Raw genomic sequence first — 144,179 nt, 5'->3', positions numbered from 1 at the left:
CAAAATTGTTCTAGAAGATAAATTGCAAGGACCTCAGCAGCAACAGCTGTTATGCTGAGCTACCCCGATGAGTAAATACCCAGATGAGTACTTACGGTAACATGTACACAGGTCTTGTTACTGCTGCAGACAGGTGGGAATTCCACGTCCCCTAAGGCTCCTATTGCCTCCCATTCTTCTGCCTGAGACAGAACCTGAGGTGTAGGCCCAACAAAATTTATTCCTCATGAATTCTCTTCCAACTGATCGGAAGTCAAGCAGTAGTTCTGTGATTCAAAGTCAAAGAATTTCTGGTCTGAAAGGGCCAGTGGTAGGGGGTATAGAACTTGCTACTCAAAGTACTGATAAAGAGTCTTCTCAGAATCAGAAGCCAGGACCAAAGCTCATGCCCAGATTCGAATTCAGTGCTCTCCCTTCTCCTGAATTCCACCACCTTCTCACACGCACACACTTGAGGGGTGATTATAGTTGTTATCTCTTTATAAAGCGATTAAAAATGAAATTGAATTAAAGTAAAATCACTTTTTGCTAATTTTGGGCCAATCTGGTGGTGTTTGAAGTTTGCCTTTGTGTTGATTTAAATAGTGACTTTAAAGGCCTCATTGAATCAGTGTCACAGATATAGGTAGTGCATTGCTCAATGTCCTAATAAAAATAATTCTCAGAAATGTGCGTGTTAACAAGGAAGTCACAAGGCAAACCAGAACTTCTGGCAGACCTATATTGCAAAACCTCGGGATAGTTCGTGAAGGCAAAAGTTGACGGATGGAGTGTCAACTGACCATGTAATGTTGTGTGTAACCATGAAGGAAACAGGATTAAGGAAAACAGACAAGCAGACAGATGGGAGCAAGTCAACAGGCAGATTCTACACAGTGGAAAACAGAATGCCTCCAGGACAAGCAGTGCCCATCTGGTATCTTTATACGGAGTGGCAAACTGTCACAGGAAATATCTTAGATGTTCTGAGAATGCAAGTGAGGATTATGAGGCTTTGCTTTGACAAGTAACATGACGGATTTCAGGACTGGAAAACCTGCTGACACATAGAGGAGGGAAAATTACCATATTTACCGGCAAATATTAAATATCTCTGATACCATCTTACTTTTCCCTTGGTAGAATAAATATGCTTGCTCTTGATGGAGGGGACAGGATGGGGAGCTCCAGGAACTGGAAGATTATGTGTGAATCTAGATCCACCCTCAGAAACACTGCGGGCTCAGTCTGCACGCACCACATCCGATTTGCACCAGAGAACAAAGGAGATGCAGGAGAAGCGGTGGTGAGGCATTCGTGAGGCCCGCAAGGGAGTTCTCAGAACACCAGGTTTAGGAACTCTACCAAGAAAGGAGATAACGACGTGGCCTAACTTAGGGGCTTCGCTGACCCTTTCCAGAGGGAATTTATCCCAAGTCCTTCGAGGCGACTGTAAGAAGAGAAAAGTGTATCACCGGTGAAAAGAAAGTGAGTTCTGCCCACGTTCCCCACCAGAGAGGGACACAGGCAAGGTCACTGGGAGCAGCAACAGGAAAGGCAAGAGAAGGGGTCCCAGCAAGGGAGGGGTGCTTAACCTCACATCACCCCACAATCAGCTCAGATGATGAGGAACGCAGCACACCAGCAACAGGGGAGATGCCTTTTGTTCCAGGACCCTGTCTGGAGCCCGAAGGTTTGGCTCTCGTGGCTCGCAGCGCTTATGTCAATTGCAACATTCACCAAACCAGATTGAAATCATTCAGTGGGGCTTAATGAATCCTATTGGGTTGAGAGTTCAGCTTACTACTTTTTAAAAAAATCTCAGCAAAATACTATGTACAAAGCAGCTGCTGTGGAAATGTTTGTGGAATTAAGGAATAATGTATAGACTTACACTCTGTGTTTATGTTTTAATCCCTTTTGTCTTCATCCGTCTACATCCCATCAACCTGGGAAGGTTAGCACTCAGCGCCCAGGCATCCCCAGATCATCACATCTGTTGCATCTCATTGCCATTCACCATGGCCGTGTCTGTTCCATGCACTGATTCCTGAGCTGCCTAAAGCCTGGCAGGCTTCTAATTGCCTTTGTATCCTGGTGCACAGCCCAGCGTGATGCACAAGTCAGATACTCAGCAGACAAGGCAAGCTAGACCTAAGGAGCTCAGGGAAAGCGGATGTTGCTTCATTATGATATGAGAAATGTGGGGTAAGCCACTTGGATACACAAAGGGACATAAGTAGGAGCATGATTTGGCAGGCAGGGTACCTGCTGTCCAAGGTCAATACCACATTGGTTCTCAAAGTGGGGTCCCCAGACTCCAGCATCATCTGAGAACTTGTTAGAAAAGCAAATTGTCAGGCCTTATTCCAGACCCACTGAATCAGAAACTCTGGGGTGGGACCCAGCCTTCTGTGTTTTAACAAGCCCTCGAGTGAGTCTCATGCTTGTTCAAGCTCAAGAATCACTGATTGAAGGAACTCTGCAACAAGCATTCGTTCATTCCCCTGACACTTAATTAGAATCCAATGAACACCAGTTGATATAGAGAGATTTTATTGTCATCAAGGGTCCTAAAATCACACAGAGCAGAAAGCCACAGGTTGAAATTATTAATCTTAAACAAAACAAGGCTTTCCGGGCTAACATATAGCTTGGGTGGTCAGAGAAGATAAAATGGAAGGCGCTGATTTGGGTTGGTCCTGGCAGACATCTAGGAATATGTTTTATTATTTATGGAGTTGAACTTGGCTTACTAGGTGTCAATTTTCTTTCCCAAGATTATAGATGTTCTTGGCATAATGGACTGTCTCTCATTTATATCTGTATCCTCAGTTTTGAGTGCAGTACTAGTCAGAGTAAATTGAGTTTAGGTGAATGCATAAATGCATGCATGAATGAATGAAAGATTGAATGAATGAATTCGTTCAGAAACAAATAATTCCCGGCAGAGAGGTTGACAGTAACAAAAGTGAAAGTCAGGCCAAGTCTAGTTCAAATATGAAAATGTAAAGAGTGTACTACGGCTCCAAAATGGGAGTCACTAGTAGAAAATGAGGACAGAAAACCAATCAAGGATAAGATTACTGTGGGATTGGAATATATAACCAAGGAATCTGGACCTTGTTTTAGTTCCAGAGGCGTACTTTAAGCTTATTCTAGAGGGCTATGACCTAATTAAATATGTATTTTATTCAACTGGTGAAAATTCAACTTGAAAACAACTTCAGTTAGTGAAACATTTCTCCCCAGAGCATGGATGCATGGGGGCGTGTGGGAGCTGAGGAACTAGAGACAATCCGTTACATACTGGGGCTGGGTCTGTGTGACCCAAGCAGTGTGACTCCAACACGATTGCTGAAATTTACAGAAATCAGGCAACATGACCTCTGGTGCGGGCCGATTGCTCCACGAGAAAGTGTGAAAACACAAAATGGTAAAATGATAGGATAACTGTCCAAGACGCACATGGTCGCACCCTATAAAATGGTCACGAGGAAAGGATGGCTCGCAGAGATAAAGGGGCTTGGAAAGTTCACGAGGTTTGGAAGCAGCGTTAGGTTGGCAGTTCTTCTGTGTCCTGCACTATTGAAACACTGGCAGAAATGGTTTGTATTTATGTAATCTAATTTTGGAGAGGAAAATCAATCAGAACGCATCCAATAGATGTCATCATGAATGGTTTGAGTACTGGCATCCAGGAAAAACCCCTAGTACCTCAATGTTCGTTTTATTTTACCTCTTTCCCCAGCGATTCTGGCCTTTGAGGATTATGTTGGAAAGGATGGATTTAATTAATTAAGTTTACCTGGGGAGAGGGTGGATGGGTTTTGTGTGTACAGGGGATAAGCCTGCAATCACTGATGCTGAGATTTTTCTTCCAGAGACATGGTCAGATTGCGGTTTTAAGGTTACGTGAGCTGGTGGCCCCATGTCTTGCTTTGATGAAAGAAATGTAAGAAGCAGTGATATATGTCGCTTCTGGGTTCTCTCTTTTCTGCTGCACAAACAGTGACACACCCCTGGTAGGGGTGGGGAGAGACCTGCTGTTTGCATTTCTGAGTGAGAATGATGTGGCACAAGCCCCCAGCTGATTTGAAATACAATGTAGTATAAGAAGAAAAACACCTTCATTGTTCCAACCCACTGAGATTTGGGCGTTGTTTATTCCTACAGCAAAACTTAGCCCTTTCTGACTAATACAGTAATTCACTTTTGTGTTTTGAAAGTAGAGGAGATTTCGTTGAAGGCATGAAGGGAAACGGATTGATAAAACAATATTAGAGTTCTGAAAATCGAATCAAAGGAACCAATAGCATAAAGAAAAGAGATGAGAAAACCAAATCTCAGTGTTTTGGGGTATAAATAGGTTGAATTTATCAGAAACAGTGTCTAGTGGAAAATTAAATAAATAATAATATTGACATAAAAAGTTCAACTGTTAAATGTAAGTGAGAGTTGGGAGAGTTGGGAAGGTGTCTAAGTTGGATGAGCCCCAAACTAGGCAGGAACCCGTATTCCAATATAGGAATTTAAGATACAGTTGACTCTCATTATTCATGGCAGTTAACGTTCTATTAAAATCTCCCTGAACACTGAATCAATGAATATGGAGCCACTGTGGCTGGAGAAATACAGCGTTAGTTTCTTGCAAGTTTCTGGTAGCAACATGTTCATCAGCAGATTAAAATACAACCTTGTTTTATTTGCGTTTCTGTCTAAAGACCCCTTATTGGACATATATTGTGGGTTCATTAACATTGAACTCGTGACCAATGGCCACTATAGCTCATGCCTGAACAAGGCTCATCTAACAGGCGAAACTTCTCCATAAGTTACATCACGGCCTCTTGCTCTGGGGAGCCCTAGGGATCGCCTCAGCATTGCGCTTGGGGGACTTTTGAAACAGAAAAGTTGCCAGTGAAAAGTACAAAAATGTGAAAGACATGGCACTGAATACACTCACTTACAGTATGAGCTGAAACAAGAACCCAGAGCATCACCTGCAGACAGAAGGTCTCTGGTCCCTCAGCCTTATGTTGGGAACTTCGTACCGACAGCGGCCAGGGAGACACAGAAAGTGCCAGGAGAAGGGCAAATTCAGCTCCGGGTGTGTTCACGGGGCAGGGTGGGCTCTGCTTCTTTTCCAGGCTTCTGTACCCTAAAACCTGGGTGAGATTTCTCCCCCTGAAGGCCTCCAATTGTGAAATCCATTCCCTTTAGGATCTGTGTTCTTAGGAAAGGCTGGTGGGAACCTGCCCACCTTCCCACTGTACAGAGACCTGAGCAGACTAACTTGCCTGGAAGTTATCACTTGAAAATGTAGGCAACACTTTTGCTGAAAAGCAAGGAGACACCATCAAAACTTGCACTTTTGTCTTAGGAAACATAACTGCAGGAATATAAATTTGTGATGTGTATGCAAAATAACACTTGACATATATGAAATATAAAGGAAATACTGTCCTGAAGCTAAATTTGTGGTATTTATTTTAATAATCAACTGCTCAGTGAATGCATAAACAAACAAAAATCAAGCCTACCTCACAGCACAGGGTGGGTGACAGATGTCACCCACTCCCAGGAAATGTCCCCCTTGGGTTCCTTAGAGTCTCTGCAAGGTCCCATTCTCAATCACCCTTGGCATGTTGAAATAGGCCCATCTGGCCACTTATTTATTTATTTAGAGTCTATTATGTCATATATGGTGTTCATGAAAGCGATTTAAAATACAGAACAACAAATAGAAAAATAAAACCAAATATTAATAGTTTTGTCTGAGAACTGGGGTAATTTTTTCCACTTAAAAATTCTAAATTCCAGTTAATAAATATATTTTATCTTTATACCGAAAATGTTAGTATAAAAAGGCTAGCAGAGGGGCATCTTGTCTATAAGGTCCTTCCTCTTTGCCCAACCCTGCATCATTTCAGGAAAATAACTCACACTATTTAGATCTGCGCAGAAAGTTTGGCAAAGTACAACTTAATACTGTGTTTGGAAGGTGATTAGGAGCTCATACACGTGAAATACTTATTCCTTTAAGGCTCACAACCCCGTGCCCGGTGACATTTGCGAAAGAGGCTCTGCTGTCCTTTCTCCAATTCTACCCAGCGTTTGGCAACCTCTCCCGCAGGTAGACAAGGTACAGCGTGAGTGGTCAGTAGACTGCCGAGAGTGGCCAGTACTCTTAGAATCAGGTAGAAACATGAGCTGACTTTCAAGTAAAACGCATGTAAAGGGCTTAGTCTGCAAACCAGAGACCAAGGCCCGTGGTGAGGACAGGAGGAGAGGTGTGAAAGGTGATTGGTTCCTGGAGAAGCAGCCCCAACCCAGCACGCCCCTGCACTCCGGTTGGTGCCTTTATTCTCTCTTCCTCAAAACCCCTTTGCCTGTTTCCTGGTTCAAGGTGTCTCTGGAGGGAAGGCCCCTCTGCTTCTCCTTGGTCTCCTACGGCTTCACACAGTCTGGCCCGCGGAACCACTGGGTACATGAGTCACTAATGCACCGCTGATGCTAACATTTAACGTTTCCGAATCCTTAACATGCACCGGGCGTTCGCCAGGCACCAAGACTCTTTGCTCTTCTAAAAACCTTGGAGGAAGGTCCTATTATGGTCCCCATTTTAAAGAGGAGAAACAGAGGGCTTTTGAAGGTTAGGGGGCTGGCCCCAGGTTACAGACAGGGCTGCTGTGAGGATACGGTCCCAGCCGGTCTGAAGGTTTCTGCAGGGAGAACTTGTACGGGGCGCACCTCCCCTGGTGATTCTCAGCTGATCCCCAGTCTAGGCCTCCTGCACGACCCCAGCGGGAGGAATTTCCTGGGGTGAAGGGGGCCCAGGGGGGCTCTTCCTCCGCCGGCTGGTTTCCAAGCACCATGTTGATTGTTGTGACGCGCAGGGCTGGAAGCACAGGAGAGCAGAGCTTCCCCAGACCGGGTGCAGGGGCCGTGCTGTGTGTCTGACTCTGCAGGTCTGGGCTGGGCCTGGGAATGTGCATTCCTCGCAGGCCCTAAGGATGCCCACGCTGCTCCCCCGGGGCCACTTCGAGAGCCACTGGCCTCTTCCCCACATGCCAGGTGCCCACCACCTCTTGAGATGCCGTCCAGGTTTATCCTCCAGAGAGGACAGCCCGGAGTGCAGCAGTGCAGTGGCCAGTCTTCCCATCTGGTGGATCCTCTGGACACGGTACGTTTTTAGCAGCGAGGTCCCTTCACTCCGGGTGTCAATAACGCAGGCCTGGGGTCCCAAACAATTCCCTGTACACAAGGCTTGCTCACACCCCAGTCCTGTCTCTGGATCTATGCCATACCAGGGTAAGGGAACATAGTTGAGAAACCCAGGGAAAAATCAGAAGTTTATCTCAGGATCTTGGCCTACCTGCCTGTTTCACCCTCCCTCACCCTTCCCACACCCGGCTTGGTCTGACTACTGAAAGGTAGCCAGGCACAGCCTGCAAGCGGATGCCCTTGCGGGGACGCTTGCTCTGGGGAATGCCTTCTCCCCTCCTCCCAGCCCAAATACCATTCCCTCCTGGCTCCTCCAGGCCAGCAGCTGCAGCTTGGGAAAGCTAGGGGAGCTCTTACCTCCGGGGCTTTTGACTGTTTCCATTACTGCATCACTCATGCGTCCATGTGCTCTTGGAAATAGTAACTGGGTTATATCTGTGAATCTTTAACACAGAAACAATCCTAGTAGACCTTCTGTAAATATTTATTGAATTAATATTTTCCAGGTTCCTCATTAAAAAGAAAAACACGTGTGATAAATAGCTTTAAACATTTAGTGTTTCTTTCCTAAGCAATTGGTGTGTGTCTCTCCAATGGATAAAGAGCCATGAATGGCATTTTGTTCTCATTTTTGCTGTACTTATCAGCGATCTGAAAGACACATTCCGTATTTTATTTCTGAAGTGTCCATTTCCGAAATATGTGTCAGGCAGTTCCTCTCTTTTATCCATATGTCATTGCCGACATAGATAAGCAGGGTGTTAATAATAATTACAACTAATGCTGCTCTGTTTGGGGTAGCAATTTGTACTTTACAACATGCTTTTATATTAACTACCTTATTTTATCTCCGTGGTGGTACAACCAGATGTCTACGAACACTATGCTGAGTTACAGATTAGAAAACAGAAACAAAGAGACCCCAACTGGATTCCAAAAGGAAAGGGGCATGGCTTCCGACCGAGTCCTTCTATTCCAAATTCAAGGTCACATTTTAATCAGACTCCCTTGGAAGCACATGGCCAGTGGCATGCTGTTTCTAGAAGGATATGCTGGGGAGTATAATCTACTATAGCTTTCTTAAAACTTTCTGCCACAAGGGTATTTATATATAGCAAGCAGGCCTCAGAGAGGTTTCTCAAATTCATCATTCCCAAATGTGAGGAAGAGTGAGGGCTAACCTCAAAGTTCAAAAGCCCTCCTGTAAAGTCAAAATGACACCAAATCTATCAAACTTCTCCAAAGATCAACACCATTCTTTCTACTGTTTTTCCGTTTCTTCCCTGGCCCTCTTTGTATGTTTTCTTCACTGCTGCTTTAGGTTTCCTGGGACATATAAAGCTCTCAATAAATATTTGTTGAGCAAATGAATGGAATTCAAGTCATCATATTTCATGGATTCGCAAGTATGCCTCAGTCTGTAACCCTATTTCCCGACCTTAAATGGGCAGTTTGCACTCAGCAGTGGGCATTGTAAAGACATTGAGATTGGGCTCATCAATGTGATCTACTGCTCTCTGTAGGCTGTGGACCATCAGGAGCCATGGAGGGCTTGCAGGAGGCCGATGGGCTGGCACTGAGGGCGGTGGAGGAGTCCCTTGTCCCTGGCCTTGGTTCCCTGTTTCAACATCCCCAGCTGGCAGCGCAGAGTCTTAATGGGAAACATGACCAGGTCCAGCTGTCCTGGTGCCTGTGCTAAGCCTGAACAGATCATGAGGCATATCCATAACTGGAATGGGATTAAAGATTCTCAGAGTGAAACTCCTCTGGGAATGGCTTCTTGAACCCACTGGTATCTGGACATGGGGCTTTGTGGCATGACTCTCCCAATTTTCCTAACCCCACCTCCCCCCCCGCCCCAGTCCTGGACCATTGCCCACCGAGCTGACAGCCAACTTCACTTAGAGACATGCCTCTTCCATCCTGTGAGCAGAGTGGCTTTAGTTCTGACCTTCTTGCCCTGACCTCGCCCTGCACTTCAATTAGGATTTGCTTCTCCTGACTTCTGGTCCCGGGGAGCAGATTCCTGCCCACTCCTGGCCTTGCACATCTTCCCTGGCTGGAACCACAGCTTCCTTCCTGGATTATGAAGAGTGTTTCTTCTATGGCTTCAGCCTTCCTGAGAAATCATCCCAGTCCATACTACCTGGCTTCCAGGACCCCCTAATAAAGTGTTTCCCCTAAGATGCTGCCTTGCCTAACAAGCAGGACCCAGACAGATGGGTACCTGTAGATGGGCCATTTCAAAGGAGATAGATAGAAAATGGAGGTATGTGTCAGGAAACTCTGAGAGCAAGTTCTTCAATGAGTCTTGAAGGAAAAACAAACAAGCAAGCAGCAAGGCATGATGGCTAAATACATGTTGAGCCAGGTTCCAACAACAAGAAATAATTGGAAGAGTGTCCTGTCCGGTCCCCACACCACACTGTGCTTCACTTATCTCCATGGTGACATTCACCCATTACTCTATGTCGTAATGGTCTACATATTGATTTGCATCTCCTCACTGGACCGAGGTTTTTAAAGGCAAAGTCTCTGTCTTGATTCTTTGTTATGTCTGTATAAGTTCAGTCTAATATATCTATATTGTATCTATATCAGTGTGTTCCTGGCACGCAGCGGATTCTCAGAAGAGTGACTGAATGAAGAGAAGGGAGGGCAGTGAAAGAAATGAACCAGTGGTCACATTGGCTGCTTGCAGCCGGCTCTCTCCAGCCGCTCCTTTGTGGGGATGATATTTCTCTCATATCATTACTTACGTATTTCTCTCCAATGAATAAAAATTACTTCCAGAGCAGAGAACATAAAGATGGGAGGAGGAAGCGAACATTGGTTCTAACACTTGTCTTCTGAGCGTGGGTCTTTAGAGAGACTGAAGCAGTGTGGGAGGCTCTGAGGCTACAGGTTTATCCCAGGGGCACCACTTGCCCCTCAAACCCCTGCAGGGAGCCAAGGAGCCTCCTTTTTCTTACAGTGAGTCCTCGTCTTTATGGTTCTGTCCCTGTTCATTCTGGTAACACAGCTTTATCACTACAGCATCATGCAAGGCATGTGGCACAGGTGGTCTGTCTGGATAGCATGAAGCACCACCTGGTTTGAAGTGACAGTTCAAGGAGGCGCTAGTAGTTCTTTTTTTTTTTTTAATTAATTAATTAATTTATTTATTTATTATTTTTGGGTGTGTTGGGTCCTCGTTTCTGTGCGAGGGCTTTCTCTAGTTGCGGCGAGTGGGGGCCACTCTTCATCGCGGTGCGCGGGCCTCTCACTATCGTGGCCTCTCCTGTTGCGGAGCACAGGCTCCAGACGCGCAGGCTCAGTAGCTGTGGTGCACGGGTCTAGTTGCTCCGCGGCATGTGGGATCTTCCCAGACCAGGGCTCGAACCCGTGTACCCTGCACTGGCAGGCAGATTCTCAACCACTGCGCCACCAGGGAAGCCCAGTTCTTTTTTGTAATTGGAGTAGACTTGCTTTACAACGTTGTGTTCGTTTCAGGTGTACAGCAAAGTGATTCAGTTTTACATATCTATTCTTTTTCAGCTTCTTTTCCATGATAGGTTATTACAAGATATTGAATATAGTCCCCTGTGCTATACAGTAGGACCTTGTTGTTTATCTATTTTATATATAGTAGTGTGTATCTGTTAGTCTCAAACTCCTAATTTGTCCCTCCTTGCTTTTTCCCTTTGGTAACCGTAAGTTTGTTTTGTAAGTCTGCGAGTCTGTTTCTATTTTGTAAATAGGTTCATTTGTATCATTTTTTATTTTTTTAGATTCCACACATAAGTGATATCATATGATATTTGTCTTTCTCTGTCTAACTGATTTCACTTAGTGTGATAACTTCTAGGTCCATCCATGTTGCTGCAAATGATGTTATTTCATTCTTTTTTATGGCTGGATAATAGTCCATTGCATATATGTACCACAAGGAGGCGCTAGTTCTTGTTTCCTCTGAGCCTTTTCTTCCCCTTCTCTGCATCCTGCTGATGTGGATGGAGTCCACCTTCTGCCAGACAATGCTTTCTGGGCATCCTTTGTGTTTCCCTCACTTGCTGAAGTCTCAGCATGGCTTTTTTAAAAACTCAAATTCCCAAGTTTGGGAGTTATCCTGGGTCAGCTTTGTTTAGAAACCCAGCAAGCCTTGCAAGTGGGCCCTGGACTTGCCATGAGACTCTGAATTTGGAGAGGAAAGTTTACATTGACTTTAAAAAATGGCAATAACTAATATCCCCAAAAGTGTCCAGGTCAGTCAAAATCTTTGTAGGTGCCCTAGGATGACATCATCTCAACAATGTTCCAATTTGGGAAGTAAACTCATAAAGAAATATGTTTGTCCCTGATTTGTGTTTTTCTGTCCTGTAGACAAAAGGGAATCTTTGCATGGAGGGGAAGTGTTAGAATTTTGTACTTGGCAAGAAAATGAAAATACGACATTTGTTTTTCATGTTGTTTACTCAGTCTAGTGAGATAAATACTAGATAAGTTACATAAATACACCTCTATTTTTGATATTTTATAGAAAGATTATGACCAATTTATTATTCCTTTCAACACATGATGATTGGACTGCTTTCTACATGTCAGACACTGTTCAAGGTGCTGGAGATACAACAAAAACCACTCCAGCAAGACCAGACTTCTTAGAGTTTACATTCCAATGGCCAAGGCAGTAGATAAAAGGTAAATACACCCAGAAACAAAAATATTTAAAATTTTAACTGGGATAGAATTTGGAGGTAGCCTTGACAGGATTACAGATGATTTAGATCTAGGGGTTAAAAGAAGTATTCAAAGATGTCTCCTTGGTTTCCAACTTGAACAGTAGTGGTGCCATTTTCCAAGGAGCAGGAATTTTATTTAGTGAGGGGTAATACCAAGAAGTTCATTTTGGGTACTTAAGGCTGGTCATTTAATAATTCAATGATAAATACATCAATGATGATGACTGAAGGGCCTAGTTCTTCATGTATTTAACCTGTATCATCATGGTAACAACATCTATTATTTGTACAGCACTTCGCTCATTTGTTCAGCTAATATGCACTGTTCTTGGCCAGGCACCTGGCCCAAAGAGGAAATGCTAGAGCACTGTGTGGAACCCAAGCACAGTTCAAAGGGATTTCACAAATGTCCATCCCATCCTTCCTCATAACAGCCCTGGAACATAGGCATTACTATCTTCACGTTTCAGGCAAGAGAACAGAGCCTCAAAGAGGGTTTGTTTGCTTCTTTCTATATAATTAACAAATGCTAATACATCAAAGCTAAGTACAAAGGGAATCTCCTCAGCCTGTCCAAGAGGTGACCACACAATGACTCACCCTATGGTGGAGTCCTTGGGCTTGGCCACTCAGAGGTCACTCTTATGCAAGATGGGTTCTCTACCTCAGGGACGGTAGAGGTACATCACAAAGCTATTCTGGGGAATTACGACCTAGGTGTTAATATGATCAGGTGACAAAATAATAGGATGCATATAAAAGTGTTTATAAATTATAAAGTACCATAAAAATATAAGGGAATGATTATTTGGGGTTTGCAACAAAGAACAGAGACATTCTCTGAGAACAGACAGTATTTTCAAATAGTCAATGTGGCCTTTCCTTTCAAACAGAAAAGCTTTTTTTGATTGTTTCTTTTGATGGGAAAACCACATAATCTTTCCAAAACAACTCTGAAACATCCTGAAACATTTCAGTTGTGCAGTCATGAACCGTGCACAGGAAAGATTTGGTCACACTCTCTGCTGATGCTGTGAGTTGATGCCAGGGGCATATCATAAACTCATGCACCCATGCCAGGCTACCCCACTTAACCTTCTGAAATTTCAGAGGCTTCAGAGGAAGCCACCAAAGAGCCTCCTTGGGGAGCCTTGCCCTTTCACAATGCTCTTTCCAAGAACAAATGATCTCCACTAACTGGAATCCTACCTGTGATCACTTGAGAGTCATGAATGTTTCTGCCATACCTTCCCTTCCTGAAATGAAACCCATGCTACTGAGCCTGGCATCAGAACTCACTTAATCTTACACAGGTTTAGAAGGAACCCGTAGATAACACAGATAGCAACTGGGTGGACCACACAGGTGGTAGGGGAATGATATCCAGGTGTCTTGTTTTGTTTTCTAAAGTAATAACACTTAGAACTTGAAACAGTTGGAAAAATATTCTTCCTACCCTTGGTATCTCCCTGAGTTGCCTTTTAATTCTGCAATCTCCAGCATGAGTGTGTTGGTCAAAAAGGCTGTGATAGAGCATTCATGCCAGAAAAAATAAGGAAAATAGGAGGTTGGCCACCCAGGCAGGGGGGTTTCTAAGCTGCCCACTTAATATGACAGTACTAAGTTAGAGTTAGATTAGCAATAATTATTTCAGGATGCCAGGAGCTTGGGATAAGCTTACAAGTTTTCTGCGAAAGTTAAATAAGGAAAGAAAAATGAAATCATCACAGTGGCCTGCAAGAGTAGGCACTAAGGGGAATTAATACCATTCTGTATTATTACCACTGTGATTATTATTATTGCCGCCGCTGTTGTTGTTATTGTTTTCTGGGAGGCCCAAACTCTTTTTTCCTATTCACCTAATTTTAGCTACACCAAGCGTTACATGGGAAATGAATATTTGCATGAAGGAAAGAGAAATGGAAACTAGATAGGACAAAAACTCAACCCGTAGTAAAAGTTCCCAAGGGCCAGGCCAACGCACCTCACGCTAATTTCATACTTATTTGTAACTGGCATTCCTGCTTTTGTGCTGGCTCCATGTATTTCTCATTTGGAAACAGAGTTGCTGGATGAGCCTTAATTCCACAGGGAAAATACCTTGATTCCAAGCAACTCCAATTTCAGCCCTTGTGTTTTTTTAAAGAAAGTTTTAAAATAATAATATAATTCTTCAGGAGAGAAGACAGGAAAGTTTTACCCATGAAATAGTCATGGGGATTTGTCTGGATTTAATGACCTAGAGAAAGTATTGTGTTTTTATTCAACCTGAGAACATTCAAGTCAGATTTAACAGATGACAACATGTGTTGTCTTAAAATACATCAACATGCTTAACACAATGTACATTCACAAGCATATATTTTGAATAATAACTAAATAATATCCAAAATCATTGCCTTTTTTCTGTCTCCTAATAATTAGGTTTTATATAAATTGAAAATCGACATGGGAAATTCTTGGAGCAGTAATACCATATGTTGTATTTCTAGGGTTTTGTTTGTTTGTTGAGTTAAAAAACAGTTCTTTTTCTTGTAAATTCAAATCCATTTATATTTCAAAGGAAATCCAATCCTTATGTTTCTTATTTATTTACACTTACTGTAATTCATCAAAGCACTATTTAATAAGCTATTTAATGTCCAAAGAGTCTTCATCAAAAGATTTTTTTTTTTAAGCCTTTCATCTTCTGTACCAGGAAGCTTTGCTTTTCTTTGAAACAAGGTTCTGAGTTTGGAAAAATGTGACCTTCCATTCATATTCTGAAATGTTACTAGGCATGTAAATTAAGTAAAGAGAAGTGTAGACTTGAAGAATGCTTTGGTGAATTTAACCAGTTCCTCCTAAAACTGGGGTCAATTCAATCTCCCAATCTCCTTAAAATTAGTGGCTGAGGAGGCATTTTGGGGGGGGGGGAAGAGGACGAGAGTGACATCTGCTTTTATTCAACAATCTCTTGAAAATATTAAGCAAATACTGTACATCAGATATTACCCAATATGTGTGAAAAATTACTGTGCTTTGTTTTTACTATAAAAGATTATCAAAAAGCATCATCTCAATTACTGGGAAATATTCTGCCTCTGTATGTCTGTGGATGTGTGTGTGTGCATAGTGTACACGCCTGCGTGTTTATGCATGTATGTGTATGTGTGTGTGTGATACAGTGTTAAATTTCATAGTGTATATGCCTTGGATCAGACAGAGGAAGGCATTTCAGGATAACAAAAACCCACACTCAGTTTTTTCATAAGTGCTTTGTCAATCCCTCCCATAGAACCTAAGCCTAGGTTTTCTTTCATTTCTTTAATAAAATCTGGTAACCATCCTACATTCTAGGCCTTGTGCTGGGCATATCCCGCCTGTTATCACTGATCCACACAGGAACCCAGCGAGGGAAGGGCCTGGCCAGATGGCTTCTTGGGGTAGAGGGGGATGTGCGTAGCCTGGGGCCCACGTTCTTTGTACTGCCACCCGGGGTTCAGGTAAATGAGCACCCACTGTAGAGGCAGTGTCAGTAATTTTGTAATAAAACTGATGCCCAAATGCACTGATGCCCTTCTGGAGCCCCCCTGCCCATGTCACATCCCCTTTAGGCTTCATCTTCCTGCCTGTGCCAGGAGGACCCGTGGATAAATTCTCATCAGAACCTCAGGCTGCAGGGAAGAGAGGATGTGGAGGGGAGGCAGGAACAAATATTCTTCCCTGATGACGTGTGCAATTGGTTCACCTTCTTGAATGTGGGAATACGAATTTGGGGCCACAGTTGTTGAAATATTCATATCATGTGACCTAGTGGAACTACTCCTAGGAAACTAGCAAAAATTCAGCAGATGCTGAAAGGTATACATATGAAGATTTTCGCTGCAGGATTTTACTTGTTTGTTTATGAGATGTTTCTTTTTGTGTGTGTGGTAAGACCACTTCCCCTAAGGTGTATCCTCTTCACAAGTTTATTTTTTTTCTTTGTTCTTTTTTTTTTAAATTTTTAATTTTATACTGGAGTATGGTTGATTTGCAATGTTGTGTTAGTTTCAGGTGTACAGCAAAGTGACTTAGTTATGCATATTCATATATCTATTCTTTTTCAGATTCTTTTCCCATATAGGTTATTATAGAGTACTGAGTAGAGTTCCCTGTGCTATACAGTAGGTCCTTACTGATTATCTATTTTATACAAAGTAGTGTGTATAGGTTAATCCCAACCTCCTAATTTATTCCCTCCCCCACTTTCCCCTTTGTTAACCGTAAGTTTGTTTTCTAAATCCGTGAGTCTGTTTCCGTTTTGTAAATAAGTTCATTTGTATCATTTTTTTTAGATGCCGCATGTAAGTGATACCATGTGATATTTGTCTTTCTCTGTCTGACTTACTTCACTTAGTATGATTTTAGTGCACAGTGCAGTTGGTTAATTAGGGGCACAATGCTGTCCGGCAGATATCAAGTACTAATTCATCTTGCATAGCTGAAACCCTGTACCTGATAAATGACAAGTCTCCATTTCCCCCTCCCTCAGCCCCTGGCAACCACCATTCTACACTTTATTTCTACGGTTTGACTATTTTTAGCTTCCTCGTATAAGTGAAATCATGTAGTGCTTGCCCTTCTGGGTCTGACATATTTCACATAACATAATGTCCTCCAAGTCTGCCCATGTTGTTGCAGGTGGAAGGATTGCCTTCTTGTTTAAGGCTGGATCATATTCCATTGTATACCTCACGTTGTCAATGAGCATTTAGATGTGTCCACACCTTGTCTATTGCGAATAGTGCTGCAATGAACATGAAAGTGAAGATAACTCTTTGAGTTTCTGATTTCAGTTACTTTGGATATACACTTGAAGGTGGGATTGCTGGGGCCTAATGTTAGGCGTTCTGTTTTTAATTTTTTGGGGCACCTTCATGCTCTCTTTCACAGTATCTGTATCAATTTATATTCCTGCCAACAGTGGACAAGGGTTCTATTTTCTCTACATCCTGAAATAAGAAAAATAAATGTATCTCTAACATAATGTGAAATGCCAGGCATAGCCACAAGCTGGACTATTAAATATATGAAAAGTAGAAAATATGAAACTATGTAAACATTTAACCACTAAAAGAACATTTAAAATATCAAATAACATGTATAATTTAAAGTACATAGACATTTGTGGGCAAAGTAATATGTAGGTAATATTTTCTTCTGTTAAGAGGCCGTATAATGGGTAGTTTTTGAATTTTTCAAGGTTAACCAATTACTTCAATAAAAAAAATTAATGTTTTCACAAATACTTAATAGGAAATAAATGTTACATTATAATAAATTTCCTGGCTCAGTAAAATATTTCAAGTAATGCCACGATTTGGGTAATTTATCCTTGGAATGCCAAATATCTTTTTTTCTGATGATGATTTCTCCTTTGTGGCTTTTATAGGATTATGGACACAACTAGCGCTAACATAATGAGAAAATATGGTTTTCTTCAAAACAAAGTATTAATAATAATTTAATATATTTGCATTTATCTTTATATATAAAGACTTCCAATATAAACACATATTTCAGAAAGAAAGACTTCTGAGATTAAAAACATGAAAGTGCTCATAACAGTAAATTTTATGAACATTTCACAACCCATTTTACACACAACCCAGTTTTCTGAATCTTGGCTCTCGGGCCATGGAGGGCTGGTGGCAGAAAGTGGGAGTGTGGCCTGAGGTGTGGGCTGTCTCTCTCTAACTCACTAGTGAGCTGTCTTCAGTTTATCCTAGATCTTGAAATCTCACTGTACCTTTTTCTCTCCATTAGTGAGAAATCTATCCTCAAAAGCTAAGAGGAAGTCTTTGAAATTTAACAATATGAGACTAATTGTCTTTTTAAAAGTCACATAGCAAAATTATTTACTTGGGTAACGTGAGCAAGAATTAAATGAACAACAAAGTCTAGCTAGATTTTCCTCTTTCCTGGACTAGTTAAGGCGATGTTAGACTAAGTTAGCACAAAGACACATGCGTCTACCAAAGAACTTCAAACCACAGATGCAAACATGACGTAGGAAAATCAGATGGTGCTCATAACTATGGAATCATTTTCAATGGAAATAAGAAGTTCTGATTCCTGGCTTAGTGTTATTATGGTTGTTTTGTTTTAAATATACAGAATACCGGTTTCATTCATCCATATCTCACAGGCCCTATGGGTACTTCAAAATAAAACAGGTTGTTAGTAAGCTGTCCTATAATTATAAACATAAAATTATTTTCTTTTTTACTTTTGCCTTTCTGGGTTTCTCTCCACTGGTCACCAGCTTCATGAAACTCTGCAGGAAGGCAGCTTGAAGCACATCTGGGAGTTCATTGTGTCTTATATTTTACGCCTTGTGGATTTACTTTGCTTCCTACTGAAATATGACTCAGTACTTATTTCACTGAAGGTCTGCAGAGAAGTAATAACCCCAGATGTTGTGTAGAGGAGATGCCCCTATTTCATCCCACACCTGGATTTTAGTTCGGTAAGATACCATTAGTTATTTTCCCTGGGCGCTCTTGAGATAGTAATCACATCGTGTGGCATTTGCTTTTACTGATGAGAAGTCTGATCTCATTTTGAACACCATCATTTTCCCACAAGTTTTCCTTCCCTCTGGAAGATTTGGAGTTTTTCTCATTGTTTTTGACTGTGCCAGGTCCCACTCTAGGGTGTCTAGGTGTGGATATGATCTTGTTTAATCTCCTAGGATTCAGTGTGATCTTTTGAGAAATGTTTTCTTTACTTATACAAAATTCTCATTGAAAATGTGCATCCCTAGCTATCTTTAACTTCTCCATCTGCATTTCCTATCAGATATGCATCGCCCCTTCTCATTCTTTCTACTGTGGAAGCAAGCATTAGGTTGAAGTGTACAAATCTGTCCAGACGTTCATCAGGCTTGAATAAGACACACAGGAAAATCCAGCTGAAAAGTTAGCAAGAAGAAATATTTCTCCCAAACCCATGCTGTGTCCTAACCACCCCCTTCTCTGAGTGACTGCTCCTTTCTTACTCACTGAGGAATGTCATTCTCGCAAATCATGGAAGTCTGGCTGTTTGAAGTCCTATCAGTAAGAATGAAACTCCTTCTTGTCTGGAGGGTATAAGTCATGTTGACACATAGAAGCCATCTCAATCCCCAGCCCTGGTGCAGGGCTTCAGATAAGGGGCTTCTGATCACCACATTCCAAGTCTCTTTCCTTTTCAGTTTCCAAGGAAGCAGGGCCCTGGGTCCACTTTGCAGTGCAGACCTGATGCTGAGCGCTTGGCAAGGAGCCCTGATCTGCTTTAAGCCTACCCTACGTCCTTCAGATTTCACCTAAACCCCAGCTTCCCACAAATCCTGTAACAGCTCTATGCTGTTCTTTGTTTGGTGGGAAATCACACATTCCCTCAAGTGTGCAGCCTTCCTCACGGCCTGATAATAATAATACCAGGTACACCATTTATCAGGTAATAAATGAACCAGATTTTGTTGGACTGCCGGTTTGCCTTTGGTTGAGTTTCATGATTGGGCTGGGCTACCACTATGTGTTCAGTTCCCCTTTCTCCTATGTATTCATTCTCCAATTAACTTCAATTTCCTATTAATTTTTCTCTATTTTATTTTATTATGAAATACACACACTATATATATATATAATATATAAACCATATATAATACATATAAACTACACATCCCCATTTAAATATTAATAAACAGACACCAATATACCACCTGTTGAGCTTAACAACAGAACCAGTGTTTATGTTAGATTTACGTTCTTTAATTTTATATAATTAAGTCAATCAGTCTTTTTCCTAATTAAATACCATTTTCATGTCTTGCCTTGAAAAAAAAAAAAAAGACTTTTTTTAATGTCTTCTTTTTTCACCTGAAAGTCATAAAAGAATTTCCCTATGTTTTCTTTTAAAAGTTTTAAAGCTGTAGAATCCCTATTTAAGAATTTAATCTATTAAGAAGTAATTTTTTTGAAGCAGTAGAAAAAATTCTCCAGTATCACCATGTTCCTCATTCCAATTCCCCCCTAGTCTGAATGTCACTTCTGTCACATATTTATTTTCAGAATATGCTTGGGTCTCTTTGCAAACTATTCTGTTCTATGGGTATATTTGTTCTATCCTTATGCTTTTAACATGAACCTTAATATTTGAGAAGACAATTCTTCACTTCTAATATTAATTAGGAATTCATAAAATAATTAGAATCAACTCATCTGGTTCTACCAAACATCTTGTTGGGAATTTGATTGGGATACCTTAAATCCATAAGTCACTGTGGAAACGTGCCTACCTTCCAACACTGAGTCTTCATGAAAACCTGTGTCCCTCCTTTTACCTAGGTTTCCCTTACTTTCTTTCAATAAATTATAATTTTAGACGTATAGGTTTGCTAGTTTTTGATGTCCATCCTTTTAAGTATTAAGTGTAGCTATAATAAATAATATTTCCAAAAATTATATTTTGTAATACTTTTGTTTACTCTTTTGAGACGAGCACATGGATTTTCTCCTTTATTCTTTTAAAAGCATGGATTCTATTGACGTGTTTTCTAAAAGTGAAGTAACTTTGCAACTCTAGAATAATTCTAACTTTCTTAAGATGTAACATCTGTCAATACATTGCTGGATTTGGCTTACTAATATTTCACTTAAAATTTTTGCATATGTTTTCTACCTTTTTAAGCTATTTTTGTGTTTTACCAGTCTTTAAAACACCAAAACTTTGCACACATGATTCAGTAACACTGAGGTCTCTGAGACAGATTAAGTAAAAGGATTACCAGAACTTCTATTCAATATGTTTTGCTTCCACAGTTTTGAATGAGATAGACTTAATTGCTTGATCACCTGATTTTTTTTGAATCTAAAATGTGTGAGCCCATGAAAGTGAGCTTCAGTATGTGCATCAGTCCTTTCTCAAAATTCAGCAAAATTTCAGAATATTTAAGGAATTTATTTTGTGACAGTTCTGTTGCTACATACTGTTAATCTTCTTCACTACAATAGTTTCATTATTTTACTTTCAAACTTTCTTTGTTTTCTTTGTTTCCCCCCCACACCTTTTTAAAATAGAGACTGACTGTCTTTGTCTTCAACTAGAAAATCTGAGTCATTTACATTTATTGGGAATACAGTTATATTTAAGTTTACATTTACGTTTACCTTGTTAGTTTGTTTTTCTTCCTTGTATACATTCTTTAAAATTTTCACTTGTCTTCTATCTACTAATTTTGAAAGTTGTTTTTTTCTGTTTGCAAACACATTTTAATATGCATGTTTAACTTAACAAAGTCTAATTAGAGAATATTTTTATCTTTTCCCAAAACAATACAAGGCCTTCTGATACTTAATTGCAATTATCCCTCTCTTGATTTATGGCTTACACTAGACTAGTGTTTTAGATTCATGTTATTTCCTAACTAACTCTACAGATTATAAACTATCATAAATATTGTGATTTTAGGTAATCAACATTTATTTAGCATATCTAGTCAATATCTGTTATAATAATAAAATATTAATAATTATTAAATAGTATTGTTATAAAATATTATAAATAATGATATAAATTATAAATTTAATATAAGTAATAAATATTTACTGTATTACATGCTAGTTTTTACTTTTATGCATAATTGCATGCTTGTAAATTTTTTCCCCATTCCTTCTTGCATCTTAGATATTTCTTCTGTCATAATTTACTTTCTTCTTGAATACATATCTTTTAAAAATTCTCCTTGAAAAGGCATATTGGTAATAAACTTCAGGGCTCTGAAAATAACTTTATTTCTAACGACAATTCCATTGGCTCTATAGTTTTAGAGTTTTAATTATTTTCTCTCAACACTTTGAAGATATTTTCACAGTCTTCTGGTAGCTGTGAAGAAGTCAGCTGTCAGTGTATATTTTGTGTATACATAACCTCTCTTCTTTTCTCCTCAGCTTTTTGTAAGATCATCTTTGAGATCATCTTTGTCTTTTTTTTTTTTTTTTCAGTTTCACTTTAATATGTCTAGTCTTTGAGAACCTGATTCTGTTTTTCTTTTTCTTTTTTAAAAAAATTCTGCTGTCACTCAGGATTGCTGGTTACCTCATGTGCTTTGAAACTTTTTAATTTTCAATTTGGGAACTCATTTTCATTAACCCTTTATTGGTGGCAGTCAAGGCCCGTTACCTGTGTGCCTCTAGAGAGTGCCTCTAGAGAGCATTTGCATGTACTCCTACAGGTGTCAGGACTTTGGATAAGGACAAGGTACATTCTCAGCTGGTGGTGGTTGGCGGAGGGGGGGGTGTTGTTTGCTTGAGGAAACCAGATAGCATAAATGTTCTTGCCCTCAACACAGGTGAGGGCAGGCTTTGCCTTACAAACTCTAACTGAAGACTTGTTTATGTTTTCTCTTCTAGTCAAAGGCAAGACTGGGAAGTCCACTTGGTGCTCCCCCCATCAGCACTGACTTTCTATCTTGCAGACTCACTGAGCACAGTGCTGGTTTTCTGTTGGATTATCTTCTCTCACTTCCCTCCCTGCACAGGCTCCGGTCACTCTCCTCTGGCCCCAGGGCCCACTGGAACCAAAACTCGGGGTCACCAGTGGTCATAAATACTTCCCTGGAGACAGCCAGTGTCCAGGCACATGCTCCTCTCTTGGACTCACTTTCTTGTCCTTTGGGGCTTCTGAGAATGCCTCTTGTCCTGAAGGCTCACCTGCGCATTTGTTTTTCCATCTCAACTATCACTTTCAGATGTTCCATGCTTGAGGTTTTAGGGGCAACATCAAGTTTGCAATATTGTCAGAAAGAGAAATTTAAATTCCTTGTTCAGATGTATCCAACAAAATAATCATATCAATTGAGATTGAAGGCGTTTTTAAAATTATAATCTTCCTTTCTAACATAATTTTAATCTTTAGTTGAGCACGCACACACACACAGAGCCCCGGGGATGAAACCCTCTGGGAATGCTGACAGAAGTTTGGGAAGCCCTGTTCTCCCACTGGAGAAAATTCACAATTGACTCTCTTAAGGCTTAGATTCCAAGGTGCACTACACAACATTTTTTAAACTCATAGGATTGGGTGCCATACACTTTCTAGAGATAAAAGATAAGATTTCAGAGTAGAATTTTTCATCATAATTAATTAAAATAAACTTTAAATCCCCCTCCCATCTCTTAGCTCTTACGGTTTAAAAACGTTTCCTTTCAATTTCTTTGAAACATCCCTGAGGAAATAGATGAAAAAGGGAAAACTTTCCAGAAACAAACCAAAAGAATCAGCAGTGTTGGGTAAGTGCTTGCTGTTGGACTAGCTATTCTGCCTGATCTCTGACACCTACTTTAGTTTATGATGCCAGGGCCCAATCTCCTGAAATGTCACTGTGTTTTCTCTAAGTCTGTAAAAGTCAAGTCCAAACATTGCATTTTAGAGTGGATAAAGTTATGTAACAAACAAGTGCTCATGTTGAAATGTGTTTTTTTTTCAGTTGTAGATATCTTTAATATTATTATTACCATTTCTAATGCAGTAACTTCACTAAATCACTTAGGGTATTTGAAACGAGTTCGACACCCCTCCCCCCTCCCCAACACTCTGTTCCAATTCCAGGTCAGATCAGGGTGAGAAATAAAACATAACTCTTCTCTTTCCTAGTCATGCTTTGTTTGTATGCCAGATACAGAAAAGAGAAGTACTCCAATTGAGGAGGTCATGTTTTCAACCTTCTTGGAATTATAAACATATCATATTCCCGTAAGAGAATTACTAACAACGCTTAGAAAAATGTCTCTAAAATGTGGCTGCCAGGGCCACTCATTCATCCATTGGCCACAGAGGTCCTGAAGGTCACAGCAGTGGGACCCGAGGCTCTCCAGGTAGACAGCCTACCCCCACTCATGCCCGGCTCCATGCCAACGGGCAAGAGAACATTGGCCCTGCAACTCTCTGATTCAGATACAGCATTCTCTGCAGCCAGAAGAGTTGTTAGTAATTGTAAAGAAATACTATGAAAACTCTTGAATTTCAAGAGAGAAGAGAGAGGATGGAGTAGCAAAATAAGCACTGGCTCCGGGGGAGGCATCCAATTTCCTATGGAAGTGGTTTCTGCCCCATCAGTTGACGCGTGATTTGGGGAATGACATATTTTCTCTTGGGCTTCATTTTCTTTCTGTCTGAAATTAAGAGGTTGTGCTGGTTACTAACATGGCACCTTCAGGCTGTATCACATTATGATGTAAATTAAAAAATGAAACAAAACTGAAAATGTAGAGATGTAGTCCATGGACACCAGTGATAGAGGTTCTTCTTTTTCAGATATGTGGAGGAGCTGAGCCTGATAGGTCCAGACTGGGTGGAACAGCAAGACACTCAGACAGACTTTCTTCATGCTGGCACTTTCTTCTTCATCCATAAACCCAACAGGTAAACCCTAAGAAGTCTTTGGCCAGCTGGATTCACATATCCCAAATCCCAACAGGTTACAAAGTAGCTCTCCACACTTTGTAGTCAGCCAGCACTGCCCTTTACATTTTCTCTTTCATGAGCAACAAATGTGAATTCAGTGTTGATGGATCCAAAGCTCTGCTGCTTCTGGGGACTCTTTTAATCCCCCTCCCTCAACTTCCATCTTTCTCGGGAACGTTAAAGGTGTTTCCGAAATACAGTGAGCTCTCCAAACGTGGTTGACCAAGAAGGGAGTGACAACGGGGTGGTGACCCAGACTGTCAACACGGCAGCAGACCGTGGAAATCATTCTTCCTAGGACACTGCTTTTTTATTTAAGAACATAGATCTCCAGAGAAGAGAAGTGATGAGCCCAGAGTGTTTCATGGTGCACAAAGGAAAACGCCAAACAGAAACTCAAAGCAAACATTCATCACAGTGTCTACACTGTGATGGGACTACACAGCTCTTTCAGCACTCATAACTGGAGACCCACATGCAACAAATAATAATTTCACTACATTATGAGAAGCATTAGGCCACAGTTGTGTATACACAGTTGATAGAATATAAAGGGATGAACTATGGCTGCTGCAGATGATCAACAAAGTGGTCGTCTAGGTAGAGAAGACAGGGAAAGTGAGGGGAGAGGAGAGGAAAGGAGGGGAGGGGGAGGGGGAAGGGAAGGAGGGGGGAGAGGAGAAGGGAGGGAAGTGGAGGGCAGAGGAGGGGAGAGAGCCATCGTAGGTGAATGGAACACTGTAAACTCATGGAGACGTACAAGAAAGGACATGTTGACGAAAGAGCTGGTGAGTCTGAGAAGTAAGTTGTACGCAACGAGGTAGACCCATTTGCAGGATCATCTGAGAGGAGGTTAGGAAGGGCTTTGAATGGCAGGGAAAGGAGTAGACTGGCTCAGGTTGGTAAGGGGCAGCCCTGGTAATGTTTTAACCAAGAGCAGATATTTTATAAGGAAAGACCCCTCTCAGACACCAGCAGAGAGGTGAGCTGGGGAGAGGAGAGGAGAGGCAGGAGGTGTGGAGACAGAGGCTGCTGCAAACTCTACAAGATGAAGACAGATGCAGAGGGCGTGTGACCTGAGCCCCCGGGGTCAGAGCTGCTTGGAGCCCTGGGATGCACTGCTCTGCCGTCTCCTAGCCATCAACTCAGACTAATCTAACGGTGAACGTCAGTTCGGTCTGTACAGAAAATGACTCTGTATTCAGATATCTGAGAACTTACAGGCAGCAATAAGAGAAGATCTGCTCTTGGAGCATCACAGTTGAGTTGCAAACCCAACTGTAAACAAAGCCAGCAGCTGGTTCAAATATGACAATGCATTTAGTTGTGTCCTGCATGTGGGCAACACAGTGGGGAAAAGAGCCTTGGGACTGAACAAGATTGAGTTTGAGTAAAAGCTGGCTGTGAGATTTGGGGCAAATTTCTCCATGTATAAAGTGGGATTATAAATAAAGCCCATCTGAATTTGCAAGGATTAAATTAATATTACAATGTATGTACAGGGCTTCCCCAAGTGCCTGGCACCTGGTAGGTTCCCCCAAAACACCCGTGCCCTTGTTCTTCCATTCTTCACTCTGATGTTCTCCCAGACCTGGCCTCCTTCAGGAGTCTCAGTACAGATCCCCTTTCACTGCCTGAGTTCACCTCCCGCGGGTCCTCTGCTCTCTCCACCTCTTGATTCAGGTGGCACCTCTGCATTGTTCACATCTCCACTTGGAGTCAGCTCTTCTGAGAAGCTGTCCAAGACGGCCCCATCTAAATCCAGTACCCTCCTTTCCTTCTCTACTGCAACATCCTGCTTTCTTCCCTCGATAACTCTTAGGATAATGTGTACTTTTACATTTATCTGTTTTATTTCTCAGCTATGCATATTCCTACCATGAAGATGGTGATCATATATATACATATATATGTGTATATGTATATATGCAGAGAGAGGAAGAAGACGTTTATTTTATGGAACTGGCTTGTGATTGTGGGGATGGGCAAATATGAAGTATGCAGGGCAGTCTGGCAGAGTGGAAGCTGGGACAGGTTTCTCTGCTGCAGTCTTGAGACGGAATTCCTTCTTTGGGAAACTTCAGTCTTTCTTCTCAAGACCTTTGACTGAATGGATGAGGCCCACCCACATTATGGAAGGTAATCCGCTTTACTTAAAGTCAACTGATGGTAAATGTTAATCATGTCTGCGAAATACCTCCACAGCCATATCCGGACTGGTGTTTGGCCAAGCAGCTGGTCACCATGGCCTGGCCGCGTTGACACGTGACATTAACCATCACCGGTGACAGCTGCCAAGCCAGCACATTCCATCATGCCAGCACAGAGCACAGGACCCTCGGCCTGCTCATCCAACCCTGTAGGGTCTCTGAGTCCAGTGGTCCCCTTAATGCATCTTGTCTTCTTTTCTCCAGCCTACATTTGGGTTCTGACTCATACACGGGTGACGGCGCCATCCCTGCTATTTCCCTAGTGTATAATTTCCCTCCTGTGCAGCATGGAAGAGCCAGTCACTTTGCGGTCTGACCATCAGGATCTGAGCTCCAGTCATTTGTCCAGCTTTGTTTGTGTCTGGAGAAGTTTTGGGTCCCCCCCCAGAGCCTCGATGTCCTAGCCTGTGAATGGATGTAGCAACGCGGACCCAAGGGTTTGAGTGGGACCCTGCTCATCCTTCCGTTCCACTCACATTGGTTGCACTGGACATGCTTGGAGATAGAAATTCAGTCACATCTGGGGGCTTTTATTATTTTTTTTAGCATCTTTATTGGAGTATAATTGCTTTACAATGTTGTGTTAGTTTCTGTTGTATAACAAAGTGAATCAGCTATACATCTACATATATCCCCATATCCCCTCCCTCTTGAGTCTCCCTCCCACCATCCCTATCCCACCCCTCTAGGTGGTCACGAAGAACCGAGCTGATCTCCCTGTGTTACGCGGCCTCTTCCCACTAGCTATCTATTTTACACTTGGTAGTGTATATATGTCCATGCCACTCTCTCACTTCGTCCCAGCTTACCCTTCCCCCTCCCCGTGTCCTCAAGTCCATTCTCTACGTCTGCGTCTTTACTCCTGTCCTGCCCCTAGGTTCTTCAGTACCTTTTTTTTTTTTTTTTAGATATCATATATATGTGTTAGCATTTCTTCTCTGTCCAGAGCTTCACTCAGCCACCAGAGCAGGTGATGGGGGACCCACATCCCCAGGACGCTGTGAGAAGGTGGAGGCAGGCCTGAGCCCACTGGGAGGAAACTGACCACTTCAGTGATCTCAGAGACCCCGGACACACCAGACCTGCTCTGCAGCCGACCCCCTTCTAGGCGAATTCCCCCATCTCAGGTTTCCGGGAGATGTCTTAGCAGGCCAGTTTCCTCCTCTACCCTCCCAGGCTTTCCTCTAATTAAAAGCACCAGCTGCTACCTTAAGTGTGGGTTAAAAACCAAAAAGAATAAATAACATTTAAAATGCTACTAAGACCAGAACACAAGATCATTATCACAGCAAATGGAACCCAAACTTTGGCTTTCACTTCTCCTTCATTCTCATAGTAAAAAGGGATTAGTCCTTTTAAGTCAAGTCATTTTTAAAAGAAGACAAGTATCAAAAGTGTATGGCCATGGAAATGTTTGAAGTTTCTAATGTCCTGATAGTTTATAAACTCCAACTCCCACACATCACATAAAAATCATGAGCTAACTGACTTTTAAATGAAAAAAAAAAAAAAGTTTGGAAGAACTGTTGACACCTCTGTTTGCTTGTTGGGAAAGACTTGAGTTCTGAGGAGTGAGGATGCTTGCCAGTCCTGCAGGATTAACTCAGTGGGTCCCTGGGGCCATGCCCTGCCCCACAGAAATGACCCGGGAACTGAGGCTCAGAGAGGGCTTCAGATGGACTTTCATTGACCTATTTTTGGTCTCATTTATTCGGTGAACATTTATGGAGCATTTGCTGTATGCCAGAGATTGTGTAAGCCACTGGGGAGACCAGGATAAATACGTTACCAGTTCCACCCCGAGGAATTCACAGATGAAGAGACAGAGTCTGCTTGATTCACAGCTGGGACTGCAGTTGTGTTACCCAATCAATGACAGAGCCCTGACAGAAATCTCCTGTGTGTGCCACAAGGAGAGTTCTCACCCAGCTGCAAAAGACCAGCCACTGCTCCCTACAGGAGACAGAAACCTGAGGGTGGAGAACACCCGCACTTTCAACAAGATACATCACGGCGGGGGATATACTGCGTTTCAGGTGAAAGATCATTGAGGACAGTGAAGCAAAGTAATAGAAAATGTGATAACTTAAGGAGGGTGTTAAGAGCTCCCCAGGATGGCACATTAATGCTGGAGCTGGGGCACCAATGGTGAGCTGCAGGCAGGAGCAGATGTAAGTCTGTAGACAACCGTATAAATAACTCCACAGAGTCAGAATTTTCCTGCAGGCAATGGGGAACCACTGGCATGGAAGTAAGAGGGACAGACAGAAGTTCATTTTAGAAAGAGACTTTTGGAAGCAGAGAGAACAGATTTGTGAATGGCAGGACCGGAGCCTGAAGCCAGACAGCAGGCTGGAGAGAGAGAAAAGAGGCAGAGTCCCGGCCAGGAAGGAGATGCAGTGGGAGCAGGAGTGTGCAGGGGGTTGAACCTTGCCACTTGGTGGAGGGTGGGCTACTGGATGCTGGGGGAGGTGACTGGGGGCTCAGGGAAATAGGGTTCAGCCATGCCAGCCCAAAGGAATGGCCTCTGGGAAAGCAATGCTCTGATTGGTTGGGACTAAGAATAAGATACCTGTGAAAATACTTGTGGACAACAGCCCGGGAGATCCTGAGGACCAGTTCTAGAGTGGCACTGGGCGGTGGGCTTCAGGCTTGTCACTGGCTCTGGGAGTATGTCTCTCCCCCTCCAAAAAAATCCACCAGTCTCCTGGGAATTGCATGGGTGAGATCACACCCTGACATGAATATGGATAAGGGAATGTGCCTGGTTCCAAAGCCAGAGGTCTTTTCTGCAAGTTAAACATGATGGGAAGCAGCCTGTTTCAGTAAACGAAAAGCATGGGCACTGATGAAATGCATCCTCCGCCCCAGTGCACAGGTGTTGGAATTTCATCTCCCTTTGAGGCTGTCGGACTCCAAGAGGAAGCGTTTCCTTTTCTTAATTCACCAGGAACCTGAAGAGTTCCCAAACAAAGGGCTGATTCTCATCAACTGAAGAATGCAAGAATCTACCTATATTCGTTTCCTATTGCTGCAATAACAAATTATCTCAAGTGGAGGAGTTGAAAGCAATATACATTTATTATCTTACCATTCTGTGAGTCAGAAGTCCAACATGATATCACTGAGCTAAGATCAAGGTGTTGGCAGGGCTGGTTCCTTCAAGAGATGTATCCGTTTTCGTGCTTCTTTCAGCTTCTGAGACGCCCACATTCCTTGGTTCGTGGCCCCTACCTCCATCATCAAAGTGAGCAACGGTGGGCAGAACCCTTCTCATGTCCATCCACTCTGCCCTCTCTCTTCCACTGTTAAGGCCCTTTGGGATGGCATTTAGGGTCCACCTGGCTATTCCAGGATCATCTCCTCATCTCAGGACCTTTACCTTAATCACATCTGCAGAGTCTCTTGCCAAATGAGGTTCCATATTCACCGATTCAGAAATTAGACGGGACACCTTTGGGCACTGTTTTCAGTAGAAAGGTCAGACTCCAGAGTGGATTGCTTTCCTACAGCCATGCAGTTTTGAGAAGGAACTCCAGCAAATGTTTCATGTTAAGGGAGAAACGAAGATTAAATTTTATTAAAAGAAAATCCATTTGCCCAACAGGAAAATTATGTCCCTGTATTCTGAGAGAAAAAGGGGGTTAATCGGACCAAAAGCCTCACGATTCGGGTCTCTTCCAGGTGTGGTTTCAACGCACATCCTGGGCTTGACTAGCAAAGCTCTCGCGAGAAGCTGGGCAGCCCCCGCCTCCCCCTCCATCACCTCCTTGGGTGTTGCAGATAAACCCGCGGCATCAGCACCGAGGCTGGAACACAGTGTGTACCCGAGTCAGGGCTGGGCAAGCGCAGACTGGGCTCCTCGCCATGGAAACCAGAGAACCCACAGCAGGGAGCTCGGGGAGGGGAGGACCCAAGCGGGGAGGAGGGGGGCTGCCAGAAAAGCTTCAACACAGCACAGGAGCGAGGAGACAACCCAGGGAGCTGACGTAGGAGATGAAGTGACCAGAGCCCAAAGAGCCTGAGCTCTGTGCTTGCAAAGGGGAGCTCTGTGCACGAGAGAGGGTCGCAGACGGGGGCCGTGTGCTGGAAACGGGAGCACTTGGGTGCCGTCTGCAGGAGAGGAGCGCTGCTGGCAGGACGTGGAGCACAGCAAGGCCCGTCTGCTGCCGAGGGTGGAGAAGACCCTGCTCTCACCCTCTTCCCGTGCGTCCCACCGGATACTCCTGGCTGGGAGGCCTTGGGCAGGCCCAGGGCCCGTGAGACAGAGCAGAAACTCCCTGCCTTGAGATGAGGGGCTTGACTGTCTTTTTTCCATCCTGCAAACACCTCCAGTCTCCATCTGGCCACCTGGCCTGCTGGCCCCGCCGACTCTCGACATCTCCAGCCAGCAGGTGTGACGGGGCATTTCCGGGGGCGGTCGCCTGCCTTGCGAGCCTGGCTCCCCTACACGACAGTGAGCTGGTCCAGCTACCGCTGCCCCTTCAGAGGGGGCTTGACAGTGAGATTGGCGCAGAGCCGAGCCCCAGCCCCCCTAGCGTGGTGATGAGGGGAAGAGAAATAAACGTGGGTTGAGGCTGTTTGTTGCCAAAGCATAACAAAGGCTGTCCCGCCTCTTCTGCAAAAAATTACAACTAAAGCAAGTATTCACATCTGAAACCTCCCTTAGAAGATAAACTTTTTAAGCCAAGGAATTAAAGATATGTTGTATATTCAAGCTCCAGGTGGGATAAGCCCACACGTTACTGCCGTCGGTGCTAATAGTGTGAAAAATTCTACTTTCAAACATTTCTTTAATGAGCATCTGTTACTTTTAGAATAAACCCCAAACGAGTAACATTTTTTTTTTAAAAAAAAGCTAATACTGATAGTACTTGTCGGGGACTAGACTAAACACTTTAGATACAGTCCTGTCTTTAACCACAGCTGTGTAAGAAAAGTGGTTTTGTTCTCCCTAAAGCACATAAGAAAAAAAATAGCGTAAAACCTCACACAAATCCAAGAGATGATAATTCAGGTAAGTGTATTCATGAGCACAGATGTGGCAATAATAGATGAACATACTAGCAAACTGAATTAAACAGTATGTTAAAATACTGATTTTCATCATCAGGTAGGGTTTAACTAAGGAATGAAGAGGTCACCTTACGTTTTTATATTGATAGACCACTTTTAATAGTTAATTTTGCTAACAAAATAAACTTGAAATAACCAGCTATCTAGTCGCGATTAAGAAATGATTAAACGTGGAACTTGATTACGAATATCTATCATACAGCAACAGACGATATGCTTTGCTGTGACATAGTTAAAACTCCCTTATTGTAATGAGAAAATGTTAAGAGCATCCTTATGGCTTTTTAATTTTATTCTGGAAGTGCTAGCAAGACAAACAAGGTTGAAAAAGAAATAAGTGCTGGAAAGGAACAAATAAATATGATCATTTGCAGGTTATATGATTATATAATTGTTTACCTAATATACTCAAATAATACCATTAGATTTTTTTTTACAGAGTAAGACATAGTGATCAGAATAAAAAAAAAAAGGGAAAATAATAGCTTCATTGTATATTTCAGCAGTAATTATGAAGATATTCAAAAGGAAACAAAGGGCATTCCTAATTACAGTAACAGATAGATCTGTATTGTGGAACCACATTCAATAGGAAAGTTTAGGGTTCATGTGGGGTGAAGAAAGAGCATGTCCAGGGGTTGGAAGACTTAATATTGTAAACATGAAAATCCTTTCCCAGTTAGTGTTTAAACAGGCCCAATCAGTGGGATAGCTTGGGAGATGGGATGGGGAAAAATTGCCAAGGTTATTCTCGTATTTATGTGGAAAATACATAGTATACAAGTTCAAAGACATTTATAGTAGTTCTCTACTAGATCCTAAACAACCCTGTTAATATGTAACTATTAGAATTCTGAACTAGGATAGACAGAGATACTTATACAATAGAAGCCAAGCTATAGATCCTGAGTATAGATGAACTTCACACAGAATGAGGAGAGTTTTAATAATGATCTGGGGAGAGCTGGATAACTAAGCATAAATAAATTAGTTGAGAGATTTATTATCTACCATGTCTCAACAATAAGTTTATTTTTAAAAATCAAAATAATAGCAACTATAAAAATAAAGTTTTAGAAGAAAATAAGGTTGGATTTGTATCTGACCTTTTTTTAAATTCTTTTATTTTTTTGTTATTTTTTTGAATTTTATTTTATTTTTTACATAGCAGGTTCTTATTAGTTATCTACTTTCTACATATTAGTGTATGTATGTCAATCCCAATCTCCCAATTCATCCCACCATCACCATCCCCATCTCCGCTTTCTCCCCTTGGTGTCCATACGTTTGTTCTCTACATCTGTGTCTCTATTTCTGCCTTGCAAACTGGTTCATCCGTACCATTTTTCTAGATTCCACGTATATGCGTTAATATCCAATACTCGTTTTTCTCTTTCTGACTTACTTCACTCTGTATGGCAGTCTCTAGGTCCATCCACATCACTATAAATGACCCAGTTGTATCTGACCTTTGATGGGAAAAAAATCTTTCAAATTTAAAAACAATGGAAAATACAAAAATACTCAAAAATAAAATATGCATATGACATACTGAGAAAGAATGTTCAGTAAATATTATAGATCAGGCACACATAATACATAAAGAAGTCTAAAATATATAAGATCAGGAATATCTCCCCTGCCCTGACCAGAATGGAGGCATAAAAGAATAAATACAAATGGCTAAAAAATATATATGAATAAGTTAAAAGTCACTGGGAATTAAAAATGAAGTTCACTAGAAATTAAACTCTAACATTGCTGGAAGTACACATTAAAAATTAAATTAGGGCTTCCCTGGTGGCGCAGTGGTTGAGAGTCTGCCTGCTAGTGCAGGGCACACGGGTTCGAGCCCTGGTCTGGGAAGATCCCACATGCCGCGGAGCAACTGGGCCCGTGAGCCACGATTGCTGAGCCTGCGCGTCTGGAGCCTGTGCTCCGCAAGAGAGGCCGCGACGGTGAGAGGCCTGCGCACCGCGATGAAGAGTGGCCCCCGCTTGCCACAACTAGAGAAAGCCCTCGCACAGAAACGAAGACCCAACACAGCCAAAAATAAATAAATAAATTAATTAAAAAAAAAAAAAAAGAAACACCCGGCATTCGCTTTAAAAAAAAAAAAGAAAATTAAATTAATTAGAAATTTTAAATGTAAATTAAGAATAGGATTCTTTTCTTAGCACATCAGAAAAGACTAGCTGATCCAATGTTGATATTAATGAGCAGGGCCTGTTATAATCTGAGAAACACACCGGCAGAATGAGCCAGACATCTTAAAAATTGTATTCTTTAGGCTTAGTGAATCCACTTTTTGGTATCTCACCTAAGTAAATAGGAAGAAATCTTTAAACACATCCAGAACCATATCAAAGAGTTGTTTTTAATAATTAAACACTGGAAAATCCAGCAATAGGTTTTCCATTTCTGGGTGGAGGAGATGAGTCTTTCCATGAAAAGGAGCAAACTGACTTGTTTACATTTTATTTTCACGTGACTGTATTATGCTTGCCTTTTGACAACATGGTTCGTTTTGATGCTCTTTGGGTTACCCATGGCCAAAGCCACATCCTTAGCCTTGTACATTCACTAAAATAAAAGTAATAATGGCCACCATTTGTTGAGACCCACATAGCAGGTACTTTCCAAACATCCTATGATTTGATCCTGACACAATATGATTGTTTCTCCCCAACACTCCTGAGACCTGCAGACATCATCTGGAAGTCTGGGCTTTTCTTCAGCACCTTCTTCCTTCCCCTTCTGTGTCTTCTTCCTTTCAGATGCCTCCCGGTGGCCTCTTCATGGGGTGCTCTTTGAACCGCTCACACAAAGGACGTGGAGTTTCCAGTCAGTCTGTGCAGTGGAAAGGAAGGAAATAAGAAGAACGGGCCAGTTAGAGACAAGCAGTTTGATGAGACAGAAGGTGAGGAGATGGCGTGTTTAGCGCATTCAGAGAAGGACCTGTTCTCTGAGGCAGAGGAGAATCAAGACAAGAATTGCAGTGGAGGGCAGTCGGTTCTTGGACCTCAGGTGGGAGGATAGGAAAGTGGTATTTCTAAGAGAACAAGATAAGCAAAAGGTTATATGGAGACCTGTATAAAGCCCAGATATCTATTATTTTTCACTAGCACCTACAAAGTCACTAGGATTCCATTTAGCTGTGATTTTAAAAGTGTCCTCTCTGAATTGATTCAGAGTTGTAAGAGTATGTCTAATAATTCACGTCATGCCTTCTACTCTCCAAAAAACCAATAACAACAACAAAAATTCCTGCCTTGGATCATGCCCACGCTCTGCTTCCAGACGTCCTGAAAATGAACACAGAGGGTGAAAGCAAGAGAGAAGACGGGGCCAAGCATGAGCTCTCCTTGACGATGTGCCAATTCAAATTTATTTATCCCTGATAATTACAGTAATTTTCACATCACAGCTTTACTTGGCATGTCTATTGTTTCCTTCTCTCTAAAGCCCTGATAACACCTTTGAAGATAACCTACTCTACTCATTTTTTCTCAGAGCCCTGAGCTCAGGAGCAAGCTATGCATGCATCACACATTAAACAGTCAAATTGGCTGCCTGAACCATTTACCTAAGGAAAATCACAAACGCATCAGCTCCTCCAGGGCACTGTTTGTGATGGAACTTTTCATCACGCTCACGAAGTCACAAAACGCAAGTCTAAAGATGGATTTTCCAACAAAGGAATGATCATCCGAGAAATAATTGGTGCCAGAGCCTAGGGGATGAAAGAGCAAAGCTGGAAATCTTCTGTTCCTTAGCAACCACCTTCTTATTTTATATTTAAATCAAGATTAGATGTTTGCACCTGTAGGTTGACTAGGTATTTACTGAAATAATGACCCAGTGAATTGGACTCTGGCTTTCTGGATCCAGCTCAAAGGGATGGATTGGTCTCTTCAATTTCTGTAGAGATTACTGGCCTCCCTCTGTTGGAGGCAGGGAGGCTTAAATAAATAATTACACAGTACATATAAATAAATATAAAACTGCACCTGTCCTAAATATCACAAGATTCCAATGTGCTATAAATGTACAATGTGCTATGGCGGTATAAAGGGGGAGTAGAAACCCCTAACCCAGGGATACCAGCAGGGAATTCTTCCCTGAAGAAGTGATATTAGATTTTATTAGATTTTTTTTTTTGGTATAAAAAAAGGCAATCCAACACTGATTAGATTAAAAGCTAGTTGAATTAATTGGTTGATGGTAGGATGGGGAGTAGACTGGAGAGAGTGGTGTCTAAGAAGGAAAGAACCTACATTGACCTGGGGTGGGGAGGAAGCAGGGGGCACACAACAATGGTGAGCCACGTGGCCGGCCCCCAGAACCGAAGGGTTGAGGGGTCTTGTGGGGCATTTGAAGATGTGTCTTCCCTGTCTTGAGTGCTGTGAAAAGCTCTCGATATGCTTTCCCAAGGACGCTATCGTACGATGATTTGTATTAAAAGTTAACTACAGCCACAAAGAAAATAGATGGAGGGAATGCAGCCTTTGTAGGGAGACAGGGGGTGGGGCTTTAGAGTGAAGGATGGAGACACATTTAGAAGAGACCTAGGAGTAGAATCTTTAGGATTTGAGAACAGATTTGATGTTCGGTGAGAGGAGGAAGGTGTGAAAGTTTTCCTGGTTGGATGAGTGGACTTGCCTTCAGGGAAATCATGAACAGGATGATTTCTATATCACTGTTAGTTGTATTGCAGAGAGGGTGTGTCAGAGCAAGATTTTGAACCCAGTTTTTGATATGTTGAGTGCAGATGATTTTGGATCATCTAAGGCAGTGGTCTGAATTAAAACGTAACTTTGTGACCTGTCTCTTCATCGGGAGTAATTAAAGCTGTGGGATAAGACATGATGGTTAGAAGGACTGAATAAAAAAAGGGAGGAAGGCTCAGGAGGATACCGGCATTTGGTTGGCATATGAAATAGCCTGAGCCTTCACCAGACATGGAACACGTCAGCCAGAAAAGTGGATGGGAGAAGGAAACAGGAAAGTAGGGGTCAGGGAAAGGGAAGCTGGTATTTGAAGAAAGAGGTGTGCCCGTGGGTCAAGGATGATAAAGATTGACAAAAGTTAAATTGATGTTTGTAAAATTATTATTACAGAGTTTACTGTTGACCTGGAGCTGGGAGTCTTAAACTTGGTGCATGTCTGTGTCACCAAACTTCAACAGTATGCTAACTCAACAGACTTCTTCTCAGAATAATGCTTCTAATGAATAAAATAAAGTGCAGAACATTACAAAATAAAACAATCATATTGAAATTGAATTTCAGTTGTAAAAATATTTCTAATTGATCTTTGATAGCAACACTTGTACTATTAACATTTTAAACACCATCATGTGAAAGTAATGATAAAGTGATATTTTGAGACTTTTGCAACAACTATAATGCGATATAAATATATCTCTGACCCATATTTGTGTTGAAAACACAAATGATGCAAATACCTTTGTGTTTATTTCCTATATACCCAACTTAAAGAGGTTTTATATTTTAATAGGAGGTTAATGAAAATAAAGATATACTTTTCTCCACCAATCATGGACCCCTCAGATAATTTCCATGGATTCCTAAGGTCTGTGGACCTAAGATCAAGAACTCCTGCCTTTGAGAGCATCAGCCGTGTGGAGTAATTCTGATAACTGAGAAGAATTGGGATGCAGAAGAGAGAGGGAGCGGAAGATGAGGAGACCGAGTCAGACTAGAAACAGCCCTCCGAGAGGTACAAGTATGAGGGGGAAGAGAGATGGGGAGGCTTTGGGGCGGGGTGGTGGTGAAGTGTTTTGCTTTATAATTGGGAGGAAATTTGAGCTTACTTACAAGCTGTAAGAAATGACCTGTTGGGAGTGAAAAGGTAGATGGACAAGCAGTAAGAGATCATGGGATAAGAAGAATATAATAGAATTCTATTAAAAAAAGAGAGATCGTGGATAATCTGAAGTTCCTGAGAAGACAGAAGGGGTTTCTTACTCATAGTAAGATTCACACTAGAAAATATTCCACAAAACATGTGGAAGAATAAAGCATATAGTTTGCTCCAATATTTATTTATATAGGATAGTTATACATTGTGAAAGGTTACCACCGTTCCCTGATAAGGAATTAATCCAGTAAAATATATCACATATAAATACTATAGCAATACTCTCTTTTCCAAAAGAAGGCCACAGCCTAAAAAGCTTAGGAGTTTTCTGTCCTAAACCTTCTCAACTCTTTCTCCTAACATCAACAATGATAAAATCTGTGTTCAGCCTCAAGTACAACTGAAAAATAATGACCATCAATATCAAAACCATGTTGCCTATGTGTGAAACCCCTATAACTTATTTTTTCTTACTTCTCCTAGCTCATTGAAAGGGAGAAGGAATTCTAGAAATATTAAGACACAATAATTGATTAGAGGTAGGGTCTGAAGAAGGAATTGTTTAGGATGATTCTTAAATGTCTCCCTTGAATAACTGGGTGAATGTGATTTCTGTCATGGATTAAGATCACTGACATCCTGATTAGATTTCCATTCTAGAAAAGTCAAACAGGGGCACAGAACAGATCAGATCTGCAGTTGGGGCTAAGGGAGAGATTTAATACAAAGGGCAGCCTCAGGGAACTCTTAGGGATGATGAACCTGTCTGCATCTTGACTGTAGTGATGTTTACACGTTTCTATGCAATGGTCAAAATTCATCGTACACCAGACTGTACACCAAAAAGAGTGAATTTTACTATATGTAAGATAAAAAATAAACTACAAAAATGAGAGAATTGAAGAAGAGGGTTTATGGACGGTAAAAACAAAAGAGGAATACTCAGAAGGAGAGTAGACACATAGGTCAACTGGAAGAAGGTGAGGTTATCATTGACAAGCAGCAGGCCTTCCGCATAGGTACTAGACGTGAAGCAGCTGTAAGTGGTGACAAAATCTAGGATAGCCTTGGAAACAGGCAATTGAGGATAACTTGATGAGAAGCTTCTTGGAGGTGAAGATCTCAGGATCTGAGAGGCCAAGGTCTTGAATAGGTCATCCATACATGTGCTGGAGGCTCCCAGAATGATGGTGGGACTTGTACCAGAGCCAGTGTCATTAAGAGAGCGGGGGAGTGACTTTCTGTGAGATAAGCAGTGAGAGGGATCCAAGGGCTGGGCTGTGAGGGGGAAGGGGGTAGTATAGTTGAGAGGCATTCATCTTAAGAACTTTTATCTTAAGAGCGTGAGGTGAAGTCTGAACCCCAACCCACTTTCTGACCCGGAGATACGTGGGATGAAAGGTGAAGCTTCTCCCGAGGGGCTGCAGGACCATCAGTGTTCTCAAGGGAGAACCACCTTTCAGGTGTGATAAAAGGCTGGAGGAGGGCTATGAGGTGAGAGTGAGATCCAGGCGGCATCAGACAGCTGACAGAGTTTTCAGAAAAGGGGGCGCAGTAGGACGTTACGACAGGCAAGGACCTGCGGGCATTTGGGGATTCTGGTGCTGAAAGGACAGAGTGTAGTTTGGACTTTGATGTTGAGAACAGGGTGGGAGCGTGCCATGCTTGTTGTCACAGTCTATCTGAGGAAGCCTCTTCCAGAACCAGGGACTGGACTTGCCTCACAGGGAATGAGGGTCTCAGAGGCAGTGGAGGTCTTCTACCCCCTGAGAGGCTAACTGTAAACACTTTGGGATGCAGATGCTGATGAATTATTTTAAGCACCTGAAATCGCCAGTGAAGATAATTTACAATGTTCATACCAAATGCCTTTGAATTTTTCTGCTCCCTTCACTACACCCATTACAGAGAACCTGACTTGAGTCTCCACTGCCCCACCTGGATGGTTGCTCAACCGAATGGTCTCTCCTTTGACCTGTCTCTTGTCTCACAGCTGGTTAACTCTGACGCTTTCTTCAACTCCATCAAGTATAGCTCTGATCACATTTCTCCCCCTAGTTAAATTCCTTTTGATGTCGTTTTGTATTTCCCTTTCCAACATCACGTCTACGTTTCATTACTTAGCAACTCTGTTCATGAAAGAGGACAGAACAAATGAAGGTGGACGATCACATCTAACAGAAGGGCACTCAGGGCGCAGGAACATGATGGCATCCACATCAAATGTGCATTTTGCCTGGTCAGCCTGTGTTTCCAAATGTATGCCAGGAGCTGCTTTTAAAGGGGAGCAAGAATTCCTGCTGATGTACACTGGTCGCTTTTCATGTATACATCAAGGACCCAATCCCTGGTGGCGGCATTTGAATTTACTCTTCCTATTATGAAAGCGCATGCATTAACATGGGCTTTTGGAAGAAAGAGCTATCAGTTGAGGCTGGAGTATTCAAGGAAGCCTTATGAAAAAGATTTAGATGCGTCTCAAAATGGGAAATATTTGAACATATGTTTAGGGTATTCTGAAGAAAGGCACTGAAGTGGTCATGAGCACAGTCTTTTTGAGGGAAACCAAGCTGGCAGAGTAAGAAGGGTGTAGACAAGTGAGATCCAAAGGCTGACAGAAGATACATTTCTATCCTTCCCATGCAGATAATAGAGAGCAAATAAATCTTCTGGGAAACGAAGGATGGAAGAGTTGGGTGAGATGAGATCATTTCATAAGTTTCTTGGAGGATTAGATTGTTTTAAGCAAGATCCCCATATCTTTTTATCCATTAACTCTACTTAGAGGTCCCTGCCATGTTGTAGACAAGGATTGAGGAATCTCTATCAGAGATGTAAGTGTGATTGGATTTTGGGTGACTTGGGATCTCCAAACCTCCCCACCCCTCTGTTTTCTCCACTTAATATGGGAATAAGACCCTACCTACTTCTCAGAGTTGCAGTGAGATTGAAAATAAATATATATGCTTGGAGAGCTTTGGAAGTGATAAGAGCTAGGCATGCGGAAGTTTGTGTTGTTGGCACTGGTCTTAGAAGGCGACTTTGAAGAGCTTAGTGTTATTTTTGGAGCTTCTTTCCCAGGACACTTACTGTGCCACCACTCCTACCAGAGTCCTGCTAGACAAGCACAAGAACAGAGGGCCTGGGTTTGGGGTAGGAACATGGCACCTTTGAGGAACTGAGTTTCAAGACTAACCTAAGAGTGACATAATGACATTGGCAGCTCTGGAACAGGTAACAGGAGCCATTAAGAAGGTCACACTGGTGGCTGTGAGAGAAGAGCACATCACAGGAAGGTGTGGAGTGGGAAATTGTAGACAGCTCTGTTAAGAAGTTTATTTGGCAGGCAAAGAGCTGCAGGGTGTCAGCTGGATATGGTACCAAGACAATTTTCCTTACACTGGCGACAGGTTTGAGCATGTTCCCAGATGGGTAGAATCTAGCAGAAAGAAGAGTTTGTGCCCTTGGCTACGGGAGGGCTGTTGGATGGTGCATGGTTTCTTAGAAGGTGACCAAGCCTGAGACTATCGTCTGCACTGCCTTGAAAGGACAGCACTTCATCTCACCCTGGAGCCTCTCTCTGCCTCTCAACTCTCATATCCTGCTAAGTGGGCTGTGAATGGCTTTCAGGTCCCTCTGACTGGTGAGCATGAGTCTGCATCAGATGGAGCTGACACATAGGCTAGGCAGTGACAGTCTTCCAGAACCTTCTCCTGGGAGCCTGAGCTGAAGAGATACAACAGAAGGTGCTGGGGGATTCGGGGCACTTGACCACGAAGGGTCAGGGCCTGGACGGCTCTCACGGGGCATCACATGCCCCGAGGTGACGAAGGGGTGGAGACTCCAGGAGATACCCACTGGAGGAAAAGGAGAATATGCTGAATTGCAGAGTGAAGCCACATGACATCTATGAGCTTAGGTAAGAGATGCAAACATGCTTCAGAACTGTTCTCTGCAGTCGATGGCAGCAATTTGTTATTAGGAAACAGGTACATTATATTGTGATTTTACAAATTAACAGAGGAAAGCAGAATGGTATATTTGGAAAGAGCACTGACGTCTATCAGATTTTTATTCAAGCACCAGCATTTTGCATGTCATTGGTCAAGTCACATCCCCTCCCTGGGCCTTTGTTTTACCATCTGTAAACTGTAAATGAAACAATGCTACCCAAGGGCCTCTTCTGCTCCAAAGGGTCATTGCCACTGAATGCCAAAGGTAGGCCCAGTGACTGTGTGTGGACCCGAGGCCAACAGCAGAACTGCTTACCGAACAGTTAGAGCCACGGGCCTGCAGCTCAGCTAAGCGTCAGGAAGGGACGAGACTCTGGAATCCGTTCTGTTTGGGCTGCTGTAAGAGGAGTCACATTCCCTGGGGGCTTCAACAACAGACATGGACTTCTCACAGTTTTGAAGGTTGAAAGTCCAAGGTCAGGGTGCCAGCACGGCCCGGTTCTGGTGAAAATCCTCTTCTGGGTTGCACACGGCCGCCTTCTCACTGTGTCCTCACAGGGCAGAGGGGAGAGGAAAGTCCTGGAACCTCTTCTCTAAGGGCACTAATCACATTCCTGAGGGCACAGCACTCGTGGGTTAGGGTTTCAACATACAAATTCTGGGGGAATGTGCACGTTCAGAACGTAGCACGTTCAAAACCAAAGGTCAAAGAATAGGTGAGCTGTGTATCTCCCTGTGCTGTGCAGCTGCTTCCCACTAGCTATTTATTTTACATTTGGTAGTGTACTTATGTCCATGCTACTCTCTCACTTCATCAGCTCGGTGCTTTGTGACCACCTAGAGGGGTGGGATAGGGAGGGTAGGAGGGAGATGAAAGAGGGAGGGGATATGGGGATATATGTATGCATATGGCTGATTCACTTTGTTATAAAGCAGAAACTAACACAACATTGTAAAGCAATTATAGTCCAATAAAGATGTTAAAATATATATATATATATTTTTTCAATAAAAAAAAAGAATAGGTGAGCAACACAGAGTGTCAGGTAACAGGCCTTAGGAGATGCCCAATCTTGGGGATACAAGAAGAGTGTTTAACAAAGGCGCTCCCAATGAGGTTTTGGAGGTCAGCAAAATTGTTTTCAAACTTTTATTCATTGTATTGAGCAATGAATAAGAACCAAGTACAGTAGAGAAAAAAGCCCTGCTTTTATGGGCCTTAGACTCTGGTAGGGGAGACAGACAATCAAAAGATAAATAGGCATCTTTTTAAAAATGTAGATTTTGTCATTACTTAGGTATAGCAAATGCCAACAGATCAGGAGGGACTGCCATGGGAAAGATAGTTTGTTACTCACAGTCTGTAGGAGGGGCCACACAGGGAAGCACCAGGGTCGGTCAGGGGGCAAACAGGGTGAGGAGGAAGTCTTTACTGCGGTTTCTGTGGGGAGGAACAGGCGAGGGAGGGCCAGCTGGCTTAGGATTGGCTAGTTTGAATAACCTGAATGGGATCTGGGGCACAGGGGCTGCCTTTAGTTGTCTGGAACCTGGCCCTGGGGTGATTAGGGCAGGGACAGTGGCCTGTGAGACCCCCATAAATGAGGTGGTGGGGAAGTGGCCTGTGCATTGGTTGGTTTGCTTTTGAAAAGTATGCTCTTTGGTGAGTTGTCCTGTCTCTAGGACTTGGCTGGCCCGGAGGGTGCGGGCAGGTGACAATCCCTCTAGGATCAGCAAAGCCCCAGATCAGAAATACAGAAAATAGAAGGCAGGGTTAATACAAAATGTAAGATGTAGTATCTGGCCATATAAAGGTTGTAAATAAAATAGTGAATCAGGTAAAGGCGAGGCCAGCCTGGGGCAGCTGGTCTAGAAATGGGCATTGGAAACCTTGAGGATGAGAGGCTGGCAAGTGAGACCTGTAGCCACATGAGGAAGGAGCCTCGGGGGGATCTGTGGAGGCAGGGAGGAGGCGGGGAGGCCCCAGGGGACTCCATGTGCTGCCTCTGGAGGCTGTTCTCAGGGGGAGAACTCCTGGGAGCCCGCAGCGCCCTGAGCCACAGACCGTGCACGCGGCGGTACAAAGGGCCAGTGAGAATTTTCAGCTTAGTGATGTATTTTGAAGGTAGACCTGACAGGCCTGCTGGGTGTGTGTCGGTGTAGGGAAAGTTACTTCAGGAAACCGAATAACAAGGGATGTTCAAGAAAAGGAAGATATTCTATCACTTTAAATGCATCAGGAGATAAGTACGATCAGAATCAATCAAGTGTCTGTTTGACGAGGTACTTGCACTCCCATGTTCACGGCAGCATTAGTCACAATGGCCAAAATGTGGACACAGCCCAAATGTCCATCAACAGGTGAATGGGTAAACAAAATGGTATATACACAAGATGGAATAGTAGTCAGCCTTAAAAGAGAAGGAAATTCTGACACATGCAACAACATGGATGGATATTGAGGACATTATGCCGAATGGAATAAGCCAGTCGCATAAAGACAAATGTTGTGTGAGCCCACTCATATGAGGTCCCTAAAATAGCCAAATTCATAGAGACAGAAAGTAGAATGGTGGTCGCCAGGGGCTGGGGGAGGAGGTGGGGAGTTAGTGTTTAATGGGGACGGAGTCTCAGGTTGAGAAGACAAAAAGTTCTGGAGATGGATGGTTGCACAACAGTAGGTAGGTACTTAATGCCACTGAGTTGTTGGCTTAAAATGGTTAAAATGGTAAATATATGTTAGGTGTATTTTACCACAATTAAAAAATAAAGTCTTACCACGGCACTCTTCTGCTTGGACCCGTGTGTCACTCCTCACTTTCTTGTCATTTCAACCTTCTCAAGCATTGCTTTCAGATGCCTCAGTCCCACCCCGGTCATGGCCTGGCCTCTTGAGCCACGTTCTTAGCGCGGGAGGGGCAACGGCCCGCCTACACTAGGGGTGTGGGATTGCGTGCTGGGATTTGGAGAGAAGACCTCAAGGTGACACCAGGTCACTGTACGAGGGGGCAGGAAAGAGACAGAAGAGAAGGCATCAGGAGGAGGAAGCGTAGAGCCTTTCTAGGAAACCAAACTATATCAAGGTCATGCTTGCCTGTTTCCTTTGAAAAGCCCACATTCCATCACCAGAGTGTGTGATCACAGCAGCACTTATAAAGCCATAATCAAGCCTCACGCACCTTGTATGCCACCTCCGGAGCCTGCCCCAAGAGCTCCTGGTGGTCCTCCATCAACAGAAGCCGGCCCCCTGAGAATCAGATAGGCCCAGATCACCGCTGTGCACAAAGCACCAAGGAAATCGGTCCTGGCGAGGACCGAAGAACCGCGAGAAAGAGGTGACTGGTAAACCGTTCCTGGAAGAGCGGCATAGCCTGCAAAGCCCCGTTAGAGTTTCCTGCCCTGCGGCTCCTTCTGTTAAGGCGACCGTGCTCTGGCTCCCCCGTGCAGGTGAGCGTGCCCTCCTTGCACACCCACAGCCAGCAGCCCCGCGTGCAGGGGCCGGCCGAGGTGGGCAGGGCCGCTCATCGCTGCAGAGCCAGACCTTCCTGCGGATTGTCTCTCCCTTCCGACTCCCCGCCGGCCCCACGGGTCACCCTCTGCCCAGCAGTGCAGGTCTCTACACCCGCACAGCAGGGCAGCTCTGCCCAGGCATCTGGAGGACTGGGCAGAGGCCAGAGAGGGACGCCCACCGGCGTGCATCCGCCTGACCTAAGGAATCTCACACGGTTTTGTAATTGATGTGATTGATTTGTCCTTGTGCACATATGAAATGCGTGAAATGCATAGAGTATATAATTGTGATATGTATGTACGAATAGTATGTTAAAAAATATATGTGTGCTATGTGTGTGTGGATAGGTATGTGTGTGAGGGGTGTGTGTGCAGTGTGTTATTTTACCAGAAAAATGGGTTTACTCAGAAACAGCAAAGACTTGCAATTTGAGACATGCAATGAATGGCGAACCACAGGCCAGTCTGGAGAACAAAGGGGAGGAATGTTCTTTTACAGAAGAGAAAGCAGAGTTGGTGGGAGGGACTGTAATAAACAGAGTCCATTGGGAATTTCAAGCATCTCTTCCTTGGCTGAGTTGTGAAGGCCCCTCACTGGCTGGGCTGCTGTCGGGGGAGGAGACATTCTTCCCTCCTCCCGCTGGGTAGTAACGCAGCCACTCTCTTCCTGTCGGGTCTGCAGTTGATTGAGCATGGTGGGTGTGAGCGCTCCCCCTCTGGCCTGCCAACTCCTTTTTAAGTGCGGTTTCTCCTTATTAATTTTCCCAGGTGTGTGTGGTGTGTGCATGCGTGTGGTCAGCGGGGTGTCAGAGCCCAGGAAACCCTGCACCGACCCACAGGTCTGCCACTCACAGCAGCCCCATGGCCCTCCTTTCCCACCCTTGTCCTCATCCGGAGCCCTGGTCCATCACAGTGTGACCTCATGGGGATGGTGGTGGTGTCCCATAGAAGGACTCTCCCATTTCAGGACTGGGATGGAGACTGGCTGTGGTGGCCAGTCCCCTCAGGCTGCAGGCAACAGGCCCAGCAGGCGAGAGGACGGACGTCCACCGTGGGGAGTGCTCGGAAATTGTCCAGTGAGTTCCAGAACACACCTGTGGAGGAGAGGCTCAGGGGTGGGACCCTGGGGTTCTGTCCTGGTGGTGACAATTCCCAGAGTGTGGTCACCACAGTGCAGGTTCAGGAGGTACCTGGCTTATTATCTGGGAGTTAGCAACATTTGACCAACTAAAGTTACAGAGAGAAAAGCAGAGAAAATAATAGGTGAAGTTTTCTTAGAGGAAAGGGTGAGGATGAAAATATTTATATTTATTTATCTATTCGTTTATTTTATGCCAAATAGTACTAACTTTGGACTTCCACAGTACTTTAATATTTTTTTAGACAATAGAGGCTCTCAGTAAACTCTTTAATAAAGTTATGCATTATTACTTAAATTCAAGGAGATAAAAGCTCAGGTTTCCAAACCAGTTAGAGTAATGCCAGGTCTCATTTCCCCTTAAGAGTCGTAAGCAGAGGTAGGTGGGCATGGCCCTACTGCCTTGTGGAACTAGATGCTCTAGGGATCCAATGATTCATGAGGAAGGAAGGTGAGCTGTGCCAGAGAGAAAGAAAAGTGGGGTGACCCCTCCGCAGTTCGCATTATCAAAGATTCAAGCTGGTATTGCCTGGGTCAAACTCCACATCTCTCCACTGGTCTATCCAAACCTCATTTTACACAGCTGCAAAATGGGAGCAGTACTTTCCACCCTATTCTCTCAGGTGTGGAAATTACACATGCTAAGGCTGATGCCGACCTGGAGTGTTGCAAATTGAGTAGGATTTGGCCAGAAGAGAAGGGGTTAGAGAGAATTTCAGACATGTGAAGGCACAGACGTGTATTGGTGTTTCACAGGTGACTTTGCTTGAGCCTTTTGGTAATCTTACGACAGAGGTAAAATACACCACAGTGGTAATGAGCACAAACTCCGGAGGTGACTGCTGTAGACAGGTAGGAATGGGGTGCCCACCCCAGATTAAACTGCAGACCTGTTCTCAGAGACAGGGGTAGACAGCTGAGAGAGAAAGTGCACAGAAACTGAGGGGAACTAGACCTTCACACAGGCTCAGAGGACGAGAAAAGCACTTTTTAGAAGGGACAAACACACTGGGAGGAAACAGAACAAAGCACTCCACCCCTTCCCCACACACCCTCTGTGGAACCTGACTTCTCACTAACTCATGGGCTGTCTGCTGTGAGCCCTGGCGCTCACACTGGAAGTTGACAAGTGCATACCCCCAATCGACATAACCTAGGGACATACTAACCCCGTGATACAAATGGACCATCTATGATCACCACACACCCAAGAAAAACAACCACAGGAAAGGAGACTAGGGTGACCCAGTGGAACGCTCACCCCAGAAGAAACAGACCTGCCTCAGGAAGCAGAGGAGAGTGCTGTAGGGAGGCTGAGGAAGATGTATGTTCTGAATGAGATCAGCGGCTTTGATGGAGAATAGAGAGAGTAAGAAAAGGGTCTTAGAAATGATAAAAAGTAGAGTAAAAATAAATGTATACACTGAACAGTCAGTGACTGTCTTTGAAGTCTCAGTTGGTTGATTATTGGTAGAATAATATTTTAAAAACTTAACAAAATGAAATAGAAAGAAAAAGTTGAAGAACATGAGAGAAAAGACAGAAACATTGACTATATATCAGGAGTTTAACACACATCCAGGCGACCAGGACAGGTATAATGAAGGAGAGACAAAATGTTGAAAAAGTAATAGAAATAAGTGTCTGGCGGCTAAAGAATAACATGGATGCTTAGGATAAGGTCCTTAAAGCTGTGTGGATGTTTGGATGAGCTAGAAAAGAACCCCTGTGTATATCCGGAACAAGTTAATGAATGTAAGCGCAGCAAAAATGTCTGCAAATCTAGAATTGAAAATCAGGCTGCATTCAAAGAAACAGCCATTAGTGTCCTCCTTCCCTAGTACTCAGCTCACCTGATTTAAATCTCAGCCCTCTCCCACTACCACCTTCAGGCCTGAGCGATGAGGGTGGGGTCTTGGCCACTCTTCTGCTCCACTGCCCTCACCCTCCAGGGGTAGGAGGCAGAGGACACAGGCTTCCTCCTGCTTTTCAGGAGCTTGACTCACCTGCTTTTCAGTAGAGGGAGAGTATGTGGGAAAAGGACCCCCAAGCCCTGTCACCTCCAGCGTTTGGGGTTCCCTCCTTGTGGACCTGTCCTGACAGCCACAGAACTAGCTCTGGAAGGCCCCTCCAGACTGGCTAGAATGGGCATGCAGGTGTGAGTTCCTGGGGCCCCTGGGTGGGGTTGACTGGGTCAGGGCCATTTTGTCAAAAGACATGGGTTCAATGATCTGTAGCTTTGTAAGATGTGGGCCATTGAGCACCACTCCCCTCCCCATCTCCCCAGCTTTATGCTAGGCCCAGGGTGAGAGGAAAATCCCAATTAAAATTATCTGTAGAGAAAAGATTAGTAGAGTATTTATGAAGATGATGATGGCATCTTTAGGACTGTGGGTGGTTTTGATAACACCAGGATGCTTCTGTTATCCAAGTAATGGGAATCATTTACCCAAGTCTCCCTGTTTCACAGATTGTTTCTTTGGTTTTGTCAGTTCCTCGCTGCTGTAACTACGTATCTACAACCTCTTATTGTGCAGAGTAAACTTGCAAGGGTGCAAACCTAAGGCAAATTCCTTCAGCTCCAATTGCTCCCTTTCCAGTTGGGCCTGTAAAGTGTCTTTGTACCCATGTCTCAGGTGGCAGCAAGCTCTGCAAGGCTGGTGCACCCACCTAGAGCCCAGACAGAGGGAGGGCCCTGGGGTCTCTGCTCTCAGATCTCAAAAGCTTCAGTGTCTCTAGTTTACCTGTGACATCCTCTCCCTCAGGCACCGAAGTGGTGTCCCAGTCTCTCAGCCCAAGACAAAGCAGTGATGGATGAGACACCAGAAAATAATTCAAAACATCACCTTACAATGACTTTTCCTGCCTCTTTATGCCATGATCTATCTGCCGGTATGTTCATTAATATTAACACAGTCCCAATATTTCTAAACTTAGGTATCATAATTTCTATTTAAGGTTATACTTTAGCGTGTTTGGGGGGGGATTGACTAAATTTATGACACACATGAAAAATTTTAATTTATGCCTTTGGGCAAAAAAATAGAGGAAAACATTTCATTAGACAATATTTTCCCATGTGCTGATTCAAAAAGCATGGTAATTCTACAGAATGAATTAGTCTTCCTAATTTGAAAATTATGTCTGACAGGTATCAGAGCACTTTTAAAATACATTTAAATACACCAAATTATAGTGTGGTTTTTCACTATGCTACTTATAAATATAATGGGTTTTATTTAACAAGCAGTTAAAATACGTTTCCTTGCATGGAAACTCTTTAAATAATTTAGTGTTCAAAATTCTTAAATGAAAATATTATCATAAAACTCCATAAAACTGTGATACCTTTTTGGGTTGATTTACTTCTTATTATTTAATTCAACAATTTTAAAAGCTATGGAATCGCTGAAAGAATTAAAATAGCACCCTATAATATGCAGCATTTAATATGACTGAAAGTTGTTATACTTCCTTTTATAGTTGAGTTTTCACTTCATTCCTCACCTGTGTCCTGTAAAACCATAAAAATATATATATGAACGAATTCTCCTATTTATGATCAACTAATTTACAAACACCCCACACATAAGAATGGTCAGCATTTCCTTTGCTGTTTCTATGCACAAAGGGAGATTGTCTTGTTTTCTCTGCAGACCTCCCACCCAGGTCTGGATAGAAATCAAGTTTTGTCCTGTATTCCAGCCAATTTCCTCCACTGACATAAAATTGCATTGTGGGAGCACACGTTTTTTTATCTGACCTGGTACCTTAACCACAGTTGAATGGGCCAAAAGGAAAAGGCTGTTCCAACCTCGATCATTTACTAAATGATTCCTTTAGAGTTTTCCCTAACATTGTCAAATCTGAAACTGGGGTAAGCAGTAGGGCCTACTGTAGATATCTGGGCTGTGGGAATGATGAGTTGAGATGTTGGTGGCCATATCACCCAGGACTTGCCCTAATCTGGAGTACAGGGAAGGGAAAGTTGCCACGTACAGAGAGAAGGGAAAACGAGAGAGACTCAGTGTTATCTGCACCCCTGGGCCATTGTTCCTGAACCTGGTGGCATCATGGCCTTCACACATTTGGGTGCTTCAACACTTACCTGGATTGATGAGATCCTTGGTGTCTCTCTGATGAATTCTCTTTTCCACCTAAGCTGGTTTGAGATGAACTTCTGTCACTTACAATCCTCAGAATCCCAACTGGTAGAGAATTGACTGGCTTGCATTCTGGGACTAGACCCTCCAGGTTTGAATCCTAGCTCTACTACTTATAAGATGTGCCACTCTAAGCAGTTATCAACATCTCAGCCTCCTCATTGTTAAAAAGGAGAAAAATAATGTTATAGCACTTCTTGAGAGTATTAACCAAACCCCAAGAAGAGGGGCTGCCTATATTTCATATTTTTAACCATATGCATGCACGCATAAAACACGAAGGAAGGCAAGAATGGTCCTCCTTACAGCAGAAGCCAACTCCTAAATTTCAAAGAACTGATAGAGGTAAAAGTCACCACTTTGCACACATCATGGTAATAGCTGAGTCAGACGGGAAGCATCGTGGATACAAAAACCAGTGGGAGAAAGTTGCATGATGAACAGGAGAGTTAGGTAGTCTCAAAGCATCTCCTCATAAAGGACCTACTAATCACATTGGGAGACATTCACAGTGCAGAAACTTGGCATAATGCAGTCTAGCTAAGTGATCAGAGTGAATAGCCCCCATCACAGAACAACCTGATGTGAGGGGCACCTGGCATGGTGCTCCCTCCCAGAAGGACACAGCACTACTCCTGTGACATCCCTGACAAAGCACACAGGAATCTGCCAGGAAGAAACAATGGACTGGCCCATTCTATGAAATAAACATTCTATGAAACAATTATGCTATCCTCTTCAGAAAGTGTAATGTCACCAGAGATACAGAAAGGCTGCAGCATGTTCCAGAATAGAGGAGATTCTTGGTTAGATCCTGGACCAGGAAAATAGCTCCAAAGGAAATTATTGTGGCATTTGTCAAAATTTGAATAAGCTCTGTCAATTAAACAAGTGTTCGTCAACATTAAGTTTCCTGAATTTGATCCTGATACTGTGGCTGTTTAGGAGAATGCCCTTTTCATAACAAGTTCTCACTAAGGTATTAAGGAGCCAGTGGCATGATGGCTCCAGGCTGCTCTCAGTTAATTTAGACAAAAACAATACACATATACATAAATAAAAATAAATGTGTCAGAGAAAACAAACAAATATCATATGATATCACTTATATTTGAAATCTAAAAAAAACAAAACAAAACAAAAAACCATACAAATGACCTACTGCATAGCACAGGGAACTCTACTCAGTGTTTTGTAATAACCTATATGGGAAGAGAATCTGAAAAAGAATAGATGTGTGTACATGTATAACTGAATCACTGTGCTGTATACCTGAAACTAACACAACATTGTAAAACAATTATACTCCAATATAGAATAAAAATTAAAAAAAAATACTACCTAGAGATTAAAAAAAAATAAATGTGGAAGAGCTCAGATTAAGATGGCAGAGGAGTAGGACGTGAAGCTCACCTTCTCCCACAAGTACATCAAAAATACATCTACATGTGGAACGACTCTCACAGAACATCTACTGGATGCTGACAGGAGACCTCAGATTCCTAAAAGTTCAAGAAAATCTCCAGGTAACTGGGTAGGGCAAAAGAAAAAAGAATCACAAAAAAAGAGAGAGAGAGAGAAAGGAATCGTGATGGGACCTGCACTTCTAGGAGGGAGCTGTGAAAGAGGAAATGTTTCCACACACTGGGAAGTCCCCTCACTGGTGGGGACAGAGGGGGAGCTTCAGAGTCTTGGAGGAGAGCACAGCAACAGGTGTGCTGAGGGCAAAGCGGAATGGCAGGCCCCAGCCTGAGTTGCTTGTCTGCTGGGGCAGGCTCAGGCTGGGTGCTGAGGCTCAGGCTTCGGAAGCAGACCCTGGGACGAGGGCTGTGGTTTGCTGTGTGAAGACAGCCTGAGGGGGTTATGCTGTGGTGTACTACAACCCAGGGAGTACGGGAAGAAGCCTGGGCCCACCAGAGAGGCAAGGGACCACTGTTGGGGGGTGCGCGAGGAGAGGGGTAAGCCTGCCATAGGAGCTTCTTTCTCCACGTGCTCTCAGGTGGCACAGCACCGCCTGCATGAGCTCCAGGGCCAGGCATGAGCAGCCGCTGCCATCTTGGAGTCCAGAGATGGGCAACGTCCTCTGAGCAGGTGCAGGTTGCTGCTGCTGAGGGTCCCGCAGCCAGAAGCCAAAAGCTGCCCCCCGCCTCCTGGGAGAGCACACGGGCCGTGCACCTGCACACCCTCCATCAAGGGGATAATGGCCAGCACACACTCAGGAAAGAGATGGCAAGCATCCACACCAAAAACAGCCCTCATTCCAAAAAATATTAAACCCACACAAGCTACTCGGCCTTCCACACAAGCCCTCCAAGATAGTAGGAGAAATAAAGAATTTCTCAGACAAGCAAAAACTAAAAGAATACAGCAATACTAAACCTATCCTAAAAGAAATATTGAAAGCTCTTCTCTAAATAGAAAAGAAGCAAGATGGTATAGGAAGGAGAAAATCACAATTGGAAAGTAAATCACTTAGACATTATACAGATCAAAAAGAAAAAAAAAAAAAACGTGTTTGTGAAAGCAATGATAAACACTAGGAACAGCAAAAGGGCAAACATGAAGACATAAAAAAGGACATCAAAATCATAAAATGCAGGGAAGGGGAGTAAGAAAATGTAGATTTATTTTCTTTTCTTTATTTTTACAATGTGTTTAAGCCTATGACTATCAGTCTGAAGTAAGCAGATATAGGAAGGGGTTAACATGCTTGAAAAACAGAGTAACCACAAATCAAAACCATACAACAGATTCACAAAAAACAAAAAGAAGAGAACACAAGCATAAAATAAAAGGAAATCATCAAACCACACACACACACAAAAAACAAAAAGAAAGGTACAAAGAGGAAACATAGAATCAACTGGAAAACAAGGTTTAACATGGCAATAAATACATAAGTATCAATAATTACCTTAAAAGTCAAGGACTGAATGTTCTAATCAAAAGACATAGAGTGGCAGACTGGGGAAAAACAAAGAAACAAAAAAGAGCCTACCATATGCTGCCTACAAGAGATGCACCTTAGGACAAAGGACACACATAGATTGAAAGTGAGGGGTTGGAAACAGATATTTCATGCAAACAAAAATGACAAGAAAGCAGGAGTTGCAATACTCATATCAGACAAAATAGACTTTAAAACAACAACCATAAAGAAAGATAAAGAAGGACACTATATAATGATAAAAGGATCAATACAAAAGATGGTATTAAACTTGTTAACATATATGCACCTAATATAGGAGGACCCAAATACATAAAACAAATACTAACAGACATGAAGGGAGAAATTGATGGGAATACAATAAGAATAGGAGATTTTAACACCCCACTCACATCAATGGATAGACCTTCCAGACAGAGAATCAATAAGGCAACAGAGATCCTAAATGACACAAAGCAGGAGGCATAACTCTTTCAGACTTCAGACAATACTACAAAGCTACAGTAATCAAAACAGTGTGGTATTGGTACAAAAACAGACATACAGATCAATGGAACAGAATAGAGAGTTCAGAAATAAACCCAGACACCTATGGTCAACTAAGGAGGCAAGACTATAAAATGGGAAAAATACAGTCTCTTCAGCAAGTGGTAAACTTGGACAGCTGCATATAAATCAATGAAGTTAGAACACACCCTCACACCATGCACAGAAATAAACTCAAATTGGCTTAAAAACTTAAACATAAGACATGACACCATAAAACTCCTAGAAGAGAACATAGGCAAAAGATTCTCTGACATAAATTCTACCAATGTTTTCTTAGCTCAGTATCCCAAGGCAATAGAAATAAAACCAAAAATTAACAAATGCAACCTAATCAAACTTAACAAGATTTTGCACAGCAAAGGAAACCATAAAAAAACAAAAAGACAACATACTGAATAGGAGAAAATATTTGCAAATGATGAGACTGACAAGAGCTTAATCTCCAAAATATACAAACAGCTCATACAACTCAACAACAACAACAAAATACAACCCCGTCGAAAAACAGGCAGAAGACCTTAATAGACATTTCTCCAAAGAAGATATAAAGCTGGCCAGTAGGCACATGAAAAGATGCTCAACATCACTAATTATTAGAGAAATGCAAATCAAAACTACAATGAGGTATCACTTCATACTGGTCAGAATGGCCATCATCAAAAAATCTACAAATAACAAATGTTGGAGAGGGTGTGGAGAAAAGGGAACCCTCCTACACTGTTGGTGGGAATGTAAGTTGGTGCAGCGACTATGGAGAACAGTATGGAGGTTCCTCAAAAAGCTAAAAGTAGAGTTACCATATGATCCAGCAATCCCAGTCCTGGGCATATACCCAGAAAAAACTATAATTCAAAAAGATACATGCACACCTATGTTCACAGCAGTACTATTCACGGTAGCCAAAACAGGGAAACAACCTAAATGTCTATTGATAGATGAATGGATAAAGAAGATGTGGTACATATATGCAATGGAATACTACTCAGCCATAAAAAAAATGAATAAGGTCATTTGCAGCAACATGGATGCAACTAGAGATTATCATACTAAAGGAAGTAAGTCAGAAAGAGAAGACAAATACCATATGACATCACTTATATGTGGAATCTAAAATCTGGCACAAATGAACCTATCTACAAAACAGAAACAGACTCACAGACATAGAGATCAGACTTGTGGTTGCCAAGAGGGAGGAGGGGAGGGAGAGGGATGGACTGGGAGTTTGGGGCTGGTAGATGCAAACTATTACGTTTAGAATGGATAAACAACAAGGTCCTACTGTGTACAGGGAACTATATCCAATCTCCTGGGAAAAACTATGATGGAAAAGAATATTTTAAAAAAGAATGTGTATATGTGTATAATTGAGTCACTTTGCTGTACAGCAGAGATTGGTACAACATTGCAAATCAACTCTACTTCAATTGAAAAAAAAAGAATAAATGTGTATGTGTGGCGAGAGAAACAGTGAAAGACATAGTAAATAGGTCCAAACGTAAACAACCGGCAAATTTGTGTAAAGGGCGTGCAGAAGAATTTCGTACAACTCTTGCAATTTGTGTAATTTTGGAATTACATCAAAATAACAAGTTACAAAATGTTACTAGGTATGTGCATACTGTAATACAGATAGAGAATGAATTAGTAATAAAAATGTGGGAAATTATCAATATAGACATACAGGTGTCCTTTGAACTATTTTTGTAACTTTGCAGCAACCCTGGAATTATTTCAAAGTGACAAAATTACACTTCAAAAATGCTCATATTCATGTCTTCCTATAATACATGTTTCCATGATAAAGTGGTACATGGTGCACCTCTTCTGAATTCAAGGATTTTGCTGTCTGGGCTGGAATGCTTCGGCAAACACTGGCCACTGTGATAACTCTCTGGGACCCTGTCTGATAAGCAGGGACAGCTTTCTTGGAGGTCGTGTCTGAGCTGAAGCTCAGATGTTAGGGGGATGGCAGCCTGGGGAAGAAGGGAGGGGAACCAACCTACACAGGGGCCAGCAACAGAGGATATTCCAGTTCCTTAGAGCTGCGGGGCAATGTCGAACATCATCTGTGAGCTGTATGTGGATTCTGTTAACAGTTCTTGAAAAACATCAAGTTTCGATTGCATAAAAATTAAAATCAGCTTTAAAACTAACAAGTAATTTTGATAAAGTAAAAACAGATTTTGCAAAACATTGGCAGCAAATAGGACACACATGTGATATCTTTATTATTTAAAGAGCTCATGGAAGTTGGAAGAGAAACGTCAGACCTCAATAGGTAAAAAAGCATTAAAAAATGCTTTAAAAAGTACAGATCATAAGGAAACAAACAAGAAAGTATTCTAAATCTATTCATTTTGGAATAAATTCCTTTCTCTGTAAACACAGAAAGAAAGCCAAGTACGTACCTCACGGAAGATCGCTATTCTTTCAGTAACAAAAGGCAATAGATATGTTATCAATGTATGTAGAAAAAGCAAAATAATAAAGATGCATTTAGGTAGCTAAGAAACTGGGAGGAATCAATATAATGTTAGTAGGGATCGCTGTAAGGTAAATTATTATTTTTTATTATAATCATTCTGCTTTTCTATATTCCCCTAATTTCAGCCAATGTCATGTATTATACGAGAAAAAAGCAGTGATTGATTTTAAGGCCCTGTACTCTTTATTTGCACCCCCCTTTTTTCTTCTATTTTCTTGACCAGCACGGTAAATTACTTTGTAGGAAATGTTGTTACTTATATGAAATTTAGGTTTTTGACCACAAATTTTATATTAGTTTCAGATGTACAACGTTATGATTTGATATTTGTATATGTTGCAAAATGATCACCATAGTAAATCTAGCTAACATCCATCACCATACATACAGAATTTTTTTTCCTGCGATGAGAGCTTTTAAGATTTACCCTCTTCGCAACTTTAAAATAGGCAATACGGTGTTATTAACTACAGCCGCCATGCTGTACATTACATCCCCATAAAAATAGCATATTTTAACAGATAGATGTATTTCTTGAGCAAATGAGATATGAAGATTAAGAGTAGAATTTCTTTTAGGATAACAACTACATAAAATATTTCAGGCTGGATACCTTTATGCTGGATTAGTCCTGCTGGGGTCCTTCAGCCTTTACCTGTGTTTTATCCCCCAGAACAAAGCTCTCAACCTCTTACTACGGGTGATGTAATCAAGGTTACAGGAAGAAGAGCTCCCTGTTGAGTGCGGGCAGCCCTTGACCTCTGTGGGCTGTGGCTCTGGGTAAAGCGAAGTATCAGCTGCTTGGCAAACTGTGGCCTCCTGCTTCCAGCACTGAGGACTTAGGGAACTGCTCTCAGATTTCCTGGCAGGGTTTTGGAGTTGGAGGGAGGGATGTGTCAGAGGCCCTGTGCCTCTGGGCCAGCCAGCTCTCATGCAGAATTCTTAAGTGGAGAATCAGGGGGAAAGGGGACTGCGTGGGGGGAGCTTTTGTAAATAAAGTTTTATTAACACACAGCCATGCCCATCCTTTATGTATCATCTATGGCTGTTCTGTGCTAGAGCATCAGAGTCAAGTGGTTGTGACAGTGACCTTGAGGCCCACAAAGCCTAAGATATCTACTCTCAGTCCCTTTACAGGAAATGTTCATCAGCCCTGCGCTAGCCAATCTCCCCAGGGGCCTCTCTTTAACTTGATGTTTTTACCTTTTGTTCTTACTGGAAACTTCTGTTGTTGCTATCAACAACAGAAACAAAAGTGAAGGCTTCTCCAAAGTGTTTGTACCAGCAAGTTTATAACTAGCGGCCATATTTACCTTGGTAGGAAAGGCTGTTACTGACATGAAATTCAGTCCTGAAATTCAGACTAATCACAAATTTCAGGAAAGCTGTACATTTAGCTATTACAGTATTGCAGCTTTATTAACACAGACATTGAGGGGCCTTCCTGAGAATACACTGTGTACAGGAATCAAGAGCCTAACTGCCATGATTCCATGATTCCTACAAAACCAAGTGAAATTTATGGTCAGAGAAAATGTTCTCTCTAGGAAGTCAACATTATGAAACAGGCTGGAGATAACAGCAGCAAGCACCTTGCCAGCCTGCTTGTTTTCTTCTGAGAAAGGTCAAAACGACCTAAGAATTTCCAGATTTCCAAACAGCTCCAGAAAATAAAGAACCCCAGAAGAAGCCAGGAGGTGGATAAAAGCTACCACCTAGAGAGTAGATGTAGGACAGGGTTCTCTTGGCCTTTGCAGATACCAACTCTTTACCTTAGGTTTCCTTATATGTGTCCTGGGTCACTATGGGGCTTTCTGGTTTTATAGGGATCTTTTCAGATCAGTGGGCATATTTAACTGTTACCATGACCACTGAGTGATGATGAGTTTCATCCTTCATGACAGAATTCTCCTCCATTAAATCAAAATGCTGCATATCATTTAGAGACGTGGTAGGTGTGGCCTGAAGATGGGTCAGTGAGCTCTCTTTTTGATATTTAGTAATTCAATCTAGAAAACTTTCAACTACCTGTAAAAATCACTTGTTCTTCATCAGATGGAAAGGATTTTTTTTCAGTTAAGTATTCTGATTGCAAATATAGAACTACATAGCTGTATGTACTTGCATAGTGCATATTCAATAGCAAAGGAAGTCATCACAGAAAATTATTCTAGGGATTGTATCTTGCTCCATGTGTATAGGCAAGAGATGCTGTTCACCTTCATAGTGGAAGGAGCCCTAAAGTTTGAGTCAGAAGGCAACACAGCTCGAGGAAGCTACTTCTCTCAGCCTTATGTTTGTAATTGATAAAATGGAGACAATCCCCATTTCATAGGATCATTGTGGGTTTATTAATGTTCACGGAAGTCCCTGTCCATGGTAGACCCTTGTTATTGGCATTGAACAGATCCATCACTACTCATGTGATAATTCACAAATAATGCCACATGTAAGCATCATTTCACCTAGGAGGGTACAAAATTAGAACACTTTCTTAATATGCAAATTATATTATCCCACACCTTTAGCTTATGCATAAAGACCTCCCATCAATGGTGTCACCCTTCCCATGATAATCTCAAGAACCACACAAATAATTTACTCATTCCAAGAGATTATATCCAGTTAGTATTGCCTCGTGAAAGCTGGAATCACGTTCTCAGCAGGATATCCCTTGGCCTCAGGTTGTGGGCTGTTATACGATCAGGAGGCCCCTGACTCCATGTCCTGGAAGTCCCAGTGGAATCCATTTGCTTCAGCGCGTGTCATTCCATGACCAGTTCAGAGCAGTTTACCTACATGAAGGATGAAGAGAGAGGTTTCCCCCATCCATCTCTCTGTATAACATCACTCTCTTTAATCATCACACCAAGTCATTGTGAACCTTCTCTTCAAAAGCAACAGCTCACGAGAGACGCATCTCTATCCACTAACTCAGGAAGCCATTTCCCCAAGCTCCAGCTACTCTGGAAGGATGGATCAGAAGTCCCGGTACCAAACACAGGCCACACCCCACACTAGCTCATTTCTTAGAACTTGAGCAGCACACGACCCTCCTGCTTATTTGCCCCCACTGTGCTGCTCCTCAGGTGATGGATAATGAGTATCCCTGGCCCTTCACTCCTGCTGCATTGCTGGGTTAAGGATCTGGGATTTTACCCCTTCCCCTTCCTGTGCCCTGTGTGGAAATAGCTTTGAGAGATACTCCTTCCCACGGTGCCAACTCACTCAGAATTGTGACCCGAAGATACAGCACTTTTTATCATGATGTAATTGGTGTCCTACAGCACTCAGCATTGGAAGCAGGTGGGTAGTAGAAAGGAAACTGTTTGAAACATACAGATTCAGAGGCTTGTCTGAGGGAAATTCTTTCAACCATCAAATGTATCACGATGAGCAGAAAGTTAAGTTCTCACCAGTTCTTAGGAAGCTCTCTCCTGGAAAGGATAGACTCAAGAACAAAGCCTACATGTTTATCAATGCGCTAAGATGATTTTTTTCATTATGATGGGAGCTCGTACAAAACAGAATTTATCAGAATCCTGTCTAGAGGGCACAGACCTGCACAGGATGTAGGTCTCTGTTTGAATGTTTCATGATTTATATGCATCTAACAGGTCAGATCTGAAGCCTCTTGTCCTAGGATGTCTGGGAATTTGAGATAAAAGGGCATACAAAATTGCCCCAATATAGCCAAACAGGCTAAAGATGCAAGTATCCCAGTGGCAAAACTTTTGCATTTTCATTATAAATTTAATGCATGTAGTATAAGCGTAATCGGATTATACAATGTTGTTCAACCCTGCAAAAATTATACCCTGCACTTGCACTTCTCCAGTTAGTAAGAGTAATCAATTAAAGGCTGTTTAAAATCAATTATTGCATAAGAAAACTAATAACTCTGAAATCTTACTACTCAGATGTAAATATACGTGGCAGACATTTTACCATGTTTGACAACAATGCCGAAAATTTATATAACATTGACCACAAGCAGTTGTGCAGCTAAGAGAAACACTTCCAAACTATCCAGTAATTGAAATCAAATTTTGATCAAACTTTTTAGATGACAGTCTGAATTGTCACTCTATTCCCTCTGTGGAAAAATAATGCATGTGAATAAGTGGTTAGAGTCTCAAGTAAAAATATGGAATAAAGCTATTCTAGGGTTATGTCAGAAGGAATACTATGTTATTTTCTGGACTTTGTGATGTTTGTGGTACTTGTCATCTTTAAAGTTGTTTGTTTGTTGTTTTTTTTAATTTGTGGTAATTTTACCCTTACCCTACTGAAATATTTGTTTTTGTACTTAACTTTATATTCATAGTTCTACAATCTTTTCCTTCATGATCAGCCTCAAATTGGATGACTTTCAGACCCCACAGGACCTGACCAGCCCCTCCTCTCAATCCATCTGGGATTGAGGGGGAAGAAATTTTCCCAGTGAAAATCCATTTTAGTATTCTCTAGACACAGTGAAGTGGAATAAAACTTGATTAGAAATTCCTTAGCTGAAACCATAAACGAGACGAAAAGACAACCCTCAGAATGGGAGAAAATATTTGCAAATGAAGTAACTGACAAAGGATTAATCTCCAAAATTTACAAGCAGCTCATGCAGCTCAATATCCAAAAAACAAACAACCCAATCCAAAAATGGGCAAAAGACCTAAAGAGACATATCTCCAAAGAAGATATACAGATTGCCAAAAACAAATGGAAGAATGCACAACATCGCTAATCATTAGAGAAATGCAAATCAAAACTACAATGAGGTATCACCTCACACCGGTCAGAATGGCCACCATCAAAAAATCTACAAACAATAAATGCTGGAGAGGGTGTGGAAAAAAGGGAACCCACTTGCACTGTTGGTGGGAATGTAAATTGATACAGCCACTATGGAGAACAGTATGGAGGTTCCTTAAAAAACTAAAAATAGAACTCCCATACAACCCAGCAGTCCCACTACTGGGCATATACCCTGAGAAAACCATAATTCAAAAAGAGCCATGTACCACAATGTCCATTGCAGCTCTATTTACAATAGCCAGGACATGGAAGCAACCTAAGTGTCCATCAACAGAGGAATGGATAAAGAAGATGTGACACATATATACAATGGAATATTACTCAACCATAAAAAGAAATGAAATTGAGTTATCTGTAGTGAGGTGGATGGACCTAGAGTCTGTCATACAGAGTGACGTAAGTCAGAAAGAGAAAAATAAATACCGTATGCTAACACATATATATGGAATCAAAAAAAAAAAAAAAAAAAAGATTCTGAAGAGCCTAGGGGCAGGACAGGAATAACGATGCAGACGTAGAGAATGGACTTGAGGACATGGGGAGGGGGAAGAGTAAGATGGGAAGAAGTGGGAGAGTGGCATTGACATATATACACTACTAAATGTAAAATAGATAGCTAGTGGGAAGCAGCCGCATAGCACAGGGAGATCAGCTCGGTGCTTTGTGACCACCTAGAGGGGTGGGATAGGGAGGGTAGGAGCGAGACACAAGAGGGAGGTGATATGGGCATATATGTATATGTATAGCTGATTCACTTTGTTATAAAGCAGAAACTAACACACCACTGTAAAACAATTATACTCCAATAAAGATGTTAAAAAAAAATTCCTTAGCTTATTATATCGTAGTTGCTATGTGACAAGTGGATATGAGTAAAGATATGTATTTCTTCAAAGAGCTGTGCTTAATGCTTGTTTATTTTTTCTAGAATATGTGGCTCCTGGTACATAGTCAGTGCTCACTGGATGTTTGTTTAAGTGAAATACTAACTTAAATTGGAAATTTTATTATTCTACCTTGATTATTAACGTGCCTCTTGATAGTACATGGCATGTGCTGGCTCTAAATTAATGAAAACTGAACTCAAACAAAGTTAGGTTTTCTTCTTTAAATTATAAGCCTTCATCGATAGTAACTGGGTCATTTCAAGGCAAATAGTGTTGGGATAAAAATTTAAAATAAAATAATCTTTCTTTTAGAATGGCAGAATGTCACCTGCAGGGGGGACCCCGGAAATCACCTGGTACAGCATCCTCATTTGACAGAGTCTGAGACTTGGGCTCACAGCAGGGAGGGGCATGCTGACACTGGTTCAGGCAAGGAGAGGGTTAGACTCTCAGAAGCGTGGTCTCCCCTTCAGTGTTCTTTCCTCGAAGTTCTGCTCTTTTTCTATTCCATTCAGTTATTGGGCTGTATTCTCACTGTAACACATACTTTTAAGACAATAGGGTCTGATGTTTGATCCAGGAAATATGTCCATTCTAGTAGTAATTACAGAGAAAGCAAAGCAAACCGTCTCCTGATTTGGTCTTCCTGAAACAAAGAATCTGAAATGTGTGCCAGCAAACCCATTAGATGGGCAATTCCAACCAATTTCTCAGATTGAGTTGAGAAAACAAGTGAAAATTTTACATACTTTTCAACCAAACCTTTTGTTTCTGCTTTGCTGATAGTCTTTGTGAGGCAGAGCCTCCACTAATTTAGTAGAAAGAATGAATGAATGGCTTTTTGACATCTTCTGTGAAGATTAGGAAAGGTCTAAAGCTGAATAAGTTATAAATCTCCCTTAAATTGCTCCAGCACTGCCCAGTGCTTTCAAGTGGGGCCCTGAAGCCAGATTGTTCTATCAGAGGTCAATTTCAGTTTTCTTTATTTAACAATGTGTGGTTAGTTAGTGCCTTCTGGACGCTTCTGGACACTGGTGCCCAAAGAGGGAAGAGTTGTGTCTTCAAGAGCCCACCAGCATGGCAGTGATTACAGCCCAACTTGTTCTATTGCACGTCAAACTTCGAAATCCCCTTAACTGGGTTGATCTCTCCCCTTGCATTGACTTCAGGACCAAACCATGCTTCATGACCATGAGTAAGACAATCCCCAGGGCCCTCCATGGCCAAGGCTGGTTGGAGAGATAGGAATCTGATCCTGGTGCATCAAAGGATATGAGAACTAGGTTACCACTTCTCAGTGTTAATTTAATTTCTTTGCCCTTGAAAAAATCAAGAGAATGAGTAGGACCAAAACCACGTGCCATTTCCAAGGGTCTCAGAAAGATGGCTGGGGTAAATAATTAGCCTATTTGTATCAGGGCTAAATGGAGCTTGAGTGGGTTTAATCTTTATTGGAAAATTCTACTGGCTCCCATCTCTCCACCCACTGACAGGCAGTCCTTGCTCCCCAGTCGACTTCTATGGCCTTTTGTAAAAGGCCTCGTGACACACTCTATCCCTTTGGGGACCTTTCCCGTGGTTTCTGTACTGCACTCTACATGCTGTGTGGAGGCCTGTGTAAGTCTCCTGCAGCCCAAGATCAGCCTAAGCACATACTGTGCTACAGAACATAATGATTACAAAACCCACAAGAGAAGAAAAAAGAGGAGCAATTGCCATTGAAAGGCTTCCCATTCTTTATATATCAATTTTCTTCACCCCCAGAGCCATGCTACCTTGGACTGGCATTCCATCCATCCTTGAACTTCAGAGTTAAGCCATTTCACAAGTGGTCAGCTCTTGCCTTGGAAAATCCCAACAGTCCCAGAGGGGAGAGGTAAGTGGAACTTGTTTTTCCATGGGTCATGTGGTTTCCTCTGAGTCTGCCTTTGATTTACTCAATGATTCAAAAGACAGCTTAAGTCTAACCTGTTGTGGAGAGATATTTGTTTCTATCCTGCCCCCTCACCTAAAAGAGCCCTAGAGGATTCCTTCCTCAGCATCAAACCATAGATTCTGATAACTGAGCATTTTTGGAAAAATTACTGTATGTTAAAACTATTGACCAAGGCAAGTGGATTCACCAATGAATGGGACATTTCTTAGGCTGCAGGTTTGCAGGGTCGGAGTCAGAACAACGGTGGGAGAACTCCTTACCTCTTTTTTCTATAGAATGTGGAACCCACGGCAAGACAGAGTCCTGAGGACGTACCAGATCCAACGTCACTCACCTGAGGAACCGACCCAGTGATGCCATTCAGAGAGGGCAAGTCTGAAATGGAGCCAAAGGGGCTGAGAGAAGGGAAAGGGAATGGAAAGGGAATGGGAGATATGCAGGAAGAAGGCTGAGATCGGGGGGGGGGGGGGGGGGGAGTCGCATGGCAGGATGCCACCCAGCACTCAGTCTCGGGAATGGATGGCGAGCTCTCTGGCCGAGGTCTCGGCTGCGCACACAGGATGCATCCACACCAGTAACTAACGTCGCTTAAAATGAGGCTTAGGGTGGAGGGTGTGCGTATCCCATGGCCCAGCCTGTGCACCTCCAGGCATGCCTCCTAGAGGAAGTGTCGTCAGTGCATGTCCAGGGACATGGCCCATATTAGCAAGACGGGAAGCCACCCCAGTGTCCATCTGCAGTGGGAAGGATAAGACATTGATGCACACGCATAGAATTGGATAATCTATCATTGAAAAGTGAATGAAGTAGTGTCACCATAATTGAAGCTAAAGCAATTAATAATGAAGAGTAGATGTCGGCACAAAGAAGACATACGGGAAGACATGATTTATATAACAGAAAAAAAAAAACCAGACAAAACTAAATAATCTATTGTTTACAAATGTATACAAATGAGATGGAGATATTTTTAAAAGAATTAACACAAAATCCAAGAGGGTAGCTAACTCTTGGGGGCAGAAGCAACCAGAAGAGTTTCAGAGACGTCGTCAGTGACGAAGGGATGTTGTTGGTCTTTGAACTATGCACATAGGTCACGTACTTTCTTTTATATTAATCCTATATTTCATCGCAATGTGAAAAAAGAGAAAAGAAAACTGGGAGAGCTCCCTGACACTCAGGCCCAAATGCCTTCCCCCTCATGTTCAGGAACTAGAGACATTCAACTCCTCTATTCTCTTATGTGCCATGCACAAATAGTAAAAAGAGAACTATTGATTTTTAAAAGAAAACTATTTAGAGTGTAGCAGGATGCCTGTGTTCCAGCACCTTCCTCCGGTCTGGGAGCTTCTTCAACCAGGGGCGCCTCAGTGTCCTTCTTCCCCATCAGTCCAGAGCCTGGCACAGAGACAGGTGCAGGTAGCAGTTTTGAACAACCTATATGACCTTTCTTCTCCCTAGAGGTGAAAGTCTCCCAAAGAGGCAAGATTGAGCCTTACCGTACGATTTTGAAGGAGAGACGTGCACACAAAGGCATCTTAGTGTGAGAGCAAAGACATGGGAGCCGCCAGGGAGCGGTGTGCTGGCAGACTCTCCATGTCCCAGTGATCCCCTGGACCGTCCTCCCCGGCTGCATCCCCATCTCTTGTGAGCGAGACACGGTTGGCTCAAAAACCAACCAACTGTGCAAGAACTGAAGCAAGAGCAGTGACAGGAGGAGAAGGAGGTGGGAAGGACACGAACATTTCCAGCCAGTGGGATGGTGGGCGGCTTGTTGAAGACTGAGCCCCAATCCTGAAAATGCACCATGTGATGTGAGAGCCGGGGCGGGGGGGTGCAGGTGTGGGCACCCCTGTGACTGCTGCAGCCACGTGGGGGCTCTGCAGGGTTCTATCACTCCCATGGTGGCAGGGTGGGGTATGGAGCTCCACCTTTGCCTTTCCACGTGCCCAGAGCAAAAACACTTCATTCCTGGGCCATTTAATTACCTTTGGCCACTGACCGTGGATCATACTTATAAGGTGAGCACAGAGCACAGCCTTGGGGACAGACAGGAGCCATTCCTGTCACACCAAGCCAGGCTGCACTCTGCCGTGAGTGAGAAGTTCCTACCCAAGCCTCAGTTGTCCTCCCTCCCTTAGCTTGCGAGATTTTCCTTTATTCGAAGAAGGAGAAAACTAAACTGTGTCTTATAGCCTTCAAAATCTTACAGAGGTTGAGACCCTTGAGTATAAACACCCAACGTTGGCTGCGTCTGTCTGACAGTTTCCTCTCCCCAGGGAATTAAGCCTCTTGTCTAGTTAGGGGAAGAACCCTATGGTCCAAGGAGAGAAATTCAATGATGCATGAAAGGGCAGGGAGAAAACCCTTAAATAGTACAACTTACAATATGAGAAATATTAGTAGCCTAAATCCAAATTAGAACTTGATCCCCCTGAATGACTCATGGCTTTTCAGCCTGATGGATGTCCGTCTTCCTTCTTAAAAACCACATGGATCCCCCAGACAAACTGTGCACTCTCATTTTCTCATGGGATTCGTGGATCTGCAAAGCAGAGACTATCAGAGCCTGAAGGACCCTCTGAGGATGTCTAGTCCTTTCAAGCAATGCCCTGAGTGCCCTTGCGTTGTGATGCTCTGACACTTTCTCCAGCTGCACATCACAAGGAGAAGTCAGGACCAAGCAGAGGCAGGAAAGGAAGAGTCAGGACCCCACATGCCAGGACAGGTCTGCTTCTCAACTCTCTGGGGTCATACCTCACATTCAATTTTGCTTGAATAAATAATTCTGTAACTCAAGGTGGTTTTGAAAGCCACAGATCGCAGAAAGACTTTCAGATGGAAACAGAAGCCAAGTGAGGAGAATAGATTCCCCCAAGATCTAAACCTACAAATTTTATCCAAGTGAGTGGCAGAGAGCCAACGGCTGTCACAGACTCTGGTCCAGGGCTCTCTGAAGGTATCACGCTGCCAAGGTTATCCTATTAGCCATGGCCTTTCCACCCAGCTGACAAATACCAGGGACCAGATGTAATTCTGCAAGCATGCCTAGGCCTGCCTGCTCGTCAGGAAGATGAGTTTGGTTCAACAGCATGACTGTTTGGTAATGGAATTTTCTGGGACCTGGAAAACCCAATCGCCATGATGTCTACTTCATAGATGCCTAGAGATGTAGCACTGCAAGGTCTTGCCTAGTCACACACTGACTAAGCCAGGATGTTCCTGGAATCAGCGTCCTAATAGCCTGTAGTCTTCATGATGCTATGGGATATTTATTTTCCCTGTGATTCGGGGGTGCAGCTCTTCTCCTTACTCCCCCAAAAAGTCCCATGGGGTAAAGGCAAACGATCCAGGTGGGTGCTGCACACATGGCCTGTCTGCATCATAGCTGAAAAGCCCCAAGCTGAGGGAACCCCAGTCTTTAATAATAGACTAGAAACCAGCTGCCCTCTGCCCTGGGGGAGACATTATATTTGACACCCTGAACAGTAAGCAAACCTTCCCTTCGCTTCAGGCGAAACAGTCTCTGTCTTCCTAGGCTGTTCCCTCGATGTACCTCCTTGGAAAGGCAATCCCCAGAAAAGCTGTGGGTGCTCACAAGATGGGCAGAAACATGGGCAACCCCTGCCCCGGGGAGAAGTCTCCCAACAACTAAATCTGGCTTTCCTGAGGTTTAGTTTTAACAGTTTTCATGCATGTTTCCTCTGTACCTAATCATTGCGTGCTTTCTGGCGTCTTGGCATCTCAATTACCGTTTGCCTATTGACCAGAACCATCACAGATACTTTCTCAGAGGTGTGTGTCTTGTTGATTGGGGGCAAAGTCGGGGCAGTGGGGGTCACTTCACTCATTTATCTCAAGTGTTACAGACACGGCCACATAACTTCATGTATTTACTGAAGCATTCAAGCTCAACGTGAACTCAGTCATCCCACTAACCATGTACTACATGTTCAAAAATATCCCTGGGGAAGATGAATGTTCTGAAACATGGTCAGCTTCACAATCGCTGCTGTCAATCATTTGCCCTTAGTAAAGTGTTCCAACAGGCTTGTTCATATCAAGGTTTTCCAGCAAAGCCCTTGTGAAAATGGTGTTTCTGAGTGTTTGGCTTGGGTCTGGGTAGAACATCCCAGGGCTTGACTATTCCAGTGTTCTGAGCATTGCAGGAAGGAAGGGCATGCAGTTGGTAAAGTTTGTCTTTGTGGCCATAATTTAAGTATTAAAGCAGAATGGGACAATCTTTTTTACTTTATTTTCCTTCTTCTTCTCCTTTAAAAAAAGTTGGCAGGCCAGGTTGCAAGGACAGGGGTACAGACATTTGTAAATGATGTGTGCCAAGCTAGGAGAGGATCAAATAATTCTGTGTGGTTGATTTTTTTCCCCCACTTGTTGTAAGAAACAAACAAAAAATTATAGCAGACTTTGTGCTGTATTTCTTTTTAATTCAAAAATAATTAATTTAATTTAATTTAATTATTTAATAAAAATAATTTAATTCAAAAATAACCATGGAAGCTACCCATGGTTCCTCATGTTTGGGGGCTGTGTTCCTTGTAATATCTCAGGCCACATTAAAGAAAGAAAAACAGGGACTTCCCTGGTGGCGCAGTGGTTGAGAATCCGCCTGCCAATGCAGGGGACACGGGTTCGATCCCTGGTCCGGGAAGATCCCACATGCCACGGAGCAACTAAGCCCGTGCACCACAGCTACTGAAGCCTGCGCGCCTAGAGCCCGTGCTCTGCAACAAGAGAAGCCACAGCAATGAGAAGCCCGTGCACTGCAACGAAGAGTAGAGAAAGACCGCTCGCAGCAACAAAGACCAATGCAGCCAAAGATAAATAAATAAATAAATTTATTAAAAAAAAAAAAAAAGAAGAAGAAAAACATGATGAAGTTAAAGCATGATGGAGAATGCCCTAACCCTTGGGCCAGATCGGGGTACTGTTTGATTAACTCAAACAGGTTAATTTCTTGTAACCAGAGCCAGTCATGGATGAGTCAGTTTTGACTCATGCAATTAACCAGGTGGATTCTGCTGGACAATGTTACTGTCCTAGAATGCAGTCATGCCCGTCTGTCTTGGGCTGGCATAGCTCTATCTCTGCCCCGAGGGTGGGTGCCTTCACGAAGCAGCAGTGTTCTGCTAACACATCTCCAGATGTGCCTTAAGGAAAAGTCCCAGTCATGACCTGTAGTTTCCTGAATGGCCTGACCATCTGCATCTCATTCAGATTTATAAAAATCCATTTTCTGCTGATGTTTTTGTCCAATCTACCACTGTACTCTATCCTTTGCCCTTTTAATGTGATATACTTTAGGTAGTGTTTCAAAGGTTATCTGCCCTGTTCAACCCTATAGCTGGAACACCCAGCACAGGACCTTGCATATAGCATAGCTATTAACAATTTGCAAAATAAATGAAGAGTATTATCCATTCCTATATTATTTTAAGATTTAGAGTGCCCTTTAATGTATCCATATATCCAATTTAAACTTTTCATAAAGAGGAGAAATGACACATTTAAAGTTTAAGTGAATATCTTTGGAAACCATATCAAATGTTGTGCTGTATTTCAAAAATAAATTTATATTTTAAAATAATCATTTATACTAAGAAAAAGAATTACTCTTTAAGGGGGTAACATCTTATTTGTTTCTAACAATTAAAGAAAAGCAAGGCAGATATGATTACTCCCACGTATCTGGGAGTTTGGATACTTCTACTTCAAGAGACAAAAACTGGACTCTAAGTCACCCAAGTAAAACTGGAAAACCATTAGGTCAGAGAAACAAATGGTCTAGGGGGCTTCACCTAAGCCTTGACCCAGCACTCAAAGAAAGTGAGTGGGACACAAGTTCTCCTCCCGCTCAATGTCTCTGCTCCCTTTTCTCCGGGTTGGCTGCAACATTAGGCAGGCTCTGCCCTCATGGTTATAAAGTGGCTGCCAGTAGCCACTGGGACTACAGCCTCCCAACTTCACATGGAAGGTGGGTTGAGGAACCTCTTCTTTTCTGGAAATGCAGTAAACCTCTATTCACACTCGTTGATCCTAACTGGGCACTATACCCATCCCAGAACCCTCCTCATGGCCAAAAGCATAGGATAAACTGACTTACTTCAGCCAATGAAAGCTCACCTTGGAGCTGGGAAAGAGACAGTCTTAATCAAACTGTAAATTTTAGCATAGGGAATTAATTGGTGGTTCCTCTAAAGCAAAATCTTGCTGGTGTTACCGAAAGGATGGGGAATAGGTATTGTTCATATAAAACAACAAATAATGACCACAAGTACTGGCCTAGTGTATATATTATAAGATTGGTATTTGGAGCCATTAAGAAAGTTACCTAAAATCATAGAGCTCCTGGGTGTATGAGTTTGTATTTTTTAATAAATTAACTACAGCTATTTCTTCACCTGGTGATTATTTAATAAGTAATCTCTGGGCAAGGTAACCCAGATTGTAAGTAATTGCTGATTATTAGGAGAAGGAAGGATGATGGGAGAAGACAGGTTCAAAGGTCGATTTCTCCTACATCACAGTCTATTGCCTTGAACTTAGGTTTTAACCAGTGCTTCCCAGGCAAGCCTATGCTATAGGCTGAAGCTTTGTGTCCCCCTAACATTCATATGTTGAAGCCTAACCCCCAATATAACGGTATTAGGAGACGGGGAGGTGATTAGATCATGAGGGTGGAGCCCTCATGAATGGGATTAATGCCCTAATAAAAGAGACCACAGAGAGATCCCCTGAGCCTTCCCCCATGTGAGGACGCAGCAAGAAGATGGTCATCTATAAATCTGAAAAAGGGCTGTCATGAGACAGGAAATGTGCTGGCACCTTGATCTTGGAATTCCAGCTTCCAGAACTGTGGGAAGTAAATGTTTATTGTTTATAAACCACTCAATCTATAGTAATTTGTTAGCAACCGAAACAAACTAAGGCAAACAACAAATCCATCTTTTTTTTTTTTCTTGACTTGAGGTCCACGGAGAAACAATTTCAAAGCCAAAAGACGACTGATCAACGTGATCTATAACTACAGCAAACAATTGAAGAATCTGTTATCCCTGGTTTTGGGGAATCCAGGCCACATAAAGGCCCTAATTATGTAAAAGGTTAGCAGGACGCCCAGCTATATTTGAATTTTAGGTAAACAACAAACAATTTCCAGTGTCATCGATGTTGAATGGGATATACTTTTAATAAAAAATTATTTTTTAACTGAAATTCAAATTTAACTGGGCATAATATATTCTAATTTTGCTAATTCTTGTAACCAACACATCTTAACATGAACAATTGCAAAATCTTCAAAATGCATTTCTGATCATGTGTTTCCAAGGAAAGACCTCAACTGCCTGTCTTAGCACTTGAGATACGTTATGATCTTGTGCAAGCTCAGCTTTGCAGCTTTTTTCTCCAGGATGCCCTTGCACACTTTTCTTCAGTCACTCAAAACCCCTTGCTCTTTTGAGAGGCCATGAATTTCAAACACAGTCTCTACCACCTGGAGCCATTATCGACTTCTCTTCTCTTTCTAGAAACTCTTCAAAGTCTAGATCAAATATCACATTTGTCATTCCTTCTCTGGATCTCCCAAGCACAGTTAACCATTTTATTAAATTAAAGGGGTGGTTTAGAAACAGAAATGCAATATCCGTGTTGATTCAGAACAGAGATTAGGGTTCAAGTGGAGAGCTGGGAGAGCGAAGGTCATAGTGAAAGTGAAAGTGGTTGGTTCTCAGGAGCTCACTGAGAACCTGTAGGATTCCCACACATAGGGAACTCCCACCACCTTCCTTGGGCTACAGCAGCAAAGCACATGGCCCTTGAGAATGTGCTGGGAGGACACCTGCCCCTGCACATTGGCCCCTGGAGAATAATGACCTCTCTGTTCACACCTTAAGGGAGTGCCTTTCATTGGTGCTCTCAAGTGCAGAGCCACAGGTCGAAGGAAATATTGGGCAGTGCAATTCCCAGTTTTGTTTTGGAAGGCAGAAGGAGAGGGTAATGAGGCCCCGTCAACAACAGGCAATTTAGCACACCACCTTTGGTTTGAAGACACGTTTGTTGATTGCAATTGTTCATTCTATGGGCTGCCTTGGACACAAATGACATCGAACTTATTCTTGAATGTGAAATTCCCAGTACAGTGCTTACTAAACATTTAATAAATGAATGCAAACATAAATGAATAAGCCAACCAAACTTAGAAATATAAATATAACATAGGCTTAGTTTCTATCATCAGTTCCAGATATTATCTTTGTTACTTTATCAGAATCACTCTTTACAAGTCTACGTATTTTTGTCACTAAATCTACATAAACATCTCCACTTCATTTTTAATGGTTGTTAGAAGATAATTAGGAACTCCAAATGGAGGTAGCTCTATAGGTTGTAACAGCTGTTTACAAGTATGTTCTTCTTTTGAATGACATGTTAATAATTATTAATTATACCAAATTTAAGCAGCATGGGGGGACTTCTTTTGTCTTTTACATAATAGCTTTCTTTTTTTGATGCTGTAGCCATTACTTAGTAAATAAATAAATTTATTAGTTCCAAATCATTATTTTAAGGTAATGATTTGTTGCCACCACAGACAATATAAAAGCCATACATCCATTCTTCAAAGAGTAAAACAAAAGAGATTTCCACCAACTGTGACATTATGCCATTTTGGAAAACCAAGATGAACAACTTAATAATTCTTTTAAAAGCTTCTATTGTTGTCTTCATTTTGGCTATTTTCATTACAGGTTTGGTTTGATCTCATGGCTTCTGAGGTACATAAATGATTTTTCCTCTATCTTCTCATCATTATTGCCCCTAGTTTTCCTCCATATATTCAAAAAAGACAAAGGCTGCCACATATTTTTCTCATGGTCTGTGTTATATACTACTTGTGTGGTTGGCAGAGAACATTATGCCACAAGAGAAGGGAAACGACTATTAGTACCAGCATCCACACAAAGTATCAAGAGATGATTTACTCTCCTGTCAGCTCTCAGTTTCTGCATCTTGAAAATAATCTGATTTCAGCAAGATGGAGTCTAAGGTTCTGACCTGCTCAAAATTTCAATTAACGCATAAATTATAGCTTTACATATTCTGCTTCACTGGATAGAAAAGTATGAAATGTGTATAAGTTGGGTCTGGGAACTCACATTAACTGTTATTTCATGAATTAGATTTATTAAAGAATCAGATTTTCCAATAATACACTAGTCCTTGAAAGTGAAGAGGAAATGACATCATAAAAATAGTGGAGTAGGAAGCTCCAAGAATCAATCCCTCCCCTGAAGTAGCAATGAAGCTGCCAAAAAGCTGACAGAATCAACTCTTACAGAACTCTGAGATCTAAAGAAAACCTTACAACCACTAAGGGAGAGCTTAAGAAAGAGGCATCTAAGTCTCAGTTACAGCATATTGTGGTACATTAGTTTACCCCCCTAGCTCCCCCTACTCCCCAGGGTCTTGGGCTGGAGTGGTTTTCCAGGTATCATCTAATGACAGCCTTTAAGACATATAGCACCCATAAGTATCAGGGGCAAAGATAGTGGGTGCGGCAAGCAGCAGAAACTACCAGAAGCCTAGGAAACAGGAGGCTGATGAGGTGGACTCTTTGGGGGAACAAAGGAATCAGGAATAAATACTGGGAAGTCTGAAGTGAAACATGCATGCTCAGGGCTGGATACATGCTCAGAAAAGAACTGAGTAGACCTTAGGCATGCACCTCTGTCTACCCTCTGGGCTCCATGCAGGCAGGAAGTGAAGGCTAATGTAGGGATGTACATGGCTTGGCTCAGCATTGAAGGAGTGACCAGCTCAGAGCCAATCTGAGATTGGGAGAAAATTTTTTTTTTCTTTTAGACTCCAGGCATTTCATTAACTCTCTACCAAGTCACTGCTGACTACTAAAGATAACAGAACAGGGACTTCAGTGACCACATACAACAAGGAATATAATCTTAGCAAAAATATATTTTGGAAAAGTCACTAAACACATGAGCGGCTATAACTTCAACAATCAACAACAGCAAACCCTGTGGAAGGGAGAGAACATGGTTTCCAGAGTTGCTACATTATAATATTCAACACACCCAAATTTTGTCAAAAAATTACAAGGTGTACAAAGAAACTGGAAAGTATGGCCCATTCACAGGAAAAAAGAAATTAACACAGACAGTCCCTGAAGAAGCACAAACATTAGATTTACTAGACACAGACTCTTAAATCAACTGTCTTAAAATATGTTCAAAGAGCTAAAGACAACTATTGACCAAAAAATTAAAGAAAATCAAGAGAGTGATGTTGGAACAAATTGAGAATATCAATAAAGAGAAATGATAAAGAGGAACCAAATACAAATTCCAGAGCTGAAAATTACGAGAACTGAAATCAAAACTTAACTAGAGAGGTTAGGTAGCATATTTGAGCAGGCTGAAGAAAGAATCAGTGACCTTGAAGATAGAATGATTAATATAATTCAGTATGAGGACTGGAAAGTAAGACTCTGTAGGGAAAGTCCTTTGTTCTTTTGGTCTCAGATTACCATTCTGTTATTGTCCTTTAGGATATTTTAGGATATGACCTGAAATAATAAATGCAGCTTCAAAATTCTGCTCTGTGCCTCACAGCAGAGTCCAAGGACAAACTGTAACTTGCTTTCTCCTTTGTTTATCCAAAGCTTTTCTGTGCAGCAAGTAGAGAAAAATTTGTCTTCACAAAAGGTTGAAGAATACAAATCATCAAAATTTAAATAGCTTGACAAAAGTCAGACAGAAACAGACTAAAAACCGGTTTGTTCCAATTCCCGGTCTATGCATACTTCTATTATAAGCTCAAAAGCCAAGTATTGTTTTGGATCAATTCTTGCCAACTTTTTATTCAGAAGTACAAATTTAAGTTTGTCAAAGTTTTCTAGAAAATATGATGGATTGTTTCAAATGAAAAGAATGTGTTTTCTCCTTATGTATCTTAAAGTGATGTGATTCTAGTCTTTATGTTAGAATTTACATTTTAATATATTTCGGCTGAATTTGGATCCCTATGATTAATTTATCTTCATTTTACAATAATTGTAGTTTGATAAAATATAAAATTGTTGGTCTAATCCTTTAGAGAAGAAACTTTGATTAGAAATTCCCATTCTCTTATATATTACTGGAAAAAGTTATGATGATTATTATAATTGCTTCTATTAACAAGTTGATAATAACAAGACCAATATTTTGAGTATTTAGCATGAGCTGGGTACTATACCAGTACCAGAAATGTTTTTATATAATTTTAGAGAAAAGGTGGGAAGGGAAATTAATTCAATTTATAACTAACAAAATTGAATCTAAAGAGGTTAAGAAATTTTCTCAAGTATACACAGCCAGTAAATGACTCAGCCAAAATTTGAAATTCTATCACCCAATCCAGTGGCCTTATTCTTAGTCTTAGGCTTGATAATTGTCAAAGCACAAGCTTTCAGTTTGCAGTCCATAATGCAGTTTTCCTCTGCCATATTAAACCTTATGGACATTGCTCATATCCAAAGAAATTGGGTCTATTCTCTGAGCACATGAAACATTTTAGATATTCCCTAAATAATAAATGAGGACAAGGCTGAGTGCCTGGCAGTCATATGGAAAAGAAACCCAGGAGACTGTGGGGCCACCTCCGTAACTGTGCCCATGTCATCTCATTTATTCCTCACAATGCATTAGATTATAACTGAGGAAACCAGGCTAGTTGCCCCAGAGCTTGCCAAAACCCTACAGTACAGGCCTGTGTCTGCCTTTGTATGTGGGTGGCTTTGGGAGAAAGGAGTCTAAAGCAGGGGAACAATGTGGTATGAAACACCAATGATGCTGATGCCTCTTTCCTATGTCTTTTTAAAAGGCTGAAATGAACAAACCAAAATTATTTTCAGAGAATAATGTATTTCATTCCGTCTCATTTCAAACTGATTAGCAAAGAGGAAGATCAGTTGCCCATGCAATCTGTTTGAATGGTCAAAATAACTGAATTAGAAAACAAATGAGCAGTACAGTTATCTCAATCATTTCACAAACACTTGGGATTATGTTTGGGGGACTTTGTTGTTTTTAGTAACTGGTCATTGTAACCAAAGAAAATACAAGTTAATTAGGTTAAATATCTGGAGCAAACCCATTGAGGCAAGTTCTCTGTCACTGTAATGAGACCTCAAACTGTGACGATGTGATGCAACTTTTAAGAAGAAAGGAGCTATTCAGTGAGAAATTAATATGTCTAATAACAGTCTGCAGACATTTGGCAATATCAAAAGCATTCCATTTAACACTGGGAATTTATAAGTGTTTAAATGTCCATTAATTTCCATACTAGCCACAGAGAGTGAAAGTCAAAGACAGACACAACCACCAGCAACATGCAGAAGGTAAGAATTGGGAAGGTTGCACAGAGTTGTGGGCAGTAATAGAAGAGAACTTTTAGGTAAGAGGGAGGAATGATGCCTTTTCAAACTTCCCAAACTTTGCTGTGGTTTTAATGAAATTCTAAGCATCCACCTCATCAATCATATTGCCATAAAAGTAATGTTGAAAGAAATACTTAAAGTATTTTCATAACTGCTTCCCAAATTATATTTTCGCTTCATAATTAAAATCAATTTTTTAAATAAATCTTTCCTAATACTTATCATCCAGATTGTTTTGGAACTGAATATGAAAAAATATGGAACAGTTCTAAATATTTTAAAAGGAAAAATATCAACATATTAGGTAAACAAGGGCATTTCAATTCTTAAAGAATAAAAAAAAAATCACAAAAGATAATGATTCTATACTTAAACACATAAAAATTAAGAAGTAATATATGGAATTCCAGTTTCCAGTCTGACATGTAATTAGAAGTTATCACTCAGGCCTATACAATAACAAACAAAAAACAAACAAACTGAACATTGCTAACACTTCCTCATCCATCACAGGCCTAGTTGCCTGGAAAAGTGGAAAGAAGTGGTTAGCAAGAATCACAGCTTACTGCAAGCAGAAGGCCACAACTGGAACCAGTACTTAAACTGCAAGTGATGAATTGCTGGAGACCCAGGGTGAACTGGCTTGAGACTTAAAAATCCAGGGTCCAAAGCTAGGGATGTCTACACACTTTCTTGAAGAAACAAAGGGAAGAAAAAATAAAGACTTGATCAAGCAAAAATTGAGGGAATTTGTCACGTAGACCCTCCTTATAGGATATGTTAAAAGAAGTTCTTCAGAGAGAAGGAAAATCATAAAGGTCAGAAACTTGTATCTACGTAAAGAAAGAAAGAGCATTAGGAAGGGAAGAAATCAAGGTAAAATAATTTTAAAAAATTTTGTATTCTTAATTGGTCTAAAAGAAAGCAGTTGGCTCAAAACAATAATATTAGCTTGTTATAGCTTATGGATAAATGAAATTAGTGATAATGTTATAAAGGACAGGAAGGAGGAATTAGGAATCTTCTGTTATAAGGTACCTGCACTACCCATGTGTTATAGGTAAATTGTAAATGTACATTGCAAATGCTAAGGCAACTAACAATAACCATCATCATCATCATCATCTCCATCATCTAAAATAAAATTCATATGCTGAGAGAGAAATGATAGAATTATAGAAGGCATAAAAAGAGGATGTCAGCAAAATTAAAAAAAAAACAAAGGCAGGACTTCCCTGGTGGCACAGTGGTTAAGAATCCGCCTGCCAATGCAGGGGACATGGGTTCGAGCCCTGGTGCGGGAAGATCCCACATGCCGTGGAGCAACTAAGTCCGTGCACCACAACTACTGAGCCTATGCTCTAGAGCCTGTGAGCCACAACTACTGAGCCCGCGTGCCACAACTACTGAAGCTCGCATGCCTAGAGCCCATGCTCCACAACAAGAGAAGCCACCGCAATGAGAAGCCCACGCACTGCAACAAAGAGTAGCCCCCACTCGCCTCAACTAGAGAAAGCCTGCTTGCAGCAATGAAGACCCAACACAGCCAAAAATAAATAAATAAACAAATTAATTTTAAAAAGCCCTATTAAAAAAAAAGGCAATGAATAGAAATCAGTTACAAATATGGTGGATATTAATCTAACTGTATTTTTAATCACTTTAAATGTGAATGGTATAAATACACCAAACAAAAGATAAAGACTTTCAGAGTTTCGGATACAGACCGATATCTCTCATGAACGTAAATATAAAATCCTCAACAAAATATTAGCAAATTGAATCAACAACGTGTAAAAAGAATTATACAACATAACCAAATGGGACTTATCCCAAATATCCAGATATACAAGGATCCTTCAACATTTGAAAATTAATTAATGTAATCCATCACATTAACAGATTAAAGAAGAAAAAGTATATAATCATATCAATACATGCTGAAAAATCACATGACAGACTCCATTATGCATCCATGATAAAAACTCAGCAAACTAGGAATAGAGGTAAGCTCCCTCAACTTGATAAAGAATATCTATTGGAGAAAAAAAAACCCAAACTAACATCATTTTTAATGGTGAGACACTAATGTTTTCCCCTTAAGATCAGGTACAAGGCAGGGATATCCCCTCTCATTGCTCCTATTCAACACCATTCTGGAAATTCTACTTAGTGTAATAAGACAAGAAAAGTAAATAAAAGATATATAGAATGGGAAGGAAGAAATAATACTGTCTTTGTAGATGATGTGGTTGATTATGTGGAAAATATCAAAGAAAGAGCAACAACAAAAGCCCTGTAACTAATAAATGAGTATACTAAGGTTGTAAGATACAAGGTTAATATACAAATATGGCAGAAGTGACAATTAGAATTAAAAATTAAAAACACAACATGATTTATATTAACACCAAAAACACAAAACATTCAGGTATAAATCTAACCAATATCTATATGCAGAAAACTACAAAACTCTGATGAAAGTAATCAAAAAAGCTTTAAGTAAATAAAGAGGTATTTATTCATTATGTTCATGAATAGAAGACCCAATATTGTCAGGATGTCAATTTTTCTGAACTTAATATACATATTCAATGCAATTCCAATTAAAATCCCAAAATCTTTTACAGCAACAAATGGATTCTAAATTTCATATGAAAAGTTAAAATACCCAGAATAGCCAACAAGGTGCTGAAGAAATGTGAAGTTGGAAGCCTGACACTCCTTACTATAAAACTTACTATAAAATTATATGAATCAAAACAGTGTGGTATTGGTGAAAGAATAGAAAATAGACCAATGGGACAAAATACAGAGCTCCAATATAGGCCTACACAAGAATACTCAGCTGATCTTTGACAAAGAAGAAAAGGCAACTTGATGGAGAAAGAATTGTCTTTTCAACAAGTGGTGCTGGAAAAAGTGAACATCCACATGCAAAAAATGCATTTAGATTCAGACATTATACTTTTAACAAAATTAACTCAAAACATATCTGTATCATAGACCTATATGTAAAATGAAAATTATGAAACTTCTAGAAGTTAACAGAGAAAAATTCTAGGTGACCTTGGTTTTGATGATGACTTTTTAGGTGCAACACCAAAATTATGATCCAAGAAAAAATACTTTGATAAGTTAGATTTCACTAAAAGTAAAAATCTCTACTCTGTGAAAGATGCTATCAAGAAACTGAGAAGACAAACTACAGATTGAGCTAAAATATTTGTAAAACATGTGTCTGATGATGGACTATATTCAAAATATACCTTTCTTAGTCCTCAACAAACAACCCAGTGAATAATGGGCAAGATATATGGACACCTCACCAAGAGGATATGCCAATGGCAAAAAAGCATATGAAAAAATGTTCCACATTGTACATCATTAGGAAATTGTAATTTAAAACTATAATGAGAAACCACTATACATCTATTAGAATGGCAAAAACCTCAAACACTGAAAATACCAAATCTTGGTGAGGATGTGGAGCAACAGGAATGCTCATCCATTGCTATGGGAATGAATAATGGTACAACCACTCTGGAAGACAATTTGGCAGTTTCTAACAAAACTAAATAGAGTCTTAGCATATAATTCATCAGTTGAGCTACTAGGTATTTACTCAAATAAGGTGAAAACCTGCATCTACACAACAATCTGTACAGATGTTTATAGCAGCTTTATTCATAATTGTCAATACTTGGAAGCAACCAAGATGTCCTTTAATAAGTGAGTGGATAATCAAACCATGTTATAACCACAAAATGTACTATTATTCCATGATAAAAAGAAATGAACTATCAAACCATGAAAAGACATAGAATAATCTTAAATGCATATTTCTAAGTGAAAAAAGTCAATCTGAAAAGGCTACAGACTGACTGATTCCAACTCTATGACATTCTGAAAAAAGCAAAACTATGAAAAGAATAAAAAGATCAGAGGTTTCCAGGGATTGGAAGGGAGGGAGGGATGAATAGGTGGAGCACAGGGGATTTTAGGGCAGTTTAATTATTCTGTATGATATTGTAATCAAGAATACATGTTGTCACAACCTACAGAACTGTACAACAGAAAGAATGAACTGTGATGTAAATTATAGACTTTAGCAATAATGTATCAATATTTGTTCATCAATTTTAATAAATGTAACGCAGTAATTGTGATGGTTAATTTTATGTGTCAACTTGACGAGCTATGGGGTGCCTGGATATTTGGTCAAACATTATTCCAGGTGTGTCTGAGAGGGTGTTTCTAGATGAGATTTATATTTGAATCAGTAGACTGTGTAGGGCAAATCGCCCTCCTCAATATAGATGGGCCTCATCCAATCAGCTGAAAGACTAAGTAGAACAACAACAACAAAAAATGAAATTAAGATGGAACTCCTCCTGACCTGATAGCTTGTGGTGGGACATTGGTCTTCCTGCCCTCAAACTTGAACTCTGGACATTAGCTCTTCTTGGATGTTGAGTCTGTCAGCTTTCAGACTGGAATTTACCCCATCAGTTTTCCTGCTTCTCAGGCCTTTGGACTCAGACTGAACCTATATTGTTGGCTTTCCTGGGTCTCCAGGTTACTGACTGCAGAGCCACAAACTCCATAATCATGTGAGCCAATTCCTTACAATAAATCTTGATAGATGATAGATAGATGATAGATGATAGATAGATAGATAGATAGATAGATAGATAGATAGATAGATAAATAGATAGATATACATATACATATAGACATCGATATAAAATTGGGGATTACTAAAGCAGCTGGTTCTGCTTCTCTGCAGGGAGAATCCTGACTAATCCACTAATGCAAAATGTTAGTAATAGGAAAAGTGTGTGTAGGTGGAGAGAGGGCTTATGGGAACTCTGACATTTCTACTCAATTTTTCTGTAAACCTAAAACTACTCTAAAAAAGAAAGCCTATTAATATTTTAATATAGTATACTTTTATCTTTTTAAATAAAGAAGAAATTAAAATTCAGGAAAATTATGATAGCATTACTATACACTGTTTATAAAGTTTTTCTTAATATAGAAAAAATACTACATCTGAAATGACAAATGGGCAAAGTGTATGTTTTGAAAATTTTGATCAATATAGTGGGTAAGCTAATGGGATGGGGTTCAACTTTCTCACTAACATACATAAAAATTCTTCCTAAATTAGAACAGAAAATAATTTACAACTGAGATTAAAAGAAATAAAAGAAAATTCTCATGGTAAAGAGAAAGAGAGAGTGAGAGATGAGAGAGCCAGGAGGTGAGCCTGCATTGACTTGCCTGAGTTTCACAGGCCATGCAGGAGTTCACAAAAGTGTCCAACCCATGTATAGGCTCACTCAGGTTTTATGCTTGTGAGAAACATGAGCCCGAGACCAGCACACATGCTCCCCATCAGTTAAAAGTAGGACAGAAGGAGCCACAGGAATTCCTGTGATCTTTTGAAGTCTTGGCAGGTGAAAAAAATTTTTTAAAAATCAATCATAAGAAGTTGAAATTTAAGGTCTATACCATCAACTAGATGGGAATCCAAATCTACCCAAATTCTCCTGTAAGGGAACCATTAAGCCAAAGAATTAACATATAATCTTACCCAGGACTATGAAAACTGCTCAGGACCATGAAGAAGCAAATGCAAATTTGCTCCGCAGGACACTTAAACAGCCCAGGGCACAAAGACTTCCCACGAAAAAACTACATCTCCAATAATGAGTTTGTAATCCAAAATTACAAAACACATGAAGAATAGAACATAGTAAAGAAGTCTCGAGGGCCACACAAACATATGGACTAGAACTTCCAGAAAAGAACATTTTAAAAGCAATTGATAAAAAAATTGTGTGTGTGTGTGTTTGCATATGAGATAAAAATAATCTATAATTAAGAGAGAGTAGGCAGATTTTTTCAGAAAATTAAACTTCTAGAACTAAAAATATATGAATATATGAATATAAACCTCAATAGATAAATTAATGGACAAATGAGACATAACTGAAGAGAGACTAAATTAACTAAAAGTAAAAACTGAGGAAATAATTTGAAATGCAGTGAAATGAAATAATAAGAAGAAAACTTTGAAGGATCAGTTAAGAGATATGATGAAAAAAAATTGCTGTTAGATATAAAAGGCATACAACCTAGTGCTGAGAATATGGACTCTATTGAGTGATTCCCTGGATCAAATCCTATAGCTACTCCTCAATGGCTGTGTGAACTTGAGGGAGTCACTAAACCTTTATACTTGTTTCCTCAGCTATAAATATAGATATTAATAGAAACTACATCACAGAGTTATCATAATCGCTGAAGCTGCTAAAACTAATATAATGTTTAACATAAAATATGTAAATTGGAAAAACATATAATCAGTGTTCAATCAATGAGTGATCATTATTAAGGAAGAGTTTAACCTATATTTAAAAGGATAAACAGTGGGAGGTGTGAGAAAGAATGAGGGAGAGGAAAAAAATTGAAGAAAATTTCTGAGAATTTTTCCTATTTGAAGATACTCACATGTTTTCAAATTAATAAATATATTATATGACAAGAATAGGATCTAGCACATGTTAAGACACAAAAAATGCTACATGAATAAATGAGTCATGATCAGGATAAGTAATAACAAATATAAACCTAATTAAAAGCATGTGTGCCTCTATACATATGTCTGCATGTACATGTGTGTGCATATACATATATATGTGTGACGTGTGTACCCACACATACGTGCCTGGGTATGCCCAGGCATACATGTACATTTGTGGGCATGTGTGCATGTGCACATAAACTGCAGAACCAAAACAGAAACTCAAAAAGTAAAATAGAGAAAAGGCAGATAGCTCCTCGCTCCCCAACAAAGTGAGTGTTAGAATGGCAGCAGACTTCACTTCGAGCAAAAATAGATTTCAGAAGACAGCAGTACACTACTTTTAAAGGGCTGAAAGAAAACAGCTGGTGATTTAATTAAATCACCATTCAAGTATAAATGCAAAATAAATATATTTAAAAAAAAAAAGACTGAGCAAGTTCAACCCTGTTGATTGGAGAGTTAGAAGACAATCTGCCTCAGTTAGAAGGAAATTAGTCCTAAAATGAAAAAGTGGAATGCAAAATGAAATAGTAAGCTAATTCATTTCTGAATATATTGGTAATTAAAAATAAAACCAGTGATTAACAAGGTCTCTATGTGTATAAAATTATTATCCAGAGTGTGTTTATATATAAACAGAGCACCTTTCCACCCCAAATGAGACTACCTTCCCAGGGCTGTACTTTGGTTGTCTCCTTTAAATTCTACTCCCAACAAGGTATTTGGGAACTTATACCTGACCCAGCCTCTAAGAGAAGTGAACAGTTATTTTCTGCACTGACAATTAAACTCAAATAATTAATCAAACAATTAGGCTCAATATTTAATATTATAATCTTTGCTAAAATAGTATGCAATATTTTAGAGCAATGTTTCATATAAAACTTGTTCGTTTCTGAATGTGAATTTAAGAATAACTTATTTTGGACTCATCAAGCACTTGGGTTAGTTCCGGGGGATTCTGAGACACAACTTGTAACCAGTAGTAAATCAGTGGCTAGGAAGGCTGAAAGAGTGAATGAAAAAAAAAAATCCAATAATTTGTACGAAGGTATCAATTTTGGGTGAAATAGTAGTATTTAGTTTTAAATTTTCTTTAAAAGTTTTAGGGGGAAAATAAAAGCTAAAGGTAATAGTAGCTATTAAAAAATGTTCATTTGAACTCTTTTCTCACATTTATTTGGATTTACCTAGGGCAACTTCTGATTTCAATTCGAAGCTACTGTGTCAGGCATTTAATGAAAATTTTCACATAATCAGCCTACAGATGTGGATTTTCAGCTCATCACTTGCACATTCCGCTGAAAATGGATACAAGAACTGGGAGCAAGACACATGAAAAAAATAAAACTTACCAAAATCCAGCATCAGCTAGCAGCATTGCATAAGACCTGCAGTTTCATGGATCGGTATAGACCAATACCCTTCACTAGTACCTGTCATGTTACTGAGATTTATGCAGACATTGCACACTGCTGAGCTGAGGTGGGAATCTTTAGAAATCTACTGTTGGAGAAGTACAGTGTGTCCCAGATGGACCTTGCTTCTGGCTAAACTCTGACCTGTGGTTTAGAGGAATTGAGTGGGGCTGAGGTATTAGCATCACCAACCACACTACCCAACAAATTTCCTGTCTTTGGGATGAAGCTAGGGGCATACGTTTCCATTAGCAGACTGTAAAGTCCATGTTTTTTTAAATGTCTAGGCAGTTAGGCACACTCTTCTCCCTCAGTCACTCTGTGAGGCAGTTAATCAACATTGTCTTAATCTCCTTTTTTCTATAGTTGATTAATTTTCTGTGACCTTCAGGACTTTTAGGACAGAAATCTCCAGCCCCCTTTCGGTCCCCAGAGCTTGGGCTGGCCCAAAGTTCAGACCCGGTAATCTAGGGGCCCACAAAGCGTCACTTCATTAGTTAGATATATTCCTATCACTCAAGAAATTCCATGAGGTTTTGGAGCTCTGTGCCAGGAACCAAGGACAAACACCATATATATTCTTATCATACCACAAATACATGTAATAATACCACAAGGGAAGAGGGAGAAAATGAAACTATATTAAAGTTTCTATATTTTACCAGAGGTAACTTAGCATTATTTTGAAGTCAATTGTGAGAAGTCAAGATTCATATTGTAGTCCCTGAGAAATCTCTAAGAAAATAATTCCAAAAATAGAATTAAAAAAAAAGAGGATTTGTTGTAAAATAGATAGCTAGTGGGAAGCAGCTGCATAGCACAGGGAGATCAGCTTGGTGCTTTGTGACCACCTAAAGGGGTGGGATAGGGAGGGTGGGAGGGAGACGCAAGAGGGAGGGGATATGGAAATATATGTATGCGTATAGCTGATTCGCTTTGTTACACAGCAGCAACTAACACAACAATGTAGAGCAATTATACTCCAATAAAGATGTTAAAAAAAAAGAGGATTTGAAATGACACGCTAAAAAAATTATACAACACAAAAGAAAGCCAACAAAAGGAGGAACAGAGAAACAAATGAGAGATGTATAGAAAATAAAGGGAAAAATTGAAAATGGAAATCTAACCACATCAATATTTGCAATGAATGTGAATAATCTAAACACCCCAGTAAAAAGGCAGGGATTTTCAGTCTCAATTAGAAAATGAAAGATCCAACTCTATGCTCTTTCCAAGAGACAGACCTTAGATGCAAGAATGCAAATAGTTTTGAAAGTAAAAGGATGGAAAGAGACATACCAAGTGTAATAGTCTGGATAATGGTCACCCAAAGGTACCAGGTCTTGATCCTGGATTTTCTAGGTAGGTCCTAAATTCACTCACAAATGTCCTTATAAGATGGAGGCAGAGGAAAATTATCATACAGAAAAGAAGGGGGCCATGTGACCAAAAGGGCAGAGATTAGAGGGATATGGCCACAAGCAAAGAAATGTCAGACACCAGATTCTTCCCTAGAGCTTCCAAGGGAGTGCAGCTTGCTGACACCTTGACTTTGACCCAGTGAGACCGATATTGAACTTCTGGCCACCAGAACTGTGAGAGAATAAATATCCTGTTTTGTAAGCCATAAAAATTTATGGTAATTTGTTACAGCACACACAGGAAACTCATACACCATGCGAAGAGTAACCATATGAAAAGCACAGATCAATGACCATCATGAACACTGATTAAAAAAATTGTTGACAAAATTTATAAAGGGAATCCAGCAATTAATAATGTATCCAACATATTTTACAGAAGCAGGACTTCCAGATGATTATGTGAGGGGATCTAAGACTCCTTTTCCACTGAAACAGTGTTTAACTGGTGAAAATTATTTTTTAAACCCATTAAAGTGTTTGGAAATTGTCCTAAAGGTACACAGCAAAAGGAGAAAATTTATTCAAGAAAAGCTACTACACCTTGGTAAGAGTAGTGAGAGCCTGTAGCATTTGAGCCAAGAGCCATTCCAAGCACCCCACCACCTCACTCAGTAGAATGAAAGCTCTACTCCAGGTGGGAGTGGCTAGGGAGACGGGGTCCCAGTCCCCCAGCTCCTTGCCTAGAGATACAGTTGGCTCCTGGCATCCATCATCTCCCTGAGCTTCTGGGTGTAGAAGCTTCCTTCCAGGTGGGTGTGGCCAAGAGAATGAGAGCTCTCTTTATCCACCATCCGCAGTTGCAGGGTTGCAGATCTATCCAAGTGCGATGGTCTAACAATACCAGGCCCTGATCTCCTTCAGCTCTTCTTACTCATAGGGTGGAAGCTTTGTGTTGGGAGGGGCAACTTGAAAATATCAGAGGCATCACTCCAGGAGAAGTGGGCCACTTCTGCCTCTGGCCCAGTTCACTGGCACAGAGGTCTGCTCGGGAAGAGGCAGGCTGTAAGAACAGAGAGTTCTGCAGCGTTCGCTACAGGGACTGACTTTATATGGGATAGTGTGTGAGGAAGTTCATGCCTATGGATATTGTCAAAAACAACAGAGATCTTAGTGGTGAGCAATTAAGAGGAGGCTGGAGATGCATGATGCTAGCAGCCTCAGGTGAAATGGTAGTCTAGCTAGATATTTAGCAAAGAAATCCAGAAAAAGATTTGCCTTCCAGGCGTTGAAACAAGCTTCAGGAACTGTGAACACCCTGTCCCTGCAAAGAGCCCAACATTAATTGGATCAGGCTGTGAAAACAATAAGTTGTACCCCAGGATGTGTTGAAAACAATGGAGTAGTCAGCTAGCAATTAGTGGAGGCTAATAGGTGAACACAAGGCAATAGAGGCAGACCAGCCAGGCACTTAGTGGTGAGTCAGGGACCAGAGCCCAGCTAAAGCCGCTGTCATCTCAGTGTCAGAGACCATGCCCATGGCTAAGGTTTCAGCTCAAGGAGCAGCATTAACCCCTGCACACTGTGGGTAGTCAGGTTCACTGAACTCACTCAGCCAAGTCAACAAACAAGAAACAACAACAAACATTGTGAGGGGTCTTAGTGTCCAGGCTTACTATAATATATTACCTACCATGTCTAGTTTTCAACAAAAATTTACCAGATATATAAAGAAACAGTGATGAATGACTCATGCGCAGGAAAAAAAATTCGGCAATAGAACTTGCCTTTGAGGGGCCCAGATGGCAAGTTCTTCTTGCCTCTAACATTCCCTAGATGGAGAACAGCAGGAGCCTTCAATCTGGAACTGCCAATGGGCACACACCAAAAACAAAGCTCCTTAGAATGTCTGTTTTCTTTTGTCAAGGGACCAGAAAATGGGTGGCTGCTATGGACTGAACGTGCCCCGGCTAAATTCATATGTTGAAGCCATAATCACCAATGCAATGGTATTAGGAGGTAGAGCTTTAGGGAGGTGATTTGGTCTTGAAAATGGAGCCTTCAGAAATGGGATTCGTGCTCTTATAACACAGGAGAGAGTTGACCCCTTTCTCTTCCTTGTGAGGACACGCTGGGAAGGTGGTTGTCTGCAGGCCAGGAAGTGAGCCCTCACCATGTACCAAATCTGCCAGCACATTGGTCTGGAACCTCTAGCCTCCAGAACGGAGAGAAATAAATGTTTGTTGTTTAATCCACCCAGTCTATGGTATTCTGTTATAGAAGCTTGAGCTGACTAAGACACTGGCTTAACAATAGAAAACTTTTTTGACAGCATCCGCCCTACTCCAGCCAAACACCAACAAAACCCCACAGGTTCCCCCACCCAGTTACAGTGGAGCTGAGTGGGTAGTATTCTTCTACCCCCTGCCACCTGGGTAGTAAAAGAGACATGTGACAAATTCTTTCTTCAGAGCAACACAATGGAAGCAGAGAAAGAGCGGCTGACTGTGCTGCAGGCAGCAGGTCAGTAAGGGAGGGGTACCTATACAAAGGCACGGTGTGAGTGATGTGCTATTTATTGCCTCAAGTGGTGGGTTTATTTGTGTTCATTACATTATTATGCTTTTCAGCTTATGTGTATTTCTTTTTTATGCAAGTTATGAAAGTTGCAATATGCAGATATTGTAAGACAGGTAAAGGAACATCTTCATTTGCACCCTACTATATTCTTTCTCTCATTCATGGTATAGCTTCTTTAGACAAAGTCTTTTAAATCTTCAACTTCTTGGATCACTTTGCTGTACAGCAGAAATTCTCACAACATTGTAAATCAACTATACTTCCATTTAAATTTTTTTGAAAAATAAAAAACTATCTCTCAAAAAGCCCATTTGTCTGTCACTGAGAACTGTGGATTTCAGATCTATGCTTTAAGAATCAACTCTGGGAATAAAAGACAAGCATTTGGCCCAATGTCTCAACTGTTTCCAACCCTCTCTCCATGATGATAGATAAAGCCTCTTGCTGCCTCTTGCTGCCCTGAACCACCAGGGAAGGATGACACACAGAAAGGAGAGAACAGGACATCATGGTTGATATTTCAAGATATTATCTATTTAGCTATAGATATTGCAGTGATGTTCTTCTCGGGTGATTGGGTTATACATAGTTGTGATTTTTGCATATTTCTATTTTCTAAATCTCAATCTTCATATCTTAATCGGAATGCATTTTTGTATCTCCCTCAGGGACTGTTTGGTCCTGAGGGTTGAAGGTGAGGTCAGTGGTGATCTAAGTTAGTCACTTCCCTCCAAGTTTCCACCAAGGGTAGTGAGCACCCTGCCTTGGGGGGCGAGGGGTTTGCAGGGAGATGCTTGGCCCAAGAAGGGGACGAACATTAAAAGCATCCAATCCAGTGCAGTAAGTTTTTAAGAGAGCAATTATGGAAAGGAATTAGGGCTCTGGGAGAAAACCCAGCATGTTCTAGGGGAGGATGAGGATGTTGGAACAAAAGATATTACACAGAATCATAGTGTTAACTAGACTTTGAAGGATAAATAGGAGATTACATGAACGAGATAAGGGGAAAGTACACTCTGGGGATACTGAGGGCAAAATAAACCACTGAGCATATCAGAGAGGAAGAAGCCAGGAAGCTAACTCGCTACAGATAACAACTGTATCTCATCAGTACATCTACAACTGCCAGTGAAGCTGGAAAAGTTGCCAAGTTCCAGACATCTAGAAAGTTCTTACTCTGGATTCTGGTCTCAAAAAGAGTGACATCTTGGCTGGTGAGGAACCAAACACCCACCGCACTGCCCGTCTGCTCTTCCAGTTCTTCCCTGGAGTGAGTTCTCCCAAACCTCCCTCAGGCCCACCTCCCCATTCAGCGCCTCCAGGCCCAGAAGTGTGTTGTCCCCTCATGGATTCTGAGACTTCAGTGATAGAAGAATATCGCCCTGCCAAGTGGCTCTCATGGCTCATTTATGGTGAGGGTTTATTGTCATCTCAGTGGGCACTCACCAGAGGTGGAGTCCCGAGAATTTTCTCGGGGAATTGGAACCCCCCAGATGCACGGCCACGGAAATGTCGTCTTGACTTTGGGGCTGTGTGTGTGCGTGAAGAACTGCATCTCGCGTGACGTGAGGCAAGCACAGAAAGAACTTTTGTTCATACTTGTTTTCCTTCCTTGAGCTCCATTGTGATGATGTCATTTTAGCAGAATTTGATTTGAACAGGTTGAATGATATAACTGATGACATGAAGCTTCATTAATAATGACTGACTGACGGAGGGCAGCTGGCAGAGTTTCTGGCCACAGTTACATACACACGTGTGCATGCACATACCCTGTCTCTCTCATATTGCATGAGTGACAGGCAGATGGTTCAAACACAGTAAACAGTAGATTAGATATAGCAGCTTCTTAGGGGAAAAAAATGGTATGCTAAAAAAATCATCTGTGGGTCCTGGTTAAGCAGGCTGCACTTACCTGAGCTCACACCGTGGAGGCTTGTTGTGTCTCATTTGACTTTGCTGCCTCGAAACCTCACCCTGGGGCCAGACAGAGCGCTGGACAGCTACGGGGCCGAGGGCATTAGTCCATACCCGCACCCCAGCCCAGCCCAGCCCGATGAATGGCCTTCTCACTTCCACAGTTTATCATTCAGTCTCAATTTTAATCATGAGTAGAAGAGTATTTCCATGCAGAACAGCGCTGCATTTTCTGCAAAAGCTTCCGATATGGGTATTTACTAGTGAGGGAAGTTCACTTTCCTAAAACATTTGACTAAACATCATGAACAACATAACTCATGCATTTTTCTTTTGGGGGTGTATCTATCAGGATGCTCGAAGCTTCATAACATGTATGTTTAGTTTCAAAGGCTTTCATTGGCTTGTATTCCTTATCATAAATTAAAGAAGAGAAGTGATAGCAGCGTGAGAACCCGCATTTGTTGTCTGTTTTGTGCATCTGAAGTCTCAAGCGTCCCTGGAGGTAGGTGCTGGTGTCATCACCACCGTGTGGATGTGGAAACTCAGGCTTAGGGGTGATAAGAATTTCGGCAGAAGCCGCACAGGTAGTAAGTGGGGGAAGTCTGGATTTGAAGCTACATTCTCACGTTCATTCTACCAACTCCCGCTCCATTTGTAGCCAGGCAATAATTGGGTTCAGGTTTCATTACATATGCTCTTTAAAAAAGCAATATGTAGGGCTTCCCTCGTGGCGCAGTGGTTGAGAATCTGCCTGCCAATGCAGGGGACACGTGTTCGAGCCCTGGTCTGGGAGGATCCCATATGCCGCGGAGCAACTGGACCCATGAGCCATAACTACTGAGCCTGCGCGTCTGGAGCCTGTGCTCCGCAACAAGAGAGGCCGCGATAGTGAGAGGCCCGTGCACCGCGATGAAGAGTGGCCCCCGCTTGCCGCAACTAGAGAAAGCCCTCGCACAGAAACGAAGACCCAACACAGCCAAAAATAAATAAATAAATAAATAAATTTTAAAAAGCAGTATGTAAATTAAACTAACAAATAACATTATTTCCCAAGTTCCCAGGCTTTGACCATCCTCTGTATTGACTCTCGTCACAATCCTGCAGGAGAAGCGGTGGCCCTGCAGAGTTAGATGAATGAAGGACACCATGAGGGGCCGCAGGCACGTGCCCAGAACATGGCCTCGGTCCTGTGGAAAAGGGAAACCCTGGAGCTTTTATATAACAGGAGAAGGAAATGGTCAGATGTTCAATTTATATAAATCACTTCAGTTACTCAGTAGAGGCTAGATCTGTGGGCCCAAGACTGAGGACAGGGAGGCCAGTTTGCCTGCTCCTCTAAGAGTGCAAGTAGAGGATAGTGGAGCCCCAGTTAGTACAGAATGAGGGCTTTGAGCCTTGGGAGGCAGAGAATGGGAGAGGCTTGGGATGTGGTAGAGGGGTTATTTCCAGGATGGGATCTGACTCAGAGGGCCATGCGGGAAGTCTGTCTTCACCCCTGGGCCTGGACTGTGGGAGGTGGCACCACCCAACACTGTCCTGGGGTCTGTGTTGGGATGAATAGGAGTCACCACTGATCTGCAGTACCAGGAAAGCTCTTTGGCTTTTCCCCCAAAGCCCAAGATCCTTTACAAACAAATTAGAACTTGATCAGACTTTAACCCAACTCTGGAATAACAAAAATTGCTTGTGTGAGTGCCTGTAGATGTTTCTGTATATCTGCTCTGAGCTAAGATCTGCATTTATCTGCATCGCTGGGAAAAGCCATGAGAATGTTGGAGCTGCAGGGGCTCCACGTGGTCCAACCCTCTCCTTTTATGAATGGCATGCAGAGACAGGAAGACAATTTCCACTGATGTATGAATCACCTCTGGAAATAAAGGCTACCTTGCAAGGAAGGAAGCTCATTGTGCAATTTGGAGAATATAGAGGACCATGACTTTATAATTGGGCAACTAAGCGGAAACAGGAAACAAGATCGTGTTTCTAAGTTGAAAGGTCTCTTTGGAAAAATTGTAAGGTTTGGTCTTGACAACTTCCATAATTGTTCCAAAATCATTCTTAAACATTCATGATTCAACATTCTTTTAGCTACAGCTGAACATCAAAGAAAAAAATTCTCTTTAATATATTTCAGGCAGTTCATTTTTTTCAGATGAGGCCGTGACAGCCATTTTTAAACACTGTGGGTTATACAATAAATGCTGGGTGCTGACCAGATTAGTAATTTCTCGTAAATAAGGGGACTGTTTAGAAAACAATTTAATAACATTAAACTTTGTGAACTTTATCTTGTTTACAGATCACTCATGCTAGCAAACTAAAACATGCAACCATCAGGCACTATTAAAGTGCTGGACACAACTGGTTGATGAAGATTCTGAAGAACAAAACCTTAATGGCTGCATATTCAGATGTTTCTCTGACAGATTTCTACAATATTTTTGCAATAGCATCAAACCCTTTTTGAGAATGAACACCTCAGGCACAGGAAAACATGAAACTCCTCCAGAGTGTGCTGAATTTCCGGCAGTCTTATTTTAAGCTTCAGAATGGAAATGATGGTCACACTGAAGCTTGAGGGGAAAAGAGGCACCAGCTAATCAGAGGAATAGTGGAAAATGTTTCCACAGGGAAAGACAGCATCCCTTCACTGTGACACAAATGCTGCCTGGGGATTTTCTTTGCATTCATGGAATGCAGTCTTTGTGTTCATAGAATCAAGTGTCAAAACTGAAAAGGAACTTCAGAAGATATCTAACCTTGTTTTCTATAATTGTCCTAGTAGAAAATCTTCTACCGTCTCTTTAAATACTTCCATTACTTGTAACAATTTCCCCATTGATGTGGATTAAGAAACTTCCAGACCACTGTTTCAGGTAGCCAGTGAAATTAAATCTATTTGCCATGCGTGGCTAAGAAGAAAGGAATTTTAACATGGAGGGAATATTAATGAGGATCACCCACAAATTCATCTTAGTAATTACGATTTACCTCTAAAATGCTCTTTACCAGTTTTTTCATAGCTGTTCTCTGTGTGCATTATTTGATCCTCCCGACAACTGGGAAGTGCTTGCTACAATTTTCACTTCAGAGATGATTTTCTGGGCTAATCATCAAAACTCAAAGATATTACGTTAACTTGCCTCAAACTATGCAGGCAATTAGTGGAGGAGCTGGACCATAAATGCTGGTGTTTCACGTTTAAAACCAATGTTGTTTTCTCCCATGAAGCCAGATCAATGAAACACACAGCCGTCTGCTTCAGGAGACTACATTTCCCTGCCATGGAGTGTTTCCTACTGAGATGAACAGAATCTTCTCCAAAGGATGCTGTGCAAGGGATCACCATTCATAGTGATGGATGCAATGGGTAGCTTGTTAGTTTCATCCATCTTTGTAAAGCCTGAGACTCAATGAATGCTTCAATCCAAGTGTGTGCGTGAAGGGACAGCTGACTGTGCCACTACAATGACTGCACCTTGCCATGCCAGGCATGTTTGTAAGACCCGGTCCCTGCTTTTGAGCATCTTAGGACAATTTGGTAAGTGATTATTAATGAAACATATGACAATGTTTCTCCAAATATGAATTGGAAGAATCAGAGTGCTTGACTGAGTTGACGTGTCAGCCTCTCTGAACAAGGTGCAGTCCAGATTATAAGTTATAATTATAACTTAACCTGCATCCAATTTGCCTTAGTGGTATTGCAGTCAAAATGGTCTGATTTCAAAATCACCCAAATTGCCAATGCTGATCCCAAAAAGGGAAGGAGAGAGAAAGGAGATAATATGGCTTTCTTTCTCAAATTCCTCATCTGAATTAAATGGGATTGTGAATACATGTACATTTCCAAGCAGGATGCCTATTAACAATGTAAATTTCTCCCCAATATTTGCATCCCTTCTTCCCACCTCATTATGGGGCAAGACTGACGTAAACTCAGATACTTATAGAGAAGGATATTTCCTATTGTGTGCTCTGCAGAACATACCCACAAGATGCCAGAAGATGCACTACTAAAAAATTGTTCTGGGTCAAATGTGTCCCACAGAAATTATGGAATGAACAAACCCCATCAGGGCTCTGTACACAGTGTGCACACCGAGTCCCTAAGGAGGTGGCACATCTCCAGCGTTAGCCCAGCGCACAGATCCTGCGAGATGATTCTCTCCCACCCCCCAGAGAACATGGTGGAAAGAGGTCCACAGAAGACTGTCTGGGAAGAGGTGGTAGACAGAGAAGATTCCACATGTCATCAAAACAGATGGTGGAGCTCATCATTAAAAAGCATCTTAAATAGGACATGAGCTAGAGCGACATCCACCTTGAGTGTGTTCCAATACATTGAGATACAAATAATTTGAGCTTTACCTTTTGTTAATTATTGGTGACATATTATTTGAGCATACCTCAGATCTTAGGAGAGGGCACACCTTGACTAAAAATACACAGAGAGAGGAGCAGAGTAAAGGGAAGTATCTAAACACAGAGCAAAGGAATATTTTCTTGAAAAGAGGGCTGCTTTCTATTTGCTTTTCATTTCCTATCCCCCAACCTCAGTAACCTTCATCCCAAATTAAAGGTAGGCTGATGAACTTCAGTCCACTTCGGCCCCACTCAGGGCTCAGCAAACGTGGCAACTGCCCAGCTCACAACGATGGTAGGTGAGCTTTGGCTAGTGGCCGCTATGTAACTGCTAAGTCAGAAGTTTCTAGGGTATTTGTTTCCTGAAACCTCAGAGGGCTCCAACACCAACGTCAAATGTAAAATCAATCCTACAGCTCTTCGTTGACCCTGGTAAAATCATTTTTATCCTCAACATGAAAAGTAGGAAGAACTCTGGACTGACACCAGACTCTTTATCCATTCCTGACCCCATTAGCAGGACTGGGTCAAGTGCATTCCCCAGCATGCTGCAGGTTCCCATCTTCACTGCTGATAGCAGTTGTATGGCACTAAGGTCACTCCTGTCCTAAAATGCCCTGCAGTACACTTGGGTTTCTGCAGTCTTACCATCAGCCAGTCATGGGCTTGGTCCCACCCAGATGTATAGAAGCTCAAAATGCTAAGGTGAAGACAAAGGTTAAATGTCACTAGATAAATGACCAGTAAATGTTGTGGTTCCAAGTTCATGTTCCACTCATCTGTCACACTAAACTTACCGTAAGCACCAAAGCAAATTTCCTAGGAACTAAGCTTAAAGTCTGTATCAAAACCAATTTTATTTGTTCATACTATTTTAATCCTTTCTTCTCTCTTTTTCAAAATATAAAATACTACTTTTAAAATATAAGACATTTTAGAATATTAAATCGAATTTAATACGTATGATTTGACAAGCTCCCGATGAAACAGGCACTTGAGAGAGATATGGCAGAAAAATCTGATTTTCAGATGATCACACCAGTAAATTCGCAGAGATTGAGATTTATTTTTAATCTGAATTTTTCCTACTAACTGTATTCATTCCACTGAACCCAGTTTTGTTAGTCTGGGAAAGCCTAGGGACACGTCTCAGAATAATGGGTTTAAACACATAAAACAAAATACATGGCATTACAATGGAAATGAACTCTATTGAAATAAAGTGATCATCTCAGAATTTGTATAAAGTCAATATATGTGTGTACAACATAATATCTAGAGGTGTGTCAAATAATGGCAGATAATTTCAAAGTAGCAATTATGTAGCTGAGATCTTTGTAACAAAACTCATCAGATGTAAAAATATATGTACTTCCAATTGTGGTGAAACCACTGGCATTGTCGATACTACTGTGTTTTTCTTTTGTCTATATTTAAAGAGAATGAAATGCTAAATTGCAGTTAGACCTTAGTGAGATTAATGATGTCATTTGTCCTCTACAATTTTAGAGACATGGCATTCCCCACCCCCCAAAATCCTCTACCCACAGACCCTGGTCAAGAAGCCCCATAGTGACACATTCGGAAGACCTGATACCGTGGGTGGAAGGAAGGTCACAGAAAGCTTTTCTTCATTCTCGTTAGAACCTCCAATGAAAACAATATTGAAGTAAAGATTGTCGTTTCTCTCCAATTAGAGAAGCTCAACTGAGAGCAGGTTGGCAAGGGAAATAAGTGTCATTCACATGTATACACTCAGAAACAGTCAGAGCATGCCCACGGACACATGGGTTATGGGGAAAAGAGTTGTCCATGGGATATTATTAGATTGACGCCCCAGCAGAGAGGGTAAGCTCCAGAGCCGGCCTCTCTGGGTTTTAATCTACTACTTATTCTCTGAGCTTTGGCCTTCCCCTCTACAAAATGAGAATAGTAATGGTATCGACAAGGCTGTTGCTAGAGCTGCAGTTTTCCCACCTCTGAAATGATTTTCTTCAGATGGCATGTAACAGTCATATTCAGGGCCTGAGAAATGATTAATAAATAACAACTATTAGTATGATTTTTGCCACTAGATGGATTTTGGGGAGCAAATCACTTCACCACTCTGAACTTCAGTCTCATCTTTTGTCAAATGTGATAGTCATACGTTCCCTGCCTCATATGTCAAATAATGACTCAGGTCCAGGGAGTCTTGAATACACCTGATGTTGGGCAATGAGAAGATCTGGGCACTAAAGCTAAGTTCATTGATGACAGGGTTGTAAAATGTGGGGACACTTCAGAACCTTGTGATCCGTGAACTTTCTATTCATTGTGTTTTCCTCTCTGTAGGGCTCTGTAGAAGTGGACGTTCATTTCATTGGACATGACAGTCGATAGGCAGTCGCATTTTGAAGTCACGTTTTGAAGTTTAATGATTATGAGTTTGTATTTTATTAAGTCATCGATTTTTCTCTAACTTTCCAGCCATTCGTCTTAGTTTTGCTCCACAGACATATATGCCCTATTTGTTAGTTTCAAAATGAGAAGAAAAGCTTGCCTGTGCTTCGAACAGAGCCCCCTGCATCACGCCTCGAAACCTCTATATTTTCTCATATTCTATCATTTAACAAGTTGAACACATGGCTTTGTTGTCTCTCTTCCATCCTGCTCTGTGTGTGTAGATGTGTGTAACACAGCTAAGCACCTTTATGAAACTTTGTTTTGGACTGAAGTATTAGGACATGATTTATGAGAATATTATATTAAGATAAATTTCTTATGAAGTCATAGACTAAATTTTTTTTTCATCAGTGTGACTAGAATAAAACATTTGAACTGAAAATCATATAATAGGACCTGTGTTAAGTGAGGAACAAATAAATCATCTGGAAGGGAGTAAGTTACTTGAACCTAATCTGTACCTTTTTGCAATCTCCTGAAAATGTTTGCATAACTGTTCTTTTGTGTTTTTAATACTCATGCTCCTTGATCTTCTTGGTCTAGGTCAGAATGTGAAGCATACGTGCCAAGAGAGCAAAATGAGTGATTTTTGTGATGTCTCCAGTTCAAATAAAAAGACACGGTATGATAATCTTGACCTCTTCTTCTCTGTTCTCCATCTGCAATCCAAAACTCCAGAAATAAAAGATTTAGCTAACCCTCTTTAGGGTTCATGATCTTATCTTTATTACTTTAACATACATAACTTCAGATATTCAAAAAGATCAGAGATAGCTTACCTTAAGATATATGTGCAATACGGTTAAAACAAACAAAAAAACATAAACCCTGGAGAAAGAAGAGATATAAGTATATTGGTTACCTTGAAATATTGTTATAATAATTGGATATCAAATTGACTACTTCTGGGCATCTTCACAGCCAAGACAAAAAGGAAACCATTATCACTCAAATGCTTCTCATTGTCTTATTCAAAAGAGAAATGAAGTCAACTTTATGACCAATAAACTATTCCTGGCCTTAAGTTTTAAAAAGGAATGTACTGTGTTTGTATACCTTCAAGGGACACTATATAATGCAATATATAATAGTTCTTAGAAAGTTTTTCTGAGACACAAATATGTAAGTCATCAGTATAACACATTCACAGGAGTAAAACCAAAGAAGTTCAGCTATCTACACTTTTGGTGATCAAGTTTACTAGAAAGAGATGTGGCTTTTGGTCAACCACCTTGCTGAATCCATTTTTTCACTACTCCTTGTTACGCTAAACTACTTGAACCAATTTGCAAAGAATTTGACACGTGCTTAGTACACTACTGAGCTTGCAATAGATGTGAGAAAATTCTTGATAGCTTGGTTAATTTTCCCAAATTGTTTGTATGGATATCTTTTATAATTTGAGACTAACCAAGAAAATAAGGCAGAGAAATGAGCATTCTAGAGAAGATGGGAATGGGGAAAGCGGGCAAGTATGTTTCCAAGCACATATAAATTTCATCTGACCATGTGCTCGGGAACGTATGTTTCACCTCTTTGTTTTGACTTGTTCTGATGACATATAGAAAAAGAATAAATAAACCAAACTGCATAGAAGGAGTATATGTTTAAAAACAAGCCTACCTCCCTAATGTAACCACTTTTAAGTTTCTGGTGAATCTTAGAAATTTGTGATGCAAATACAAACATAGGTATATATAAATGTTATTCATATTTTTACAAAAATATGGTCTTACCATTTAGAGTTTTCTTTTTGCTCTTAACAGTGTATCTTGGATATATTTCCATAATAGTATAAATAGATTATCTTCCTATATTTAACAGCTGCATGGTATTCAAATATATGGCTGGCCTTGTGTTAAGTAACTGGTTGTTTATCAATGGACGTGTCAATTGTTTTCAGTTTTTACTATTATACAAAATTTAGAATTGATATCTACATACACTTATGCAAAGGTATCTGGAGTATAAATTTTAAGATTTGGATCAAACAGTATTGATATTTAAAATTCTGGTACAGATTTCTGAATTGTTCTCCAGTGAATTCACATCGCCACCAATAGTATGTGAGTGTACCTGGGTCCTGCTCACTCAACAAAGCTCTGTCCTTATCACATGTGCAAATGCTGTAGGAGGGGAAGAGGTTCTCATTCGTTTCACATTCCTCTAATTGTAAGTGAGGTCAAGCATCATCCTGTGTGGTTCTTTGCCATTTGAATGTATTTTTCTGTTAATTGCCTTAATTACTTATTCATATATAGGATATTATTCTGCCTTTTGTTTTATAAATTTATTCTCAGTTTGTCATTTGACTTTCGTACAGTAGTTTTAACAGAACTGAAATTTTGAAATATTATGTAGTCATCATATATATATATTCTTTAATGATGTCTAGGTTTGTTTTATGCTTTAGGAAGGTGTTCACACCCGGATTTTTTTTAAAGGGCCAAGTTCTTATTCTTGCACTTTAAAAATATCGTTACTCATAAATCTTTAATCTGTCTGACATTTAGTTTTGTTTGAGGAGCCAATATGGTATCCAGCACTTTTTTCTTTGAATGGCAAAAAGTTTCCCCAAAGACCAATTATTAAATAACCCTCCTCTTCAGTCTTGGAATATACTTACAATTTCAAGCCAACACACGATTATTAAGAGTCTTTGAAATGCACAAAACTGTGCTAGCCACTTATAAAGATTGATGATACCTTTGTGTTTTGCTTTGGAAGAACATACTTGACTGAGGAGTTATAAACTGAAACCAATTTTAACAGTACAGGTGGTGTACATTACAGAGCACCACAGCACAATATCTGGGTGTTTTTCTTAGAGGATAATTAGAAATTTCCCAGGAAGAGATGGCGGGAAACTTCAAGACGGAGCAACATAGCGACTAGACATGGGAGATTTTGACGTGACATATTCAGGGAACAAGAGGTACCAAAGCAGCACAAAAGTCAGGGTGTTTGCAGGAGAGTTCCTGTCGTTAGACAGGAAAGGTAGACTGAGACTTGGATGTGAATAGTTTTGCCTGCGGGCTAAAGACTACAGGTATTTCTATAACCCTGGAAGACAAGAGACAACAGACAATAAGCAAAGAGGTACCAGGATAATACGTGTGGAGTGAACTTTCTCTGGCTGGTGGGCACACGATGGGCCAGCAGGGAAGAAGCCTAAACAGAGGGAGTGGCTTGGTGAAGGGGAGGGCTAAGGGAGAGTGGAGTCGTGAGGATGGGGGAGGTGGAGCTCTGGAGTAGAGGGTGAGGAAGATAACGAGTTTAGGTGTGAGCCCGCTGCGTTTGAGAACGCAGTGTTGTGTGCATAGTAGAAACACTGAAAACGCTACGTCTTCTTCTGTGTTGATCAAGAAGAGCATATGCCACCCTGAAATGCCTTCCCTGTGTTTCCTTGACTGTCTTCTGTGCCCTTTTCTGCAGTCGTTGACCTGGAACATCTATTGCTGCAACGTGTTCCTCCATCCCATTGTAATTATTTAAGCTCACTACGTTCAATGGTTTTTGTTAAACGACAGGCTCCACAGAGCTGGAGAATGAGGCAGTATTTATTTTTTCAGCACAGTACTTGGCCCAGGTCCTAACATAGACCAGAGGTCCCAAAGACATTTATTGAATGAATTGGTAATGGATTTGGGCAACTGCAAATATCAAGAGACTTCATAAGAGTTGGTCAAATCCTCCAAATCATTGTTGAGCAAGTCTCAATACAGAGCATGGACTTAGTGTGCCTGTGCTTGGCAAGAATGTCATGGGCATTTGCAAAAAAGATTATGGAATTTGTCATTCTAGACTCAACTGTCCAATAATTGGAAATGAATCATGTTGGGCTTAACCCAGCCATAGGATCAACTATTGTCTGAGAGCTAGAGACAGAAGCATAGTTTTGCCATCTCTCACCCTTATTTTTACATTTCCCTGGATCCTTTATTTTCCCAGTACAACCAGGCCTTGTGGGTCTTGGTTTATGCAGTCATGGAAGTAGTATACTGAAGCACTGAGTCCCAGCTCTGCCCCCATCAGGCAGTAAACACCAAGGTATGCTCCAACACTCTGTGCATCTCAGCGAATAAAAATCAGTATCGCGACGGTCATTAACCATAGGGTCATTGTAAGGATTCAAAAAAAGAGTGTATCTTATTGAGTGTGATTGCTTACTTACACAAATAAAGCATATCTATTGGGTAAACTTTAGAAAATACAGAGAAGCAAATGAAGAAAACAAACCACCCGTAATGCCAACACCCAGAGGTAGCTTCTGTTAAAATTAAATACAAGATGAAGCCTGGACTTGACAATTTCCTCATCAGACAAAACCATTTAAGCCACATCAACAAAACTAATTCAGCTTATTTCATGAACATTAAGTGAAACCTAACTTAAGTTATTTCTTGTAAATGCCTCTGATGGTTATAAATGAAACCAGTCATCTTCCTAAAAATGGTATAAGATAATCACTTTTCACCAATCCCCTGTCATCTGTAAACCCTCATTGTAATAACCAAGCATTATAAAGGGAAAACACTTTTCCATTTTCACTTTATAAGCCGTCCTATAATGTTATGCCCTGATCTTTCTATCACTTTTAAATTTGAAAGCTCCTAGTTTGTGAACTATTCTCATATGCACAATAAACTTATAAATATGATTTATTGATTTGGTGGTTTTAATTTTGCTGTTTCTGGATTTTTGACACGATCTTTACTATTTTGGTATATGACTTCTCAAAATTATTTTTTTCTTCATTAAAATGTTTTTATTCAAAACCATAGCACAAATGATATTCTGTGACACTAAGTATCATCCTGCAATAACATTTTAAAGTTGTCGCTTGCATTCAGTGCACGGTTTCCTAGCTCTCATTGTCATTGTGGGACCCTTAGGCTGATTACAGACACTCACCTGTGTAAAGGGGGCTAACACAATCAATAATAGCTCAGGCAGGTTCAATTTCCTCTGCCCAGGGCTGTGGTTTAATTGCTCTCCATGAGCTATTCCCTCACTCTCCCTGAGGTGGTAGGACTGGTGTTAGGACAGAGTGAACCAAGGCACCAAGTTTTCCCAGTAACTCCCAGAACTGAGACAAGCATCCTAGTGAATCCTCCAGAGTGGGCTTTTCCAGTTAGGATGCTAGGCAAATCCTTAGCTAGTCCCTTACTGTTAATTCCTAAAATGGAGTGACTCTGTCTAAATAAATGCATATTCTTAAAATTTTTGAAACATGTGGCTAAACTGTTCTACATGAAATTTGTATGGTATTAGCTTTCATTCCTACCAGCAGTGCAGCAAATTGTCCATTTTGCTCCCAGGAAAGGAGTAAGGATCACCTAGACACAGACTCACACGATTCACCAAATAGGATTCAAAAAAAAATCCTCTTAATTTGTTTACATTTGTGTTTCTTTTATTACTGGAAGGTTTTGTTTTATTATTATTACTACTACTACTATTACTATTATTTGGTCATTTCTCTTTCTCCTTGGATGATTTGCCAGTTCATAATCTTTGTTGAGTTACTTCTGAGAACATTTTTAAATTACCAGTTTGGAGGAGCTATTAATTTAAGAATATCAATATTTTTATATCATTTGTATTTTAATTGTTTTTCAAAATTAGTATACCATTTCTTATTTTACTTTGTCAAAATGTTTGTTGTCATTCTTGGACAGGTCTTTTCTGCCTTAAAAATGACTCTATTTTCTTTAAAAAATGTTTATGTGTGAAATGTTTTCCAATTAAATTTTAACTATACTTTACTGAATTTATTTTAGCAAATGGTAAGTCAGTTTGTCACCAGTTTTCTAAAGTCTCTCTTTTCCTTTTGTATTTGTAATGCTGTCTTACTCTTATATTAATAATTTTAAACAAGCACTAAAGTATTTCCTGAAAATCACTGCTTTTTTCATTCATCTGCTTGTCTATGGTGCTGTGTCTATACCAGTCTTTTAATTATAATAATTTTATAATGCTTTTCATTATCTAAAATGGTAAGCTTACTATTGATCTTCTTTTAAAAATATTTTTAGGGCTAGTTTTATATTCTTTTCTCCCAGAAGAATTTTACGATCACTTTATACAGTTGCATATTCCATTGAAGTTCCATTGTTAGTATATATGGATAATTTGGGGAGCATTAATGTATTTCTAATGAAAAAAATATGGTTTTTATTTTACTTTTATGGCCTTTATTTTTTGTCATTTTTCTACACATGTATCCGAATTGATCCAATTTTTTACCATATTGTTGTTGAGCCCATATCCTCCCCTACATACCAGCATCTTACATGTAAATTTTATAGCAATGGACTAAATACTGGTAAGTACAATACCCACCTTAAGAACTAAAAGCATCTCAGAACCATTCCCTGACTTCCCTCTCAGAAGTCATGACTATCTTGAATTTGTGCTTCTTGTATTCTTCTCTTCTTTTAAGTTTTAATAACTTTGGAAGAATAGTATCATTGTATGTTTTCTATAATGACTTTATTTTCAGTTTTAATTTAATGATTTTATTATCAGCTGCATTCATGTTGAGAACGCTGTACTTCATTCATTTTCTTTGTATATATTATTTTGCTGTGTGGAATGGCACAAATTAATTTTGCAATTTTCCATTAGTGGATATTTGAGATATATCTATTATTTTGTCATGGAAAAATGATACTCTTACTTACATGGTATCTGGAATGTACTTAAAAGACCAGTGAAAAAGAAAAAATCAGGAAAAAGGGAGCTAGATGAAACACATGTGTCAAATGTTGCTAACACTGAATCTGGCTGAAACGTACTTGGGTTTTGCTATGCTATTCTTTGTATTGTGGGGTTAATTTAAAACTTCAAAATCTGCCATTTAAAAAAGTAGAATTAAACAATACTACCATGATATGCTTTACAATATACTGGTAGACGTGAACAATATTTCTCTACCATATAAACTCAAGAATAGAATTGCTGAGTTACAAGGCATGTGAATGTTAATCTACTATTGTGCCAGTTCTTTTACAGTTGTGCATCAATGTTTTTAAATCCACAGACACCCCAACACTTAGTGTAGTCTAACTTCCTATTTTTTAATTTGAATTTCTTTTCATATGTTTATGTACCAATTGTATTCCTTATGGAAAATGCTTGTTTATATATTTCACAAATTTCAAGAATAAGATTGCTTTATTTCTTACTGATGAGGAGTTTTTTAAAAAATATATCCTATATGGTAAGTTTCTCTGTTTTTTCTTTTATTCTCTTTTAACTTGTTTTGCAGTGTATTTTGATGAACAAACCTTAATTCTAATATAGTTGAATCAATCAATCTTTTCTTTTTTTCTTAACAATTTTTGTATGTTGTTTTAGAAATCCTTACCTGATTTGCTGTGCATAAAGATATTCTCCCATCTTTCCTTTTAAATGTTTCAAAGTTTTGCCTTTCATATTTAAATCATTAGTCCAGCTGGATTTGAATGTTATTTTTTTCCATAGAAATTCACTTCTATTTTGTTCTATGTGGATAACAAGCTTAGAACACTTTTTTCCCCCTCGCCAGTTTTCCTCCTTCTGGCCTGCATAGTAGACATGATGTTTGAGTGTCTCTGTTGGACCGTCAGGTAGGCTAGGAAGTCCTATCATAAAAGATCCATCATAAGAAGAGAGGAGCTTGGATTGTTTATGAACAGAAAGACTCCATTTGATCCGTAGACTGCTTACTTCCAGACTTACTTTATGGGAAAGAAAAATTAAAATTAGCTCGATGGATTATCCACTGTTGAATCCATATAAAAAAAAATTAACAATCAAGTATAATTTTTAAAACATAATTCCATGTCTATTCATGTCTTCCCCATTTATTCTTCAGTTGATTTTGCACTTCTTTGGAGTTAGATTTAATTAACTAATAGATGATATTGATTCTGGTAATGAGTCTCATTAAATGCATTTTTATCTTTGTGGACAAAAACGAAGCAGTAAATTAATTTACAAGATGCTTGTTTTGGAATTTCTCAATTCCCTGCCTCTAATGGTTGACAAAATTTTGGAAGAAACTTTCATTCCACACTAAGCTATTGTACCTCTCCATCCTCCAGTGAAAGAGTTCTGTTTAAGAGTTTCAAAGTACATGAAGCAAAAACTGATAGAGCTAAAAGTAAAAACAAACAAAACCAAAATGATATTTGGAGATTTAAAGACTTCACTTTTAGCCATTGATAGGACTAATAGAAAATTAGCAAAGACATAGAACTGAATTCCACCTGTGATTGAATGAACATCTATAGAATAATCCACTTGAAAACATCAGAATATGTATTCTTTTCAAGCCACAATGGCACATTTCACCAATATAAACCATATCTATATCCTGGTCATTAAAAACATTAACAGTAAAAACAACAACAAAATTTAAAAGAACTGCAACCATACAGGGTGACTCTGACCATAGTGGAAACAAACCCTAGAAATCAACAACAAAAGGGCAACAGTAAAATATCCAAACACTTGGAAATTAAATGACACACTTCTAACTAACCTAAGGGTCAAAGTAGAAGTCACAAAGAAAATGAAAAACACATAGAACTTAATGTAAATGAATATAAACATATCAAAACTTGTGGAATGAGAGAATTCCACTCCAGACACGATAGCATAGAGCTATGCATTACTGTACTAGAAATGGCACAAAGACAGCCAAGGAAGAACTCTGGAAGGTGGTAAGAAGGCGACAAGCTGGTTTGGAGTCCAAGCACTGGAGGAAGATGACAGCATCTGTGTTGTCCCTTCATCCAAAAGAGAAAGACCACCGCCACTCAGCATTTTCAGACAGCTAATAAAGCAACTAAAGACAGTCCAGAAAGGTTCATTTCTCATGGATGGAATTCTTGTGCCTCATACAACATCAAGCCAAGCTGATGTCATTGGTAAGGGGACTGATTGTGAGCCCTGCCAGAAATAAGTAGCCAGAAGAGGTGGTCTCCTTCCCCACTGGGCCTGACACTCCCCTTCTGGGACAACACATACTGAGGTGGGCATGTATAGGCAATAGGTGAGACTCACCTAGAGCAAGCACCCAGTCCTGAAAGCCTCTTTGTCTTCACAGAGACCCCCGTGTCTCCCTGACACCCTTTTCCCTGACCAGAAGACCAGTCAAGCAGGTAGAGTCAGCAAGAAGACCACAGCCACAATAAGCCTTTCTCCCCATGACTCTAAACTCCCCAGTCCCACCCAGAGACACCTCCCTAGCCCTCCCCCACTGAAACACACTTGAACCACATCCTGGGGAAACTTTGCTTCTATGGACAACACTGACAGGGACGAGATGAAGCCCCAGGTCAGTAGATAAATGCTGCACAGCAGAATGAGATGCTGGGGCGAAGTGAGAGTAGCATCAACATATATACACTACCAAATGTAAAATACATAGCTAGTGGGAAGCAGCCGCATAGCACAGGGAGATCAGCTCAGTGCTTTGCAACAACCTAGAGGGGTGGGATAGGCAGGGTGGGAAGGAGGCTCAAGAGAGAGGGGATATGGGGATATATGTATGCATATGGCTGATTCACTTTGTTGTACAGCAGAAAGTAAACAGTATTGTGAAGGAATTATACTCTAATAAAGATCTATTTAAAAAAAATAAAAGAATGAGACAGGAGCTCTGAAAACCAAACTGCCATTTGAATCACAACCCACAAATACAGACAAAGTACCCCATACTGAATCTAAGGAAAGTGGCTTCCTGAAAAAATTAAAAATTTAGATAGAACCTAGACTGTCCTAACATTATTGACAAAAGACCATGATACAGTAGAAAATCACCCGTAATATCAAGAACCAAGAAAATCATATCTTGAATGAAAAAAGACACTCAGCTACTGCCAACCCCAAAATGAACTGGACTTTGAGATTATCTGACAAGGATTTAAAAGAAGAATTGGTAAAAAACAGATTCAACAATCAATTACAAATTGTCTTGGAACAAATGTAAAAGAGAAAAATCTCAGCAAGATATAGAATTTATAGAAAAGAACCAAATGACATTGTAGAACTGAGAAATATGATAACAAAAAACAATTAAATTTGTTGGATAGGATTAGTAGTAGAGTGGAGATGACAGAGGACAGAAATAGTAAACCTGAAGATGGATCAGTAGAATTCACCCAAGCTGAACACAGAGAGAAAAAAATAATGAAAAACAAATGAATAGAAACTCAAGGACCTATGGGACACCAAGATAAAGCTTAAAGTTTGTGCCTTTGTAATGCCACAAAGACAGGAGAAAATGAATGGGGCTGAGAGTATTTGAAGAAATAATGGGTGACAACTTCACAAACACAGAAAAGTCATAAGCTCACATTTCCAAGAAGCTGAATAGGTCCTAATCAGGTTAAATCAAAAGAAAAGCTTATCTTCTCAAAGAACCAGCTTTTAGTTTTACTGATCTTTGCTATTGTTTCCTTCATTTCTTTTTCATTTATTTCTGATCTGATTTTTATGATTTCTTTCCTTCTGCTAACTTTAAGGTTTCTTTGTTCTTCTTTCTCTAATTGCTTTAGGTGTAAGGTTAGGTTGTTTATTTGAGATTTTTCTTGTTTCCGGAGGTAGGATTGTATTGCTAAAAACTTCCCTCTTGGAACTGCTTTTGCTGCATCCCATAGATTTTGGGTCATCGTGTACTCACTGCCATTTGTTTCTAGGTATTTTTGGATTTCCTCCTTGATTTCTTCACTGATCACTTGGTTATTTAGTAGTGTATTGTTTAGCTTCCATATGTTTGTATTTTTTACAGTTTTTTTTCCTGTAATTGATATCTAGTCTCACAGTGTTGTGGTTGGAAAAGATGCTTGATATGATTTCAATTTTCTTAAATTTACCGAGGCTTGATTTGTGACCCAAGATATGATCTATCCTGGAGGATATTCCATGAAGACTTGAGAAGAAAGTGTATTCTGTTGATTTTAGATGGAATGTCTTATAAATATCAATTAAGTCCATCTTGTCTAATGTTTCATTTAAAGCTTGTGTTTCCTTATTTATTTTCATTTTGGATGATCTGTCCATGGGTGAAAGTTGGGTGTTAGAGTCCCCTACTATTATTGTGCTACTGTCGATTTCCCCTTTTATGGCTGTTAACATTTACCTTATGTATTGAGGGCCTCCTATACTGGGTGCATAAATATTTACAATTGTTATGTATTCTTCTTGGATTGATCCCTTGATCATTATGTAGTGTCCTTCTTCTTCCCTTTTAATGGTCTTTATTTTAAAGTCTATTTTGTCTGATATGAGAATTGCTACTCCAGCTTTCTTTTGACTTCCATTTGCATGGAATATCTTTTTCCATCCCTCACTTTCAGTCTGTATGTGTTCCTAGGTCTGAAGTGTGTCTCTTGTATACAGCATATATACTGGTTTGCTTTTGTATCCATTCAGCCAGTCTATATCTTTAGTTGGAGCATTTAATCCATTTACATTTAAGGTAATTATCAATATGTATGTTCCTATCACCATTTTCTTAATTGTTTTGGGTTTGTTATTGTAGGTCTTTTCCTTCTCTTGTGTTTCCTGCCTAGAGAAGTTCCTTTAGCATTTGTTGTAAAGCTGGTTTGGTGGTGCTGAATTCTCTTAGCCTTTGCTTGTCTGTAAAGGTTTTAAATTCTCTGATGAATCTGAAAGAGACCCTTGCTGGGTACAGTAATCTTGGTTGTAGGTTTTTCCCTTTCATCACTTTAAATATGTCCCACCACTCCCTTCTGGCATGGAGAGTTTCTGCTGAAAGATCCGCTGTTAACCATATGGGGATTCCCTTATATGTTATTTGTTGCTTTTCCCTTGTTGCTTTTAATATTTTTTCTTTGTATTTAATTTTTGATAGTTTGACTAGTAAGTGTCTTGGCGTGTTTCTCCTTGTATTTATCCTGTATGGGACTCTGTGCTTCCTGGACTTGATCTTTGAGAAGATAAAGAAAATTGATAAACCAATAGCCAGACTCATCAAGAAAAAAAGGGAGAAGAATCAAATCAACAGAATTAGAAATGAAAAAGGAGAAGTAACAACTGGCACTGCAGAAATACAAAGGATCATGAGAGATTAGTACAAGCAACTATATGCCAATAAAATAGACAGCCTGGAAGAAATGGAAAAATTCTTAGAAAAGCATAACTTTCCAAGACTGAACCAGGAAGAAATAGAAAATACGAACAGACCAATCACAAGCACTGAAATTGAAACTGATTAAAAATCTTCCAGCACACAAAAGTCCAGGACCAGATGGCTTCACAGGTGAATTCTATCAAACATTTAGAGAAGAGCTGACACCTATCCTTCTCAAAGTCTTCCAAAATATAGCAGAGGGAGGAACACTCCCAAACTCATTCTACGAGGCCACCATCACCCTGATACCAAAACCAGAGAAAGATCATAAAAAAAGAAAACTACAGGCCAATATCACTGATGAACATAGATGCAAAAATCCTCAACAAAATACTAGCAAACAGAATCCAACAGCACATTAAAAGGATCATACATCATGATCAAGTGGGGCTTATCCCAGGAATGCAAGGAGTCTTCAATATATGCAAATCAATCTACGTGACAAAACATATTAACAAATTGAAGGAGAAAAACCATATGATCATCTCAATAGATGCAGAAAAAGCTTTCGACAAAATTCAACACCTGTTTATGATAAGAACCCACCAGAAAGTAAGCATAGAGGGAACTAACCTCAACATAATAAAGGCCATATATGACAAACCCACAGCCAACATGGTTCTCAGTGGTGAAAAACTGAAACCATTTCCACTAAGATCAGGAACAAGACAAGGTTGTCCACTCTCACCACAATTATTCCACATAGTTTTGGAAGTTTTCGTCTCCACAGCAAAGACGAAAAAGAAATAAAAGGAATCCAAATCAGAAAAGAAGTAAAACTGTCACTGTTTGCAGATTACATGATACTATACATAGAGAATCCTAAAGATGCTACCAGAAAACTACTAGAGCTAATCAATGAATTTGGTAAAGTAGCAGGATACAAAATTAATGCACAGAAATCTCTTGCATTCCTATACACTAACAACAAAAAGTCTGAAAGAGAAATTAAAGAAACACTCTCATTTACCATTGCAACAAAAAGAATAAAATACCTAGGAATAAACCAACCTAAGGAGACAAAAGACCTGTATGCAGAAAACTATAAGACACTGATGAAAGAAATTAAAGATGATACCAACAGATGGAGAGATATACCACGTTCTTGGATTGGAAGAATCAACATTGTGAAAACGACTATACTACCCAAAGCAATCTACAGATTCAATGCAATCCCTATCAAACTACCAATGGCAGTTTTCACAGAACTAGAACAAAAAATTTCACAATCTTTATGGAAACACAAAAGACCCCAAATTGCCAAAACAATCTTGAGAAAGAAAAATGGAGCTGGAAGAATCAGGCTCCCAGATTTCAGACTATGCTACAAATGTACAGTAATCAAGACAGTATGGTACTGGCAAAAAAACAGAAATATAGATCAGTAGAACAGGATAGAAAGCCCAGAGATAAACCCACACACATATGGTCACCTTATCTTTGATAAAGGAGGCAAGAATATACAATGGAGAAAAGACAGCCTCTTCAATAAGTGGTGCTGGGAAAACTGGACAGCTACATCTAAAAGAATGAAATTAGAACCCTTCCTAATATCATACACAAAAATTAACTCAAAATGGATTAAAGATCTAAATGTAAGGCCAGACACTAAAAACTCTTAGAGGAAAGCATAGGCAGAACACTCTTTTACATAAATCACATCAAGATCTTTTTTGACCCACCTCCTAGAGAAATGGAAATAAAAACAAAAATAAACAAATGAGATCTAATGAAACTTAAAAACTTTTGCACAGCAAAGGAGACCATAAACAAGACGAAAAGGCAACCCTCAGAATGGGAGAAAATATTTGCAAATGAAGCAACTGACCAAGGATTAATCTCCAACATATACAAGCAGCTTGTGCAGCTCAATATCAAAAAAACAAACAACCAGTACTAAAATGAGTGGAAGACCTAAACAGACCTTTCTCCAAAGAAGATATACAGATTACCAAGAAACACATGAAAGGATGCTCAACATCACTAATCATGAGAGAAATGCAAATCAAAACCACAATGAGGAATTACCTCACACCACTCAGAATGCCCATCATCAAAAAATCTACAAACAATAAATGCTGGAGAGGGTGTGGAGAAAAGGGAACCGTCTTGCACTGTTGGTGGGAATGTAAATTAATACAACCACTATGGAGAAGAGTATGGATGTTCCTTAAAAAAACTAAAAATAGAACTACCATATGACCCAGCAATCCCGCTACTGGGCATATACCCAGAGAAAACCATAATTGAAAAAGAGACATGTACCACAATGTTTATTGCAGCACTATTTACAATAACCAGGACACAGAAGCAACTTAAGTGTCCATCAACAGATGAAAGGATAAAGAAGATGTGGCACATATATACAATGGAATGTTACTCAGTCATAAAAAGAAACAAAATTGAGTTATTTGTAGTGAGGTGGATGGACCTAGAGTTTGCCATACAGAGTGAAGTAAGTGAGAAAAAGAAAAACACATACCATATGCTAACACATATATATGGAATTAAAAACAAAATAGTTCTGATGAACCTAGGGGCAGGACAGGAATAAAGACACAGGTGAAGAGAATGGACTTGAGGACATGGGGAAGGGGAAGGGGAAGCTGGGATGAAGTGAGAGAGTAGCACTGACATATATACAGTACCAAATGTAAAATAGATAGCTAGTGGGAAGCAGCTGCATAGCACAGGGAGATCCGCTCAGTGCTTTGTGACCACCTAGAGGGGAGGGGTAGGGAGGGTATATGTATACATATAGCTGATTCACTTTGTTATACAGCAGAAACTAACACAGTGATGTAAAGCAAGTTTACTCCAATAAGGATGAAAAAAAAACCAAAAAAAAAAAAAAAAAATCAAAAAAAAAAAAGGCAAGAAAACTTGCCTAGGTATATCATAATTAAAATTCTGAAAACGATAAACAAATGAACAAAAAAACTTTAAAAGCAACCAGTGAGAAGTAGCAAATTACCTGTAGGGGACACCAATTCAAATGACAAGGTATCTCATCTGAAACCATGGAAGCAGAAAGAAGTGGCAAAATATTTTTCAAGTGCTGAAAGAAAAAACTGCCAACTGCATAATTGATATATCTGGCAAAACTATCTTTACAGAAGAAATAGAAAAATCCACAATTGTAGATGCAGACTTCAGCACAACCTTCTTCTGAGCAATTGACAGAGCTACTAGACAGAAAATTAGTAAGAATTTGAAGATCTGGACAACACAATCAACCAACAGAATCTAACCGACATATATGGGGTACTCCACTCAACAACAGCAGAACATTCTTTTTTCCAAGTGCCCACAGAATAATATTCATTAAGATAGCGAATATCCTAGGCCATGTAACAAGTCTCAACAAATTTAAAAGAATTGAAATAATACAGGAAGAGTCTCTGACCACAGTGAATTCAAACTCGAAATCAATAATGGAAGGATGACTGGAGAATCTCCAAAAACCTGTAAACTAAACAATACAGTTCTAAACAATATGGTTCTAAATAACCAATGGATCAACAAAGAAATGTCAAAGGAAATTTTAAAAATACATAGAACTGCTGAGTAGCATTCCATTGTGTATACTCAGCCATAAAAAAAGAACGAAATAATGCCATTCGCAGCAACATGGATGCATCTAGAGATTATCATACTAAGTGAAGTAAGTCAGAAAGAGAAAGACAAGTACCGTATGGTATCACTTATAGGTGGAATCTAAAATATGGCACAAATGAACCTATGTACAAAACAAACAGACTCATAGACATAGAGAACAGATTCATGGTTGCCAAGGGTGAAGGGAGGGAGAGGAATGGACTGGGAGTTTGGGGTTGGTAGATGCAAACTATTACATTTAGAATGGATAAACAACAAGGTCCTAATGAATAGCACTGTATAGCACAGGGAACTATACTCAATATCCTGCGATAAACCATAATGGAAAAGAATATAAAAAAAGAATGTATACCTGTGTATAACTGAGTCACTTTGCTGTACAGCAGAGATTGACACAACATTGTAAATCAACTATACTTCAAGTTTAAAAAATCAGGTTTTTTGTTTAAAAAACATACATAGAACTGAATAAGAATAAAAAATACAATATAGAAAACATTCATGACTCACAACTAAAGCAGTGCTGAAAGGCAAATTAATTTTATTAATGCTTACATTAGAAATGAGAAAAGGAACCAAGATAACCTAAATGTTTACCTTAAGAAACTGGAAAGAAAAGAGCAAATCAACTCAACTGAGCAGAAGGGAGGAAGTAATAAAGAAAAGCAGAAATCAACAAAATTGAGACGTGGAAAACAATAGAGAAGATCAATGAAAGAAAAAGCTGATTCTTAAAATAAATCGGTAAAATTGACACATCTCTAGCAAGACTGAAAAAAATAAAAAGAGAAAAGACACAAATCAATAGCAGGAATGGAACGGGGAGATCACTACAGATACTGGAGAAACTAAAAGGATAATATGAAAATACTACAAACAGCTCTGTACTCATTAACTCTACACCTTGAAAAGAAATGGGCCAATTCCTTGGAAACAACAGACAAGTAAATGTCCGGAAAACAGTATGGCAGTTTCTTATAAAACTAGATGTATAAGTTAGCAGTTGTAATCTTGGGCATTTAACCCAGAAAAATGTGAACTTACATTCACACAAAAATATGTACACAAATGTTCACAGCAGCTTTATTTATCACTGCCCAAACTGGAAACAAGCCACTGTTTTCCAACAAGAATGGTTAAAGAAACTGTGATGGACCGTCCATACTATGAACTATGACCCATCAACACGGGGGCTGCACAAAGTTGGGTGGAAATCAAAGGAGCTTTGTATTTTTGATATTGCACTCCAGTTGTGGAAGATGGTACCACTGGTGGAAACTGGGCGAAGGGTACACAAGACCTCCTTTTATATTTTTTTAAACAATTTCTTGTGGACCTATTATTGTTTCAAAATAAAAAGTTAAAAATAAGCAATGCAGAACACCATCGCTATGCTCTTTGAGTGTGTTCCTGTTTTTAAGACAACAATGAAGAGCTCCAACTGTCCTGCGTGCATTGCAGATCAGACCCCCTGTGTTTGAGCCTGGTGTGAATCCAGACCTAGATGAATGTGCCCTCAGAACGCTGAACCTGTGTCCAATTTCACAGCTGGATGATGTCACAACTCAGCTCCGAGCCCTCTAGGGCTTCCCATGATTTTCTTAATCAAAACCTTTATTCTTGATAGTATAAAATAACTGACATGATCTGACCTCCTGCTACTTCTCAGACTTCATCTTTTATATGATCAACAGGGAAATATACCCTAGAATCCTTGTTCAGGTGTAAAGGATTCACGTGACCATCCTCAAGGATAAAGTAATCTAAGGAGAGAGTAACACTGACCTCAGATTTCCCAGATACATTGACCTTTAGGAGACAGGGAACAATACTTACGAAGTCCTCTAGGGATCAAGCTAAGTATTTTGAGTAGTTTTGAACATGAGAGAATTCAGGGAATACAGAACTCCTGAGTCCTTCTTGAAAAAAATGCAGTAGGATAAACTTCAGCCACCTAAGTAATGAAGGTAAAACACAGTAGAAGATCGGAACCGGAACACTGAGTTTATTTCACTGTAGCGCTAGGACTAAAACAAATGTGAGAGTTATGGTTGAAGAACAGAAAGGAAGTGCCATAGACTTAAATATGTACAATTATTATGTCTATTTAAATTTGGAAGCATAAATGAGAAAGAAGATGTAAAATGATTTCTTCTTTTATAATAGGAAGTATATATTTGTCACTTAAAACGAATAAAGTCACAGTGGCATACATAGACTTCAAGGTATAAAGTTAAATGTAAATTTGGGTAATAGAAGGGAGAGAATGAGGAAATATAAAGGAAATATCCTTATCCTGTCATTGCTAACACTAGCGAGACAATATACACTGTACAAAGAACTGGATAATTAGGTGTATCAGAAATGGCCAACTAGAAAAAAATGCAGGCCTTCCAAGTTATAACTGAAGCTCATAAAATTAAAACATCAATAATAATGAAGCTAGTACCATATAGTAAAAAATGAGGAGGAGGAGGGGGCGTTTCTACTAGTAAGAACAAGCTCTCTATCCTTACGATAAAGGCACTAAACTAATATGGGCTGTGCTCACTATGACGTGATAGTATCACAAAGCAAAACCTAACATTCTGCTCATGAAACATGAGCAAACAAACAACTGAAAACAGTTGCAAAATTAGGGGAAAGGTTACTGGGACTGCGTGACTGTGAGGAAGGGTCAGGGCGCATAACTCAGAAAAAACTGAATTCAGTACAAGGGTAATTAAATGAAATAAAGACACTAGTGTTTATTTGTGTATATGAAATAAGATTTTAAAAAGTTTTCAGCGAGAATGGGAGTTGGTCAACCAGGTAGTTTCTAGGTCCCTGCCGCATCTGTGGTTCTGAGTTCATTCACATAAGTGGATGCCATTCAACTCTGACCCTCGGCATCACCTAGGGGCTCACATGAGTTCCAGGCCCGGATCAAATATATTCATACAAGACCTCAACTGGCACAAAAAGCCTGATTTCTGCATAAGGACAGGCTCCTTGGCCAGTGTGATCAGACCAGTACTGGAAAAGTATAAGCATGTGCAAGAGAAACTGCAGTCTCAACTGGATAAACCTGCTATTCTATCTGTCTCATAAATTCAAAAAGGAGTGATCTTAAAGGAGAGGGATAAGAAACTTGGCATGCCATTCTCCTCTTGAAGAAATAGAAAGATGGAAAGATTGGTACTATTTTTAAACAAGAATATATTGCTTTCTTTCTGGTTTAATTAGAATTACAAGACAGGCAAGTTTAGTTTCTCCTTTCAAAGGAGGACGAAGGGTTTGTAATTATTTATAGTATACATAAGGAGATATAATTCAAACTGAGCTTCCAAGGTTCAGGAGACTATGGTTCCAGTTCTAAGAGAAAAGCAGTACAAAAATAATCTCTTGCTGATATTTCTATTAATAATATTCAGAAATTTCAATTCAAGGACAGAGATGCTATTCAGTTGCTGCAAGTGCTATTTGCAGAATACATGATTGTTCCTTTGTCTGTTTGCTAAAACTGCCTTCTGTGATTAGTGAACTTCTAAGAAGGGACTTGGCTTTGAGGCCTTAAACACAAGCCCACAGGTCTCTGTCACTTCTCCAAGTCTCGCTTACATCTGTTACAAAGCCCGTATAACATCGTTTTAGGATTGGACCTGGAGCATATAAAAAGTTCACAGAAGCGTTGTTGTGTAAGTGGCGTTCTTTGAGCTGTCGCGCGAAAATGGTTTTCAGATTTTTTCAGATGAGCCTTCAGCCGAGCAAAATGTCACCCTTACATGTTCAATCTAGAGAACATTTGTCGGTTTTTCCTCTGCTTTAGTCTGTAAGCTAAACTCCTTGGCTCACCCATATGAAGGAGACATCGTCCTTGAAAAAACTTGCAGTGTATAGTTTCCCAGCAAACGTGGTGCCTATGAATTAAAAGCTGTTTATCATTTAAAAAGTTCTTTGCCTCTCAGGAGACCAAAATCTCGAGATGGTTAGATGCTCTCTTCTCTACTATCTTATATGGAAGGAATTTTGGTTACAGAAAAGGAAGGGGGACAGGAAGCTAGCATTTTTTTTTTTTTTTTTTAATGGAGTGAAATTAAATGAAGGATTCAGCATGTGAGTCACACGGCAATATTTAGCTTTATAACCACACTACATTTTAATAAACTAAATGCCAGAATGTCAACAGCAAAGTATCAATGCCATGTCAGAGGGCCACCGAAAGTACGTACCAACATCCCGTGCAACGGAGGGGGAAGTGGAGTGTGGATTCTCAGAAAATTAGTAGGTTACTCTTTCAAGATTTTAATGGTTGGGAGGGACTCTAGAGAACATTTAGCTCAATTCTTACATTTTCTAGGTGTAGAATCAGACAGTAAGTTTTTCATCACTGCTCAGGGTCCCATCATCCGTGTAAGAACCAGAGCTGAAGGCTTGTGCCTCAATCCTGGTCCAGGGATGCCTTTCCCTTACTGCGGAGGTTCCTCTTTCCTGTTGAGACAACTCTGTCCCTGAAATTTAGGTTCCTAAGGGGCTCATTTGGTGCAGAAACAAAGGAATAAGAAGATACTCTCTTTTTAAACTGATGCTATTCCTTCATCCTGGATGACCACAGATTAGTCATTTGTCTCGACAACTGAGGAAATGATGGCACTTCAACATACAGTTCTGAGCATTTCAGATGAATGCTAGCTACTCAGACTGTTTCTAGCAGCTATTACTATATTCCAAAATTTGGACCCTTGTCATTTTAATTGGAGCTTTATTGAAATGTATAATTCACATTCTGTACAATTAACCCATACAGTGTACAATTCAAAGGTTGTACAATGGTACAAAGGTAGTATATTCAGAGTTGTGCAACCAGTACCAAAATCAATTTTAGAAAATTTTCATCACCCCCAAAAGATACCCTGTACCCATTACCAGTCACTACCTATCCTTCACACCACACCATCCGACTCCAAGCCGTAGGTAGGCAACCACTAATGTACTTTGTCTCTATAGATTTGGTTATTCTGGACAACTGATATAAATGGAATCATATGTGGTCTTTTGTGACTGACATTTTTCACTTACTATAATGATTTCAAGCTTTATCCATGTTGTAGCATGTATCAATTACTTCATTCCTGTTTATTGTCAAATAACATTCCATTGTATAGATATCCATTCATCACTTGATGGGCATTTGGGTTATTTCTACTTTTAGGATGTTATGAATAATCCTCCTGTGAACACTCATGGACAAGTTTCTGTGTGGACATGTTTTCATTTCTCTTGGGTATACATCTAGGAGTGAAATTGCTGGTTCAAATGGTAACTCTACGTTTAACCCTTTGAAAAACGGCCAGATGGTTTTCCAAAGTGACTGCACCATTTTATATTCCCACCAACAGTATATTAGGGTTCTAATTTCCCCAAATCCTCATTGACACTTTTTATTATTTGTCTTTTTCATTGTAGTCATTCTAGTGGGAATGAAGTGATATCTCGCTGAAGTCTTGATTTGCATTCCCTTGATGGCTAATGATGTTGAACAACTTTGCTTGTGCTTATTGGCTATTTGTTATATCTTCCTTAGAGAAATGTCTATTCAAATCTGTTGCCCATTTTTAAATTTTGTTGTCTTTTTATTATTGAATTGTAAATGGTTTTATTTTTCTAGATACAAGTCTTTTATCAGGTATATGAGGTGCAAATATTTCCTTCAATTCTCTGAATTGTCTTTTCATTTCCTTGATGATGTCTTTTGAAGCACAAAGTTTTAAATTTTGATGAATTCCAACTTATCAACTTTTTTCTTTTTTGCTTGTACTTTTGAGGTGATATCTTTTGCCAAAATTAAGACCCCATGAGGATTTTACTCCTACGTTTTTTGTAAGAGTTTTATAGTTTTTGTTATTAAATTTAGGTTAGTGATCCATTTTGAGTTAATTTTTTAATACGGTTTGAGGTAAAGGTCCAACTTCATTCTTTTGCATATAGATATCCAGTTTTCTCTGGCATCATTTGTTGAGAAGACTATCTTTTCCCTATTTAATGCTCTTGTCACCCTTATTGAAAATCAGTTGACCATACATATATGGGCTTATTTCTGGACTCTCAATTCTAGCCCATAGATCTACTAGTCTATCATTGTGGCAGTACCACACTCTCATGATTACCCTTGCTTTATAATAAGTTTTGATATCCAGAAGTGTGAGTCTCCTACATTTGTTCTTATTTTTCAAGATTGTCTTAACAATTCTGGGTCCAATGAAATTTCATATAAATTTTAGAATCAGTCTGTTAGTTTCTATAAAGAAGTTAGCTGGGATTCTGATACGGATTGCACTGAATCTTTATATCAGTTTGTGGAATACTGACATCTTAACAATGTTCCAATACATGAACGTGAGATGCTTTCCTATTTGTTTAGATCTTCTTTAATTTCTTTCAACAGTATTTTTAGTTTTCAGAGTACACATGAAGCACTTGTTTTATTAAACATTTTCCTAAGTTTTTCATTTGTTTTGATGCTATGAACGAAATTATCCTAATTTCATTCTCAAATTGTTCATTGTAAGTGCATAGAAGTACAATTCATTTTGTGTATTGATCTTGTATTCTGCAAGCTTGCTGAACTCATTTATTAGTTATACAGTTTTTTAGTGCATTCTTTAGGATTTTATATATACATTATCTCAAGATAGAGATAGTTTTACTTCCTTCCTTTCAATATAAATGCATTTTATTTCCTTTTCTTGCCTAATTGTTCTGGCTAAAAGCTCCAATACGATAAACAGAAGTGGTGAGCTTATTTTGTTCCTAATATTAGGGGAAAACACTCAGTTTTTCTCACCATAAGTATGATGTCAGCTATGAGCTTTTCATAATGCCCCTTATCAGGTTAAGGAGGTTCCTTTCTATTTGTAATTTGTTGAGTGTTTTTATCATAAAAGTCTATTGGATTTGGGCAAATGCTTTTTGTTATTTTTCGTAATCTATTGAGAAAATAATGTGATTTTGTCCCTTATTCTACTGATATAATATTTTACATTAATTATTTTCAAATATTTGACCAACATTGTGTTCCTGGGGTAAATCCTACTTTGCCATCCTTTATCTATGTTGTTGATTTCAGTTTGCTAGTATTTTGTTAAGCATTTTTGGATCTATGTTCGTGTATACATTGCCCTGCAGTTTTCTTTTTTGTGTGTTGCCTTTGTATGGTTTGGTATCAAGGAAATACTGGGCTGATAGAACGAGTTGTGAAATATTTCTTGGCTAATTTTTGAAAGACTTTGTGAAGAATAGGTATTAATTATTCCTTAAAGTCTTGGTAAAATTCACCGGTAAAGCCATCGAGACCGATGCTTTTGTGTGTAGGTAAGTTCCTACTACTAACTTAACATCTTATATTCAGATTTTCAATTTCTTCTTGAATCAATTTCAGTGTTTTGTATCTTTTTAGGAATTTTTCCATTTCAACTAGTTTATCTAATTTGTTGGCATGACGTTGTTCATACTATTCCTTGTAATACTGTTCATTTTTGTAAAGTCAGTAATAGTATTCTTTTTTAATTCCCACTTTCAATAATTTGAACTCTCTCCTCTCTTGTCCTCGGTCAGGTCAGTATAGCTATAAGCTTGCCAGTTTTGTTGATCTTTTCAAAGAATCACCTTTTTATTTTGTTGATCTTCTACTATGTTTCTATCCTCTATTTCATTATTGTCCACTCTATTCTATATTACTTCCATCTTCCTGCTTGCTTTAGTTTTAGTTTGTTCCACTTTTCCTGGTGCCCTACGGTAGAAGTTTTGGTTATAAATTTCTGACTTTTTATTTTTTACATATGGGGGTTCACAGTTATAAATGACTCTCTAGGCACTGCTTTAGCTGCCTGTCACAAGTTTTGGCATGCTGTGTATTCATTTCATTCATCTCAAAGTATTTTCTAATTTCCATTGTGATTTTTTTTCTTTGACACATTGGCTCTTTAGGCATGTATTGTTTAATTTCTATATATCTTTAAATTCCCCCAAACTTCTTTGTGGTGTTGATGTTTTTCTCTCTGTTCTGATTAAAGAACATACTTTGTATTATTTTAAGTCTTTTAAATGTATTGAAGTTTGTTAAGACCCAGTATAATGTCTCTGCTGGAGAATGCTCCATTTGCACTTGATAAGAATGTGCATTCTGCTATTTTGAGGTAAGCAGTCTACAGATTTATTTTATTTTATTTTATTTTTGATCAGGGACAAGGAGGAATTTAATTCCATTGAAAATTTATTAGAGAAAGAATTTAATACCTGTTTTCACTAACCAGAAGAAATTCAAAGAGGACTTTTGCTTTCACAAAAAAAGCCAATTCCTACTAATGGAGGTCATTCGTAAAAGTGAAATTGCCTAATGTGAAATTTCAGAAAGTGGAGGATACCTGCCCTTGAAGGTTAAGCAGAAAAAGATTTTCTGAGAGAATGTATGTGGTGTGTAAAGACAAATAGAAGTCAAAGATAACCCCAAGACTTTTAGCCTGAGCAACCAGAAGTTTGAGTTGCCATCACTTGAATGACAAGTCTAACAAGAAAACAGTTTGTTGAAGAAAGATCAGGAACATAGTTTTGAATGTATTCATACAAGTTTAAAATAACTATTTGGCATCCAAGTAAAGATGTCAAATATACAGTTTTATACTCTGAGAGAGAAGTTTGGCGTCTGAGAGTGAATTCTGAGCCGGAGGTATAAATTTGGGAAATGTTAGAGTATCCTGGATAACACTATAAGGAAGTGACTGTAGGTAGAGAAGAAAATAGAACCAAGAGCTGACTCTTGGATCATTCAAACATTAAAAGGTCAAGAAGAGGAGGGACTGTTAAAAAATACAGAGTGATTAGAGAGGACAGAAAAAAAAAATCACTTTGCTGTATACCTGAAACAAACACAACATTGTAAATCAACTGTACTTCAATTAAAAAGAAATATTTTTTAAACGGTTAACAAATGCAGAAGATGATATTAATAGAAGAGTTTCTGACTAAATGTGGAAGATAACATAAATAGAAAAGTTGAGGATGGTTATAACTTGAGTGAGGCTTGGCAAAAGACACGACTATTTCTGTCATTCCAGGCAGGATCTCATATATTGTTGGCAGGATTATAAACTGGTATTTCTTTCTTCCCATTCTCTCTTATACCATTTTAATTAGCCTTTCACTTCCACTACTTCAGTGAAAGTGCTCTTGGAAAGGACACTGATGACTTGTGTGCTGCTAAACCCTGATGGTCAATTCTGTTCTCATTTTATGTGACCTTTTAGCAGTATTTCACAAAGTTGACCAATATATACTCCTTAATATACTCTTGTCATTGGTTTTATAGATGTGCTTTAGCAGCCCTAGTTTTAAAGAAAAAGAGAAAAGTTTAAAAAATATAAAATAAATTAGGAGTTTAAAAATAGGAGGATGGAAGAGTATATACTGGAGAAAGTATTGTACAGCAAGCTTTTATCAGCCTCTTTCCTTCTGCAAACATTGCTGGACATAGACTCACTGCAAAAAATACTGAGAGGAACAAAATAGCAAGACTGTGCCCATCCCAGTGAAGAGGAGCTAACAACCTAATGCAGAAAACTGCCCATAAGTGCAATGGAGTAAATCAATTGGCTATAGTTTTGTCATCACTTATCTGTATTTCAAGTGACATTTTCTAGAGTAGCATTTCTGTATTATCATTATTGTTATCATTATTATTGTCCCCTAAGGAATCCCTATAGGTATGTTTTACTAATAGCTCCTTCCCAAAATTTAATGCCACAGATACACTGTATACCTCTTTTCATATTGTATGCATATATGTAGGATTTTTTTCAGCGCCTAAGAACCAATTTCTCCTCACTGGGGAGAATATAGCTCCCACTAAGAATGCATATTTTCGTCCAGTTTTCCCAGAAGAACTCACGTGATAAGAAGCCTGAGACAGCATTTGGAAGTGGAGCAAAAAGAGGCAGTGATCTAGGAGCTCCCCAACCAGGAGTGTATTATTTTCATTATCCCAGATGAGAAGAATGTCTGGATGAGAACAATGGATATGAGAACATATAGCAGACAAATGTGAGAATTAAGTCTGAAAACAAGAAACATCAGAAATTATTTTACTTCTGAAATGCCATCCGTGTCAAAAGACTAGCTCATTTATAAAAGCTCTTAATGAAATAAAAAACATTGCCATACTAAATATAAATATTGATTCTAAGAAGCAGGCCAATCTCAGAAATTTGAAATGGAAAAGCTAAATAATTGAAAATAGGTCATTAAGGTCAAGGAGCAGCAAAGTGCTTCTACATTGAGGGCTTGGATGCATGGTTATGGCGTTAATCACCCAGCAGAGAAGTATGAGCAGGGGTGATGACGGACAGGCACACCCCACCATGGTGCAGTGATGGATTACTAAGTCAAAACTTTCAATCTCCCTATTACAAGATTAAATAAAAAATGAGTCAAGGTTATGCACTTAGCCAGACGGGAGTGTCAGGGATCCCACTACACGGACCACCCAGATCTAAACTGACTGGCATTATATTGTTACCATGACTAAAGCAGTGATGAAAATGATTCTACGATCCAGGACTGAGCACTGATTCCAGGGGCTTCCTGATTGGTAGCATCTCCTTCATCTACTCCATCTCCAAGATTGGCCCTGAGAGTTCCCTGCCTTCCTCCACCCTGGACTTGAGATGAGTTGCCAGCCCATCACCCAGTCCAAAATCTTAGCCTGAGAATGAGATGACCACATGAAGTAAACCAAAACCAATCACCATTACAGTAAAGGTCAAGTGATCACGCATTTTGCAATGACAAATTTAGAGTGTATTGGTTGTGTTTTTTTCCTACCATATTGAATAACACAGACATAGATCCTTGGGGAAGATAAGAGTGTGGAAATAAGTTTAACAGTAATTGGAAAGAAAGATGATGAGTAAGAGTTTCCTGGGAAATTGAATAGCATAAACCTTAGGGAAACACTAACATGTAAAGAACTCTGCCGGCATCAAATTAAGCACTGGGTCACAAAGACAATCCAGAAAAGGATTGAGATCCGGTTGGAGAAAAAGTCTTATATCCTTGGTTATTTGAGCATGACAGCTTGGATAGTTTTACTGAGGCCATATTCAGACTCAGTGGGAAAGGATGCTATAAATGACCAGAAGTGGCTCCGAGTGTGAAATTGGGAGCATGTTAGCCACAGTGGCAGGTAGTTGCAGCTTCCAAATTAGCAAGAAGAAAACATTTATACATATTTTCCATTGTAATGTCTGACCTCAAGGCTATAATGGTTATTTGAATTTAATTTAATTTTTTAAATTTATATTTTTTATTTATATTTATGTATATTTCAGCTGCTTTCCTATCCTTGGGGAATGATAAAATTCATCTAAGGGAGGAAATTGCTTTTACTTAGGAAAAAAAGTTAGTAGAAGAGCGAAAACCTTAGCTGGTCTAAAAAGAAACTAAGATCTACGTAGGCTGAAGAAAAAGAATGACCTCTTTGGACACAGGGACAGAGAGAGATCATATATATTAATTTCGGAGTTCCCTCTGGCTAGATCCCAGAGAAAGGAGTTCTAAGAATATTTGAGAACCAGTGAAAAGGAGAGGTAAGGGAATTCACTCCACTGGTAGAGAATGAGCTTGAAAAGATCAGGGATACAGATGGACATTGTTGAAATGGTTCCCCTACAGATACTGTGACTGAAAATTATAGCCATTGTGATGTCTGACCTCAAGACCATTTATCTATAATGGCTACTTTAATTTAATTAATTTTAAAAAATAATGTCCATGCTGTTCCCACATTTTCTATACTGAACAGCTTTGAATTGGTGACAGCTTGTGGAATGACTTTAGACCACACTTGTGTTCTCACTCAAAGGCAAATAGAGGTTGCTGGAGCAGGCAGTAGGCACAGGGGTCATCAAACATCAATTCGGCCCTGGCCTGCAGGGGGAGAGGGCACAGGGATCCCTAGGAGGAAGTAAATGTCTGACCTGGTTGGGAACTCTGGGGAAAAAATGAAATGCCCTCAGGACATTCCGCAGATAAGCGGTGTCAGGACTCTAGTGATTTCATCTGGCCCCTGGAGCAAAGGTGAACCCAGCAGACTGGAGATTTGGGAAAGATTCATTTTCCTATGCATTTGCATATGAACATCACAGTTTCAATCGTTTCGCTTTATAAACCAGTATGAATTTCAGTTTCAATATATTTCAATAAGGCACAAATTTTATCATGAATATACAGCCTTAGTGTGAGTTTTAAAAGTGGGTATAGACTATCTAATTCTTGGAAAAAGAGAAAAAGAAACAAAACAAAAATAATCCAAAACAAACAAACAATAAAAGTAAATAACAGTCATGATCCAATGTGTTTCACTTTAGTATAAAAAGATAGAGGAAATCTCAGTCTGGCTTGAGTTAATTTTAAAATTAAGAGGGTAGTAGTACAAATATAATGCAGGTCAACAGCCTTTGTAAGGCTCCAAAATCAAGTAATTTGTATAACTTTCGACATCACTTTTTCATCTTAAGTTATCATACCGTAAACCTATAAATTTCCTAACTCAACTTGTCAAAGCTATTTAAGAAAATAGCATTTTGATGACCATTTTTTATGTCATATAGGTATACAGAGGTACTTTAATTGTTTTCACATATTTATATGAGACAGGATGAACTCCCTTTCATGGAGACTCAGTGTTGTGATGGGGAAGATAGGAGTCACATTCAGTATTACAAATTAATAACAGAGTCTTCGTTTAGTTACCTCAAGACTCTTAACCTTCCAGGAATTTTTATTCCTCATTTGTAAAATGATAGTATGGGGCCCTGTTATCTCTGAATTTTTTTTTCCAACACAACCAGGACAAGAATAAGGAATGCTACTCTAGTTCAGCTCTGGGACCTCAAGGTCACACTGTAACAGTAGAAAGGAGGATAATGTAAAATTGTCTTGGCTCTGTGTAAGAAAGTTTAATTACCAAACCACCGAAAAGGTCACTGTCGGGTGACATTCCTGTGAATTAGCAGGAATTCCCTGGAAATGGCCCATAAGAGTAGTACAGTTACACCATGTTTCTTATTTGAACATATGTCAAAAAAATAAAGGCTTCGTGTTTTAATTTGTTTTTCTTTTTTGTCCACACAAACAATTATTAGGGACTTAAGGGAGTATGGCCTGGACAGGAGGAAACTCCAAATAGTTTTCTTAAAATAGTTTAAGGGCTGTTATATCAAAGAGACCTGGGCTGGTGTCGTGCAGCCCCAGAGAGAAAACTCAGAACCTAGTGAAAAGTTTTATAGGATTTTACAGGAAGACAGTAGGAGTAAAAAGTTCCCCACAGCTACAGATATCAGTGTTGGATGTGGTCAGCTTGCAGTTGCTGCGGTACAGGCAGACTTGAGAAACAGATGCTGGGATTTTCCAGAACACCCAATGGTGCTGGCTCCAGGTGCTGCCTTCCAACCTTCAGGTCTTCAATCCAGAATGTCCAATTACCTAGTGATTCCACGTTGCTTCAACAAATACATGTGAGTCCTTCAGGAACCTACCAGGTTCCAGGAAATATTGTAAGCATTAGGGATGCCAAGATGAAAATAAACAAAAACCATACCTTTGAGGAACTCACTAGTAGAGACAGAGCCACTTTAACAAAAAAATGGAGCATGTTTTAGTGGGAGCTGTAGAATTCTCATCGGTCCTCCCTGATCCTCTGGACCAGTGAAGAGACACTTCTGTGGCTCCCTTAGCCTTCTTGTGTCACTTATCACTCCACACCCAAATGACCAGATCAGTTGGATGCCTCTCCATCAGACAGCATGTTCTTTGTGTTGTTTACAATACAAAAATAGGGAGATACAGTAAGAAGCACTCAAAAAATAGTTTCTGCTTATTGAGTAAAAACACAGAGCAAGTCATCACTGCCTTCTTAAGGCATTCAAAATAAGACTCTATAGAGGACACAATATCCAGGGTGGGTCTTTGAAGGACCTCCAGTTTCCTCAATGTGGAATGGATCTCCAACCAGAAACGAGGGTGGAGGGAAGGTGCGTGCGCCTCACCAAGGTACAAGTGTGTGGTGTCCCAGTCTGAGCTAGGGCTTGTGGAGTGAGGGGCAAGAGGCAGAGTGTTAAGGAAGGTCAGAATCAGCTGTCAAAATACAGAATGTCATAATAGGTCATTTTGACTTCAGGATGCAGCTAATGGTTGTGCATCAGAATCAGCTTGGACACCCTTCCGTTCTTTCTTCCCAGTCATCACTCCTCCAACACCACATTGTCTGAAATATTACAGCTGTCTAGTAAGCCTTAATATTGAGTACAGTGATTCTCCCACTTTAATCTTCTGGGTCAAGAGTGCCTATGTCTTTCAGTATAAATTTTTCTACTCAACTCTCTACAAAAACCCCTTCTGAGATTTTGGCATGAATAGCATTGTCTACAGATCAATTCTGGGGGAATTCACATCTTTAGTATATTGAGTCTTCTAGTCAATAAACATGTTATGTATCTCCATTTATTTAGATGTATTTTGATTTTTTTCATCACCACTTTGTAGTTTTCAGTATCAAAGTAGTGATGTGTTTTGTTAGATTTACACTGGGGAGAGGTGATTATACATGCAATTATATATATTTTTATCTTGGTGCCCATGTGCTGGTGTATAGAAATATAATGGATCTTCTAGGTGTATTTTTATAGAGTTTGTATAATTTTTCTAATTAAACAGTCATGTCATCTGCAAATAGAGATATGTTCTATTTCTAATGTTCCATTATATATGCCTTTTATTTCTTTTGCTTGCCTTATTGCAGTGTCCAGTACTATACTGATGATAGCAGACATCCTTGTCTTATTCCCAATCTTAGGAAAAAGCATTCAGTTGTTCATCATTAAGTATAATGTTGGGTATAGATTTTTGTAAATACTCTTCATCAAGTTGAAATAATTCCCCCTTAGTCCTTACTTGCTGACAATTTTCATCATGAATGGATTTTAAATTTTGTCAAATACTGCTTCTGCATCAACTGATATGATCATGGGATTTTTTTTTTTCTTTAGCCTGTTGATGAGGTAGATTACATTGACAGTTTTAAAATGTTGAACCAGACTTGCACTCTTGGAATAAACCCCACTTGGTCATGACATATAATTCTTTTTATACATTGCTATATTTAATTTACCAATTTGTTTTTACACCTATGCTCATGAGAAACTTTGGTGTGTAGTTTTATATTTTTATAATGTTCTTATTTTGTGTTGGTATTAGGATAACGCTGGCCTCATGGAATGAGTTAAAAAAGTGTTTCCTCTAGTTCAACTTTCTAAAAGCAATATTGTAATATTCATATTGTTTCTTTCTTAAATGTTTGAAAGGATTCACCAGTAAAACCATCTGAAACTGTTGTCTTTTTTTTTGAAAATTTATTAACTATTGATTTAATTTTGATAGACACATGCATATTCAGTTTGTCTATTTCTCCTTTTGATAGTTCGCATCTTCAAGTATACTGGAAGTATCATGATATAGATCACAGTGTTCTTTTATTATCCTTTTAATTTCTGAAGAGTCTCTAGTGATAGTCCTCTTTCATTCCTGATTTATGTCATTTCTCTTTTTTCTTTGTAAGTTTTGCTAGAGGTTTGTCAATTTTATTAATCTTATTAAAGAACCAGCTCTTTGTTTCATTGATTTCTCTCTATTTTTTTTTTCTGTTTTTCATGTTATTAATTTCTGGCTTTATCTTTATTATTTCCTTCCTTCTGCTTGCTTTTAGTTTATTTTATTTGTTTGTTTTTCCTGTTTCTTGAGGTGAGAACTTAGGTCATTAATTTGAGATTTTCCTAATTTCTAATGTGAGCATGTAATGCTACAAATTTCTCTGTCATACTGCTTTAGCTGCATCCCACAAATTTTGATATGCTTTGTTTTCATTCATCTCTTTTTAAATTTTCTTTGATACTTCTTCTTTGAGCCATAGATTGTTTAATTTCCACATGTTTAGAGATTTTCCGGTCTTTCTTTCTGCTATTGATTTCTAGTGTGATTCCATTGTGGTCAGAGAACACATTCTGCAGGATTTCAATTATATTAAATGTGTTGAGATTTGTTTCATGGCTCAAAATATGGTCTATTTTGGTAAGTCCTGGAAAAAGATGTCTGCTGTTGTTGAACGTCATGTTTTTATTTTGACTAAATCTTGTTGGTTGATTTTGTTATTCATACCTTCTGTATTCCTGTTGATTTTCTGTCTAGTAGTTCTATCAACTTCTGAGAGGAAGATGTTCAGTTTTCCAAATGTCATTGTGGATTTGTCTATTTCTTCTTTCAGTTCTATCCTTTTTTGTTTCATGTATTTTGAGGCTCTGATGGTTGGTGTGTACACATTTGGATTGTCATGTCTTCCTGGTGGATTTATTCTTTCATCATGTGTAATGTGCCTCTTTGTCTTAGTAATTTTATTTTTTGTGAAGTCTACTTTATCTTGTATTAATATAGCCACTCCTGCTCCGATTTGAGTAATGTTTGCATAGCATATCTTTTTTTTTTTTTTTATTGTTTTACTTTCCATTACCTCTGTTGTTGAATTTGAAGTGAGTTTAAATAGACTATAGGTGAGGTGTTTGGGGTTTTTTTTGTTTTGTTTTTTGTTTTTTGGTGTTGTTTTAATCTTTCTGTTCTTTGGTTAGTATATTTAGATCATTTACATTTACATTTAAGGTAATTTTTGATATGAAAATGGTTAATTCTTTTATTATTTGCCTTCTATTTGTTTTCTCTCATTCTCCTCCTCAGTTTCTCCTTTCCTGTTAGTTACTTAGTATTTTTAGAACTCTATTTTGATTTACATATATTTTTGTGTATATCTCTTTGTACAGTTGTCACAGTGGTTGCTCTGGACGTTGAATTATATACATGTACCTTATAAAATTCTACTGATATCAATAGTTTACCACTTTAAGTGAAGTGTGGACAACTTTGGCTATCAGATAGTGTTATAATTTTGTCTTAAATCCTCAAATATGCTTGATAAATCCAATGAGAAAAGGATAGACCTTTTCATGTACCTGTATTTTGCTTTTTCCATTGTACTTTGTCCCTTCCTAATTCTCCCAGTTTCCTTCTTTTATCATTTTCTTTCTGTTGGAAATACTTTTAGTTTTCCTTTACTTGAGATTGTTTTCATTTTCCTTTTATTCCTGAAAAATAATTCTATTGGGGGTAGAATCACAGTTGCTAGTTCTTTTCTTTCAGAACTTAAAGGCTATTATACCACTTTCCTTCTCTCCTCTATGGTTTCAATGAGAAATCTGATGTCATTTGAATTGGTGTCTTCCTATAGCAGTGGTCCCCAACCTTTTTGGCACCAGGGACCAGTTTCATGGAAGACAATTCTTCCATGGACCAGGGGTGGAGGTGATGGTTTCAAGATGAGTCAAGTGCATTACATTTATTGTGCACTTTATTTCTATTATTATTACACTGTAATATATAATGAAATAATTACACAACTCACCATAATGTAGAATCAGTGGGAGCCCTGAGCTTGTTTTCCTGCAACTAGATGGTCCCATCTGGGGGTGATGGGAGACAGTGACACCCAAAGTGTGTTGCTTATGTCCAGCCTACTCCGTAATCTTGTTTTTGTTGCTGCCACTGCAGAAAACCCTGCTTCATAAAGATAGGATGCTGGAAATGGAAACAGGCTTTTCAGTGTTTTTGTGGCAATCTCAGGATATTCCTTCGTGACGTTAATCCAGAATGAATAGAGATTTGAAGTTGTCTCAAACACACTTTTAAGGCCACCGTCATTTACGATCTCAAGCACTTGATCCTCTTCTAGCACGGACAAAGTCGGTTCACCTGGCTTATTCCCAAATGGGTCACGGATCCATTCCTTCCAAGTTTGGGGGGTCTTTTGTGGTTGGGAAGTAAAGCTCAAACTCTTTTGAAAGCCGAGATAGGTGATCATGCACCAGCTGGGAAAAAGAAGGCCCTGGCTCAGTCTCTTTCAAAATCTCTGCTAATGTTTGAAACATGTCAAAAATTCCAATGTTCACTCATCGCCCCCATAATTCCATTTTGGCTTTGGATGCAGCCACTTTATCTGCCAACTTGAACACAGTGTCTTTCTCCCTTGAAGTGACAGATTGAGTTCACTGAGCAGGTTAAATATGTCACACAAGTAAGTAAGTTTTGCGACCCATTCTGTGTCACTGAAATGTGCTGCCAGTGGTGACTCTTTTTCTAAATCTCTGGAGCAGCTCTTGTAACTCAGAAACTCTGGCCAGTGATCTACCTTTAGAAAGCCATCTCACCTCTGTGTATAAGAGAAGACGTGTGTGCTCTGCGTCCATCTCCTCACAGAGCTGCACAAACAGACGTGAGTTAAGGGCATGTACTTTAATGTGGTTGATAGTTTTAATCACATCCTGCAAAACGTTGTTAAGTTCAGGTGACATTTTTCGGCTAGCCAGCATTTCTCTATGGATGACACAGTGCATCGACCCACATTCAGAAGCGACATCTTTGACCCAAGTAGTGAAACCAGAAAGCCGTCCAGTCACGGCAGCCGCTCCGTCCGTGCATATACTGACACAAAATGACCAATTCAGTTTTCCTGATATGTAATCATTCAAAGACTTGACTAGTTCTGCAGCTGTGGTGTTGGTTGGCAACAAAAGTGCACATAACACATCCTCATGCACATCCTCCTGAAAAATATATGGCACAAAAACAAGCATTGTTGCCTTTTTGTCAACATCGGTAGACTCGTCAACCTGGACTGCATACCAGAGTGACTCATTAATCCTCTCTTAAAATTGTGCCTCAATACCCTCTGCTATTTCATCAATTTGTCTGGTTATGATGCTAGCTGAAAGAGGAACACGTGCCACATTTTGAACCGCAGCCTCTCCTAAAAGTTCACGACAAATGTCCTTAGCAGCAGGCAGGATCAACTCTTCACCAATAGTAAAGGGCTTCTTAGCTTTAACAATGTAGTTAGCCACTAAGAATGATGCTCTCAGTGCAGACACATTTGATGAAGTGGTGGCCTTCAGTAATTCCTTCTGTTTTTCATGTTCACATTTTTTTTCTTCTGAAATACTCCAAAGTCTTGTCTTTTAATGCAGGGTTCTTGGTCTCCATGTGGCAAAGCAGTTTTGAAGGTTTCATGGCTTCTTGAGATAGCTGGTCACCACATATTATACAAAGCGGGCTTGGAGAATGTGAATCAGCTGTTGCAATGAACTCGTAATTTATGTAGGACTCTTGGTATTTTCTTTTAAATGTAGCTTCCTTTTGGTTGGCCATCTTAGAGTCTTCTGTTGTCTCATCATTGCGTTTTTGCCCCTTTTCAAAGAAACTCTCCAGCGATGTTTTTTTTAACTCATTTTGGCTAGGGTTAGCTTGTGGGCTTATCAAAACTGTGACTGAGACAGGTGCACAGTGCGGGAAAGAGGCGTGGATGGAAGTGGTAAATAAAATAATGGACGGGCCATGCACAGACTAAAAAAAGTGTCAGATTCTGACTTAAAGCCTGCCACCAGATGCAGCTTAATTGTCATTTGTCACTCACTGATAGGGTTTTGATATGTCTGCAAGCAGTTGATTTATTATGTTCTCTGTGCAGTCAAACCTCTCTGCTAGTGATGATCTGTATTTGCAGCCGCTCCCCAGCGCTAGCATCACTGCCTCAGCTCCACCTCAGATCATCAGGCATTAGATTCTCATAAGGAGCGTGCAACCTAGATCCCTCTCAGTAGGGTTCGTGCTCCTATGAGAATCTAATGCTACCGCTGATCTGACGGGAGGTGGAGCTCAGGCGGTAATGTGAGCGATGGGCTGTAAATACAGATGAAGCTTTACTTGCTCGCCTGCCACTCACCTCCTGCTGTGCAGACCAGTTCCTAAAAGGCCATAGACTGGTACCGGTGTGTGACCTGGGGGTTGGGGACCCCTGCCCTATAGGCAATGTGTTGATCCTCTCTGGTTGCTTTTAAGATTTTTATTCTATGTCTCCAGTTTTAGAATTTTAATTATGATGTGCCTTGGTGTGTATTTCTTTGGATTCCTCCTGTTTAGAATCTGCCCAGCCTCTTAGATTTGTAAATTTGCCCTTTTTTTTAACATCTTTATTGAGGTATAATTGCTTTACATTGTTGTGTTAGTTGCTGCTGTATAACAAAGTGAATCAGCTATACATATACATATATCCCCATATCCCCTCCCTCTTGTGTCTCCCTCCCACCCTCCCTATCCCAGCCCTCTAGGTGGTCACAGCACCGAGCTGATCTCCCGGTGCTCTGCAGCTGCTTCCCACTAGCTATCTATTTTACATTTGGTAGTGTATATATGTCAATGTCACTCTCTCACTTCGTCCCAGCTTACACTTCCCCCTCCCCGTATCCTCAAGTCCATTCTCTACGTCTTTATCTTTATTCCTGTCCTGCCCCTAGGTTCATCAGAACCAATTTTTTTTTTTAGATTCCATATATATGTGTCAGCATACAGTATTTGTTTTTCTCTTTCTGACTTACTTCACTCTGTATGACAGACTCTAGGTCCATCCACCTCACTGCAAATAACTCAATTTCGTTTCTTTTTATGGCTGAGTAATATTCCATTGTATATATGTGCCACATCTTCTTTATCCATTCATCTGTCAGTGGACAATTAGGTTGCTTCCATGTCCTGGCTATTGTAAATAGTGCTACAATAAATATTGTGGTACATGACTCTTTTTGAATTATGGTTTTCTTAGGGTATATGCCCAATAGTGGGATTGCTGGGTCATACAGTAGTTATATTTTTAGTGTTTTTAAGGAACCTCCATACTGTTCTCCATAGTGGCTGTTTCAATTTACCTTCCCATGAACACTGCAAGAGGGTTCCCTTTTCTCCACACGGTCTCTAGCATTTATTGTTTGTAGATTTTTTGATGATGGCCATTCTGACTGGAGTGAGGTGATACCTCATTGTAGTTTTGATTTGCATTTCTCTAATGACTGGTGATGTTGAGCATCCTTTCATGTGTTTGTTGGCAATCTGTATATATTCTTTGGAGAAAGGTCTATTTAGGTCTTCTGCCCATTTTTGGATTGGGTTGTTTGTCTTTTGACAATGAGCTGCCTGTATATTTTGGAGATTAATCCCTTGTCCATTGACTCATTTGCAAATATATTCTCCCATTCTGAGGGATGTCTTTTCGTCTTGTTTATGGTTTCCTTTGCTGTGCAAAAGCTTTTAAGTTTCATTAGGTCCTATTTGTTTATTTTTGTTTTTATTTCCATTCCTCTAGGAGGTGAGTCAAAAAGAATCTTGCTGTGACTTATGTCAAAGAGTGTCCTGACTATGCTTTCCTCTAAGAGTTTTATAGTGTCTGGCCTTAAATTTAGGTCTTTAATCCATTTTGAGTTTATTTTTGTGTACGGTGTTAGGGAGTGTTCTAGTTTCATTCTTTTACATGTAGCTGTCCAGTTTTCCCAGCACCACTTATTGAAGAGGCTGTCTTTTCTCCATTGTATATTCTTGCCTCATTTGTAAAAGATAAAGTAACTATATGTGCATGGGTTTATCTCTGGACTTTCTATCCTGTTCCATTGATATATGTTTCTGTTTCTGTGCCAGTACCATACTCTCTTGATTACTGTACCTTTGTAGTATAGTCTGAAGTCCCGGAGCTTGATTCTTCCAACTCCATTTTTCTTTCTCAAGATTGCTTTGGCAATTCGGGGTCTTTTGTGTTTCCATAAAGATTGTGAAATTTTTTGTTCTAGTTCTGTGAAAACTGCCATTGGTAGTTTGATAGGGATTGCATTGAATCTGTAGATTGCTTTGGGTAGTATAGTCGTTTTCACAATGTTGATTCTTCCAATCCAAGAACGTGGTATATCTCTCCATCTGTTGGTATCGTCTTTAATTTCTTTCATCAGTCTCTTATAGTTTTCTGCATACAGGTCTTTTGCCTCCTTAGGTAGGTTTATTCCTAGATATTTTATTCTTTTTGTTGCAATAGTAAATGAGACTGTTCCCTTAATTTCTCCTTCAGATTTTGCATCATTAGTGTATAGGAATGCAAGAGATTTCTGTGCATTAATTTTGTATCCTGCTACTTTACCAAATTAATTGATTAGCTGTAGTAGCTTTCTGGTAGTACCTTTAGGATTCTCTATGTATAGTATTATGTCATCTGCAAACAGTGACAGTTTTACTTCTTTTCTGATTTGGATTCCTTTTATTTCTTTTTCGTCTCTGCTGTAGAGACAAAAACTTCCAAAACTATGTGGAATAATTGTGGTGAGAGTGGACAACCTTGTCTTGTTCCTGATCTTAGTGGAAATGGTTTCAGTTTTTCACCTTTGAGAACCATGTTGGCTGTGGGTTTGTCATATATGGCCTTTATTATGTTGAGGTAAGTTCCCTCTGTGCCTACTTTCTGGAGGGTTTTTTTCATAAATGGGTGTTGAATTTTGTTGAAAGCTTTTTCTGCATCTATTGAGATGATTATATGGTTTTTATCCTTCAGTTTGTTAATATGGTTTATCACATTGATTGATTTATGTGTATTGAAGAAACCTTGCATTCCTGGGATAAACCTCACTTGATCATGGTGTATGATCCTTTAAATGTGCTGCTGGATTCTGTTTGCTAGTCTTTTTTTGAGGATTGTTGCATCTATGTTCATCAGGGATATTGACCTGTAGTTTTCTTTTTTTGTAACATCTTTGTCTGGTTTTGTTATCAGAGTGGTGGTGGCCTCATAGAATGAGTTTGGGAGTGTTCCTCCCTCTGCTATATTTTGGAAGAGTTTGAGAAGGATAGGTCTTAGCTTTTCTCTAAATGTTTGATAGAATTCGCCTGTGAGGCCATCTGGTCCTGGACTTTTGTTTGTTGAAAGATTTTTAATCGTAGTTTCAATTTCAGTGCTTGTGATTGGTCTGTTTATATTTTCTATTTCTTCCTGGTTCAGTCTCAGAGGGTTGTACTTTTCCAAGAATTTGTCCATTTCTTCCACAGTGTCCATTTTATTGGCATATGCTTGCTTGTAGTAGTCTCTCATGATCCTTTGTATTTCTGCAGTGTCAGTGGTTACTTCTCCTTTTTCATTTCTAATTCTATTGATCTGAGTCTTCTCCCTTTTTCTCTTGATGAGTCTGGCTAATGGTTTATCAATTTTGTTTATCTTCTCAAAGAATTAGCTTTTAGTTTTATTGATCTTTGCTATCATTTCCTTCATTTCTTTTTCATTTATTTCTGATCTGATCTTTATGGTTTCTTTCCTTCTGCTAACTTTGGGGTATTTTTGTTCTTCTTTCTCTAATTGCTTTAGGTGTAAGGTTAGGTTAATTATTTGAGATCTTTCTTGTGTCTTGAGGTAGGATTGTATTGTTATAAACTTCTCTCCTAGAACTGCTTTTGCTGCATCCCATAAGTTTTGGAACATCGTGTTTTCATCGTCATTTGTTTCTTGGTATTTCTTGATTTCCTCTTGGATTTCCTCAGTGATCCCTTGGTTATTTAATAGCACATTGTTTAGCCTCCATGTGTTTGTATATTTTACTTTTTTTTTTCCTGTAGTTGTTATCTAGTCTCATAGCGTTGTGGTCAGAAGAGATACTTGATACGATTTCAATTTTCTTAAATTTACCAAGGCTTGATCTGTGACCCAAGATATGATCTATCTTGGAGAGTGTTCCATGAGCACTTGAGAAGAAAGTGTATGCTGTTGTTTTTGGATGGAATGTCCTATAAATATCAATTAAGTCCGTCTTGTTTAATGTATTATTTAAAGCTTGTGTTTCCTTATTTATTTTCATTTTGGTTGATCTGTCCATTGGTGAGAGTGGGGTGTTAAAGTCCCCTACTACTATTGTGTTACTGTTGATTTCCCCTTTTATGGCTGTTAGCATTCGCCTAATGTATTGAGGTGCTCCCATTTTGGGTTCATAAATATTTATAATGGTTATATCTTCTTCTTGGATTGATCCCTTGATCATTATGTCGTGTCCTTCTTTGTCTCTTGTAATAGTTTTTACTTTAAAGTCTATGTATGTTGTCTGATATGAGAATTGCTACTCCAGCGTTCTTTTGATTTCCATTTACATGGAATATCTTTTTCCATCCCCTCACTTTCAGTCTGTATGTGTTCCTAGGTCTGAAGTGTGTCTCTTGTAGACAGCATATATATGGATCTTGTTTTTGTATCCATTCAGCCAGTCTATGTCTTTTAGTTGGAGAATTTAATCCATTTACATTTAAGGTAATTATTGATAGGTGTGGTCCTATTACCATTTTCTTAATTGTTTGGGTTTGTTTGCTCTTTAGTTCTTCTAGCTCTTTGTTAAATGTTTCTTGTATTTTCGCCATTCTATTTCCAAGATTTTGGATCATCTTTACTACATTACTCTGAATTCTTTTTCAGGTAGACTGCCTATTTCCTCTTCATTTGTTTCGTTTGGTGGGTTTCTACCTTGCTCCTTCATCTGCTGCATGTTTCTCTGTCTTCCCATTTTACTTAACTTACTGTGTTTGGGGTCTCCTTTTTGCAGGCTGCAGGTTTGTAGTTCCTGTTTTATTTGGTGTCTGCCCCCAGTGGGTAAGGTTGGTTCAGTGGCCTGTGTAGGCTTCCTGGTGGAGTGGACTGGTGCCTGTGTCCTGGTGAATGAGGCTGGATCTTTTCTTTCTGGTGGGCAGGACCACGTCCGGTGGTGTGTTTTGGGGTGTCTGTGAACTTATTATGATTTTAGGCAGCCTCTCTGCTAATGAGTGGTGTTGTGTTCCTGTCTTGCTAGCTGTTTGGCACGGAGTGTCAAGCACTGGAGCTTGCTGGTCATTGACTGAAGCTGGGTCTTAGCATTGAGACGGAGATCACTGGGAGAGCTCTTGCTGATTGATATTACATGGGGCCAGGAGGTCTCTGGTGGTCCAATGTCCTGTACTCGGCTCTCTCACCTCAAAGGCTCAGACCTGACAACCAGCTGGAGCACCAAGACCCTGTCAGCCACCTGACATAGACAACTGTGGTAAAAATCTGACTGGTGTCTTGGATTTTTCTTTGCTGGGCAATTTATCCAAACCAGGTTCCCTTTTTCAGAAATACAGCAAGCCAAAATGCTGAGACATCTGAGGTTTGCAGTGAAGAGAGGGCTCCAAACTCTGGAAGTCCACACTCCAGAGTCCCTCCTTCTCACATGCTGCCTCTCCCCTTCTGCTGCTCTTTTTTTTTTTACAAAATTTGAGAACTTTTCAGCCATTATGTCATCCAATAGTCTTTCAGCCCTACTAATTCCTGTCTTTCTGTCTCACTGATGATATGACTGTTTTCAGATCAGATGAATTCTAGTATTCTATCCTCGAGTTTACTTATTCTATTTTTGTCATCTCCACTCTACTACTGAACTTATCAATGGAGGTTTTTTAAAATTTCTGCTATTGTATTTTTCAGTTCTGTAATTTCATTTGGGTCTTTTAAAAAAATTAATTAATTAATTTTTTGGCTTAGTTGGGTCTTCATTGCTGTGTGTGGGCTTTCTCTAGTTGCAGTGAGTGGGGGTTACTCTTCGTTGCCGTGCGTGGGCTTCTCATTGTGGTGGCTTCTCTTTGTTTCAAAGCATGAGCTCTAGGCTCACAGGCTTCAGTAGCTGCAGCACATGGGCTCAGTAGTTGTGGCTCATGGGCTCTAGAGCGCAGGCTCAGTAGTGGTGGTGCACTGGCTTAGTTGCTCTGCGGCATGTGGGATCTTCCCGGACCAGGGCTCAAACCCATGTCCCCTGCATTGGCAGGCAGATTCTTAACCACTGCGCCACCAGAGAAGTCTTGAAGAATTCTTTTCTTTTTGGTTGTGCCAGGTCTTAGTTTCAGCAGGTGGGCTCCTTAGTTGTGGCTCCAGGGCTCCTTAGCTGTGGCATGTGAGCTCTTAGTTGCAGCATGCATGTGGGATCTAGTTCCCTGACAAGGGATTGAACCTGGGTCCCCTGTATTGGGAGCATGGAGTCGTATCCACTGCACCACCAGGGAAGTCCGTAATTTGGGTCTTTTTTATGGTTTCCATTTCTTGTTAAATTGGGTTTTTTTTAATTATTTGTTTCAAGAGACTTTCTATTAGATTGTCATAGCATTTTTTGACAGCTGCCTTAAAACTTTTATCAGATAATGCTAACAACTTATGATATACTGAGGGTTGTTTAGAATATTTTTTAGTACTGAAAAATAGCTCTTAAAGGCAGCATATAGGAGACTATTGCATATTTTGCTGAGAGGTATAGTGAAGTCAGAAGGGTATACATTAAAGAAAATTCAACTTCTTAAGATTTTAAATAGTAAAAGAAATTTATAACTTGATGGATAAAATAAGCAATGTACAGGGAAACCTGTGTCCATGCCCCAGTAATAGCCAAGAGATGTTTTAAAGTTACACTTGGCAACAGTCAGAAGCTAATAGATGGAGGGTGGTGAAAACATTTTGAAAGCATCTCCTGGCTGGTAACCAAGTACAGAAGAATAATGCTGCATATATGAGACAGAGGATTAAAGAGTAAAAAAACAATGCAAGTTTTCATGGGAGGATATGAAAATAGGCTGAAGCTCACAACTATTTTTCAGAGCAAGTAGGAAGAAAATTTAGAAGGAATCTGAAAATAGGGCTGAAACCATTTTTGTTGTTTTTGTTACACCTCTTTTGTTTTGAAACATGGAGCAGCAAGCCTAACTGAGAACATCAGGTATAATTGGTCATCAACTTTGGGAACCATAACTTAAGTACAGGTGAGAGAACCAGCATTGTGTCTAGGAGAGGACAGCAGGAGAACAAGAATGAAGCAGAGTGAATCCAACAGTGTCTAAGGCAGGGGGAGTCCTGGTCCTATAGAGCCTTCAGAATTCTGGATGGCAGATCATGGTACAAGTGTACCCTGAGAATGTCCATCTCCTGGAGTTGACCCTGCACATGTTGGTCATACAAATGCACCTTTTTCACTTGCCTTCAGTTTCCTCCTGTTGTACATTTCCTCAGTAGCAACATCAATCACTATATGTTGAAAGTTAGACCAAAATAAATATGAAGGCAGCATGTGCCTAGTGTGTCCAAATTGAGAAATAAACATCTTTAGGGATTTCTGCATTCCAGTAAGTTTTTCCAAGTTTCCTAAATATTGTACATTTACTTTTAGTAGGACATTGTTTAGCATGATGTTTGCTGGACAAGAACAATAAAAACTGACAGAAGCCTTGCTGACCTCCCAGACATTTTACAGAAGAGCCACAGTAATGTCAGAGGACCTGGAAAAAAGCACTGTAGGACTGAGTCCCATAATTAAAGCTGCAGTTCTTCCTCCCATCAGGTTTGTTCTAGAGCCAGTCCATCTCAGGCAATGTTGTAAGCAGATTACCTCCCCACCCACATCTCCATCTCTTGGACTCTGACCTCCACACCTACGTTTCTAGATGCCTTCTGGTACCACCCTCTGCGTGGCCATCAGGCACTTGTAGTTCCAAACTGAACATTTTTTTTTCCCCAAAATTCATTACTTTCTGTTCTGTGTTTTTCTTAGATTTTTGTATGTCTATTTGCTATCCATTAATCACAGGGCCTAAGTGTTCACATCTGTCTTCATGCTCCAACTAGCAACAGACAAACAGAACTTGTCTTTCCTGTACAGACAGGCTGATCTGAGCACCCACCATCCATCTCCTTATCCAACTCTCTCACACCAAGCCAATATTCCCCTATCCTAAATCATCCCAGGACCAGGTACCAGACAACCAGAGACCACCCCTATGGCCCGAAGCCCTCTGAAATGATTCAGACTCGCCAGTCCTAAATTGTTTACTCTGCCTGCCTTGTCTTTCCCAGGAAACTCCAATAACAGCTCTTATTCTCTCTCCTCACTCCTTCTGCCTCCTGACTGACGCTGGCGCTTCCCCCATGTGGCCCTGCATGGCATGGCATGCCCCCACCTCTTAGGAAACGTAAGTCACACATTTTCCTTTTAATAGCGTTGGCCTTTCCATGTCTTCATCCGCGCACCTCCACAAATTAAAATCCACAAGTACAAATGAGACACTCTCCTTTTGTGCCATCTCAGCACAAAGTTTAGGGTGAAGCGTATCTGAATTTGGCAGTGGAATCTTAGCCTTTCCAACTATGGCCTGTGCAAACTGACTTGACTCTCACCTTCCCCACGAGGGCCTGACAAGGTGATAGACGTGAGTGTATGGTTTAAATGCAGAGAGACACACACTGTCAGACAGAGAGGATTTCAGTCCCCACAGGCCATAGGTTACAGGAGATGATATCTGTCTTTTTGATCACTGTAACTTGGCACCATTTCTGCCACAGGTACAAGTTAAATGGTTATATAATCACATAAATAAAACCGTGGGGATGAAGCCACCCAGATTCTCTTCATCCACAGGATGTTGAAGAGGTCTGAAACTTTGACTTTGCTTTCTACGTATTGTCAGTTGCGGGATCTTACAACTTAGGGATTATTCTGTGGGGAGAGTTTTAGTGCCTTTACTGCTTAGCTCATAAAAACAGCAGTGACGTGGTTAGACCAGGCTCAGGGCTCAGAGTCTAAAATGGTGTCACTCACCCTGGATGAAGTATCAAAACACAGGTGTCACCCGGTTCCTTGTCCCTACACCCTCCTCCCTCCCATGAGGACAGAAAGAATAATCCCAGCCTCTGTCCTGCCCAGCCTGAACTCTTTGTCCGGTATATGGTGTGAACACAACACAGAACTAACTGCAATGAATATTTTCGTGTGTGGATGTGTGTGTGTATGGTGTGTGTGTACATGAATGTGTGTGCGGTATGTGGATGTGTGTATGATGTTGTGATGTGTGTGTGTGTGCTGAGTGTATGTGCATGTCTGTATGTGTGCAACATGTGCCTGTATGTGTGTACGTGTATACGTGAGTGTGTGGGGTGTGTGTACAAGTGTGTATATGTGTGATGTGTGTATATATGTGCATGTGTGTGCGTGCATGTGGTGATACTTGTGTTTCCTGTGGCTCTCTGGAGAGCAGGTGTTTGGTAACCTGCTAAAGATGATAGAGCTGACACTGGGGAACCAGGCCAGGCTCCCACACGATCTCCATATGGCTCCCCAGAGAGACCACACTAAAGCTCAGTATTCTTGCGGAGCTCTCCTCCAGGTCAAGGGGCAGGAAGCCAATGCACCCACCCTGGTGGCCACCAGGGAAGCCTGTAGTCCACACGAGGGTGACTCTAATCCCAGTGGGTTTCTAGATGTTCTTCTAGCTAGGAGGGCTGAGGCCTAGGAGGGCCCTTCCACACAGGTCTCGCTTTGGTTTGTTTTTTTCCTGGTTAGGTCAAGGTCAAGGCGATTTAGTGTTAACATCTGGCTTTCTGGAATCCCACCCTCCCTAAGCACATATTTTAAAGAAATGGTTCCTGAAAGGTTCTGAACCACCTTGTTAACTCACATACCAAGTGAAAAACAAAACCATTTTAAGGAGGTTTCACTTGAAACAGTAACCTATCCTCTTCTTATCTCGTTCTTATAACTATTGTTTGATTCTTCCTAAATTCCTAAAGTGGAGTTTATTACAAAGACCATTTATCTGGACTAGGGATATTTCTATACAATTTTGTATGGTTTCCATGGAAAAAGTGAATAGAACTGTGTTAGACTATTACAGTTGTAAGGGTTAAATGTCAAATCTGCCTTTGTGAATTTGCACGGAAAATGTATCCCTGCATGGCGTTCTTTCCCATCACAGAAAGCTTTGATTCTTCACACCTAGTCCTGGACCTGGAAAACTAATGCCCCCCTGGATATCCCCAAAAGAATTAGTGTGTTCAAATTTACTGTGCTGATTTTATCTGATAAGAAATGAATGAAAATAAAGCATGCTAGAATTTCAGACTTAGAAGGAAATGTATGGTCTCCTAGTTATGCCACATTCTCAGCATCAGAACATGGAAGGGCCTGCTTGCCAAGGCCCCAGCTGCACTATCCGATCTCCTCTGCAACTTTCTGTCCTCAGATGGCCCCTCTGTCTGCTATAGGTGTGCAGCTGCCCCTCAGGGGCCCCCTGCCTCACTTGGGACATTCACACTTGCTTTTCTCTTCCCCTGAACCACTGTGGCCCCAGGAGCTTTACCTCTGCCTCTTAAGCGTCTGCTCAAATGTTAACTTAGAAATAAGGACACCTCTGAATACATCTATTCTATTTATAGAGTAGCCATTCCGCACCCCCCCCCCCAGACGCAGCACTCCCTGACCCTCAGACTGCTTTTCATTTCTCCAGAGCCTTTTACCATCATCTGAAAAATACATATTTCCATTTAACAGTGTACTTTCTGCCAATCTTTGCTTATCGCTGTATCTCTATAGTCAATAACAGCTGACATATGGAAGGCATTCAGTCGATGTCTTCTGAATGACTAAATAAGTGAGTGAACGCAATGAAGTTCCAAGTAGTCTGAACCCCAAGAGGGTTAAGGTTCTGTTCCAGATTGTGACTTTACTGTAATTTCAGTTCAAACTAAAAGTTGAAAAGAGGCATAAGGTCTGCCTGAATAATATGAATTAATCACAAGAAGGAATTTGACATCTTTAGAGGCAGCTAGTATTGTGTTTCTCTTCCTCGATTGATAAATATATCTGTCTCAGGGAAAGAATCATATTAGGCAGGTGGTGATGGACAAGCCAGTCAGTCATCACGTGGGAAAAAAGATATTTTAAAACTGACTCTTCAGTGACCAACCCAAGTTGAAATCAGTGTTTTACAGGGTTTTATGACCTTTAGTCACTACAGAGTGGTTCACTGCAGTGCCTTTGAAGCTGAAGGAAGGCAGTTGAGGCAGGAACCATCCATCAGCACTAACTGCTGGGGAAGGGCCTCTTTAATTAAGAAGGTTTCATCTAGATTATGTATCTATTTTAAAACCAAGGATACATTACTAATCTTCAAAATGTCTGCCATTTGTACAGAGCAGGGAAGGTGGTTTGCCTAAAATGCAGGTCTGGTTATGGCTCTTCCTGTATCATTGAAAACCCTTTTTACGAGTTCCAGTTTCCTTCCCAAGTGGCTTCCAAATGATCTTCACCAACACTTGCACGCTCAAGTGCAGGAGCACACAGACGTGGAAATGCAGACATGGAAACACACAGATGCAGAAACACTCAGAAACAGGATGCACACAGATGTGGAAACACACAGACATGGGAAAATGTAGATGTGTAAACATGCAGACCATGGGAAACACATAGACGTGGAAACATGTAGAAATGGAAACATGCAGACACAGGAAACGCTCCCATGGAAACATG

This window comes from Eschrichtius robustus, chromosome 8 (assembly GCF_028021215.1).
Source record: "Eschrichtius robustus isolate mEscRob2 chromosome 8, mEscRob2.pri, whole genome shotgun sequence".
NCBI classification, from domain to species: Eukaryota; Metazoa; Chordata; class Mammalia; order Artiodactyla; family Eschrichtiidae; genus Eschrichtius; species Eschrichtius robustus.
Note: the sequence above shows the minus strand (reverse complement) of the source record.